We start from the raw sequence: 144179 nt of genomic DNA on the forward strand, positions 1-144179 counted from the left end.
TATGCTGCCTTTATTTACTTTTTGAAGCTTCAAAGTTTTCGTCACCGTTCACTTGCATTGTATGGTCCTACAGAGCCGATATATGTATTCTATAAAATCTTTGCGTTCAGCAGAAGAAGAAAGTCATTCACATCTGGGATGACATGAGGGTGAATAAATGATGAGAGATTTTATATATATATATAAGAGAGAGAACATGAGAGTTAAGAGGAGGGAGACTTACTAAAATTGTTACATGAACAGTATTCATTTTCACCGTGTTGTTAGCTGTTTTTTAAATGTGTTAAATTGACAAGACAACGTGACCACTTCCTGAGTTTACATTTTCAGAAGAGCCACCAGCCTGACACTGGAAAAAAAAAGACGAGTAAGATTTACTTAATTTTTACTCTGCAAGTTTTTACTTAATTCTGTGACATCATATTGAAGTGAGAGAGTAAATTGACCTAAACCATTCTAAATTGTACTTACAAATCTAATAATCATGGTATTTAAATATGCTTAGTAAACATTAAATGAACATTTTACTTGAACTTTCAACATTTTTAACTCATTATTAACATGTATAAGATATGAAAGCGTTCCTCAGGAATGCTCCATTCAAAAAGTTATGTAAAATGTACTTATTTTGTATACCAGTGAAATTTACTCAAATAAGGTTTTCTACTTTAGGACTTATACATAATGCCACTGTAACGATAACAAAAAAATAATTACCTTTAAGCAAGAGCATTCATTTGAATATGTTTAAACTGAGCACACATTTAAAGTTTACTTAATATTTTCAAGTTCACGCTTTAACTTATACAATGTAGAAAGTACTTAATCTTGTCTGCAGAACATGAGCAATAAATGGAATAAAGGAATTTTCTATCAATTTGGAACCAATCCCAATGAAACAAGTTTGTTTATGGAATCTCATTTGGTCAATAGAGGATTCTTTAAGGATTGTTGGTTGCTCCCATTCGGATTGGTTATGACTATGATGTAATTCCTTTAGAAAAAATTGTTTTCCCCCCAGCTGGGATAATGACTAGTCAAAAATGACTCTCTAGATACCTTTCATGCTAACTAGTACAAGTCAAAATTACATTCCAGATAACCTAAATGTGAGTTTTGACAAGTCAAAACTGTTTGAGCCCTGTAAAGCTTGGGGCATTAAAAGATACAGCTGCCTACAGCTTCAAACCAAGTTGTTGCCCCTGTTCGCACAACTGCGACGTTTTTAGTGGGCGTGGATCTGCACAAGTAACGGTGCAGGCCAAACATCAGGGGTTTCAGACAGAACAGAAGTACTGCCAGAAAGGAAAAAGAGCGTCATGCCAAAACAGTAAAAGCGTCGAGCTGGGCGATTTCCTTTCCAGTCTTTTCTTGCGCGTTGACTTATTGATCCGCAGTGATCAGGCACAGATCCGTGCACGCCAGTCCATGCGCGAATACATCGTGGACTGAGTTGTAACTTTGCATCTACTGTAGAGGTTTTTAGAGGTGTTGTCGCTGGTTAATCATATCCGATTTTTTTTATATCAGAAAATCAACGTGCAACAATGTCACACGTTGATACAGGGCCGACAGATGACTCGGACTCGGAAAAGAAGACTGAATCAGCCCAGGACAGTGCACCAGGGGACATGGAGGTCCCCCAAGCGAAATTATTTGATGCTAAGGCAATGTTGTGGACTTTTGGGAAATGTCTCACCGCCTTGCTACCCATCTACCTAGCTGGTTACTATCGCATGAGCACTAGTTTGGTGGTGTTCGGGATGATGGTTTACTCAGGATGGAAGCACACTCGTGAGGCGAAGGAAGCGAGACTCAGGTCTGCAATACTCAACCATGAACAAGAATGCGTATCCTCTAAATTATCTCGAAGTAGACGAGACCTGCCGTCTTGGGTAAGAAAGCAAAATGTGCATTTGGATATCTCAAAGATAATTACTTCATACTATTAACGCAGATGCATGCAAACATGAGCACTCATTTTCACGCTATGAGTGAAACGACTACTATTTTCTTTTAAAGCAACAGCTGAATCGCTGCGAATAACTAAAAAGATTAGGGATGTGCGAATGAATCGTTCTTTTGAATCGGTTCGTTTTAATGAATCATTCGAACCGACTCTCACAGTGCTTGGACATCACTGTGAGGGAGTAGCAAGGTGATGACATGTTGTAACTGTAAACAACACAGTAGACGCAGTCTAGTCGAAAACGAGTAATAAACATCAGGATTAAAACGCCGATAACTCGAAAGAATTAGAGAATCGGTTCGTTCTTGGAACTGTCCGAAAGAACCGACTCGCTTAAATGAATCGGACTCTGCGGATTTTGGAGAGAGTTTTTTTGGCCTGTTGGTGGCGCTGTGTCTGTGGCGTTCTCACAGCATAGGCCTATTAGTAACCGCATAGATGGAAAATCCCCAACGTCCAAATCTGCCTGTTTGCTTCGTCATCCCATTAAAAAGAGTTTATTCTATATATGGTCATGTCTCATGGCATTCATGAGGTGAAATAAGATAAGAGATTTTGCAGTTAACAACGAAACATAAAGCCACATACATTTTTTAATCAATTAATTGTATTCTATGTATTTAATTGGTTGGTTCCCCCATTTCTAAGCAGATATATTTATCCGTAGGGGTGTATCTCTATTCTTTAATTTACTGAGGTGGTTTGCATGAACTCTTTGTTTTTTATATTTAAAACCACATCCACTTCTGAAGATCTTTATGTATTTAAAAACCCCTTGTACAGAGAGAGACACACTTTAAAATGCTTATACTCTGTATAAGTCTGTTTTTACTCTTTCTATATTATTTCAGGTAAATTTTCCAGACGTGGAGAAGGTTGAATGGCTGAACAAGGTAAATCCATCAATGTACTGATTTATTGAGATGCTATATGTAAAATCAAACCTGTAATCCCATGTTTTGCCCATCCATGCCTTTCCATACTGCCCCGCCCTTCATAAAACCCCTCCCTTATGTCACAACAGCTGTTGGTGGCCTCCCACACGGAGAAGAAAAGCCTTGAGGGTTATTATTATGTTGGCTTAACAAAGCCAAAATACTGTTATTCTACAGACTTTGTAAACCAAGACAAAAATATAAATTGCAACTTCTGCCACTGCTTTCAAGCTACATCTACCAAACTTTGCAAAGACCTTCAGACTATTCTGATTGGCATCAGTGTATCTTTTCTAACTGATCGGAATTAACAGTTTTCACACAGCTATCGAAAATTCGAAAAACCCCATAGACTTACATTGATAGAATGTCCAAACGGTCCAATGGAATGTGCGTTAATTCAAAATCAAACTGTGAAAACAAAATGAAATATAAATAAACACACAAGGCCTGCCATATCATGGCTTTAGGTTACAATACAAAATCTATGGTGAAAATAAAGTATGTGAACCCCTTGGAATTAGCTGGTTTTCTGCATTAATTGCTCATAAAATGTGATCTCATCTTCATTAAAGTCACAAGTATAGATAAAGCACACTGTCTGTATGTCATTCTATTATTGTAGTAACACGATGCACGTAACAACAAAACGAACTGTGACTGGCCTTATACATGTCTCAGTCACTTCACATGCAAGATGGCGATTTTCGGCACCTTCAAGAAAATAAATCATCCAAACAGGAAAATGTATCGGTAAATGCCGCTAATGAAAAAAGTCAGATTATCAATGATTTTCCAGCCCTGGTGTTATATCGGTCAACCACTACTTAGTACTATGGCTACTCTCCCTAGAAGTGGCCATCCAGATAAGATGACTGAAAGGGCACACCACAGAATGCTCAATAAGGTTTTATCTATCTATCTATCTATCTATCTATCTATCTATCTATCTATCTATCTATCTATCTATCTATCTATCTATCTGTCTGTCTGTCTGTCTGTCTGTCGTTCTATCTGTCGTCTATCTATCTGTCTGTCTGTCATTCTATTTGTTGTCTATCTATCTATCTATCTATCTATCTATCTATCTATCTATCTATCTATCTGTATGTCATTCTATCTGTTGTCTATCTGTCTGTCTGTCTATCTATCTATCTATCTATCTATCTATCTATCTATCTATCTATCTATCTGTCGTCTATCTATCTATCTGTCTTCCTGTCTGTCTGTCATTCTATCTGTCGTCTATCTATCTATATGTCTGTCTGTCTGTCTGTCGTTCTATCTGTCTGTCTGTCATTTATCGTCTATCTATCGTCTCTTTTTATAACTTTCAGTCAAAGATTTTGTCAAGCCAATCTGTCTATCTGTCTGTCATTCTATCTGTCAATCTATCTATCTGTCAATCTATCTATCTATCTATCTATCTATCTATCTATCTATCTGTCTGTCTGTCTGTCTGTCTGTCCGTCCGTCCGTCCGTCTGTCGTTCTATCTATCTGTCTGTCTGTCTATCTATCTGTCTGTCTGTCTGTCTATCTATCGTCTCTTTTTATAACTTTCAGTCAAAGATTTAGTCAAGTCAATCTATCTATCTGTCTATCTGTCTGTCTGTCTGTCTGTCTATCTATCTATTTATCTATCTATCGTCTCTTTTTATAACTTTCAGTCAAAGGTTTTGTCAAGCCAACTTCAAAGTTACACATTGAAACTCAGACTCGTTCACAGTCTGTTTCCACTATTTTAATAAGCTCATAATTCATGCACATTAATCAATATCTATCAAAGTTCAAAAAGTTTTAAAGTTCAAAATTGTTAGCTTCTGTAACCTGGTAGTCTTCTGTTTGCTTTTTAGGAGAGTCTAGAAATGGTTCACTGCAAAGCACTCTGTAAACTGGTCTTTATTTACATGCACACTGGAGTGAATTACACAGAAGTCCGGTTCATGTTTCACCCTGGAAATTATTTGCAGTATCAAGATTTTTTTGTATTGTGACATTTTTGTCATTACAATAAAGCACATTTTACACCCTTCCCCCTAATTATTAATGCACAATTACTATATTATTTACATTATGAAGTATTTCTACATCGTGGTAGTAATTGTTATGGAATTCATGAACAGTTAGTGTTACAGTAATTTTAGCTTTACATACAATGTTGCAGCATTGTAATTTATTTAGAAAATTTTTGCTAATTACATTAATGAGCATTAGATTGGGAAGTGTGCAAAAAGTCTCAGTGGTCCGAAAATAGGCAAACAACTATTTAATACAAAATCTTTTTTTTTTTTACCTTTTGGGGGAATTATGACTTGAACATTACTTTGAGAGTATCACCCTTTTTATTTTGTTTTGTTTAGTTTTTTTGTTCAGAGAATGGTAGTACTATGACTGTAATAACAGTGTAACCCAACATTAGATGCCCATATATTCAGGCCTGAAGTTCTTTATCAGTGACTCACAAGGCAGACATTTCACGCTGGCAGTTATCCCAGCCAAGCCGAGAATGTAGAGACTGTACCTTTGTCTTACCCATCATCATGTGGTTTATGGTTGACTCAAAATGCTAGTTAAGAAATGCTTCTGTTATCGGCACTAAAGTGACGCAAAAAACAACAGCAGGTCTCTATAGTAACAAGGCAAACACAAATGGTACAGTGTAAACAGCTGCAGGGGGAGCAGAGAATGGGCATGTATGTTGAAAGTTAGGAACTAGGTCAGATCTGTGTTTATGTAGTCCCCCAAACATGACAGGACACATAAAAAATGCTTTTTATGTACTATATCTATATTTTACTTAGAGAAAATGACAAAAAAATACCATTATGTTACTATTATTCTGTTGTTAGTATTGTACTACACTTATCAATTTAACAGTTGAAACTCGCAATATGGCTGATACGATTTCAATAGAAGACTTGATTATTTTTAGATTATATTTTACTCACCTCAGTTGATAATACAAATGAGCCGTAATACTACAATAGTAAGTCTATATAATGCACATTGCACACAATAACACCATAAACTAAAAACATAAAAAGAGGATTTAATAATGATGGGGATAAATTATATTGTATTGAACATGAAAATAATATTCTTAAATATGCAATATATTTCCTACCTAGCACATAGAGACCAAACGAATGAAGGCGGAATCATCTTAACCCAAAGTAATGTTTTTGATTAATCACTGGAGCATAAGCTCATCTTCATAACAGCAACAGGACTCAATAATTCACTCCCTTCTAATTTTCAGGTTATCCAGCAGGCCTGGCCATTTATTGGTCAATATTTGGAGAAGTTGCTCACAGAAACCATTGCTCCATCCATCCGCGGCTCCAGCCCTCACCTACAGACACTCAGCTTCACGAAGATAGACTTTGGTGACAAGGTCATACAAGGACACTCACACACTTCTAGTGCACACACTGCTCAGGCTCATAACCTCAGACAAAAAAGCATTATTAAAGCACCAGCTGCAGCAGACTATCAGTGAATAATGACTTAACCCTTCCTTGGTCTTGGCAGTCAAGCAACACTGTTTCACTTAGCGGGTCAAATTGACCCGACACATTAAATCACAGTTAAACAGTCACAATTTGCACAAGTCACAAGTTTTATCATCAGTTTTTACATTTTACAGCTTTCTTTTAAGTTATTATATGAGCCGGGTCAAATTGACCCATGAGTACTACTTAGGTACTTTTTTATATTGTTGTTTGTAAGTGCATGAAATTTATAATTATAGCATTGTCAGATCCAAATCACCCTTTTCACACCCTTGTAGGACCAAAAGTTAAGTTGATGTGTATTTGTGTTAAAGGTTCAAACGGGTCAAATTGACCCATAAGTCCATTCAAGGGTCCAAGTTCAGTCTGTTCATATGGCTTCAGAAGACTGAATATAGTGCACAAGTTGTATCAACTACTTTTTCTGATGATTTTTGTCCTTTGGGTTTGGAACAATATGAGAGTGAGTAAATAAAAACCAAATTGTTAAGGTGAACTTTTCCTTTGAGGAAAGATCAAGGCAGGACTAGAAAAGCTGCATACAGTCTTGACAACTAAAAAAGATTCAGTTCATTGAACACACATTGACCTTTTGTGACAACCTACCCTCAAGTAAAAAAAAATACGATGATAGTGAAAACTTACTTTAGAAGTTTGTATTCACAAAATATATTCTAATTTAAGAGGGTTTTAAACTACGTGTTTGAAACCAACATACAAAATCTTTGTTAGAGAAAACCTATATTTGCACAATTGGACTTTTGACTCCAAATCTAATCGTTAAATAGATATAGATTGCCCTTGAGACCACTTCCCCTTGTGACAAATAGCCCCAGTCTCCCCTATATTACATTAACTTTTACCAGGGTTGGGGAGTAACTGAATACATATAATATAATATATTATTTATTTAAAAACTAAATATTAGTAACTGTATTCCACTACAGTTACAATTTATATAGTTAGTAATCAGTATACAGTTACATTCAAAAAGTATTTTAATTACTGAAGAGATGACTTTGCATTTTATTGTCATTTGTTTCATTTAATATTTAGTATATTCAGTTGGAAAACATTTATACATATAAATGATGCAATGTGTTACATTCATACAAGCAGACAGAAGTACGTTTGAAGTTTGAAGTTTGGAGCTTCGTTTGAAGTTTTAGCTTAGCTTTTAGCTAAGCTAAAAGGCTATTTCTAGCCATTTTACATGCACCTGTGACCAGGCACGAGCATATATTTTATAAAGAAAATCCACGTTAGTTCATATTGTTTTTCTCTTGTAATGTAACCCGCACACACACACACAAGATGAGACAGTCACAATGTCGGAGGAAACTGCTTTTATTTAATAGCAGTGCAGGCAAAAGTACAAACAGGGCAAATCCAGAGAAGAGTTGTCGAGGGAAGCGTAGGGTCAAAAGCCGGGGAAACAAAGTCGAGTAAAGGGGCAAATCCGGGAGAGAGTGGTCAACGAGAGTGGGGAGGTCGAAGCCGGGAAACAGGATCAGAGTAGACGGGACTAGTGGGAGCAAAAGACAGGGGAACAAGGGGAGCTGGCAAGCTAAGGGGTAACTAGAGGAGTACAAAACTAGACGAGACTAGCGGGGGGCAAAGACACGGGAAACTAAATACAATAACCAACGGGTGTGAAACGAATGTGCTGTGATATAAATAGGGGAACTAACGAGCGGTGCAGGTGTAACGAATAAAGGGGTGATAAGACGAGTACAGGTGAAACTAATGATCTAGTGATTGGGACGAGTGCGGGTGAAACTAATACTGGTGATAGGAGAGCGGGCATGCGAGCCCGAGGAGCAAAACGAGCGTACGAGCTCGAGGGAGCAAAAACGAGCGTGCGAGCTCGAGGGAGCAAAACGAGCGTGCGAGCTCGAGGGAGCAAAAACGAGCGTGCGAGCTCGAGGGAGCAAAACAAGCGTGCGAGCTCGAGGGGGCGGAACGAGCGTGGAAGCTCGAGGGGGCGGAGCGAGGGAGCAGGGTTCGTGACATGTAAGAACTTTAATATTATTCTTGATGAGAATTTTTGTTTTGCTTTTCTGTAATAATTTCAAAAAAATCCTTAAAACAAAATACATTTTATTGATCTTTTTTTAGAAACAACACTGCATAAGATATGTAGGATTTTTTTAGAGAATGTATTTTTGACGTGTTTTGTCTTACTGTTCTGGCAGATTTTTATTGTCAAATCAGGTGAAAAAAATCTACCAGTGCTTTAGAAGTAATCCAAAGTATTTAGATTATATTACAGGCCTGGAGTAATCTAATGGAATATGTAATAAATTACATTTTGCAGCATGTATTCTGTAATATGTAGTGGTATACACTAACCCCAACCCTGACTGTTACTATGATAACTACCTAATAAGGTCAAAAAAAAGCATTGACTGGTTTGCCAGATGCTAAGTTCTTACACATTTTTATGCTGGATGGAATCTCTTTGGTTACTACAACAGAACTTTTGTGTTTGTATTTCACAGGCTCTGAAGGTAGTAGGAGTGAAGTCTCATACAGAAAACCAAAAAGGTCAAATTCTGCTTGACGTTTACATCAGGTGACTTATAAATCTATTTACATTTTTACAAATGTATTTCATTTAAGATTCTCATAAATATATATATATTTTTTATCCCCTTTACTCCCCAATTTGGAATGCCCAATTCCCTCTACTTAGTAGGTCCTTGTGGTGGCGCAGTTACTCACCTCAATCCAGGTTGCTTAGGACAAGTCTCAGTTGCCTCCACTTCTGAGACAGTCAATCAGTGTACCGTATCACGTGGCTCGTTGTGCATGACACCGCAGAGACTCACAGCATGTGGAGGCTCATGCTACCCTCCGCGATCCACACACAACTTACCACGCACCCCATTGAGAGTGAGAACCAGTAATTGCAACCACAAGGAGGTTACCTCATGTGACTCTGCCCTCCCTAGCAACCTGGCCAATTTGGTTGCTTAGCAGACCTGGCTGGAGTCACTCAGCACACCCTGGATTCAAACTCGTGACTCCAGGGGTGGTAGTCAGCATTAATATACTTTGAGCTACCCAGGCCCCAATTTTTATCAATATTGACTTGAACAGCATGAGGGCCTATAATGAGTGATTGTCTATAGTGAACACTCTGTAGAGAAGGAATGCTATAAAAGCCCTCTGTTCTCAGTATTGTGTCTGTATTTCACAAGCCAACAAAACAAATCTAGACAGTTAATCTGAATATATATATATATATATATATATATATATATATATATATATATATATATATATATATATATATATATATATATATATATAATTGTTTTATTACCGTATAAAATCTAAGTTCTGTGGCATTTGGTCCATGTCTGTTATCTACGGTTGGCTACTGTTGACACTTCTGTTAGCTATGTCTGGTGTAGTGGTCTAAGGCACATAACTGGTAATCTGGTAATCAGAAGGTCACTGGTTCGAGCCCCACAGCCACCACCATTGTGTCCTTGAGCAAGGCACTTAACTCCAGGTTGCTCTGGGGGGGGATTGTCCCTGTAATAAGTGCACTGTACTGTAAGTCCCTTTGGATAAAAGCGTCTGCCAAATGCATAAATGTAAATGTAAAATGTACAGTCTTTCTCTTCTGAGAAAATGAACCAAAAATATAGATGACTCATCTTACAATTTTATCTCCAATAAAATGCTCTCCTTCTACACATTTGGGGTTTTGCTGCATGGGCTATAACATAAAATAAAGTATATTTGCCATTTAATAGAAAGGACAAGGCCTTCAATATGTCCCATGCCACCTTTCTGTTTCAATAGTAAATATGTCAACACAGTAAAGAAAATTACATTCGTCAACCCATTTTACAGAATTTTTAAACATGTGAGACAGTGACGTTAAGTGAATGAATTATATATATTATTGTTTTGGGACGAATTCAGCTGGATCATTGAAAGTCCTTAAGATATGTTGTTGAGATATTGAGATGACGTATGTTTCCTCTTTGTCTTTGCAGTTACGCGGGGAATGCTGAGATAAATGTGGAAGTGAAACGGTATTTTTGCAAAGCTGGTGTGAAGGGAATACAGGTGGGTTTAGGTGATAACATACAGTCAGCCGGCCATTATTGCAAAATAAACCTCAACATGGTGTAGGACCCCGACATGAAGATACAGGTCTTGTATTACCCTAAAGGGGTTTATTTTGTGACATTGACCGGCTGATTGTACATCATTGTGCTTATTACATGGCAATTCATTTGATTTAATTAATTATGTTATTACTTGAAAAGAAAGAGACAGCTTAGTCTCCAATAACAGCTGAATTCATCCTCTGGTTTGTGTCAAAGTTCTCTATGGTGTTTTTATTGGAAAAATTACCGCCTGACTGCTCATTATCCCACATATTACATGATGAGTTTCCTAATAAATAATTAAATGGACATCAAATAATGATTTGAGTTGAAATTACATTGTTATGTGAGAAGAAAGAGACTGTGTATTCTACAGAAACTGCTGAATTCAACCTCTGATTTGCACCGAAGATCTCTTGATATATTTATATTGCGAAAATGACCACCTGACTGCCCATTATCCCACTTATTATATGACGAGTTGCCAAATAAATAATTAAGTAGACATGAAATGCTTTGTGTTAAAATTGTTTTATCATGTGAGAAGAGGCAGCAGAGTCTTTAGAAATATATAAATGGATTTGAAATATTGATTTGAGTTCAAATTAGAGATTGCAGAGGGATACGAGTAACAGGATAGATGGCTCATAATACCTGGATGACCCATGAAATATCACTATATCCCAAGATGTACAGTTGTTATTTAGAAATGTTTGACTGCTGGATTGCGCAATTGACCAAGCAGAATAGAGTATTCCAAAGAGTCGTGAAAAATACAGTAGAAATGATGGACAGTCCAACTAAGAAATGAAATGAAAGGAATATTTTGATTTCTCAATCTCACAGCTCCATGGAATGATGCGTGTGATTTTGGAGCCTTTGATTGGAAATGTCCCGATCGTGGGCGCTGTGACCATGTTCTTTATTCAAAGGCCTGTAAGTATCTTAACCATATTCTACACTCATTAAAATAAAGGTTCTTAAGGTTCCGCACCTTACGTTCAGCAAAGAACAATCATTTTTTTTTAAAGGCACTTGATGAATTTGCTGAATAAAATAATGTTTAAAGAAAATTTGTGTCCTTAATGTTTTTTAATGTTTTTTTAATGGTTCACATCTGGTCCCTTATGAGGCTAATTAAGCATCCGAGAGGGAAAAAGGCCGATGGCAGACGGTGGTGTGACGAGAGAGAGATAGTTTACGGCCATGTCCGTCATGTGTGTGTTTGTCTTTTGGTTTAAGTGTTCATTAAAATATTATTTATATTGCCAAGCCGGTTCTCGCCTCCTCCTTCCCATTGAACTCCTTTACAATTGGTCTTAAAGACACACCCACCTGCTGGTGATGCCAATCGGAGGATCGAGACACTGCCCATATTTTTTGGTGGTGTGTTGAGATCCAAGAATTTTGGTTGAAGTTCCAGAGTTTTGTGTGTGATGTGTTGGGCACTTGGGTTTCGTTTTTCCCCAGACTCTGTGTTTTGGGCAATGGGGCGGTCATCGATATAGGAGATAAACACATAACAAATTGGGTCATAACTAGTGTTATGACAGGCAGACAGATTGTTTTAAAGGGATGAAAGTCAGCTGGAGCGCCCTCATTTTCAGAGTGGTGCGTGGAGATGGGGAGGGTGGCAGCTTTCAAGGAGGTGTTGTGTAGAAGGTTGGGGATTTGGGATTCATTTGATGGGAAATGGGGCAGTTATTTGATGTTTTTAGGGGACTCTTGGGGAGGGGCTGTGGAGAGAGAGGGGCATAGTTTTATATATATATATATATATATATATATATATATATATATATATATATATATATATATATATATTTATTGTGTGTGTGTGTGTGTGTGTACTTACGTGTGACCACAGCGATGTTCTTTGGGGGTTGGGGTGGGGTTGGTGATTGGGGAGGGGGAGGGGTAGTAGTGGGTGTTAAAAGTTGATTCATTGTAGATATGTTTTGTTTTTCTTTGTCATCTTTGTGAATCAATAAATAGGTTAATTTGAAAACCTCTTGTCCTTTCTCCATTCACTCTTTTCTTCCTTGTCCTCTTTAGACACTGAACATTAATTGGACGGGTTTGACCAACTTGCTGGACATTCCAGGACTCAAGTTAGTTACAGTCATTAGAGATACACAAAACTCTTTTATTCAGTTCATTAACACTCTGTCTCACTGTGATTCTCTGTTTTTATGTGTTAGTATGATGTCAGACACTAAGATCATGGATGCGATTGCCTCATTCCTGGTGTTGCCCAATCGGCTCACTGTTCCTCTAGTGCCAGACCTGCAAGTGGCACAACTGCGCTGCCCTATGCCCAGGGTAATACACACACACACACACACACACACAATTTTTCTATCATGAATGAAACTTTCAATAAGCTTACCCTACCCCTAAACCTAACACATTTCTTTCTTTCTTTCTTTCTTTCTTTCTTTCTTTCTTTCTTTCTTTCTTTCTTTCCTTCCTTCCTGTGAAATTCCACGTGTTAAGTTTGTTAGCTGTATTTCTGACAAACAGGAAGAGCTTGCACACAGTGACAAAAGGCTTTTTGATAATTTAGAAGCCATCAGGTAGTTGTTTGACACTGACTTGTAGTTGGAAGGATCATTGACAGATAAGGTTATCCAAGGTGATAAAAATGAGAAATCTTTTTTGAAAATGTTTTAAAACGCACATGTCAAGTTCATAGAAATTGTATATTTGTGTCTAATTTGGTTTCATACCTTTTTCATAAACATTTATAACTTTTAGTTGTCGTGTGGTGTAACCATAAAGAAAAAGGTATTGAAAAACTTTCCATGCACCATGAATATGCATAAATGACTTAATCCTGCATTGAAATATTAATCAAAGTTTTTAAACATATTTTACAACTATGAAATTTTGAGTCACAAATTTAAGGTTTTCGGAGAGTTTCTCCATATGATCTGAACAAAATGAGCCTTTTCATAAAAATGTCAAAACTTCACACACAATCAATAAGGGTTTGGGTGTGTGGGTGTGTGTGTGTGTGTGTGTGTGTGTGGGCAGGTTTATGTGGTTTACAAAGTCTTTGTTTTTAGGTTACAAACTGGTAAGTTCAAGGGTATTATGCTGTAAATGTGGTTTATGAGGTTATTTCTAGTGTCCCCATAATTTAAATTGCTTAAAAAACATATTAAACAATGTTTTATTGAAAATGTAAAAATGCAGAAAGTTTTGTGTGAGGGTTAGGTTTAGGGGTTGTGTTAGGTTTAGGGGATATAATCTATAGTTTGTACAGTATAAAAATCATTATGTCTGTGGAGATTCCTCATAATGATAGCTGCACCATGTGTGTGTATGTGTGTGTGTGTGTGTGTGGGCGGATTTAGGTGTGTGTGTGTGTGTGTGTGCGGATTTAGGTGTGTGTGTGTGTGTGTGTGTGTGTGTGTGTGTGGGCGGGCAGGCAGGTTTAAGTGGTTTACGAGGAAATAGTTTTTAAGGTTACAAACTGGTAATTACAATAGTATTATGCTGTATATGTGGTTTATGAGGACATTTCTAGTGTCCCCATAATTTAAATTGCTTAAAAAACATAGCAAAATTATTATTTGTTAAAATTTTGAAAGTTTTGTGTGAGGGTTAGGGGATAGAATATATAGTTCGTACAGAATAAAAATCATTATGTCTATGGAGAGTCCTCATAATGATAGCTGCACCAGTATGTGTGTGTGTGTGTGTGTGTGTGTGTGTGTGTGTGTGTGTGTGTGGGTGAGTTTTGTGTGTGTGTGTGTGTGAATGGCCGGTTTTGGTGTTTGTGTGTGTGTGTGGGCGAGTTTGGGTGTGTGTGTGTGGGTTTTGGTATGTGAGAGGGTGGGTTTTGGTGTGTGTGTGTGTGTGTGTGAGTGGGCGGGTTTTGGTGTGCATGTGTGTGTGGGCGGGTTTGGGTGTGTGTGTGTGTGTGTGTGTGAGTGGGCGGGTTTGGGTGTGTGTGTGGGTAGGTTAGGGTGTGTGTGTGTGTGTGGGCAGGATTAAGTGGTTTAAGAGGAAAAAATTTTAGGTTACAAACTGGTAATTACAAGGGTATTATGCTGTAAATGTGGTTTATGAGGACATTTGTAGTGTCCCCCATAATTCAAATTGCTTAAAAAACATACTAAACTATGTTTTTTTATTTATTTATTTTTATGTAAAAGGTTTTTTGTGAGGGTTAAGGTTAGGGGATAGAATCTATAGTTCGTACAGTAGTAAAATCATTATGTCTATGGAGAGTCCTGATAAGGATAGCTGCACCAGTGTGTGTGTGTGTAATTTTAACTTTGATTTGATTTGGTGGATAAAAGTTTTTGAAATATTCATTATATTTTAAAACAAAATTGTTTCACTGCTTTATTTTGCACTAATTGCAATACTTATTTTTTCAAGAATTTCAGCTTTACATGAGACTTTGTTTTTTGATGTATCTCCAGACAGTTACACCACATGACATTTTAACTTTAAGCCGCAGAAACAAAATATCAAAATGATTTTGAACTCAGAAATTGAAAACGTTTTTATCATAGAAGTGGTGTATACAAGTAATTGTTTTGTGTAAATTTATTTTTGAATAACTTAATGATTTTATTCTGCCTCACGCACCTTATGTTTGCCCTCTTTGATGGCCTGTAAATAACAAATGCAGGAGTGTGTGCCTTTTCATTCAGTTTGCGTGCACTTCTAATGTATCTTTCTTAATTTCTCTCTCATCCTCTATAAGGGAGTTGTTCGTATTCACCTGCTAGAGGCCGATGGTCTGGCTTCGAAAGATAACTATGTGAAGGGTGTGATAGTGGGTATGTCTGACCCATATGCTCTGCTCAGAGTGGGGCCACAGACCTTCAAATCATGCCATCAGGACAACACCCTCAATCCCAAATGGGGTGAAATGTATGAGGTGGGTGGAACACAAACACACCTGAACACATTTACACACTTGCACAATTACACACTCAACAAACACACACCTCCCTTCACCTCTGTCTTAAAGAAGCAGAGATAGATGATGTGGGATAGTATGGTGTAAAATTCCCCCACTTTAGCACTTCTTATGCTCATTTGCACATTATATTAATATATTAATCTAATTCAAAACCTTAGAAGACTGGTTGCTGAATTAAGGTTTAAAGGATTCAAGATTTAAAGGGACAGTTCACCCCAAAATGAAAAGTCTCTCATCATTTACTCACCCTCATTCCATACCAGATGTTTGACTTTCTTTCAGAACACAAATATTTTTTTTTTAGAAGAATATCTCAACTCTGTAAGTCAATACAATACAAGTGATTGAGTAGCAAAACATTGAAGCTCCAAAAAAGCAAATAAATGCAGCATAAAAGTAATCACCAGTGGTTTAATCCATGCCTTATGAAGTGATCCAATCGGTTTTGGGTGAGACCAGACCAAAATGTAACTCCTTTTTCACTATAAATCCTGACATCTGCTGTCTCTTGGCACAATCATGATTTCAAGCTCGATTACACTTCCTACTGCTTGACGCATGTGCAGAGTGCTAGATGATGCTATAGGAGGTGTAATCGAGCTTGAAATCATGGTCCCCAAGGAGACTGATGATGTCAAGATTTATAGTGAAAAAGGAGTTACATTTTGGTCAATTCTCACCCAAAATGTATTGGATTGCTTCAGAAGACATGGATTATACCACTGGGGCCTTATGGATTACTTTTGTTCTGCCTTTATATGCTTTTTGGAGTTTCAAAGTTTTGGTCACCATTCTCTTGTGTTGTATGGTAAATACAAATCCTTTTTTATTGTGAAAAATAAACTTGAACCGGGCCAAGTTTATGCAAATTGCTACTATGAATGTCATAAAATCATCTGTATGTATCCTTTTGTCTTTCCGTTTTATACAATTTATAACCATATTATGTCACATTTCGTCATTTATTACCCATGCTGTTAATATAGTGTGTGTGTTTGGTGTTACATGCATGCATGTGTGTGTGTGTCTGTCAGGTCATCGTTCATGAGGTGCCTGGTCAGGAGCTTGAGGTGGAAGTGTTAGACAAAGATCCAGATCAGGATGATTTACTGGGCAGGTAGTACCATATATGTCTCCATTCCATCTCTCATTCAGTCCCTTTAAGGGGTCATATCTTGCATTTTCCAGAAATCCCTTTTCTCCCCAGTTTGGAATGCCCAATTCCCAATGTGCTCTAATTCCTCATGGTGGCGTAGTGACTCGCCTCAATCGGGGTGACGGAGGATGAATCTCAGTTGCCTCTGTGTCTGAGACGGTCAATCTGCGCATCTTATCATGTGGCTTGTTGAGCACGTTACTGCTTACTTCACTCTATTTTCTGCGGCATCCTCGCACCACTCATCATGTGCCCCACCGAGAGCAAGAACCACATTTTAGCGACCACAAGGAGGTTCCCCCATGTGACTCTACCCCTCTACCCTCTCTAGCAACCGGGCCAATTTGGTTGCTTAGGAGCCGCAGTGTCTTGTATGTTTACTGTTACAATACCGAGGAGCCACAGTGTCTTGTATGTTTACTGTTACAATACCGAGGAGCCACAGTGTCTTGTATGTTTACTGTTACAATACCGAGGAGCCGCAGTGTCTTGTATGTTTACTGTTACAATACCGAGGAGCCGCGGTGTCTTGTATGATTACTGTTACAATACCGAGGAGCCGCGGTGTCTTGTATGTTTACTGTTACAATACCGAGGAGCCACGGTGTCTTGTATGTTTACTGTTACAATACCGAGGAGCCGCGGTGTCTTGTATGTTTACTGTTACAATACCGAGGAGCCGCGATTGTCTTGTATGTTTACTGTTACAATACCGAGGAGCCACGGTGTCTTGTATGTTTACTGTTACAATACCGAGGAGCCGCGGTGTCTTGTATGTTTACTGTTACAATACCGAGGAGCCACAGTGTCTTGTATGTTTACTGTTACAATACCGAGGAGCCGCGGTGTCTTGTATGTTTACTGTTACAATACCGAGGAGCCACAGTGTCTTGTATGTTTACTGTTACAATACCGAGGAGCCACGGTGTCTTGTATGTTTACTGTTACAATACCGAGGAGCCGCGGTGTCTTGTATGTTTACTGTTACAATACCGAGGAGCCACAGTGTCTTGTATGTTTACTGTTACAATACCGAGGAGCCACGGTGTCTTGTATGTTTACTGTTACAATACCGAGGAGCCACAGTGTCTTGTATGTTTACTGTTACAATACCGAGGAGCCACGGTGTCTTGTATGTTTACTGTTACAATACCGAGGAGCCACGGTGTCTTGTATGTTTACTGTTACAATACCGAGGAGCCACGGTGTCTTGTATGTTTACTGTTACAATACCGAGGAGCCGCGGTGTCTTGTATGTTTACTGTTACAATACAGAGGAGCCACAGTGTCTTGTATGTTTACTGTTACAATACCGAGGAGCCGCGGTGTCTTGTATGTTTACTGTTACAATACCGAGGAGCCACAGTGTCTTGTATGTTTACTGTTACAATACCGAGGAGCCACAGTGTCTTGTATGTTTACTGTTACAATACCGAGGAGCCACGGTGTCTTGTATGTTTACTGTTACAATACCGAGGAGCCACAGTGTCTTGTATGTTTACTGTTACAATACCGAGGAGCCACAGTGTCTTGTATGTTTACTGTTACAATACCGAGGAGCCACGGTGTCTTGTATGTTTACTGTTACAATACCGAGGAGCCACGGTGTCTTGTATGTTTACTGTTACAATACCGAGGAGCCGCTGATCTCACTCTTGATTTCATCTCTTCTGTATTTCTCTCTTTCTCTTGCATTCAGGACAAAGATAGACTTGGGAGTTGTGAAGAAATCTAAAATTGTCGATGAGGTGAGAGCCTTTGCTTGTTTTGCTTACTTATTTATTGAACATGTGTCTTTTAATCTTTATTTAATTACATCAATCTCTGTTGTAGCATTTATCATTGGTGATTGTTTCTTCTATGTGATTTAATCTCCCCTCTGTAGTGGTTCACTTTGAAGGACACACATACAGGACGTGTTCACCTCAGACTTGAGTGGCTGACACTAGAAGACAACACAGAGAGACTGGAAGAGGTCAGGCATTATACAAACATACTCACACAACATACAAGGATATAAGGTATTTTGATACAGAGTTCCCTTCTCCACTCGTGTAAACAGTTTGGCCGTCCACTCCACCCTTTTAACAAATCACGGATTAACTTCAAACATGGAGTTCTAGAGATAGCAAGCTTATTTTACACACTCAATACTGTCAAACAGAACAAATGCACACAAATGCTCCACCCTCAATCATCTCTCTCTCTCTCTCTCTCTCTCTCTCTCTCTCTCTCTCTCTCTCTCTCTCTCTCTCTCTCTCTCTCTCTCTCTCTCTCAGGTTTTGAGGAGAAATGAAAATGTGGTGAGTAAAACAAGCAAACCACCATCAGCAGCCATCTTGGCAGTGTATCTGGACAAGGCCGAGGCACTTCCTGTGAGTAATACTTTTGCTTCCTGTTTCTGCCGCACTCTTTTGTTCATTGTGTGTGTTGTAGTTTGGGGACAACATTCTCCCCAAAAGTGAGCTACATCTGACAAAACCTCACATTAGGGAAAAACAGTTTTTTATTATAAAAATGCTAAATATTATCTTTTAGGGTGAGGATTTGGGTTAAGGTTATTATGTATTATATGTAATATATATAATTAGTTTTTATGAAAATAGCAGCTTTTTTTTTTAGTATAACCCCCACTTTAAATGTAACCCTATAAAGCCGTGTGTATCAAGTATGATACACAATGTTTGACAGCTCCTGTTTCACTCTCTGTTCAAGCTGATGAGCCAATTTAAGTTTCACATGTTTTTGGCACCATCTAGTGGTTATTTGCGAGAGAAAAAGTTTTCCATTGTAAATGTTGATCTATTTAAAATGGAGGCAGACTTGCGTGAAAATTGACTCTTATGTTGGAATAAATTACAGCTTATTTTAATAAAGTAAAAGTGACAGAAATTATGATATTGTTACTTTTACTGATATTTTAAAATGATAATTTGCTAAATATAAGTAACTTGTGTTTGGTAAATATTTTGAATATAATTTGAGTGAAAACACTTCCATTCATTCCCACACAAAAATAAATAAATAAATCGCAAAGCTTTGAAAAAGCTGATATATACATTTATAATTTACATTTAAAGTGTGAACAAATTTTTCATTTTTTTTATATATGCGGCCTACTCTGTCATTATATAAATATTTTACATTACAAGCTATTATGTCATCGTACCATAAGTTCCTGAGACCCATAAAAAAAAAAAAATCCTTTTTTTAAATGTCAATATAGGGTTTGGTGCATAAAACACATATGATAAAAATTGTTTATTGAAAAAATAATATTTTATTAATATTGTATTTGATGTGCTGAATTGAACTGGCGACCTGTCCAGGGTGTCCCCCGCCTTTCGCCCAATGTTAGCTGGGATAGGCTCCAGCCCCCCACGACCCTGTACACAGGATAAGCGGTTGACGATGGATGGATGGATGGTGCTGAATTGAACTGTGATACATTTCAGTCCATATTTATGGACCAAGGAGAGGAAGTTGGTTCATAAATACAATAAATAATGTTCTTTGTTCATTCTAAAACTGGACAAAAATATTTTCGGGGTAGGCTTAGAGTGTGGGTTAGGGTTAGTTTGCAGTATTTATAATGAACTTTATATAACAATAATTGAAGTCAATGGTGTGCCATCATTTAGAAAGCTAAGGCCCATTTACACCTGGTATTAAAATGCATTTTGGGCAATCGGTTTGAAACATGACGATGCTTAAGACAGGTGTGAAAGGGGTTTAAGATTTGTCTACTTTAACCAAATTCTGAGATTCGGTCAATTGTTGTTGAAAACGCATGTGAACAGCTGCGAAGCATCGCCTACTCACTTTTTAATCAACCGCTGCACTAAAACAAGAGTTTTAAATTGTACCGGTTACATGCGGCTTTGAAAGGAAATGTCTCTGTGTGTCTGTGAGAGACAGAGAGAGAGGGAAAGAGTGCATCTGGTTTCCCTTAATCCCTTTAATGTTTGGCAGCAGACTGGCTGATGCCCATTTTGAAGCACAGTCAAAGGAGGACTAAGTCTTTACAATAAACAGTTAAATGTAACATTAGCTCTTCTCTCTCCACTTATTCAGCTCATAGTCAAATAGCACAGATAAGCCACTCGCACTATTTCCCGAATTTCCTTGCAATCTAGAATATATTACTGAAAGTGCAAGGTGCATAAGACTTCACCTAGAGACTCATCTTGACTCTTAAAACTCTCTGAACAAGCACACACTTGCATCAAGCGAACATGATCCCACAAGCAGTGCTCAGCTTCAGAACTGTGGTCTGAAGGATTTCAAGAAATATTCTGAGTTCAAGACAAGTTAGGTTTGACAGACTCTGTGACTATGTTGTTGATTGCCACAGGAAATCATTTCGAATCATTCCTCAGTTTGTAAAAACAAGCAAAAGTTGCGTATTAGGTAATGCACTTGCAGTGGAATGTCTATGGGACACAAATTGCATCAGAATAAATATTTAAATGGTATATTTTGGTATTAATACAATAAAGAATTTGAGATGTGCTGGAAATGACACAGTGATAGGAAATTGCCTGACTTTCAGAAAACTGACAAAAATCCTCCTGAGATGCACACACATTGTTATTAGACATATTTAAAAAACTAGTGAGAGTGTGAAAAATGTTTTAACAAGACTAAGTGCCCGACGTGAAAAAATGCCTGTCTGTGTTTATGTTTTTATGTGCATGTGTAAATATTCCTTATGTTTTCAGATGAAGAAAGGCAATAAGGAACCCAATCCGATCGCGCAACTCTCAGTACAAGACGTTACTCGTGAGAGCCGGGTAAAACACACATTTACCATCCATGCCAATAATGCCAGGGTCCACACATCAAACCTTTCCATGTGACCCATTCTACTCTCTCACTTCCTGCACTTTCTGCTGTTTTCTCTGTTACCTCCCTCTGTTCTCTCTCTCTCTCTCTCTCTCTCTCTTAGATTTGCTGGAATACGGTGAACCCTCAATGGGAAGACGCTTTCACTTTCTTCATCAGAGATCCAAACAAACAGGACATTAACATCCAGGTATGCTTGCATAATTTGCCCCAACCCACCTACTAAAGATGTATCTTTTATCAAAAAGAAAGAACTTGCTCCTCACTTTTGTTTTTCAATCCCTTGATCCACCCTTGATTCTGGTATCTAATGCCCAACTTTCACAATCCAATAAAATCTCAATGGATAAAATCGTCAATTTCTATTTTCAATTTTTGACAAATTTTGGAAGCAAAACATGACGATGTTTGATGTTATGACGAGTTTACACTACACGATTTTAAGCCCGTCGCCGACAGTTTTGTGGAGATTGCCGACAAAAGCCTCAAATCGTGGGCAAATCGGAGCTCGCTCCCGTGAACGACATATGCAATGTATGAACTATCAAAGACACGATTTGAGAGAAGCGCCGACGCATCGCCGATGTCAGCAAGATATCTCCAAATCGTGCAGTGTGAAATATGTTTTGACTGAATACAACTGCAGCGTTGACCTACAGCCAATGAGAGAGCAAGAAACAGGGCACGGGAAGTTTCTTCAGTGGGAGGAGTCCGGATGTACCTGCAACAGAACATCAACTAGCATGGCTGCAGTATCAATAAAGTCTCATTAGACTTGGAGGAAAAATTTGCCCAATTTGGTCCAATTCTTTTTGTGATCCACTTCTTAATGTAGTCAAGGATGCATGTGGCCACATCGGATTTATAGTGTAAACACAAATGGGCCTAATGCGACACGGGCAAAACCAAAGGACCGCCTACTAACCGGCATGGCTTTAAATGAAACAAATTTCTAATCGAATCATTTGGAAACGCTTTAGACTTTATGTAAAATGTTTGATATTAACATGCAGCGACACAGGTAATTGAAGCACATCAAAAGGTCCTTTAAAACAGGTGTTTAACTAAAATTACAATGAGCAATCCACTCAAAATATCACTTTGATGAAATTCAAAGTATACACTGGAAAAAATTTGGAGTGGCGTTTACGTTTAAAAAAACATAGGAAACAATTTCCATGCAGAAAATTGTAGTAAATGTAAAGGAATTTTCTGGGATACAATACAAGTTACTCAACCGAGGCATGAAGTTGATTACCACAAAAATGTGTTTCGACTCATCTGTCCTTTTCTTTAAAAAAAGCAAAAAATCGTGCTTACATTGAGGCACTTACCATGAAAGTAAATGATGCCAATTTTTAGAGGGTTTAAAGGCAGAAATGTGAAGCTTATAATTTTATAAAAGCACTTACATTAAATCTTCTGTTAAAACTTGTCTATTATTTGAGCTGTAAAGTTGTTTAAATCTTAATATTTGCAGTCATTTTAGTGTTTTAAGGTTTGTTGACATTACATCATTGTGAAGTTGTAAAATAACTTTTTATGTTAAAGGGTAACTAAACCCTAAACCAACTTTTTTTAGTTAATGATCTGTAAGAATGGGGCTTTATTAGTACTGGTCATTGATTCAAGTAATTTTTTTGACATTAGTGTATAAAGTGTTTTAATTCTACAATATATGGTGTAAAAACGTCTGAGTGCTGCCCTCTTCAGGTTGAACGGTGGCTACTGCAGTTGAATTTTCCTATTGGCTGTTGCGGTACTTCGTGACGTAAGCGGTGACAGCTGACGTAAGCAGGTTCCAGCTCACCACGCCAGATTCATGTACATGTCGTCTTGCGACCGTGTGAGGAATAATAATAACATAGAGTCTGACAGCAGCTGTCAATTAATCCGTCACTACGAGTCTCAGGTGCCCCCGCTCCGGCTCAGCCCCGACTCGGTTTGTTCCTCTATCCCGGGTCTGCCCACTTTTCCAGCATTTTCAAATATTTCTAGTGGGTGGAGTTAGACTCTGAGCAGGTGTTTAGTTACCCTTTAAATATAATTAGATGTAAATATGTCTTGTGGCAATACCTTTGGAACAGGGAGTGTTTTAACGTTTTCAGATTGGCCCCATTGACTTCCATTGTAAGTGCCTAAATGCAACCCAGATTTTTTCTTTTTTTTTTTTTTATAATCTAAAGATTTAAATGAATAGAATTAACAAATTCAAAGAACGAAAAAAGAAATAAAAATAATGTAGGCCTAAATGCTCAAGCGCACACATTTGTTCTGACTGTCTTCTCAGACTAACAGCCTCACCAGTTGTTCCTGTCAATCAGACGGTCCTCAATCAGTTCCTGTCAATTGGTCGCAGTGTCAACCAATGAACCAAAGATGCATGAGGAGGGCGGAGCCAACTTATTATGTTGTTCAGATTGTATTAGTTTTGAATGGTTATATTTATATGCACTTTGTTTATATACAATAAAAATGTATACAAAATCAACTATAAAAATGGCTTAAATCAACTCGCAAAGAGTGAAACCACACAAGCTCATTAATTATTCAGGCTCGGTGCATGCTGGGAACACTAGCTTCAAAAAGTTAAGTAAAATGTTCTTATTTTATTACCTGTGAAATTTACTCAAATTAGCAAATTAAAATGAATAGGTTTTCTACTTTAGGATTCATACATGATGAATTGTAAAGATAACAAACAATCATAAAAAATAGTGTACATTTTGACATGTTTGAATTGAATACAAAAGTAGAACTTAATATTTTCAAGTTCACTCTGAAACTAACATATTCATTGTAGAAGGTACTTAATCTTTTCTGCTATATTTACTTCACCACAAAATAATTTTTACAGTGTTTTTGAGAGCAACAGAGTGGCAAATTGTCTGTGCTTTATCAACATACAGTAAAGTGACAATGGATTTGCTAGTCCTTGGTTAGTTCATTATATGTAACGTACAGTATCTCACAAAAGTGAGTACACCCCTCACATTTTTGTAAATATTTGATTATATCTTTTCATGTGACAACACTGAAGAAATGACACTTTGCTGCAATGTTAAGTAGTGAGTGTACAGCTTGTATAACAGTGTAAATTTGCTGTCCCCTCAAAATAACTCAACACACAGCCATTAATGTCTAAACCGCTGGCAACAAAAGTGAGTACACCCCTAAGTGAAAATGTCCAAATTGGGCCCAAAGTGTCAATATTTTGTGTGGCCACCATTATTTTCCAGCACTGCTTTAACCCTCTTGGGCATGGAGTTCACCAGAGCTTCACAGGTTGCCACTGGAGTCCTCTTCCACTCCTCCATGACCACATCACAGAGCTGGTGGATGTTAGAGACCTTGTGCTCCTCCACCTTCTGTTTGAGGATGCCCCACAGATGCGCAATAGGGTTTAGGTCTGGAGACATGCTTGGCCAGTCCATCACCTTCACCCTCAGCTTCTTTAGCAAGGCAGTGGTCATCTTGGAGGTGTGTTTGGGGTCGTTATCATGCTCTAATACTGCCCTGCGGCCCAGTCTCCTAAGGGAGGGGATCATGCTCTGCCTCAGTATGTCACAGTACATGATGGCATTCATGGTTCCCTCAATGAACTGTAGCTCCCCAGTGCCGGCAGCACTCATGCAGCCCCAGACCATGACACTCCCACCACCATGCTTGACTGTAGGCAAGACACACTTGTCTTTGTACTCCTCACCTGGTTGCCAAAATGTGTTGTTACATGAAAAGATGTAATCAAATATTTACAAAATGTGAGGGGTGTACTCACTTTTGTGAGATACTGTATATACTTATGTTAACAAATAGAACCTTATTATAAAGTGTCCTGTATTATGTATTCAAAAACGTGATTTGAGTTGGCTTCATTTCGTTCTACTCAAGCTACGTATCCATTGACTTAATCTCTCTTTCTCTGTCTCGCAGGTGAAGGATAATGATCGTGTTCAGGTTTTGGGAAATCTGTCCATCCCTGTTTGTCGTCTTCTGTCTTGTCCTGACTTGACTCTAGATCAGTGCTTTAATCTGGACAACTCTGGCCCAGAGAGCCGCATCCACATCAACACAGTGCTCAGGGTAAATGAGTCAGTCACATGATGCTGTACACAATGCATTACAAATATTAGATTTCATACTCTTTATATTTGGATATAGACTCTCAGTTAGTCATTGTACATGTTCATTTAACCTCTTACAGGTGCTCTGTTTGGATGAAGACGCTGTTGCTTCCCATCTTCTTTCCAGTGACCCTCTTTCAAAAAGTTCTGCCTCACGCCCGCAGAAGACCTCGCCCCATTCCAGCTTTACCACTGAGGTATCCACATCAATGTCTATCTATACCATTAAAGGGATAGTTCACCCCACAAATTTAAATTCTGTCATAATTTACTCACCCTCATGTTGTTGCAAACCCGTGTGCCCCGTTTTTCCGGTAGGGGGTGCTGCGTGTCCACCTTGTGGAGGCTCAGGATCTGGTTGCTAAGGACAACCTGATGGGTGGAATGGTGAAGGGAAAGAGTGATCCCTATGTCAAGATCCAGATTGGGGGTGAAACCTTTAAGAGTAATGTGATCAAGGAAAATCTAAACCCCACCTGGAATGAAATGTATGAGGTAGGAATGATAGGAAATGTAGTTCTAAACCTGCAAGTTTCGAGATATTATATTATCATATTATATAAAATTAGTTATTTCCAATGTGATAATTGGACACCATTTACTGAGTTTAAATGCATTGTAATAAGGTCATGTGACAACAATGTAGCATACTACTGTTTGAAAACATTGAAATATGCATACTGCATATTTTATCACGTACTTAAAAAAGTGATTAAGAAGCAGTATGCTAGTATTTTATTCAAAACATTGTGTTAAAGCAGGCACAATTACCACTGAAATAGCGCTGCGTCTTAAGTAGTGATGGGATGATATATCAAATTTCGATATATATCGTGAAACAAAATAATTATGAACCACTTCGTGGCATAACTCGATATTTCAAAATTTGCAACTTTGTTTTCTGTCTTTGTGATCATGAATTAAATAAACTGTCAAACGTCATAATCTCTCTATTGATTGATTTTAACCTTACTGCACTTTTTTCTACACTGTTTGAGGGTTCACACAATGTCCTTGACGTGCTTGAATTTAGCCTGGAAAATCGCATTGTTTTGAAGAAAAGTGCTTGTGATTAAAGCGGATCGTTTCCTCCGTGTAATGTGTGTCCATCAAAGATGAGGCACACTCCACTTTAATTGAATAATCTGTTTTATTATCCTTTCTGTTCTTTACAGTCAGATAAAAAAGTACCAATACATATTAATTTTAATCTCACACAGCATGGATGCGCTAAAGAAACCGAGAGATGGCCGCAGATGTTTGCGGAACCAGAACATGCTTGTTCATCTCTTAAAGTGGCAGTACCATTTTAGTGTTTCATATAAAAATTTATTTAAACTCTGCACATTATATATACAATTTCATGATACAATATTAATTAATATAATATATCATTTTTGTATTTTTACGAAGTTAAATTTTGATTGTAATAAATGATGACAAACTAATTAATAAAATAATATTAAAAATATTTAATTAATAAATATACACTTTGTTATATTTTTTTGTTTGCAATATTTTCTTGCCGAGAAAGGTAAATGAGCAACTCTTATTATTTAAATTTTGAGCATTTATATTGTGTATTAAAGAACTTTATTTGGATGAGAAATTATAGTGTATTTTGCTCAAACATTGTTTCAGAAAATAAAAAATGTTCTGTAATATTTTGTCATTTAAGTGTTATTATAGAATTGAGATTATATCTAATCGTGAACATCATATCATATATCGAACCAAATTTTAAGAAAACCATATCATCCCATCCCTAGTCTTAACTATTAAATTAAATAAATATTGTGGGTTCGATACAAGTTAAGCTCAATCGACAGCATTTCAACTACTGCGAAAATAAATTTCGATTTCTTTAAAAAAAGCAAAAATCTGGATTCCATTGAGACACTTACAATGGAAGTGAATGGGGCCAATCCGTAAATGTTGAAATACTCACTGTTTCAAAAGTATAGCCTTAAGACGTAAACAGTTTGCATGTTAACATGATTTTAGTTTGATAAAATCACTTACTAACTGCATTTGTGTAAAGTTAAATCAAGTTTTACAACTTTGTTGCCATGACGATGTAATGCCATAAGCCCTAAAATCCTAAAACGACCACAAAAATCACGATATAAATGACTTTACAGCTCAAATAAGTTACAAGTTTTAAAAGAATAATTAATATAAGTACTTTTATAAATTATAAGCTTCATATTTCTGCCTTTAAACCCTCAAGAAATTGGCCCCATTCACTTCCATTGTAAGTGCCTCACTGAAACCTTGATTTTGCCTTTTTTTTTTTTTTTTAAGAAATTGAGAAGTGAGTCAATTTTGTCAATTTTGTGTAAAGTCCATTCAGCAAAGATTTTGGTGGCGTGTTTGTGCTGTTGCCTGATCTGAATAATTCCTTTAGTCAATCAGGTGGTAAATCGGCACAGACAACACATGGAATTAACTGGCTGTGATTAATTCTTAGTTAATCCCCCCTGTATATGCATGACATCACCACATTTTAATCTAAGCTGTGGGATTTTTATGTAACATGCTTTATTCCTGCTTATTTTTCAGGTGGTTTTGACATCGCTTCCTGGTCAGGAGTTGACCCTAGAGGTCTTTGATAACGACATGGACATGAAAGATGACTTTATGGGCAGGTATAATTGCTGAGGTCAATATGTCTCATAATAGCTTTTATCATTGTTTTTTTCATCTGCATTATTTAGGTGTTTTGTTTTTCTATTAGACTGAAGATCAATCTAAGTGACATAATCAGCTCTCAGTACATTAACAAGGTGAGTTTATGTTTTCTGATATTAATAAGTACAAACATATTCTGCATGAAATAAAAAAGGAAGCACTCCATAGGCAGATGGAAAGCAGATAGCATTTCCCTTCTAGATTCTAGAATAAGATTAATCTTAAAGTAAGCCAGTTGTAGGTTTTTCTCTGTGTCACCTCAAAAATTGCGCTGTACGTTTGAGCGGCACGACATGTCAACTTCCACAATGTGTTTAAATGAATTGTGTCATCTGATCATATATCCTCTTATGTCTGTGTTAGTGGTTTTCTCTGAATGATGTCAAACGTGGTCGTGTTCATTTGGTTCTGGAATGGCTGCCTACACTAACACAACCAGAAAAACTGCAGCAGGTGAACAAAACTGTCTCTCTCGATCATTCTCTGTCTGTGCTGAAACATGAATTGATGATGTGAACTGGTTGGTTTGTTTCACAGGTGTTGTTGTACCAGTCGAAGAGCTCTTTTCTGAATATGACTTTGCCAGCTGCCGCTCTGTTGTTTGTGTATGTTGAGCGTGCCCATGAACTCCCTGTGAGTACTACATTGGTATTACACAAATGCAATCTATGTAATATCTCAATTATTTCTACTAAACAGCAATGAGATTAAATTGAGAGAAAATAGAGAATACAGCAGGGCTGGTTTGCTGTCCTTTTCTGCATATCGCGGCGCCGTTTTGTGCTCCGTTCTGCATAATGCGGCGGCTCATTTTTGCTTATCGCGGCCCTTTCGGCACATTTCGTGGCCGACCCACCGGCCTGCTCGGTTCTCTCGCTGGCCAGTCCGCCCCTGATCAGTCCCAAATTGCATCAGCCCATCGGGAAAATTCCTGGTATGCCAGATTGCCAGTCCAGCCCTGGACTACAGTGCTTCTAATTGTTTTCAACAATGTCTCAAGCTAGCCTCAGAGTTCCCAAAATACCAAATCTACAACCAAAATTCAGAGATTTCAATATGAACATTTCTCACCAAATTTGATCAGAAGATCTGAGCTATTCTTTCCACAGTAATTGTATAGATACTCTTACTTTATGTCAACAATTGAGACAAAGTTGATTCACAAATCTCTCTGAAACAATTTATCAAATTCTCACATTTCTCAGATAAGGACATAATGAAATAAAACTCAAGTTGTTAACCAACCACATATAGATTGCCCACAGTGCTCTTTGAAATGTCAAGTAAACAATGAATTAACTGTATTTTCTCTGTTTATTTAGCTTAAGAAAAGTGGCAAGGAACCAAAAGTTGGAGCTGAGCTGATTTTAAGAGGAACATCTCACAGAACCACAGTGGGTAACTCTAAAATTGCTCTAAAATGCACTAAAAGGTTCATTATTGTTTGTTGCAACTGACATGATTTATTAAAGGGATAGTTCACCCAAAAATGAAAATGATCTCATTTACTCACCCTGATGCCATCCCAGTTGTGTTTGACCTTCTTTCTTCTGCTGAACACAAACAAATATTTTTAGAAGAATATTTCAGCTCTGTAGGTCCATACAATGCAAGTGAATGTTGACCAGACATAAAAGCTCCAAAAATCACATAAAGGCAGCATGCAGTTAATTCACAAGACTCCAGTGGTTTATTAAATGTCTTCTGAAGCTATGCAGTAACTATTTAATCTATTTACTATTTATAGTAAGAATTGATTTAAATATTGTTCTGTTTCTCACATTAGTCTAACCTTTGGCTTTTTAGAGCTGCAAGCACAGTAGCAACTTGCCGCATTAATATACACTGTAAAAATTGCCAGGATTTGATTAGATTTAACAGTAATTTCTTACAATTTTGTACTGTTTTCAATGTTTTACTGTAAAATCAATGCAGGCTAGGTCATGTTCTGTCACAACACAAATCACTGTGAAAAAAGACATCTGAACATCGCATTGCATTATGTGAAAATAATGTTTTTTTTGTTTTGTTTATGGTGTTTAGTGTCACGGTCCTGCCACATTGTCAGTTTGGGTTTTTGTCTTACGGGACTGTGACATCATCGCCCCGAGTTCTGCCTTGTGTTTCATGTCCTGCCTTTGTGTTGAGCGCACGGGTCCAGCTTGTTTGTTTCTGCCTATTTTAATCCCCCTGTGTGCCATGTTCTTTGCTGAATGTAGTTGAATATAGTCTGTAGTGATTGTCGTGTGTTACCATTATAGAAAGCTGTTTGGTCTTACCTCACTTTCTCTGCCTAATTGGTCCTGTCTTGTGTATCTGTTTGGTTGCCCGTCTCTGCCCACGTGTCGGGTGTGTGGTTCCCTTCCATTTCGCTGTGCGTGTGTTCTCTAAGCTCACAAATCTTCAATGGAGGATTCCTTTTCTCTGCCCATGTGTCGGGAGTGTGGTTGCCTTCCAGTTTGCTGCTTGTCAACTGCTTTTCAGCGGAGGTTTCCTCATGGCTCTTGATGCACCTTCCTTAAACAATGCTCCGTGTACTTCTTGTTGCAGCCCTCTGCTTTCCCGTCGGAGTCAATGAAGGTGGCATAAGTCATCATGCTCCTCACCGGAAGGGCTGATGTTTGGGGAACCAGCATGTTGGACAACGGACTTCACTGTTACACATCATTCCTAGCATTGGCCACAGAGTTCTGCTGAGTGTTCGATGTGGCCCTGCTGCAGAGTGGATCAGCCAGTCATGCTGTTTCCACATTAGGGGATTGCAGAGCCGAAGGGAACATTATGGATGTCGACGTGGTCTCCAATTGGCAAGGTCCGATTGTCCAGTTTGGCAAACCTGTCACTGCCTGGAGGGGGAGGAGCCGGGCACCTGCTCCTCAGTCGCTGCCAGCAACTATGGCTATGGAGGCTGTTCCCCTGTAGACTGACAAAGTCCACGGAGGCTGTTTGCCTGCCGCTGCTAGCGTCCACGGCCACGGAGGCTGTTCCCCTTTTGCTGCCAGCGTCCATGGCCACAGAGGCTGTTCTCCTGCTTTTGCCAGCGTCCACGGCCACGGAGGCTTTTCCCCTGCTGTTGCCAGCACCCACTGCTATGGAGGCCATTTCCCTGCTGCTGTCAGCATCCATGGCAATGGGGGCCGTTCCCTTGCCACTGCCAGTGTTCATGACCATGTAGGCCATTCCCCTGCCCTGTCTGTGTTCATGACCACGGAGGTCGTTTCCTTGTCACTACCAGTACCCACAACCACAGAGGTCGTTCCCTTGACACGGTCTGCACCCATGGGCACAGAGGCAGTTTCCACATCCCCTGTCTGTGCTCGGCCACGGAGGCCATTCTCCTGCCGCTGTGAGTGCTCACGGCATTGGAGGCCGTTTCCCCTTCCCTATCTGTGCTCACAATCACGGAGGTCATTTCCCTGTCACTGCCAGTGCCCACGACCACGGAGGTCGTTACCCTGTCACTGCCAGTGCCCACGACCATGTAGGTCATTCCCTTGACACTATCTATCCCCATGGCCACTGAAGCCATTCCCCTGCTGCCAGCGTCCACGGCTACGGAGACCATTCTCCTTCCGCTGTGAGCGCTCACGGCCATGGAGGCTGTTTCCCCTTCCCTGTCTGTCCTCGCGACCACAGAGGTTGTTTCCCCTTCCCTGCCTGTGTTCACGACCATGGAGGTCGTTTCCCTGTAAATGCCAGAGCCCTCGACCACAGAGGCTGTTGACCTGCCAGTGCCTATGATCAAGGAGGTCGTTCCCCGTTCACTGCCTGTGCTCACAGCCATGGAAGCTGTTCCCCAGTCCATGTCGGTCTTCACAGCCATGGAGGCTGTTCCCCAGTCACTGCCTGTGATCACAGTTAGTGAGGCATCTCCCCAGTTGCAGCTGCCAGTGCTCATGGCCACGGAGGCCGTTTCCCAGTCTCTGTTGGTGCCCAGTTTGTTTTCTTTTGAAGCTGCTCCCCATTTTCAGCTGTCTGTGTTCACGGCTACGGAGGCCGTTCCCCTGGCGCGACGAGCGCCCACACCTGAGCTTACCATTGCTCTGCCCACTGAGTCTTCCACGGTTCCGCCCCTGAGCCGCTCCTGCCTGACCCCTGTCCAGCGGCCTCCAGCCAGTACTCCCTGACAGTGCTCTGTCCCCTCTGCCCTGAGGCCGCCTCCCAGGCTTCCGGACCACGCCCCTTTCCTTAAACTCCCTCCCTGATTTCCCTCTGTTACTGTTGTGTTATCTGTCCTTTGTTAGGGCTTGTTATGTTTGCCTTGTTTTTGTTTGATGTTTTAGTTTGGGGAGGGGGGTAATTTCACAGTCCTGCCACTCTGTCAGGTTGGGGTTTTGTCTGACGGGACCATGACATCATCACCCCATGTCTTATGTTTCGTGTACATTCTTTGTGTGAGCACACGGGTCCAGTTGTGAGTTACCGTCGTGCACTCTTCGGTCAGTCTTGTTTGGATCCTGACTTCCTGTATGGTTTTGGTCGGGATCCGGACACTTATGCTCCATGTTCTGTTTGTTTTGGTCTTATTGTGTTGATGTTTTCTCCCTCATGTGTTTCAGGTGCCACTGGCACGTTGAATCAGCGTTTCCATTGGAACCCCGATTGTTTCAATGGGATCACTGATCATGGCAACTTTCAGCTGGCGAGTGGCACATGTCCCTTGTTTGTTCCTGCCTATTTTAATCTCCTCATGTGTCATGTGCTTTGCTGAATGAAGTTGAATGTAGTCTGTAGTGATTGCTGTGTGTTACCATTATAGAAACCTTTTTGGTGTGAAGTAACTTGCCTCACTTTTCTGTCTAGATGGTCCTGTCTCGTGTATCTTTTTGGTTGCCCGTCTCTGCCCGTGTGTCTCTTTGTCTCGCTCTCACTCTCCGACAGTTTAGTTTTTCCTTTGGATGGGACCTTATCTTATTTATTTATAATTACATTTTTCCCAGTTGGTGCGATTGTGTTTAAGAACACAATAAATGTTTTGTACTGTAATGAATTAAGAAAATAATCAATTTAGTGGTTGATTTCATGTTGGCCCATGATGTGTAAACTACACCATATAATGCATTTGAATGTAAATAAATAGTATCATTTTAAATGAAAAATGAGGAAGGTTTGCAAAGCTAGGCTATAAAATGGTTAGTTTTATCGCTCATTAATTTTTTTATCATGAGTTGTCAGTCAGGCATGCATAATATCAACAATCAGCATACAAATCTCAAGGATGGTGACAATTAACAGACAGTGTATATAAAAAAATAAACAGATGATCATTGTGATTCTACAACTCAGCATTGCTACATTACTGTACTTTATTGGTCCTGTTCACTGTGAAGTCACAGTATACAGTTGTCTTAAAGTTGTAATACATTTTAGAAATTCTACTGTGAAATATACTGTGAACTCACAATAAATTTACAGTGTAGTTGATGTGCGTATATCAGTTTTGAATGTGGCTCATATATTCAGAACTTTATCAATTTCATATTAACTTTGCCTGACACTTTATGTTGTATAGGTCTGTGATCGTACCAGCTCTCCTAAGTGGGACGAGGCATTTCATTTCCTGGTTCAAAACCCATTAAAGGAAGACCTCATTGTGAAGGTAAGAAATGGCAAACGTTTATGCATAAACTATGCAACAATAACATAGCATTTCTAATATATAACTTTTGCACTTTTTGTATTATAAATACTAAAACATGTACTTGCAATGGATTAGATCATAGTGCAATTTCCTAGATTTCTTTTCAATCAATGATTGCCGTTGTAATGGAATCGTCTGCTCTTCCCTCCATCTCAACTTTCTGTCTATATACAGTACACATCAATCTGTTTTATTTTACTGTCTGGCCTCACTACCTCACTCACTTCTCTCTAGTTGTCCCACTGTTGGGATTTCTCTCTAGGATCTGTGGTGATTCCGGTCAAAGAGCTGCTCTCTGAGCCAGATCTAATACTGGATCAGTGGCTCAATCTGGAAGGAGCTTCACCTCAGAGTCAAATTCTGCTCAGAGCTCAACTGAAGGTAAATATAGGCAAAAAAGGAGTTAGCTGGCAGAATGTGCAGGCTGCTCTTATTGCATACATTGAAATTGAATGGTAACTGTTGCTGCCAAGCATACAACTTGTGTGCTGTATTTCAATACTGTTTCCTAAATGACGCACTATGCACTTACAATATACACTATGCACTCATCAAAGTAGTGTATGGATTTTCAAAGTGTAGTATCATCCCAAATGAAACACAATGTGCACACAGCCAGATTACTCCCCCCTTCTGCTATGTACGGCAAGCCGCGAGCACTGAGTGCATAAAGTGTCAAACATTCCACACTCTGTGCATCATCCGGGTACTCACAGTTCACTTCTATTAGTTGCTGCGATATTTGAGAGCTAGATCAACGCAATATTTTCAATGAATAGAGACTTAAATTGTATTATTTTATTCACACAAAGCTATCATATGGCTTGGGCAACATTTTTGGTTTATTAGTGGTGCTTTTTCATTCTTTTTGGAACGTAACAGCCCTACAGCCCTTGGTCACCATCTACTTTCATTGTTTGAAAAAGAGCAGCTTGGACATTCTGCATAAGATCTCCTTTTGTGAAAAAATGGTTGATTGGTATAGTATAAGATTAGTTGAATTTTTATTTTTAAAGTATGGGGTAATCATTTAATGCAATGTTACTTTATTTTTTGCAGATTCTTTGCCCTAAAGTAACAGAGAGGTCTGTAGAGCAGTATGAACAATCTAAACATCCAGAATCATCCATCATCACAAGACAACAAGAGGTGGCGGAAGTGCAGAAGTGAGAGGAGATTATTTGAATTTCACATTTTACAAAGATCTTGCATATTCATCCAAACAAGTCGTATCAAAACCATAAACAATGTCTAAAAAACTGCATATTAAACTAATATTTAAAGGGATAGTTCACCCAAAAATAAAAATTCTCTCATCATTTACCCTCATGCCATCCCAGATGTGTGTCTTTCTTTCTTCTGCTGAACACAAAAGACACCCAAACCTATCATTTCACTTCTGAATACATGGATTTAAACACTGGAGTTGTATGGATTACTTTTATGCTGCATTTATATGGTTTTTGGATCTTCAAAGTTCTGGCTACCATTCACTTGTATTGTAAGGACCTACAGATCTAAGATATTCTTCTAACAATATTAGATTATGTTCAGCAGAAGAAATAAAGAGTTGACATGAGGGTGAGAAAATAATGAGAGAAATAAAGTTTTGGGTGAACTATCCCTTTAATATTAGTTTAATTGAACATGTATTTGGCTTAATATAATGTCTTATTATTTAATCCAACATTGCTAAAACACCAAATATTGAACTTCTAAAAATGTATTTAGTCTTTATCATTTTACATTTGTTATTGTCATAATATTGTTTGTTTGTGTGGGGTTTTCTAGGTCTAGTGCTGAGGTGATCCCAGAATCTCCTGTCACTGTTACCTCATCTGTCTCAGTAACAGAAGATGAGAGTCGTGGAAAAGTCCCACATGTCACAGAAGTATCCAGCTCAGATGATCTTCGACCCCTACGCACCATCCCTGACCCCAGCTTTGGTACTGAGGTGAGAAAAGATAGAAGTTTTTTTTATGAAAATGATTTTGATTGTTTTCACTACATCAGGGAGGTCATTAAGCCTTTATTTTTTTTAGGGAGTACTCCGTCTCCACCTGCTTGAGGCTCATAATTTGGTTGCCAAGGACAACATGATGGGTGGAATGGTGAAGGGAAAAAGTGACCCCTATGTTAACATCCAAATTGGAGACAAAACTTTTAAAAGCCATGTGATCAAGGAAAACCTCAACCCCACTTGGAACGAGATGTATGAGGTAGGTTAAGGCTCCCACAGTTCAGGTTTTTAGTTTTAGGCCTTGTTCACATTAATATGTTCTCCATTTCCTAAAGTATGCAGTACTAGAGAGCGTTTTCAAAAGTCTCCATTTTGGGTGGAGGAAAACCCTGTTCCATTGTGGATCAAAATCAGTGTGTTTTTAACTGAAAACATATTAGTGTGGGTGTCCCCTTAGTTGTCTACTCATGTTAAAGTGTTTTCAGAACAAATCATTTACCTGTTTCAATTGTAATGGCATGTGATCAATGCTTTTCACAGCTGGTTTTGGCCTCAAACTCGACCCCAGATGTTCTTGTGGAGGTCTTTGATAAAGACATGGACAAAGATGACTTTTTAGGAAGGTATGTGGACCAAAGTATCAGTTGCACTCATCCCTGATGCTAACTGCAGGACACCAGTGTGCATTTTTACTAGAGGTTGACCGATACATCGGTTTTACTGAATAATCGGTGCTGATAGTTACTTTTTGGAATTATGGGTTATCTGTAAAAATCTATGTCAATAGTTGCCTATAGTTTTTTTTGTATTTTTCTGTTCTTCTACAGTTTAACAGCATCCTCTAGAGGTGAAATGTAAAAAATCACGTGGGGATTTGCTAGATTTAAATCTTTCATAATTGACAGTATTTATCCTGATTTCAATACATATTTTGTAAATGCAATTGGAGTGGATCTAAATCACCGCCATTTCAAAATAAGAGTTTCTTATAATAAATTATTAATTATTTTGGGGGATTTTGGTTGAAGAATTAACTGCATCTGGGATTTTATGTCTTTTGGACTAGCAAGAAAAGACTAAGAAAAGTTTTAACATTCTATAAATTAATTTCGAAAACTATCGGCCGATTAATCGGTTTTCAGTATTTTCTAACACCTTAGTTATCGATAGCTGCAAAATCAACTATCGGTCGACCTCTAATTTTTACATTTAGTGATTTCATAGGATTATACTTGTGATAACTCAGTAAAATCTATGCTGGGTGTTTACATAGGATCAAGATCAGCTTACAGGAAATCATTCAATCTCAGTTTATGGACCAGGTGAGTTTATCAATATTGATTTCTTTCTTCTTTCAGTTTTAATGAGTGTTTTTTGAACCGTTTACACATGATGGTTGAAAATGTGAATTAACTGAGGATTGTCTTTTATGTACTAGTAAAGTGAAAATGATTTAGTGATATTGAACTGATTATTGATTTCTGAATATATAATTTTGTGTAATGTTCTGACTGTATTATTTGTTTAATTTGTTTTCTCTTCCTCTGTGTCAGTGGTTTTCTCTGAGTGATGTCAAACATGGTCGTCTTCATTTAGTTCTTGAGTGGCTTCCCACAGTAACACAACCTGACAAACTGCAAAAGGTTAACTTTATTAAATATGAAACATTTAACATGTATTTCTTTATGTTTGTTGTTTTTTATATTAGATAACAGTTATAGAATTATCAGGAAATCAAGGCAGAGATATCTTTGCCTGAAATGCTAAAACATTTATTTGTACAGTATAAATACTTACTAATAAATTTAATTAAATTAAATACAAGATTTATCCAGACTATGTGAATTAAATTAATCAAAATTTTAGATCTACCCAGACCTGGGTTTTCCAATGCTTTTTTGTTTGGTGAACCCTTATTAAACCACATTTATTAATTCAAAGTCACCCTGAGATTCCAAACAATATTATAAACTTTCAATAAAGTTATGAATATTAATTATCCATTTCAGTGCTAATTGTGTATGTAAGAGCACAGTTAAATTAGTTATAACTTAATTATATAAACTCAAATATTGTTTTTTACTTTACAATTGTATTTTTTACATTTAAAAAAAAATATTTATGATAATTTACATTTGTATTATTTTACTTTGTTTTAGATAATTTTTATTACTTTTAACTTGTCATTAGCATTTCTGTTACAATCTCCTGAATTCCCTGCATTTCCATTATGAACTTCTAGCGGCTAACAGTTCACAGTTGGGAAACCCTAGCATAGATAATCAGTTAGTTGACTCACTATTGAATAGATTGTGTTTATTTTTTGGATGAAATCATTCTGTGATTGTCCAGGCTCTGCAGTTACAGTCCATACACTCGTACCAGAACAAATCTGTGCCATCAGCAGCTGTACTCTACATCCTCATAGAGAGAGCACATGACCTGCCGGTACATCTGAAAAACACATACAGTACACATGCAGATGTCACACAAATACATTATATTAAATGGAACTGTCAAAATGATGTTCATATTTGTGTTTATGTGTGCAGCTTAAGAAGAGTGGAAAGGAGCCCAAAGCTGCTGCAGAGCTGGTTCTTGGTGACATTTCTCATAAAACCAAGGTGAGATTTGGTGCTTTTTACAAAACTCAATAGTTTGGAACCACTTCTGGCCTTTAAGAATGAGCAAAGCTCTTTTCTGGTCTCTTTAAAGGTGTGCGACTGTTCCACATCTCCTCAGTGGAGTGAAGATTTTCACTTCCTTGTTCATAACCCGAGAGAGGACATTCTTATTATCAAGGTAAAAACAGAGTCCGTTTACATCTCTACTGATACTGTATATGATAATTCTGAACATTGAAAATAGATAATGCCTGTTTAATGCTTTTCTTTCACCCTCATAGCTTTCCAGTGCATGGGAGCAGCCCTTGGGCTCTTTGAGTCTACCAATCAGAGAGCTGCTTTCAAAACCAGAGCTACTGATGGACCAATGGTTGTGTTTAGATGGAGCAGGTCCTGACAGTGAAATTCTGCTGAGGGCACAACTTAAGGTGAAGCATGCATGCGTGCACAAAGTAATCCCTTAAATCAATTAAGTACAGTAAAAGTAATCAAGAGTACAGTAACTTGTTACCCCAAGTTGGGATAGGAGTAAATATTTTAACATGAAAAGATCACACACACACAATACCTGAAATGTTCTTCTCAAATTGATCATATTTCAGATTTTGGACTCAAGGATAGATGCAAGTGTCTTTGAAAGTAAGAAGTCTGTTATAGATGAAGATCATTCTGTGGTAGGACACCATGAGGTGAAAAAGCCATCCGTTACTGAACATTCACAGGCTGCTGTCAGTAAAGAATCTGAAAAGAAAACCCTACCAACAAAAGGGTTAGTTTGTTGTGCTATGAATCTACTTATTTTATTGCAAAGCCATTTGTTTTAATGGAACTGAAGAAGATTGTGTGTGCTGGTAACCAACAGGGTGACTTTACCTGTCTCTGTATCACTGCCTGAAGAACATAACAAACAAACTGTCCCTCATGTCACTGATGATCATCATCTTACACCCTCCACACCTAAAACACAGCTTGAAACCAAGGTTAGTTATTGCATTTATCTACTGTATTAAAAGTCACATTTTTATTTTTTATTTTATTTAATTTTTGTTATTATTATTTTATATAATTCATGTTTTTTATTTATTGTAATATTTTGTTTAATGTTATTTCATTTACATTTTAAAACTGCTTGAACCAAAGTTCCCCTTCTGTTACTCACTCCATGTTGTGTCTATATAGTGACACTACGGGCCGCTCTAGGGAGCCCCAAACACCTCTGATCTTTGAGAAAAGGCCAATGAGAATTGGCGAGTGGAATTTGCATGCCACTCCCCCGGACATATGGGTTTAAAAGGAGCTGGCTCGCAACCACTCATTCAGATTTTTTCTTCGGAGCCAAGCGGTTGTGTGTCAGCGATCTGAAATCCACTGCCGATCCATTCACCTCTAAATAAGAAGTGTATGCTGTTGGATATATGGCGCATTCCAGTGGCTTTCTCTCCTTCTGCACAATTAGTGCAGAGTACGCCCCTGGCCGATTCGACAGCTTAAAAGTGTATATATTCCTGCAAAGAGTATATTTCCTCTAATAGAGCAAAACACATTGACTTGAATGTCTTTTTAAAGATGACTCTCCATCTTTATGTATTTCCTGGATGCGGTCGTTATCTCTCCGATGGCCACGGGCGCTGCCTCATGTGTCTGGGCAGCGATCACATTGAGGCAGTGTTCGTGGATGGTTCATGCTCTCATTGCAAGAACATGAACATGGCAACGTTGCGGTCGCGGCTTTCTTTCTTCCGTGTGAAAGCCGCAACACCCCCCACTACCTAGGGGTACTAGGCCGGCTCGGTTGATGCTGGAGGCTATTTTGGGAGTTCAATGGGAGTGGTCCCGCAGGTTGAATCCCTTGGATCTCCCATTTCTCAGCACGCTCGTTTGTCCCCATCATGTTCCGAGATGAGACCAGCTCGCCTCAGGGCCTGCTTAACATCTCTTTTGAAGCACTCAAGCAGGATGAGTTTTCGATCGCTGGATAGTAAAGCGCGTCTGATAATAGCTCACTCTCGAGACCTGTTGTGTGCGCACAGGGACCTGATGCTCAAGCACCTCATCCGTTTAGCAAGCTCTCCCCGGTTCAGAGCATCTCTTTTCTCGGGAAGGAGTTAGACTCAGTCTCCATGTTAGCACGCCTCACGAGTGAGTGCGCACAGTCGGTGCTGAACTGCCTTAAGTTATTCAGGCGGAGTGAGGCGGTCCCACTGAAACAGTTCAGAGACTCCTGGGGCATATGATGTCCTAAGCGACGGCCACAACGCTCGGGTTGATGCATTTGAGACCGCTCCAACATGGTGCCATGGCACACATCACGTGGCCATCACACCGATCTGTCTCCACTTCTTCAGCCCTTGGACAGACCTTGCATTTTTATGGGCAGAGATTCTCTTACAGCAAGCATCCGTGGTTATGACAGACTCCTCCAAGCTAGGCTGGGGCGCTGTATACAACAGGCATGCAGCCGCTGGCTCCTGGACAGGACCGCAACTGTGTTGGCATATCAACAGCCTCACGTTGGGCAAGTATGTGTTGGTCTGGCCAGACATCACGGTGACAGTGGTGTATGTAAAACTCCAAGGCGGCTTACGTCCAAGTCGCATGCCACAACTCGCCCACCGCCTCCTCCTCCAGAGTCAGTGGCGAATATGGTCGCTGTGGACCTCTCACATCCCAGTCAGCCCCAACCATACAGCGGACACGCTGTCGTGGCAGGTGACACTCAAGGAGTTGAGACCCCAGGTGGGCCAGCTGTTTTGGAATCGATTTGGTGAAGCACAGGTAGACCTGTTTGCTTCCCAGGAATCCTCCCATTATCCGCTCTGGTATTCTCAGACGGCTCCCCTCGGCACAGACACGCTGGCACACAGTTGTCCCCAGTGAGCCGGCTTGCACAGACTTTGTTCAAGGTGAGGGGGGACGAGGAAAAGGTCACCCTTGTGGCGCCGTAATGGCCCATTCAGACTTGGTTCTTGGATCTCACGCTCCTTGCGACAGCCCCTCTCTGGCAAGTTCCCAGGAGGCAGGGCCTCCTCTCTCAAGGACGAGGCACCATCTGGCACCCACGCCCAGATCTCTGAAGATCTAAGTGGCCTACCACTGGCAGTGGTAGACACGGTCACTCAGGCCAAGGCTCCCTCTACGAGGCAGCTATTTGCCTTGAAGTTGCGTTCGGAGAGCCCCGTTTGAGCCCCTAAATCAGTCGAGCTGAAAGCCCTCTATTTGATGATGGCCCTCCTGACTGTGTTCATTAAATCCATCAAGGTGGTTGGGGACTTGCAGGCATCCTCTGGCAGCGACACCTGCCTGGAGTTTGGTCTGAAGTGTTCTCACGTGGTCTTGAGACCTCGACCGGGCTATGTGCGCAAGGTTCCCACAACCCCTTTAGGGATCAGGTGGTGAGCCTGGAAGCAAAGCTGCCCCAAGTGGAGGCAGACCCAGCCTTGTCATTGCTGTGTCCGTTTGCTCATCTATTTGGATCGCACACAGAGAACTAGATGCTCTGAGCAGCTCTTGTCTGCTTTGGTGGACAGCGGAAAGGGAATGTTGTCACCAAACAGAGGCTTGCCCACTGGATCGTTTATACCGTCGCGTTGGCATACCAGACCCAGGGCAAAGTGCCCGCCCCTTTGGGATTAACACACTCTATTAACACACTCTATGGAGTGTGGCATCCTCTTGGGCACTTGCCAACTTACCTCTCTAGCAGACACGTAGGGCAGCGTTCTGTGCAACACCCAATACCTTCAAGACTTTATGGTCTCTGGGTTGAGCCAGTCTCGTTCCGTGCATTGTCAGGTACGGTAAGGGACAGCTGGCCGGGTATACTACTTGCGTACAGCGCCTTTCCCCTCCATGGACCCTGGATGTCCTTCCTCCCTAGCCCTGTGGCTGGCGAATTTGCGTAGGAATCCCTAGCCGGACCCAGTGTGTGTGCTAGCATGCCCTGTACTGGAGTTGGTGCTCCACAGGTGCCAGTTACCTCCAGTAGCCCCCTGTGATGTATTTGCCGCGGTACAGTATCCCTATCGGTAGACCCGTGTCTCCCTTGGGCAGAGACTTCTCTGCCCCCGGTCGCTGTGTTTGTAGAGCTCCACCCCTTCAGGCAGGACCTACCACTGTGCCTATTCCACGTGCAGCTGGTAAGCCCACATGACCTCTTTGCCACCTGTTAACCACGCCTTCGGACAGGAAGTGGTCTCCACGGTGTCTTTTCCCCCTGAAAGTATAGGAAATGAAAAGAACACCTTCCCCGGCTCGAATAATAGCGATAGATGGCCCCAGTCGAATCTAATACTCTGTGGAGAGAAAAAACATAGAGAGAAATGGCCACGGCTGACCCTTAGGGATGTGGGAACTACATGCCATCTTTTGGGGCATTGGGGGAGGCTACGTGCAGGCCTGTGCACCTGCTATTACGCATGAGGCAGCCTGCTTGCACCTGCATTGGCAGTCCTTATAACACGGTTCTGCTAGTTGTGGCATTTGGTATAAGGAACCCTAGTGTCACTGCATCGACACAACATCGAGTTACTGTCTCAGTTACTGTCGTAACCTCTGTTCCCTGATGGAGGGAACGAGATGTTGTGTCCTTCTTGCCACAATGCTGTACTACCCGCTGGAATGTCCGGGACCCTGTCTCGGCTCCTCAGCACAAAACCCGAATGACCGGTTGCAAGCCAGCTCCTTTTATACCCGTATGTCCGGGGAAGTGGCATTCAAATTTCACTTGCAAATTCTCATTGTCACTTAAAGAGATACCTATTTTTATTATTTATTTATTTGCTTGTTTAATTATGCTATTTAATGTACAGTATGTTTTTATTTTTATTTATTGTCATTTTTTATTTTATTTTATTATATTTATAAATTTTATTTTATTATATACAATTTAAACACTACTTGAAACCAAAGTTAATTTTGCATGTCACTTAAAGGCTAGCTTTTGTTTATTTTATTATTTTATTTAAATTATTAGTATTATTATTATTAGTTTTTGTATATTTTTATTTTATTATTATTTTAATCATTATTGTTATTATTATTATTTAATGTATGTTTTTGTTTTATTTTTTATTTATAGTATTTTTTACTTTATTTTTTATGTAAACACTTCTTGAAATAAAAGTTAGTTTTTGCATGTGACTATATTAAGTAACTTAAAGACATTTAGCTATTTTTTATTTTCATGTTTTCTTGTAATTTATTCATTGTTATTATTATTATTATTTAATTCATGATTTTATTAAATTTTTATTTTTTTGTAATATTTCACTTAAATATATGTGGTTTTGCTAAACATTTTTGTTGCATTTACAGGATGTCAGCAAAGTCCCTGATTCCACCTCCCCTGTAGTTGGATCTAGTCATGTAATGGCACCAAATAAAACATCTGAATCAAAGTCAACAGCTAATGAACAAGACATTGATAAACCAGTAGAACAGTGAGTTACAACATCATAAGGCTTGACATGCTTTTGATTATGAAAATGTAACTTCATTAATTGGAAAATCAGAGTAATCATGGGCCTTGACCATAAAAAGTTTGATTTATGTCTGTCTTTGTGTGTTTGTCATGTTTTACAGGTCTTCTAAAAAGACTTCTCTTAGTGTTTCTGTGGAGGAGTCAAAGGTCACTAGTTCTACAGACATTCGGCCTCAAAAGACTAGCCATGACCCCAGCTTTGGCACTAAGGTGAGACTATCATTACATTGCCTTTAAGTACCATATACGTTTGACCTTTCAGTGCCCTAGTTGTTATTCTTCACCATCTCTCCAATAGGGTGTGCTGCGTATCCTTCTTTTGGAGGCTCAGGATCTGGTTGCCAAGGACAACATGATGGGTGGAATGGTGAAGGGAAAAAGTGACCCCTATGTTAACATCCAAATTGGAGACAAAACTTTTAAAAGCCATGTGATCAAGGAAAACCTCAACCCCACCTGGAACGAGATGTATGAGGTAGGTTAAGGCTCCCACAGTTCAGGTTTTTAGTTTTAGGCCTTGTTCACATTAATATGTTCTCCATTTCCTAAAGTATGCAGTACTAGAGAGCGTTTTCAAAAGTCTCCATTTTGGGTGGAGGAAAACCCTGTTCCATTGTGGATCAAAATCAGTGTGTTTTTAACCGAAAACATATTAGTGTGGGTGTCCCCTTAGTTGTCTACTCATGTTAAAGTGTTTTCAGAACAATACATATACCTGTTTCAATTGTAATGGCATGTGATCAATGCTTTTCACAGCTGGTTTTGGCCTCAAACTCGACCCCAGATGTTCTTGTGGAGGTCTTTGATAAAGACATGGACAAAGATGACTTTTTAGGAAGGTATGTGGACCAAAGTATCAGTTGCACTCATCCCTGATGCTAACTGCAGGACACCAGTGTGCATTTTTACTAGAGGTTGACCGATACATCAGTTTTACTGAATAATCGGTGCTGATAGTTACTTTTTGGAATTATGGGTTATCTGTAAAAATCTATGTCAATAGTTGCCTATAGTTTTTTTTGTATTTTTCTGTTCTTCTACAGTTTAACAGCATCCTCTAGAGGTGAAATGTAAAAAATCACGTGGGGATTTGCTAGATTTAAATCTTTCATAATTGACAGTATTTATCCTGATTTCAATACATATTTTGTAAATGCAATTGGAGTGGATCTAAATCACCGCCATTTTAAAATAAGAGTTTCTTATAATACTGTAAGTTATACATTATTTGGGGGATTTTGGTTGAAGAATTAACTGCATCTGGGATTTTATGTCTTTTAGACTAGCAAGAAAAGACTAAGAAAAGTTTTAACATTCTATAAATGAATTTCGAAAACTATCGGCCGATTAATCGGTTTTCAGTATTTTCTAACACCTTAGTTATCGATAGCTGCAAAATCAACTATCGGTCGACCTCTAATTTTTACATTTAGTGATTTCATAGGATTATACTTGTGAAAACTCAGTAAAATCTATGCTGGGTGTTTACATAGGATCAAGATCAGCTTACAGGAAATCATTCAATCTCAGTTTATGGACCAGGTGAGTTTATCAATATTGATTTCTTTCTTCTTTCAGTTTTAATGAGTGTTTTTTGAACCGTTTACACATGATGGTTGAAAATGTGAATTTACTGAGGATTGTCTTTTATGTACTAGTAAAGTGAAAATGATTTAGTGATATTGAACTGATTATTGATTTCTGAATATATAATTTTGTGTAATGTTCTGACTGTATTATTTGTTTAATTTGTTTTCTCTTCCTCTGTGTCAGTGGTTTTCTCTGAGTGATGTCAAACATGGTCGTCTTCATTTAGTTCTTGAGTGGCTTCCCACAGTAACACAACCTGACAAACTGCAAAAGGTTAACTTTATTAAATATGAAACATTTAACATGTATTTCTTTATGTTTGTTGTTTTTTATATTAGATAACAGTTATAGAATTATCAGGAAATCAAGGCAGAGATATCTTTGCCTGAAATGCTAAAACATTTATTTGTACAGGAAAAATACTTACTAATAAATTTAATTAAATTAAATACAAGATTTATCCAGACTATGTGAATTAAATTAATCAAAATTTTAGATCTACCCAGACCTGGGTTTTCCAATGCTTTTTTGTTTGGTGAACCCTTATTAAACCACATTTATTAATTCAAAGTCACCCTGAGATTCCAAACAATATTATAAACTTTCAATAAAGTTATGAATATTAATTATCCATTTCAGTGCTAATTGTGTATGTAAGAGCACAGTTAAATTAGTTATAACTTAATTATATAAACTCATATATTGTTTTTTACTTTACAATTTTATTTTTTACATTTAAAAAAAAAAAATTTATGATAATTTACATTTGTATTATTTTACTTTTGTTTTAGATAATTTTTATTACTTTTAACTTGTCATTAGCATTTCTGTTACAATCTCCTGAATTCCCTGCATTTCCATTATGAACTTCTAGCGGCTAACAGTTCACAGTTGGGAAACCCTAGCATAGATAATCAGTTAGTTGACTCACTATTGAATAGATTGTGTTTATTTTTTGGATGAAATCATTCTGTGATTGTCCAGGCTCTGCAGTTACAGTCCATACACTCGTACCAGAACAAATCTGTGCCATCAGCAGCTGTACTCTACATCCTCATAGAGAGAGCACATGACCTGCCGGTACATCTGAAAAACACATACAGTACACATGCAAATGTCACACAAATACATTATATTAAATGGAATTGTCAAAATGATGTTCATATTTGTGTTTATGTGTGCAGCTTAAGAAGAGTGGAAAGGAGCCCAAAGCTGCTGCAGAGCTGGTTCTTGGTGACATTTCTCATAAAACCAAGGTGAGATTTGGTGCTTTTTACAAAACTCAATAGTTTGGAACCACTTCTGGCCTTTAAGAATGAGCAAAGCTCTTTTCTGGTCTCTTTAAAGGTGTGCGACTGTTCCACATCTCCTCAGTGGAGTGAAGATTTTCACTTCCTTGTTCATAACCCGAGAGAGGACATTCTTATTATCAAGGTAAAAACAGAGTCCGTTTACATCTCTACTGTATATGATAATTCTGAACATTGAAAATAGATAATGCCTGTTTAATGCTTTTCTTTCACCCTCATAGCTTTCCAGTGCATGGGAGCAGCCCTTGGGCTCTTTGATTCTACCAATCAGAGAGCTGCTTTCAAAACCAGAGCTGCTGATGGACCAATGGTTGTGTTTAGATGGAGCAGGTCCTGACAGTGAAATTCTGCTGAGGGCACAACTTAAGGTGAAACATGCATGGACAAATTAATCCCTTAAATTACTTAATTAACGTAAAAGTAATCAGAGTACAGTAACTTGTTACCCCAAGTTGGGATAGGAGTAAATATTTTAACATGAAAAGATCACACACAATACCTGAAATGTTCTTATCAAATTGATCATATTTCAGATTTTGGACTCAAGGATAGATGCAAGTGTCTTTGAAAGTAAGAAGTCTGTTATAGATGAAGATCATTCTGTGGTAGGACACCATGAGGTGAAAAAGCCATCCGTTACTGAACATTCACAGGCTGCTGTCAGTAAGGAATCTGAAAAGAAAACCCTACCAACAAAAGGGTTAGTTTGTTGTGCTATGAATCTACTTATTTTATTGCAAAGCCATTTGTTTTAATGGAACTGAAGAAGATTGTGTGTGCTGGTAACCAACAGGGTGACTTTACCTGTCTCTGTATCACTGCCTGAAGAACATAACAAACAAACTGTCCCTCATGTCACTGATGATCATCATCTTACACCCTCCACACCTAAAACACAGCTTGAAACCAAGGTTAGTTATTGCATTTATCTACTGTATTAAAAGTCACATTTTGCCATTTTTTATTTTATTTAATTCTTGTTATTATTATTTTATATAATTCATGTTTTTTATTTATTGTAATATTTTGTTTAATGTTATTTTATTTACATTTTAAAACTGCTTGAACCAAAGTTCCCCTTCTGTTACTCACTCCATGTTGTGTCTATGTAGTGACACTAGGGGCAGCTCTAGGAGCCCCAAACACCTCTGATCTTTGAGAAAAGGCCAATGAGAATTGGCGAGTGGAATTTGCATGCCACTCCCGGACATATGGGTTTAAAAGGAGCTGGCTCGCAACCACTCATTCAGATTTTTTCTTCGGAGCCAAGCGGTTGTGTGTCAGCGATCTGAATTCCACTGCCGATCCATTCACCTCTAAATAAGAAGTGTATGCTGTTGGATATATGGCGCATTCCAGTGGCTTTCTCTCCTTCTGCACAATTAGTGCAGAGTACGCCCCTGGCCGATTCGACAGCGCTAAAAGTGTATATATTCCTGCAAAAGAGTATATTTCCTCTAATAGAGCAAAACACATTGACTTGAATGTCTTTTTAAAGATGACTTTCCATCTTTATGTATTTCCTGGATGCGGTCGTTATCTCTCCGATGGCCACGGGCGCTGCCTCATGTGTCTGGGCAGCGATCACATTGAGGCAGTGTTCGTGGATGGTTCATGCTCTCATTGCAAGAACATGAACATGGCAACGTTGCGGTCGCGGCTTTCTTTCTTCCGTGTGAAAGCCGCGCCACCAACCCCCCCACTACCTACGGGTACGAGGCCGGCTCGGCTGATGCTGGAGGCTATTTTGGGACTTCAGTGGGAGTGGTCCCACCGGTTGAATCCCTTGGATCTCCCATTTCTCAGCACGCTCGTTTGTCCCCATCATGTTCTGAGATGAGACCAGCTCGCCTCAGGGCCTGCTTAACATCTCTTTTGAAGCACTCAAGCAGGATGAGTTTTCGATCGCTGGATAGTAAAGCGCGTCTGATAATAGCTCACTCTCGAGACCTGTTGTGTGCGCACAGGGACCTGATGCTCAGGCACCTCATCCGTTTAGCAAGCTCTCCCCGGTTCAGAGCATCTCTTTTCTAGGGAAGGAGTTAGACTCAGTCTCCATGTTAGCACGCCTCACGAGTGAGTGCGCACAGTCGGTGCTGAACTGCCTGAAGTTATTCAGGCGGAGTGAGGCGGTCCCACTGAAACAGTTCAGAGACTCCTGGGGCATATGATGTCCTAAGCGACGGCCACAACGCTCGGGTTGATGCATATGAGACCGCTCCAACATGGTGCCATGGCACACATCACGTGGCCATCACACCGATCTGTCTCCACTTCTTCAGCCCTTGGACAGACCTTGCATTTTTATGGGCAGAGATTCTCTTACAGCAAGCATCCGTGGTTACGACAGACTCCTCCAAGCTAGGCTGGGGCGCTGTATACAACAGGCATGCAGCCGCTGGCTCCTGGACAGGACCGCAACTGTGTTGGCATATCAACAGCCTCACGTTGGGCAAGTATGTGTTGGTCTGGCCGGACATCACGGCGACAGTGGTGTATGTAAAACTCCAAGGCGGCTTACGTCCAAGTCGCATGCCACAACTCGCCCACCGCCTCCTCCTCCAGAGTCAGTGGCGAATAAGGTCGCTGTGGACCTCTCACATCCCAGTCAGCCCCAACCATACAGCGGACACGCTGTCGTGGCAGGTGACACTCAAGGAGTTGAGACCCCAGGTGGGCCAGCTGTTTTGGAATCGATTTGGTGAAGCACAGGTAGACCTGTTTGCTTCCCAGGAATCCTCCCATTATCCGCTCTGGTATTCTCAGATGGCTCCCCTCGGCACAGACACGCTGGCACACAGTTGTCCCCAGTGAGCCGGCTTGCACAGACTTTGTTCAAGGTGAGGGGGGACGAGGAAAAGGTCACCCTTGTGGCGCCGTAATGGCCCATTCAGACTTGGTTCTTGGATCTCACGCTCCTTGCGACAGCCCCTGTCTGGCAAGTTCCCAGGAGGCAGGGCCTCCTCTCTCAAGGACGAGGCACCATCTGGCACCCACGCCCAGATCCACTGGCACTACCACTGGCAGCTGTAGACACGGTCACTCAGGCCAAGGCTCCTCTACGAGGCAGGTATTTCCCTTGAAGTTGCGCTCGGAGAGCCCTGTTTGAGCCCCTAAATCAGTCGAGCTGAAAGCCCTCTATTTGAAGATGGCCCTCCTGACTGTGTTCATTAAATCCATCAAGGTGGTTGGGGACTTGCAGGCATCCTCTGGCAGCCACACCTGCCTGGAGTTTGGTCTGAAGTGTTCTCACGTGGTCTTGAGACCTCGACCGGGCTATGTGCTAAGGTTCCCACAACCCCTTTAGGGATCAGGTGGTGAGCCTGCAAACAAAGCTGCCCCAAGAGGAGGCAGACCCAGCCTTGTCATTGCTGTGTCCGTTTGCTCATCTATTTGGATCGCACACAGAGAACTAGATGCTCTGAGCAGCTCTTGTCTGCTTTGGTAGACAGCGGAAAGGGAATGTTGTCACCAAACAGAGGCTTGCCCACTGGATCGTTTATACCGTTGCATCGGCATACCAGACCCAGGGCAAAGTGCCCGCCCCTTTGGGATTAAGGGCACACTCTATGGAGTGTGGCATCCTCTTGGGCACTTGCCAACTTACCTCTCTAGCAGACACGTAGGGCAGCGTTCTGGGCAACACCCAATACCTTCAAGACTTTATGGTCTCTGGGTTGAGCCGGTCTCGTTCCGTGCATTGTCAGGTACGGTAAGGGACAGCTGGCCGGGTATACTACTTGCGTACAGCGCCTTTCACCTCTATGGACCCTGGATGTCCTTCCTCCCTAGCCCTGTGGCTGGCGAATTTGCGTAGGAATCCCTAGCCGGACCCAGTATGTGTGCTAGCATGCCCTGTACTGGAGTAGGTGCTCAACAGGTGCCAGTTACCTCCAGTAGCCCCCTGTGATGTATTTGCCGCGGTACAGTATCCCTATCGGTAGACCCGTGTCTCCCTTGGGCAGAGATTTCTCTGCCCCCGGTCGCTGTGTTTGTAGAGCTCCACCCCTTCAGGCAGGACCTACCACTGTGCCTCTTCCATGTGCAGCTGGTAAGCCCACATGACCTCTTTGCCACCTGTTAACCACGCCTTCGGACAGGAAGTGGTCTCCACGGTGTCTTTTCCCCCTGAAAGTATAGGAAATGAAAAGAACACCTTCCCCGGCTCGAATAATAGCGATAGATGGCCCCAGTCGAATCTAATACTCTGTGGAGAGAAAAAACATAGAGAGAAATGGCCACGGCTGACCCTTAGGGATGTGGGAACTACATGCCATCTTTTGGGGCATTGGGGGAGGCTACGTGCAGGCCTGTGCACCTGCTATTAAGCATGAGGCAGCCTGCTTGCACCTGCATTGGCAGTCCTTATAACACGGTTCTGCTAGTTGTGGCATTTGGTATAAGGAACCCTAGTGTCACTGCATCGACACAACATCGAAGTTACTGTCTCAGTTACTGTCAGTAACCTCTGTTCCCTGATGGAGGGAACGAGATGTTGTGTCCTTCTTGCCACAATGCTGTACTACCCGCTGGAATGTCCGGGACCCTGTCTCGGCTCCTCAGCACAAAACCTGAATGAGTGGTTGCAAGCCAGCTCCTTTTATACCCGTATGTCCGGGAAGTGGCATTCAAATTTCACTTGCAAATTCTCATTGTCACTTAAAGAGATACCTATTTTTATTATTTATTTATTTGCTTGTTTAATTATGCTCTTTAATGTACAGTATGTTTTTATTTTTATTTATTGTCATTTTTTATTTTATTTTATTATATTTATAAATTTTATTTTATTATATACAATTTAAACACTACTTGAAACCAAAGTTAATTTTGCATGTCACTTAAAGGCTAGCTTTTGTTTATTTTATTATTTTATTTTAATTATTAGTATTATTATTATTAGTTTTTGTATATTTTTATTTTATTATTATTTTAATCATTATTATTATTATTTAATGTATGTTTTTGTTTTATTTTTTATTTATAGTATTTTTTACTTTATTTTTTATGTAAACACTTGAAATAAAAGTTAGTTTTTGCATGTGACTATATTAAGTAACTTAAAGACATTTAGCTATTTTTTATTTTCATGTTTTCTTGTAATTTATTCATTGTTATTATTATTTAATTCATGTTTTTATTAAATTTTTATTTTTTTGTAATATTTCACTTAAATATATGTGGTTTTGCTAAACATTTTTGTTGCATTTACAGGATGTCAGCAAAGTCCCTGATTCCACCTCCCCTGTAGTTGGATCTAGTCATGTAATGGCACCAAATAAAACATCTGAATCAAAGTCAACAGCTAATGAACAAGACATTGATAAACCAGTAGAACAGTGAGTTACAACATCATAAGGCTTGACATGCTTTTGATTATGAAAATGTAACTTCATTAATTGGAAAATCAGAGTAATCATGGGCCTTGACCATAAAAAGTTTGATTTATGTCTGTCTTTGTGTGTTTGTCATGTTTAACAGGTCTTCTAAAAAGGCTTCTCTTAGTGTTTCTGTGGAGGAGTCAAAGGTCACTAGTTCTACAGACATTCGGCCTCAAAAGACTAGCCATGACCCCAGCTTTGGCACTAAGGTGAGACTATCATTACATTGCCTTTAAGTACCATATACTTTTGACCTTTCAGTGCCCTAGTTGTTATTCTTCACCATCTCTCCAATAGGGTCTGCTGCGTATCCTTCTTTTGGAGGCTCAGGATCTGGTTGCCAAGGACAACATGATGGGTGGAATGGTGAAGGGAAAAAGTGACCCCTATGTTAACATCCAAATTGGAGACAAAACTTTTAAAAGCCATGTGATCAAGGAAAACCTCAACCCCACTTGGAACGAGATGTATGAGGTAGGTTAAGGCTCCCAAAGTTCAGGTTTTTAGTTTTAGGCCTTGTTCACATTAATATGTTCTCCATTTCCTAAAGTATGCAGTACTAGAGAGCGTTTTCAAAAGTCTCCATTTTGGGTGGAGGAAAACCCTGTTCCATTGTGGATCAAAATCAGTGTGTTTTTAACTGAAAACATATTTAGCGTTGGTGTCCCCTTAGTTGTCTACTCATGTTAAAGTGTTTCCAGAACAAATCATTTACCTGTTTCAATAGTAATGGCATGTGATCAATGCTTTTCACAGCTGGTTTTGGCCTCAAACTCGACCCCAGATGTTCTTGTGGAGGTCTTTGATAAAGACATGGACAAAGATGACTTTTTAGGAAGGTATGTGGACCAAAGTATCAGTTGCACTCATCCCTGATGCTAACTGCAGGACACCAGTGTGCATTTTTACTAGAGGTTGACCGATACATCGGTTTTACTGAATAATCGGTGCTGATAGTTACTTTTTGGAATTATGGGTTATCTGTAAAAATCTATGTCAATAGTTGCCTATAGTGTTTTTTTATTTCTCTGTTTTTCTACAGTTTAACAGCATCCTCTAGAGGTGAAATGTAAACAATCATGAGGGGATTTGCTAGATTTAAATCTTTCATAATTGACAGTATTTATCCTGATTTTATCCTGATTTCAATACATATTTTGTAAATGCAGTTGTAAAGGATCTAAGTCACCGTCATTTTAAAATAAGAGTTTCTTATAATACTGTAAGTTATACATTATTTGGGGGATTTTGGTTGAAGAATTAACTGCATCTGGGATTTTATGTCTTTTAGACTAGCAAGAAAAGACTAAGAAAAGTTTTAACATTCTATAAATGAATTTCGAAAACTATCGGCCGATTAATCGGTTTTCAGTATTTTCTAACACCTTAGTTATCGATAGCTGCAAAATCAACTATCGGTCGACCTCTAATTTTTACATTTAGTGATTTCATAGGATTATACTTGTGAAAACTCAGTAAAATCTATGCTGGGTGTTTACATAGGATCAAGATCAGCTTACAGGAAATCATTCAATCTCAGTTTATGGACCAGGTGAGTTTATCAATATTGATTTCTTTCTTCTTTCAGTTTTAATGAGTGTTTTTTGAACCGTTTACACATGATGGTTGAAAATGTGAATTTACTGAGGATTGTCTTTTATGTACTAGTAAAGTGAAAATGATTTAGTGATATTGAACTGATTATTGATTTCTGAATATATAATTTTGTGTAATGTTCTGACTGTATTATTTGTTTAATTTGTTTTCTCTTCCTCTGTGTCAGTGGTTTTCTCTGAGTGATGTCAAACATGGTCGTCTTCATTTAGTTCTTGAGTGGCTTCCCACAGTAACACAACCTGACAAACTGCAAAAGGTTAACTTTATTAAATATGAAACATTTAACATGTATTTCTTTATGTTTGTTGTTTTTTATATTAGATAACAGTTATAGAATTATCAGGAAATCAAGGCAGAGATATCTTTGCCTGAAATGCTAAAACATTTATTTGTACAGGAAAAATATTTACTCATAAGTTGAATTAAATTAAATATGAGATTTATCCAGACTATACGATTTAAATTAATCAAAATTTTAGATCTACCCAGACCTGGGTTTTCCAATGCTTTTTTTGTTTGGTGAACCCTTATTAAACCACATTTATTAATTCAAAGTCACCCTGAGATTCCAAACAATATTATAAACTTTCAATAAAGTTATGAATATTAATTATCCATTTTAGTGCTAATTGTGTATGTAAGAGCACAGTTAAATATTTATAACTTAATTATATAAACTCATATATTGTTTTTTACTTTACAATTTTCATTTCCATTATGAACTTCTAGCGGCTAACAGTTCACAGTTGGGAAACCCTAGCATAGATAATCAGTTAGTTGACTCACTATTGAATAGATTGTGTTTATTTTTTGGATGAAATCATTCTGTGATTGTCCAGGCTCTGCAGTTACAGTCCATACACTCGTACCAGAACAAATCTGTGCCATCAGCAGCTGTACTCTACATCCTCATAGAGAGAGCACATGACCTGCCGGTACATCTGAAAAACACATACAGTACACATGCAAATGTCACACAAATACATTATATTAAATGGAATTGTCAAAATGATGTTCATATTTGTGTTTATGTGTGCAGCTTAAGAAGAGTGGAAAGGAGCCCAAAGCTGCTGCAGAGCTGGTTCTTGGTGACATTTCTCATAAAACCAAGGTGAGATTTGGTGCTTTTTACAAAACTCAATAGTTTGGAACCACTTCTGGCCTTTAAGAATGAGCAAAGCTATTTTCTGGTCTCTTTAAAGGTGTGTGACTGTTCCACATCTCCTCAGTGGAGTGAAGATTTTCACTTCCTTGTTCATAACCCGAGAGAGGACATTCTTATTATCAAGGTAAAAACAGAGTCCGTTTACATCTCTACTGTATATGATAATTCTGAACATTGAAAATAGATAATGCCTGTTTAATGCTTTTCTTTCACCCTAATAGCTTTCCAGTGCATGGGAGCAGCCCTTGGGCTCTTTGATTCTACCAATCAGAGAGCTGCTTTCAAAACCAGAGCTGCTGATGGACCAATGGTTGTGTTTAGATGGAGCAGGTCCTGACAGTGAAATTCTGCTGAGGGCACAACTTAAGGTGAAACATGCATGGACAAATTAATCCCTTAAATTACTTAATTAACGTAAAAGTAATCAGAGTACAGTAACTTGTTACCCCAAGTTGGGATAGGAGTAAATATTTTAACATGAAAAGATCACACACAATACCTGAAATGTTCTTCTCAAATTGATCATATTTCAGATTTTGGACTCAAGGATAGATGCAAGTGTCTTTGAAAGTAAGAAGTCTGTTATAGATGAAGATCATTCTGTGGTAGGACACCATGAGGTGAAAAAGCCATCCGTTACTGAACATTCACAGGCTGCTGTCAGTAAGGAATCTGAAAAGAAAACCCTACCAACAAAAGGGTTAGTTTGTTGTGCTATGAATCTACTTATTTTATTGCAAAGCCATTTGTTTTAATGGAACTGAAGAAGATTGTGTGTGCTGGTAACCAACAGGGTGACTTTACCTGTCTCTGTATCACTGCCTGAAGAACATAACAAACAAACTGTCCCTCATGTCACTGATGATCATCATCTTACACCCTCCACACCTAAAACACAGCTTGAAACCAAGGTTAGTTATTGCATTTATCTACTGTATTAAAAGTCACATTTTGCCATTTTTTATTTTATTTAATTCTTGTTATTATTATTTTATATAATTCATGTTTTTTATTTATTGTAATATTTTGTTTAATGTTATTTTATTTACATTTTAAAACTGCTTGAACCAAAGTTCCCCTTCTGTTACTCACTCCATGTTGTGTCTATGTAGTGACACTAGGGGCCGCTCTAGGGAGCCCCAAACACCTCTGATCTTTGAGAAAAGGCCAATGAGAATTGGCGAGTGGAATTTGCATGCCACTCCCCCGGACATATGGGTTTAAAAGGAGCTGGCTCGCAACCACTCATTCAGATTTTTTCTTCGGAGCCAAGCGGTTGTGTGTCAGCGATCTGAATTCCACTGCCGATCCATTCACCTCTAAATAAGAAGTGTATGCTGTTGGATATATGGCGCATTCCAGTGGCTTTCTCTCCTTCTGCACAATTAGTGCAGAGTACGCCCCTGGCCGATTCGACAGCGCTAAAAGTGTATATATTCCTGCAAAAGAGTATATTTCCTCTAATAGAGCAAAACACATTGACTTGAATGTCTTTTTAAAGATGACTTTCCATCTTTATGTATTTCCTGGATGCGGTCGTTATCTCTCCGATGGCCACGGGCGCTGCCTCATGTGTCTGGGCAGCGATCACATTGAGGCAGTGTTACGTGGATGGTTCATGCTCTCATTGCAAGAACATGAACATGGCAGCGTTAGCGATCGCGGCTTTCTTTCTTCCGTGTGAAAGCCGCGCCACCAACCCCCCCACTACCTACGGGTACGAGGCCGGCTCGGCTGATGCTGGAGGCTATTTTGGGACTTCAGTGGGAGTGGTCCCACCGGTTGAATCCCTTGGATCTCCCATTTCTCAGCACGCTCGTTTGTCCCCATCATGTTCCGAGATGAGACCAGCTCGCCTCAGGGCCTGCTTAACATCTCTTTTGAAGCACTCAAGCAGGATGAGTTTTCGATCGCTGGATAGTAAAGCGCGTCTGATAATAGCTCACTCTCGAGACCTGTTGTGTGCGCACAGGGACCTGATGCTCAGGCACCTCATCCGTTTAGCAAGCTCTCCCCGGTTCAGAGCATCTCTTTTCTAGGGAAGGAGTTAGACTCAGTCTCCATGTTAGCACGCCTCACGAGTGAGTGCGCACAGTCGGTGCTGAACTGCCTGAAGTTATTCAGGCGGAGTGAGGCGGTCCCACTGAAACAGTTCAGAGACTCCTGGGGCATATGATGTCCTAAGCGATGGCCACAACGCTCGGGTTGATGCATATGAGACCGCTCCAACATGGTGCCATGGCACACATCACGTGGCCATCACACCGATCTGTCTCCACTTCTTCAGCCCTTGGACAGACCTTGCATTTTTATGGGCAGAGATTCTCTTACAGCAAGCATCCGTGGTTACGACAGACTCCTCCAAGCTAGGCTGGGCGCTGTATACAACAGGCATGCAGCCGCTGGCTCCTGGACAGGACCGCAACTGTGTTGGCATATCAACAGCCTCACGTTGGGCAAGTATGTGTTGGTCTGGCCGGACATCACGGCGACAGTGGTGTATGTAAAACTCCAAGGCGGCTTACGTCCAAGTCGCATGCCACAACTCGCCCACCGCCTCCTCCTCCAGAGTCAGTGGCTGAATATGGTCGCTGTGGACCTCTCACATCCCAGTCAGCCCCAACCATACAGCGGACACGCTGTCGTGGCAGGTGACACTCAAGGAGTTGAGACCCCAGGTGGGCCAGCTGTTTTGGAATCGATTTGGTGAAGCACAGGTAGACCTGTTTGCTTCCCAGGAATCCTCCCATTATCCGCTCTGGTATTCTCAGATGGCTCCCCTCGGCACAGACACGCTGGCACACAGTTGTCCCCAGTGAGCCGGCTTGCACAGACTTTGTTCAAGGTGAGGGGGGACGAGGAAAAGGTCACCCTTGTGGCGCCGTAATGGCCCATTCAGACTTGGTTCTTGGATCTCACGCTCCTTGCGACAGCCCCTGTCTGGCAAGTTCCCAGGAGGCAGGGCCTCCTCTCTCAAGGACGAGGCACCATCTGGCACCCACGCCCAGATCCACTGGCACTACCACTGGCAGCGGTAGACACGGTCACTCAGGCCAAGGCTCCCTCTACGAGGCAGGTATTTCCCTTGAAGTTGCGTTCGGAGAGCCCTGTTTGAGCCCCTAAATCAGTCGAGCTGAAAGCCCTCTATTTGAAGATGGCCCTCCTGACTGTGTTCATTAAATCCATCAAGGTGGTTGGGGACTTGCAGGCATCCTCTGGCAGCGACACCTGCCTGGAGTTTGGTCTGAAGTGTTCTCACGTGGTCTTGAGACCTCGACCGGGCTATGTGCGCAAGGTTCCCACAACCCCTTTAGGGATCAGGTGGTGAGCCTGCAAACAAAGCTGCCCCAAGAGGAGGCAGACCCAGCCTTGTCATTGCTGTGTCCGTTTGCTCATCTATTTGGATCGCACACAGAGAACTAGATGCTCTGAGCAGCTCTTGTCTGCTTTGGTAGACAGCGGAAAGGGAATGTTGTCACCAAACAGAGGCTTGCCCACTGGATCGTTTATACCGTTGCGTCGGCATACCAGACCCAGGGCAAAGTGCCCGCCCCTTTGGGATTAAGGGCACACTCTATGGAGTGTGGCATCCTCTTGGGCACTTGCCAACTTACCTCTCTAGCAGACACGTAGGGCAGCGTTCTGGGCAACACCCAATACCTTCAAGACTTTATGGTCTCTGGGTTGAGCCGGTCTCGTTCCGTGCATTGTCAGGTACGGTAAGGGACAGCTGGCCGGGTATACTACTTGCGTACAGCGCCTTTCACCTCCATGGACCCTGGATGTCCTTCCTCCCTAGCCCTGTGGCTGGCGAATTTGCGTAGGAATCCCTAGCCGGACCCAGTATGTGTGCTAGCATGCCCTGTACTGGAGTAGGTGCTCAACAGGTGCCAGTTACCTCCAGTAGCCCCCTGTGATGTATTTGCCGCGGTACAGTATCCCTATCGGTAGATCCGTGTCTCCCTTGGGCAGAGATTTCTCTGCCCCCGGTCGCTGTGTTTGTAGAGCTCCACCCCTTCAGGCAGGACCTACCACTGTGCCTCTTCCATGTGCAGCTGGTAAGCCCACATGACCTCTTTGCCACCTGTTAACCACGCCTTCGGACAGGAAGTGGTCTCCACGGTGTCTTTTCCCCTGAAAGTATAGGAAATGAAAAGAACACCTTCCCGGCTCGAATAATAGCGATAGATGGCCCCAGTCGAATCTAATACTCTGTGGAGAGAAAAACATAGAGAGAAATGGCCACGGCTGACCCTTAGGGATGTGGGAACTACATGCCATCTTTTGGGGCATTGGGGAGGCTACGTGCAGGCCTGTGCACCTGCTATTAAGCATGAGGCAGCCTGCTTGCACCTGCATTGGCAGTCCTTATAACACGGTTCTGCTAGTTGTGGCATTTGGTATAAGGAACCCTAGTGTCACTGCATCGACACAACATCGAAGTTACTGTCTCAGTTACTGTCAGTAACCTCTGTTCCCTGATGGAGGGAACGAGATGTTGTGTCCTTCTTGCCACAATGCTGTACTACCCGCTGGAATGTCCGGGACCCTGTCTCGGCTCCTCAGCACAAAACCTGAATGAGTGGTTGCAAGCCAGCTCCTTTTATACCCGTATGTCCGGGAAGTGGCATTCAAATTTCACTTGCAAATTCTCATTGTCACTTAAAGAGATACCTATTTTTATTATTTATTTATTTGCTTGTTTAATTATGCTCTTTAATGTACAGTATGTTTTTATTTTTATTTATTGTCATTTTTTATTTTATTTTATTATATTTATAAATTTTATTTTATTATATACAATTTAAACACTACTTGAAACCAAAGTTAATTTTGCATGTCACTTAAAGGCTAGCTTTTGTTTATTTTATTATTTTATTTTAATTATTAGTATTATTATTATTAGTTTTTGTATATTTTTATTTTATTATTATTTTAATCATTATTGTTATTATTATTATTTAATGTATGTTTTTGTTTTATTTTTTATTTATAGTATTTTTTACTTTATTTTTTATGTAAACACTTGAAATAAAAGTTAGTTTTTGCATGTGACTATATTAAGTAACTTAAAGACATTTAGCTATTTTTTATTTTCATGTTTTCTTGTAATTTATTCATTGTTATTATTATTTAATTCATGTTTTTATTAAATTTTTATTTTTTTGTAATATTTCACTTAAATATATGTGGTTTTGCTAAACATTTTTGTTGCATTTACAGGATGTCAGCAAAGTCCCTGATTCCACCTCCTCTGTAGTTGGATCTAGTCATGTAATGGCACCAAATAAAACATCTGAATCAAAGTCAACAGCTAATGAACAAGACACCTATAAACCAGTAGAACAGTGAGTTACAACATCATAAGGCTTGACATGCTTTTGATTATGAAAATGTAACTTCATTAATTGGAAAATCAGAGTAATCATGGGCCTTGACCATAAAAAGTTTGATTTATGTCTGTCTTTGTGTGTTTGTCATGTTTAACAGGTCTTCTAAAAAGGCTTCTCTTAGTGTTTCTGTGGAGGAGTCAAAGGTCACTAGTTCTACAGACATTCGGCCTCAAAAGACTAGCCATGACCCCAGCTTTGGCACTAAGGTGAGACTATCATTACATTGCCTTTAAGTACCATATTCTTTTGACCTTTCAGTGCCCTAGTTGTTATTCTTCACCATCTCTCCAATAGGGTCTGCTGCGTATCCTTCTTTTGGAGGCTCAGGATCTGGTTGCCAAGGACAACATGATGGGTGGAATGGTGAAGGGAAAAAGTGACCCCTATGTTAACATCCAAATTGGAGACAAAACTTTTAAAAGCCATGTGATCAAGGAAAACCTCAACCCCACTTGGAACGAGATGTATGAGGTAGGTTAAGGCTCCCAAAGTTCAGGTTTTTAGTTTTAGGCCTTGTTCACATTAATATGTTCTCCATTTCCTAAAGTATGCAGTACTAGAGAGCGTTTTCAAAAGTCTCCATTTTGGGTGGAGGAAAACCCTGTTCCATTGTGGATCAAAATCAGTGTGTTTTTAACTGAAAACATATTAGCGTTGGTGTCCCCTTAGTTGTCTACTCATGTTAAAGTGTTTCCAGAACAAATCATTTACCTGTTTCAATAGTAATGGCATGTGATCAATGCTTTTCACAGCTGGTTTTGGCCTCAAACTCGACCCCAGATGTTCTTGTGGAGGTCTTTGATAAAGACATGGACAAAGATGACTTTTTAGGAAGGTATGTGGACCAAAGTATCAGTTGCACTCATCCCTGATGCTAACTGCAGGACACCAGTGTGCATTTTTACTAGAGGTTGACCGATACATCGGTTTTACTGAATAATCGGTGCTGATAGTTACTTTTTGGAATTATGGGTTATCTGTAAAAATCTATGTCAATAGTTGCCTATAGTGTTTTTTTTATTTCTCTGTTTTTCTACAGTTTAACAGCATCCTCTAGAGGTGAAATGTAAACAATCATGAGGGGATTTGCTAGATTTAAATCTTTCATAATTGACAGTATTTATCCTGATTTTATCCTGATTTCAATACATATTTTGTAAATGCAGTTGTAATGGATCTAAGTCACCGTCATTTCAAAATAAGAGTTTCTTATAATACTGTAAGTTATACATTATTTGGGGGATTTTGGTTGAAGAATTAACTGCATCTGGGATTTTATGTCTTTTAGACTAGCAAGAAAAGACTAAGAAAAGTTTTAACATTCTATAAATGAATTTCGAAAACTATCGGCCGATTAATCGGTTTTCAGTATTTTCTAACACCTTAGTTATCGATAGCTGCAAAATCAACTATCGGTCGACCTCTAATTTTTACATTTAGTGATTTCATAGGATTATACTTGTGAAAACTCAGTAAAATCTATGCTGGGTGTTTACATAGGATCAAGATCAGCTTACAGGAAATCATTCAATCTCAGTTTATGGACCAGGTGAGTTTATCAATATTGATTTCTTTCTTCTTTCAGTTTTAATGAGTGTTTTTTGAACCGTTTACACATGATGGTTGAAAATGTGAATTTACTGAGGATTGTCTTTTATGTACTAGTAAAGTGAAAATGATTTAGTGATATTGAACTGATTATTGATTTCTGAATATATAATTTTGTGTAATGTTCTGACTGTATTATTTGTTTAATTTGTTTTCTCTTCCTCTGTGTCAGTGGTTTCTCTGAGTGATGTCAAACATGGTCGTCTTCATTTAGTTCTTGAGTGGCTTCCCACAGTAACACAACCTGACAAACTGCAAAAGGTTAACTTTATTAAATATGAAACATTTAACATGTATTTCTTTATGTTTGTTGTTTTTTATATTAGATAACAGTTATAGAATTATCAGGAAATCAAGGCAGAGATATCTTTGCCTGAAATGCTAAAACATTTATTTGTACAGTATAAATACTTACTAATACACTGAATTAAATTAAATACAAGATTTATCCAGACTATGCGAATTAAATTAATCAAAATTTTAGATCTACACAGACCTGGGTTTTCCAATGCTTTTTTTGTTTGGTGAACCCTTATTAAACCACATTTATTAATTCAAAGTCACCCTGAGATTCCAAACAATATTATAAACTTTCAATAAAGTTATGAATATTAATTATCCATTTCAGTGCTAATTGTGTATGTAAGAGCACAGTTAAATTAGTTATAACTTAATTATATAAACTCATATATTGTTTTTTACTTTACAATTTTATTTTTTACATTTAAAAAAAATATTTATGATAATTTACATTTGTATTATTTTACTTTTGTTTTAGATAATTTTTATTACTTTTAACTTGTCATTAGCATTTCTGTTACAATCTCCTGAATTCCCTGCATTTCCATTATGAACTTCTAGCTGCTAACAGTTCACAGTTGGGAAACCCTAGCATAGATAATCAGTTAGTTGACTCACTATTGAATAGATTGTGTTTATTTTTTGGATGAAATCATTCTGTGATTGTCCAGGCTCTGCAGTTACAGTCCATACACTCGTACCAGAACAAATCTGTGCCATCAGCAGCTGTACTCTACATCCTCATAGAGAGAGCACATGACCTGCCGGTACATCTGAAAAACACATACAGTACACATGCAAATGTCACACAAATACATTATATTAAATGGAATTGTCAAAATGATGTTCATATTTGTGTTTATGTGTGCAGCTTAAGAAGAGTGGAAAGGAGCCCAAAGCTGCTGCAGAGCTGGTTCTTGGTGACATTTCTCATAAAACCAAGGTGAGATTTGGTGCTTTTTACAAAACTCAATAGTTTGGAACCACTTCTGGCCTTTAAGAATGAGCAAAGCTATTTTCTGGTCTCTTTAAAGGTGTGTGACAGTTCCACATCTCCTCAGTGGAGTGAAGATTTTCACTTCCTTGTTCATAACCCGAGAGAGGACATTCTTATTATCAAGGTTAAAAACAGAGTCCGTTTACATCTCTACTGTATATGATAATTCTGAACATTGAAAATAGATAATGCCTGTTTAATGCTTTTCTTTCACCCTCATAGCTTTCCAGTGCATGGGAGCAGCCCTTGGGCTCTTTGATTCTACCAATCAGAGAGCTGCTTTCAAAACCAGAGCTGCTGATGGACCAATGGTTGTGTTTAGATGGAGCAGGTCCTGACAGTGAAATTCTGCTGAGGGCACAACTTAAGGTGAAACATGCATGGACAAATTAATCCCTTAAATTACTTAATTAACGTAAAAGTAATCAGAGTACAGTAACTTGTTACCCCAAGTTGGGATAGGAGTAAATATTTTAACATGAAAAGATCACACACACAATACCTGAAATGTTCTTATCAAATTGATCATATTTCAGATTTTGGACTCAAGGATAGATGCAAGTGTCTTTGAAAGTAAGAAGTCTGTTATAGATGAAGATCATTCTGTGGTAGGACACCATGAGGTGAAAAAGCCATCTGTTACTGAACATTCACAGGCTGCTGTCAGTAAAGAATCTGAAAAGAAAACCCTACCAACAAAAGGGTTAGTTTGTTGTGCTATGAATCTACTTATTTTATTGCAAAGCCATTTGTTTTAATGGAACTGAAGAAGATTGTGTGTGCTGGTAACCAACAGGGTGACTTTACCTGTCTCTGTATCACTGCCTGAAGAACATAACAAACAAACTGTCCCTCATGTCACTGATGATCATCATCTTACACCCTCCACACCTAAAACACAGCTTGAAACCAAGGTTAGTTATTGCATTTATCTACTGTATTAAAAGTCACAGAGACATTTTGACATCTTTTTATTATTATTATTATTATTGTATTTAATGCATGTTTTTATTTATTGTAATATTTTATTTAATGTTATTTTATTTCAATTTAAAAACTGCTTGAAACTAAAGTTAGTTTTTTCATGTGACCATATCAAGTCACTTAAAGACATTTATCTATTTTTTATTATTTATTTGTTTGTTTAATAATATTATTTAATGTTCATTTATTTTTATTTATTGTAATTTTGTATTTAATTTGAGTATATTTTTACATTTTCTGTTAATATATACAATTGAAACTACTTGAAACCAAAGTTAATTTAGTCACTTAAATGCTAGCTATTGTTTAATTTATTATTTTTATTTTCTTTTAATTATTAGTATTATTATTATTAATTAATGTATGTTTTTATTTTATTTTTATTTTATTATTTGAATTATTATTATTATGTAATGTTTGTTTTTATGTTCTTTATTATTATTGTTATTATTATTTAATATATGTTTTTATTTAAATTTTTTGTTTATAGTAATTTTTTACTTAATTTTTTATGTAAACACTTCTTGAAATAAAAGTTAGTTTTTGCATGTGACTATATTAAGTAACTTAAAGACATTTAGCTATTTTTATTTGAATCTTTTCTTGTAATTTATTCATTGTTATTATAATTTTTTAATGCATGTTTTTATTTAATTTTTATTTATTGTAATATTTCACTTAAATATATGTGGTTTTGCTAAACATGTTTGTTGCATTTACAGGATGTCAGCAAAGTCCCTGATTCCACCTCCCCTGTAGTTGGATCTAGTCATGTAATGGCACCAAATAAAACATCTGAATCAAAGTCAACAGCTAATGAACAAGACATTGATAAACCAGTAGAACAGTGAGTTACAACATCATAAGGCTTGACATGCTTTTGATTATGCAAATGTAAATTGATTAATTGGAAAATCAGAGTAATCATGGGCCTTGACCATAAAAAGTTTGATTTATGTCTTTGTGTGTTTGTCATGTTTAACAGGTCTTCTAAAAAGGCTTCTCTTAGTGTTTCTGTGGAGGAGTCAAAGGTCACTAGTTCTAAAGATGTTCGGCCTCAAAAGACTAGCCATGACCCCAGCTTTGGCACTAAGGTGAGACTATCATTACATTGCCTTTAAGTACCGTATTCTTTTGACCTTTCAGTGCCCTAGTTGTTACTCTTCACCATCTCTCCAATAGGGTGTGCTGCGTATCCTTCTTTTGGAGGCTCAGGATCTGGTTGCCAAGGACAACATGATGGGTGGAATGTTGAAGGGAAAAAGTGACCCCTATGTTAACATACAAATCGGTGACAAAACCTTTAAGAGTCATGTGATCAAAGAGAATCTCAACCCCACCTGGAATGAAATGTATGAGGTAGGCATTCTGGGAAGAATAGTTTAGTCTAAAGGGTTTAAATGTACGAGGTTATTACACACATAACTGCTTATTTAAAGGTGCACTAAGTAAATGGATATTTCATTCAAGCAATAAGGTACGAGAGGCTGTGCTATATTGTTAATGTAGTCACGGCTGAAGGGCCGAAGGATCTCATGGTTTAGAAACACTTTATCAGACAAAACATCCAATTAAAGCAGATAGAAACAATACAGTGTCATATAATAATACTTTCAAACTGTGCTTATTGGGTACATGTTTTTGTCTTTTATTAGATGATTCTGAGTCCTGACAACAATCTAGAGGTGAAGTTTGAGGTTTATGATAAAGATGTTGACTCTGATGATTTCCTTGGAAGGTTAGTACAACAGCAACAACAAAAGAAAATGAACAGGTTTAGCACCATAATATATATATATATATAGTTTTTGCATGTGACTCTGATTTTCCAATGAATCAAGTTACATTTCCAAAAGCACATTTTGCATGGAACGTCTTTCTTACGTGACGGATCAGAATCTGCCGTTGCTGGTTCAAAACAAATGATGCGTCCATTAGTAATTCAAAATGTCACTTCAGAAATAGTATCATGGTTTGTGCTGTTTCAAACAAGTTATTGGATAAACAAGGATGGATGTGTGTGTGTGTGTGTGTGTGTGTGTGTGTGTGTGTGTGTGTGTGTGTGTGTGTGTGAGCGTGTATTTATCACTTTGTGGGGACCAAATGTCCCCATAAGGATAGTAAAACCCAAAATTTTTGACCTTGTGGGGACATTTTGTCGGTCCCCATGAGGAAAACAGCTTATAAATCATACTAAATTATGTTTTTTGAAAATGTAAAAATGCAGAAAGTTTTCTGTGAGGGTTAGGTTTAGGGGTAGGGTTAGGTTTAGGGGATAGAATATAAAGTTTGTACAGTATAAAAACCATTAAGTCTATGGAAAGTCCCCATAAAACATGGAAACACAACTGTGTGTGTGTGTGTGTGTGTGTGTGTGTGTGTGTGTGTGTGTGTGTGTGTGTGTGTGTGTGTGTGTGTGTGTGTGAGAGAGAGAGAGAGAGAGAGACGGAGCGTGTGCGATCACCTGTTCCCAAGCAGAGATGCTGTCAGCTTTCTGAAGATCAGCTTTCTCAGTGGAAAAATAGCATGCAAGCAGGGGTATTTCTCCCTATTTCGCGGTAGCCGGTGCACAAGTGTTGATCACTATAGAAACCGCAATGTCCGCCGCCATTTTAAACAGCACCCATTGTGTAATTAATCAGTCTGTTGTGTCTCTCAGCTGTGATGAGCCATAATGCTGAAGTTGTTTGTTTAAAGCTATTTCCTAGTTTTAGTAGTAGTAATACGAGCAATCACGAAGAGCTGTTGTATGTAAACGACTGATGCGGATTCACTTCACGTCACCTAACTGGCTCATATTACACACAAAAATGAACTTTTGCCACCATCTGCTGGTGCCAAAAAAAAGGCATTTATAACATGGTAATAAATGATCTGTGGGGTATTTTTAGCTGAAACTTCACAGACACATTCTGGGGACATCTGAGACTTATATTACATCTTGTAAAAAGGGGCATAATAGGTCTCCTTTAATATGTTTTGAGGGGAAATGTGTTTAATTGACATGAAAATAACATCACAGTGCAAGGATGTTCCTAAAATAGGCTTAATTTTCTTTATGCTAAATGTATTTGTATTTTGTTTTCTTTTTTATTTGGGGTTAAGTATGTCCCAGAATTTTCATGAAACTCACCCTAACAGAAAACAATATAACATTTCTGTAATGTATTTCTATATAGACTGTAATATAGCATTATAGTCAACAGTAACATTCCTGTATGCATCCAGGTTCACCCTCAAACTTGGACATATTATCAGCTCCCAATACAATGATGAAGTGAGTACTACCCTAAAAACGACTTTATTTGTTTGTAGTGCATAGTACCATGCATGATAGTACAACACCAATAATATGAGCTGTTTCTCACTCTTGCAGTGGTTTACCTTGAATGATATTAAACATGGTCGAGTCCATTTGGTTCTGGAATGGCTGCCTGTCGTAACACAACGGGATAAATTGGAACAAGTCAGTTTTAAATCAGTATGCATGCCGCTGTTCTTTGTTTGGTTACTTAATAGACTTGTTACTAAAAGAGTGTTTTTTTCTATCAGGTACTGCAGATGCAAAGTGCTCAGTCTTACCAGAACAAGTCCATACCTTCAGCAGGGCTGTTGTTTCTTCTAATTGAAAGAGCACATGACCTGCCCGTGAGTTATACACACAAATAATTGAAGTAATTTGCATAAATACATTTATTTGATAAATTGTTCCTACAATCCTGGAAAACCTGGGGGCCTGGGTAGCTCAGAAAGTAAAAATGCTGACTACCACACCTGGAGTCACAAGTTCAAATCCAGGGCATGCTGAGTGACTCCAGCCAGGCTTCCTAAGCTACCAATTGGCCCGGTTGCTATGGTGGGTAGGGTCATGTTGGGTTAACCTGTTTGTGGTTGCTATTATGTGGTTTTTACTCTCCGTGGGGTGCGTTGTGAGTGGTTCATGGCCTCCAAACGTGCAAGGTCTCCGTGGTAACGCACTCAACAAGCCACGTGATAAAATACATGGATTGATGGTCTCACAATTGAGATTTGTCCTCCGCCACCACGAGGACTTGGAGTGCATTGGGAATTGGACATTCCAAATTAGGGAAAACCTGGCAATAGAAGAATATTTTAAACTGTGATGGAAAAGTCATGGAAAATAAAAAAATCTGTTATTTTAAATTATTAAATAAAAAAATGCCATGCAAATGTCTACAGTTATTGTAAATGCTTCTAGTTATTCACTGCTCTTAAATATTTAATTGGCTAAATAATTGCTGTTCATGAGCGCAGTCTCTATAAAAATTATTTTAAAAAATTTGGTAACGCTTTACAATAATATTATATTCGATAACATCCGTTTTTCACAATATTTAAAATAATCTAACAATGAAAAATATTTTTTCAGCATTTTTAAATCTTGGTTACTGTTCATTTCTATATATACTAATAATTAAAAAAGTATTTTGTAAACATTAACATCAGTTAACACAGTAGTTACATGAACTATCAATAAAAATCGTTTTTACAGCATTTATAAATCTTGATTTATGTTAATTTCCAAATATACTAATCATTTGTATATATTGCATTAATTGGCATCCGTTAACACAGTAGTTAACATTAACAAACAATGAAAAAAATTATAAATATTGCTAAATGTTCTTTTCTACATACACTAATCATTTTTATGTATTGTATTCATTAACATAAGTTAACGCGATGTTAACATGAACTAACAATGGAAAAAACTATTACAGCATTTATAAATCTTAGTTAATGTTAATTTGTACGTATACATACTAATACATTTATACACTTTTTTTACAAGGTGTATATGTGAACTTTAGTTAATGCATTATGAAATAACATGAACATGCAATGAGAAATATTGTCTTGATAAATTAACATACTAATTTCTGTTAACAAATACAACAGTAATATAAAGTGTTACTAAAGATTCTTATGAAGTAATTACAAACAACTGGAAAAGTTATGTTCATTCATTGGTCACTGTTGTTAACTCTGTGTGAGTTAATATTTGTTCTCTGTGTGTCTAGTTGAAGAAAAGTGGAAAGGAACCCAAAGCCGCAGCTGAAATTGTGCTGGGAGGCGTGTCTTATAAAACCAAGGCGAGAGACTCGTTTTACAACACAATAACAATACTGCAAATACTGCTAATAAGCTGTATGTTCAAAGAGTGATTCTTTCTCTCTTTAAAGGTATGTGATCGTTCAACATCTCCTCGGTGGAATGAAACATTTCAAATGCTGGTTCATGACCCTAAGAAGGAAATACTTGTCATTAAGGTAAGGAAAAAATATAACAAATACTGTTTTGCAACAAGTATTTGCAGGTAAATTGTCATTCAACAAGTTTAAAACTTAGTTTAGTGGTTTGTTAAAATCTCTAACCCCAAGTATGCGCAATAGTAATTAAAAAAACTACTAAATATGATGCAATGTATTATTGTACTCACAGTGCAGGTCCTGGTATGTGTGTGTATACATATATATATATATATATATATATATATATATATATATATATATATATATAATAACATATACTGTTATTTCCTCACCTTCATGTATTGCTCCTCCCAATAGCTCTCCAGTGCCTGGGACCAACCAATGGGCTCTTTGGTTCTACCAATCAGAGAGCTGCTTTCAAAATCAGAGCTGCTGATGGACCAATGGTTCAGTCTGGATGGAGCTCTACCACAGAGTCAGATTCTACTCAGGGCACAACTAAAGGTTCGAACTGAAGTTACTTTTTTTCCAGAACAAACTTGTACCAACAAATTCCTTTAAACAGTAAAGAAGTTTTAAGTATCTCAAAGGTGTTTGAGAAACAATAGTGTACTGTGAGAAAAGTTCAAATGCTTCATATTTTACCATTATGACCCACATTATATCTGTTTAATCCAGATTTTGGATTCCAAGATGGCAGCTTTAGTAGCCATGGGTTCAGGCCCAGTGTTGAGTAATAAACAGACAGCCACCACTGGACAAATCAAGATTTCCATCTCCTTCCAGAAAAAGCTCATTGTGGTCATTCATGCATGCAGGTCTGCTAACTCATTGTACTGTCCTGTGTATAGTCTTGTTATTATTTTAAAGGAATATTCTGGGTTTAATACAACATAAAGGATTGGTTCACCCAATATTAAAATTGATTTATTCACCCTGGAACACAAAAGCAGATGTTTTGAGGGATGTTCACTCTGTTTTTTTCCATACAGTGAAAGCATAGTTGGACATAGCAAAGATGCTCTAAACGTGATGAAAAAGCAACATAAATGTAGCAGAAAAGTTGTCAATATGGCTTGTGCTGTAGTACAAGTCTAACACTTAAACATTACAAGAGTTAGCATAAGAGTGTTGTAATAGTATCACTCACCAGCCTCTACGAAGTTTCATTTATATCCAATAAAATATATCTATACATCCACTAAATCCAAACTCTCTTGGGGACACAGAGGGGACGTGATGTAACTTTTGGTAAAAATGTAAGCACATTTTTAAATAAAAAAAAAAAAAATTATATATATATATATATAAAAAAAGTTATAACTTTTGATTGCTTTGTCGTATGAACACAATTTTTTTTCCTCAGATACAGGTGACATGATTGGGAACAAACACGTTTTTCGGACCCACCTTATTTACACCCAGAGATATATAATGTCAAAAAGGAAAAATTATTTAAAAAAAAAAAAGTAAATTCTTGGCTCAATTTCTTTTTTTTTTTTACAGCAGTTTCTGAGAGTCTCAGAATGTATCATAATCTATCATTAAAAAAATTGAAACGTTTTCTTTACAATAATATTAAATACTTTGTATAATAGACCCTCCTTGTTTTTTTTGTTTTTTTTAAAAGCCTTTAATTTTGGGTGTGCCATTGAAACAGGAAATATTTAAAAACACCTTCAGAGCTTAAATGGTTCATCAGAACAGAGGTAGACCGATATATCGGTTTTACTGATTAATCGGTGCCGATAGTTGCTTTTTAGAACTATTGGTTAACAATAAAATCTTTGCCAATAGTTGCCAATAGTTTTGTTTCTCCTCCAGAGGATTATACAGTATAACAGTACAGTATAAAAACAATCACTGACACCTTGAGGGGATTTGCTGTAACTAAATGTTTCATCATTGGCAATATTCATCCATATTTTTATCCCCAATTCAATGCATATTTTTGTTATTTTTTATTAAATAAATCAAGTGTTCTAAATTGAAACGATGGCATGCAAAGAAAAATGTGACAATATGGAAACATGCCCGGTCAGCACATTATGGCGGCAACATCATTAAAAGCCTATTCTGGTTATATATATATATATATATATATATATATATAAAACACATGTCAAGTTACATGTGAGTCTACACAATTTTATTGTATTTTTTTATAAATATCATGAATTTCTAAGTCAAGAATATCAATTCGTTTTCTCAGGGTTACACCAAATAAACTGAACCGAATGTGCCATTTCATAAAAATGTCAAACTATTGATATTTAATGATGTGAAAAAAGATTGATTTGTTTTTAAAACTTCACACTCAGTCTTGAGGGTCTAAAGAGGTCTTCTCTGTTTTATGATTTTTGTCACATGACAATAAAATTGCTCCCTACATGTTGGTTACACCACCTGACTTTGATTTGGTGGATGAAAATAAAATATTTTCACTGCTTCTTTTTTTAAGAAATAATAATAATAATAATAATAATAATAGATTATTCTGCAATACTCGTTTACTTTGAAATAATTTTTTGACTTTCTCTGTATGGCTACACCACATGACACTTCTAAGCCCCAGAAAAATATATAAAAATGACTTTGAACTCGGTTATTGAGAACATGCTCATCATAGGAGAGGTGTGTTCAATTAATTGTTTTGTGTGAATTGCGTTTATGTATTTTATTTTATTCCCTTTTCTCCCAATTTGGCATGCCCAATTCCCACTACTTAGTAGATCCTTGTGGTGGTGTGGTTACTCACCTCAATCCGAGTGGTGGAGGACAAGTCTCAGTTGCCTTCGCTTCTGAAACCGTCAATCCGTGCATCTTATCACGTGGCTCGCTGTGCATGACACCGCGGAGACTCACAGCATGTGGAGGTTCATGCTACTCTCCGCGATCCACGCACAACTTATCACATGCCCCAGTGAGAGCGAGAACCACTAATCGCGACCACAAGGAGGTTACCCTATGTGACTCTACCCTCCCTAGCAACCGTGCCAGTTTTGGTTGCTTGGGAGACCTGGCTGGAATCAGCACGCCCTGGATTTGAACTTGTGACTCCAATACTCGCTGAGCTACCCAGGCCCCGTGTTTATATATTTTTGAACAATATATTAGACATGGAGCTGGGATAGGCTCCAGCCCCCCGCGACCCTGTACACAGGATAAGCGGTTGACGATGGATGGATGGATGGATGGATATTAGACATGGACAAAATATATCTATTTATATATATTATAGATTCATATATCTATAGATTTGTTTCCCTTTAATGTTTTACAATCAACAGTATGCCACGGTTGAGTTAAAGTTGCATTGAACCTAGAATATTCCTTAAATGTCTGGATAAGTGATCATGTATTTTTTCCAGTATCTCCTGTTTGAGGTGAAGTGAGGACTCTGTTGAATGCTGTTTTTGTGTGTTTAGGCGTCTGGTTACATCATCTAAGGACGGCTTGGACACCTACATCTCACTTATTCTGCTGCCAGATAAAAGCAAGGTCACAAAACGAAAGACGAGTGTGAAGAAGAAAAACCTGAACCCAGAGTACAATGAAAGGTGTGAAGACGTGTGTTTAAAGTTAGAACGGGTTTAATACAATTGTAATCTGTACTGCACAAACAACAAAGGACAATCGTTGTACGATTATGTTTGTTCGGACACACAATGGTATTCTTTGGAGTATCATGTAAATAAAAACCTTTGTAAATGAATACAGTAATCATTCCGTAATCCGTAGTATATATCGCAGTTACCATCTGATACCATCAGTGTAACAGAGTAGTTCAGATATATTTTCTATAATTAAATGTCATATTTGTTTTGTGTTTTGATTGTATGTCGTCAGATTCATAGTTTTGTGCATATTCTATCTCAGGTGTGAAGTCTTTTTTTACAGCTCTTGGCTCAGTGCACGTGTCATACTGTAATGTTCTTGTGTAGGTTTGAGTTTGATATGAGTGTGGAGGCGGCGCAGAGACGAGAGCTCCGTGTGTGTGTGAAAAACGCATCGTCGTCCTTCATGCATCGAGACAAAGACGTGATTGGCCAGGTCAGTTCAGCTGTACTAAAATATCCTGTAACTCTATAGCACTAAACAAAATTCATATTATTGTTACATGTTAGAATGGGTGACCCTAGAAAGCTTTGTATTTGGTAGAAACCAGGTTATATTTCACCGAAAAATCAAAACAAAACCATTTTTGTTTTTAATAGAAATGTTATTTTACTTATACAAAAGCCAACTTGTAGGACCATTAGGATTTTCTGCATTTTTAGGTTTAATGACAGTTAATGCAAATAAATCACATTCTGATTGCTATAATGCAAAGAAATAACATGATATAATATTTTAATTGTCAAGTATAGATTATATTCATCATTCTGTGTTTAATGTAGAGTTAATGTTGGTTTATTTATGTATACTTGTAGGTGCAAATAGACCTCGGGCATGTCGACTTACTGTCTGGAGTCACAGAATGGTAAGATCTGTAATACAATATACAAACATACCAATATTTTCCGAAAGCAGCAATTTTACATAGAATAAATCATATATGTTGATGTTTGATTCATTCTGATATCTGGTTGTGCAAAATGATTAAAATGAGAAATCTTGTAAAAACAAATATGGTTAAAAAACATGTATCAAGTCTGAAATAATTTCATTTTTGTCTCCATGTTAGTTTTATATATTAAAAAAACAATCTATAATATATATATATATAAAAAAAAGATTTAATGTCAAGTTAAAGTATTAAAATACTTTCTTTGCATCTCACACGCGTTGATTTTGAATTTCAAAGAGGTTTTAAAACATGTTATTCAAGGTTATTCAAAAAGTATTTTATTTATTCAAATATCATGAATTTTAAGTCACAAATATCAAGAAGTTGTCTCAGGGTTACAAACATTTGACCTGAACAAAATTGAGCCTTTTCTAATAAAAATTTCCAAATATCTGATATTTGTAAATTTTATATATATATATATATATATATATATATATATATTTTTTTCTTCTTCTTTTTTTTTCATAAAAACAATGTCTACCTGCAAGTTGGTTACACGACATTAACATGTTCATCATAACAGAGGATAGGCCAAGTAATTGTATGCGGGAACTGCGATTGTCAATAACCCATTTGTATTCAACATCCTCTAATACTTATTTACTTTCTCTGTCAGGTTTGATCTTAAAGAAGAGTACAACTGAACACTTGGCATCCAATCCTAAACCTCTTCCTGAAGTTCAACAGGTCAACATCGCTGCCATGTATTGCTGCCAATGCTTTTTTCCTCAAATCATACAATCATATATGTCCTCACATACATCTTTAAGAACAGAGGGTTTTTGAATCATATTGTTGCGATAATGACATGTCAAGAGTATTTACATTGAACGGTATTATATCAAAATGTATATATATACTGAAGTGGTAATACCTGTATAGATCAGTATCAGAGCATCTGATGTATTTACAGAGAAAAAATATTATGCAGGTGTGTGGAAAGGTTTTCATCAATTTACAATTGTTTAATATGGAAAAGTATGTTTTAGAATGAGTTTCACGCATAAAAAGGAATGACTTTCTTTTTTTGTTTTGTTTAAACTGTGAGAGTGATAGGGATTCTCAATTGTCCAAATGCTACTGGATTTATGGATAAGTTAGTCAAATGTTGACAACATGGAAAAATGGACCACTCGTTTTTGCAAATAATTGTGCAAAGATGTTTTATTTAAACAATTGTATATGTTGTCCCCTTGCATGTCAAAACAGCTGCTGTCTACACACATATCAAACTTGTGTAGCTTCTGTAGTCCGATGTGACGCCGAACATATTCACCTTCTTTTGTTGTTGATCTGAAACTATGATATTGAAGCCAGCTGGCATGTTACATTTTAGGCCTTAAAATAGTAATACTGGGTAGAAACACTTTTTTTGTGTTGCCAAGAGTTGATCTGTATTACACAGATCTAGACCACACACAAAACGCCTTATCAGTGTTTTATTTTGTACTTTTTAAATTTAGTTTCTTCGAGTTCTAAGTGGAGACATTGTATTGTGCTGCATTCCTTTTGTAACATTTATTCATTTTGTTTTCATTTCACTTTGTGTGCATGTTACACTTTTGTTTTACATTACAACATGCTTTAAACAGGGTTCCCACAGTCATGGAAAACCTGGAAATATCAATTAATAAAATGTGTTTCCCAGGTCTGAAAGGGTCACTGGATTTAATTAAATAAAGTGAATAAAAACGTTCTATTTGAAAATACCTCAAATATTTAATCGGCTAGATATTACTCTTAAAACTAGCTAAACTTAATCTCAAGCCATACTGATTACTGCACAAATTGTTCTTTTTTTCAATGCATCGGCCAAACTGATTCATAACTTGGTCTGAATGATTCATTAACGATGACAGATTTTTTTCAAACTCATCACTGGAAAGATTATGGAAAACTCAAGGAAATTCCTCGGTCAAAAAAAGTGGAAACCCTGTTTAACTGGTGTGTTGAGATTTCTACACAATGTTTAACCACCATGTTCTAGAGCACTATGCAATATTCATAATGTCACATTTCTGAATGTACTGCCATATATTCACAGCGCTTCATAATTAAGGTTGTATAGCCAGTTACATACTACATAAATCAAGAATAAAAAGACCTTACTGCGGATGTTTAATGATCTGATTTTTTATTTATAAAAGCAATGTCAGTTACTCCATGCACAGCTTTATTGATGATACACGGCAACGCACAAGGAAAGAATACAAATAATGTACATTTCCATGTCTGTGAAGTAATTGATGATTTGGTTAAAATCGGGCATTATTTGACACACTGAAGTTTTCTTCTGAACAGTTTCACAAAAAGACAGTGTGCAAACCACTTCATACATGAATATTACAATGACAACGTTTCCTTCTGGTATGAAGTAGAGTGCATTTTCTCTTTAAAGAGACATAATTCAGGCTTCAAACCATTTTGACTTGAAGGTCCTCTGCAGGTCTTTCCCTGCAAATCTCCAAACCATTCAGAACCATTTGAGTTTTATGTGAGGCTGGAAAAGGGAGTACATAATGTTAATAACCTGCCTTGAACAAATGCTCAGCAGAAATGGCTTTAGTCTGAGATTAATTCATCCCTGTAAAAGTTATTATATCATATTTGGAAACACTGTGTTTACCTGTCAATGAGCGAATCTCTCATAGTAGTTGCTATGGCACTGGGCTGTGTCTCACTTAATCTGAAGACGCTCTCGATGACGGACAGTTCAGTGCTCGTGGTGTCCAGTCCACAGAACGCACACCAGTCATTCACCACCATTCCTGCAGCAATCACCTCACTACCACGATTCACAGTTCCAGCCTTGAGAGGGAACAACACAAATTATGACTGTTTCAATTCACAGCAGTACATTTTAATGGTGGCCGTCACATAAATTTAAAGTTATTCTAGAGTAAATCTTTGGTAATTTTGTATTAGCCACAACTGTCATAAAAGAAATATAAATGTGTTTTATGGACAGTAGTAACAACTGTATTTATGTGGTAAGCATTGGGTTTCGGAATGAATTTGACTTTTTTTTAGACATTTTGAGCCATTTTACGGAGCTCCTTAGAGAGGGAGTAAATTTAGTAACTGAAATACTTATATTATAGGTTTTGCAATTCATCCCATACAAAAAAATACAGTTTTACTGTAATACTACAGTTTCACTACAGTTTTTTTTGTGGTACAGAAAGTACAAAAATTTGTTCTTTTATCTAAAAGGTCATTGGCTCTTGAACATTGGGCACTCAGAGCTTCTTGACCCATCAAAGTTTTATTTATTTTATCCCCAATTTTGGAATGCCCAATTCCCACGACTCGCTAGGTCCTCGTTTTGGCGCAGTTACTCACCTCAATCCGGGTGGCGGAGGACAAGTCTCTGCTTCTGAGGTTCTCAATCCGCGCATCTTATCATGTGGCTTGCTGCGCATGACACTGCGGAGACTCCCAGGATGTGGAGGCTCATGCTACTCTACGCGATCCACACACAACTTACCACATGCCCCATTGAGAGCGAGAACCGCTTATTTGCAACCACGAAGAGGTTACCCTATGTGACTACCCTCCCTAGCAACCAGGCCAATTTGGTTGCTTAGGAGACCTGGCTGGTGTCACTCAGCACACCCTGAATTCGAACTTGCGACTCCAGGGGTGGTAGTAAGCGTCAATATTCGCCGAGATACCCAGGCCATCTTGCGTTCTAGAGTTGATTGACAGATGATGTCGCTTTCTAAAAGGTGATTGGCTATTTTAACTGTAAGGCGTGACTTATTTTCTACATCCGTTGAGCTCTTTAGTTGGGCTTTCCAATTTCTCCCATTCATTTTAATAGAAGTATCCCGTCTCTTCTAAATAATCTCTGGTGAACTTTTAGGAAAAATTCTTACTGCCACTGGTCCACGTCATCAGTACATTTGTACGATCGTTCGTTTAAAGACATTTTCTAAGAAAGTATGCAATTTTTTTGGGTTTAAATTAATAAGTCTACAAAAGGAATAAAATCTTCACAAATACTCTTAAGTGCCCATTCACTCAGTTTGATATGCGGTTTCACACGTGCTGTCTGCAGCAAAAGCAAAATTCCCTCCCGGTACTCTTATAATACTTATAAATTATAAATCTCTTATAAAATAAAAAATGACCATATTTCCTTAATGCATGTTCCCGGACATGTTGTAAAAGATTCATCAGTGCACATTATTCCAAATGAAAAAAATGTTGTCCATGTATCAAAATGTAAAAACACCCCTTCAACTACTTGACTCCATTCTGGTTTATAACATGCACATTTATTTTTATTTTTTAGCTCCAATCTTTTCTCAATGGAAAACTAATATTAGTTTCTCGCTAAATAGTCAGTTTCAGAAAAAATTTTTTTCATTTCTTAAAACTTCTTTAGAGAAGTATTTTTAAGTCACTTACCACTAAAGGTACTTGCAGGAGTGATGAAAGTTCATCCTGATCTTCTATAGATGTTTTGGGGTGAACAAGACCTCCCTGGTTACTGAAGGCACAGTAACTACCCACAAGCACCTGCTCTGCAATCGTCTGCCGGAACACTTCTACCTTTAAAGTGTCTGCTAACATTTCTTCAGTTTCCTGTATAACAATAATTCACTAAAATGAGAAAACACTGATTTGCAACATAAATCCAAACTTGAAATAGGCTAATGAAATGGCAAAGCCCACCAAATGAACTTTTTATGAAAGAGGAATACATTTAGAAGAGGTTAGATTTAACGTAGTATTCCATGAGGGGTCTTCTTACTCTGTCAAGATCAGGATGGACTAAAGCAACATAGTCATTACAAGCGATGACGTTTCCCAGTGCAGAAAGTCGCTCTTCAACCCTCTGAATGCGCACTGACTCTGGCAGGCAGTTCCTGATGTGCTGTAACTCTTGATCTGTTGTGTTATTGGGCACCATGAGACCATGACGATTTCCTGCGAAATGAAGACGTCATTAAGAGTGAGTGTCCCTAAACAGCCTTCATACATATGAAATATCTATTAAGCATTATGTATGAGAGCATATCACTAAATAAAGTACGAGACCTAATCTGAACCCGCAAGACATTAAAAATATATCTTTCAAAGGAAAGCGTTCTTGCAGTCAACAATAGTGTATCTCAAAATGAGTTAGATATTGTCGTACCCACACACATTCGGCCAATAATTCGACATCCTGCTATGGAGGCGTGAACAACCGGTACTGTTTCTGAAAGTTCACCTTCAAAGACACTGAAATATAAAAAGCACAGGTTATTTATTTTAGCTTAAATGCAAAATACTAAAATTAGGATTAGAATGTCTCAATCAGAGAAGTGATGAGTTTAAAGGGATAATTGACCCCAAATTAAAATCCTCTCTCACCCCCATACCATCCCAGAGGTGTGACTTACTTTCTTCTGATGAACACAAAATAATATTTTTAGATGAATATCTGAGCTCTGTAGGTCCATACAATGTAAATGAACGGTGACCAAAACTTTGAAGCTCTAAAAAGCAGCATGAAAATAACCCATACGACTCAAGTGTTTAAATCAATATCTTCAGGGGCGATATGATAATTGTAGGTGAGGAACAAGTATTTATTTTTACTAAAAACTCTCCTCACTTCCCAGTAGGTGGTGGAACGCATGAAGAATGCCAATCACCAAAAACAAAAAAAAAAAGAGTGGAGATTTATAGTAAAAAAGGATTTAAATATTGATCAGTTTCTCACCCACACCTATCATATCGCTTAAGAAGATATGGATTTAACCACTGGAGTTGTATTGATTAATTTTATGCTGCCTTTATGTGCTTTAAAGATCTTCAAAGTTTTGGTCACCATTCACTTGCATTGTAAGGACCTACAGAGCGGAGATATTCTTCTAAAAATCATTGTGTTCTGCAGAAGAAAGAAAGTTATACACATCTCGGATGGCAAGTGGGTGAGTAAATGATGAGAGATAATTTAAATTTTGATTGAACTATCCCTTCAAGAGATGACAATAATTCAGAAGTTATTTATGCGAGTATATGCTCATTTAATTTCAGACTTACCTGTAAAAGTTTTCTGACCCGCCAATTGCAACCAGGCAGTATGTGTTGGTGAGCTTGGCAAAGCAGCCAATTTCATTATTCTTTTCAAATGATGCACGGACTGCCATTTTTCTACTACTGAACGTTTGCAAAACTGTTGGGAAACAAAATTCATATTGAGATCCATAAAACTCTAAACTCCAAAAGTCTTATTATAAACAAAATGGCACCTAGATACCTTCTTCAAATGTCCTCCATAAAAAATATCAGGTCTACTTATGTTTGGGGGTTTCCAGATATAAAACATGAAATTCACGTATTGGTATATAACAGGATAGAATACTACACTCCTGCCAGCTGTTTATTTGTATACGTTTCATTGTATTTCTCTGCCATGTGTTTCTGTTACGAGCCAAATTGAGCCAAAACAGAAACATTACTACTGTGGATTATATATGATATATGTGGAAACATATCTGAACCGTACCTACTTTGTCATACAACAGGCGGGTTAAAGCTTCAATGAAATCTGCTGCTGGGTTTTGACAAGTTCGAAGGAACATTTAAAATTATTTTATAAAACATATAAACCAACATTATTGTTAAACGCGTTATAAATAACTTTCAATTAGCCGTGGCTGTCGTTAGCAGCCGGCTACACGAAGTTAACAAGTTCTCCGGGCAATATTTGCTAACAATTTTGTGGCTTAAAAAGGCAATTTACATAAAAAAATCATATTGAAGTCTAAATCTAACGGTTTTCTATACTGCTATTGTGATTAAATATAATATAATCTTATAATTACCGATTTGCACTCTCTTGCGTTGGTATCCGTGTCCCACGTGTTCACTTCACTTCCTATGCGTGCTGATGTCAATGCGTGCTACCACCAAACGTGCTACGTCACTCAATGCTGGTCACGTGTAACCTGCGTGAAACAATGCTGCGTTTTTGTTTTGATTCTCAGCTATTAAGTTCTCGGATCCTTATTTTTTGAAGAATGTATGATTTTTGATAAATGCCTATGATAAAGGCAGTGTTTTAATAAATAACATTACAGTTAGACAGACAGATAGATCGATAGACAGACAGACAGACAGACAGACAGACATATAGATAGATAGATAGATAGATAGATAGATAGATAGATAGATAGATAGATAGATAGATAGATAGAAAGACAGACCGATAGATCAACAGACAGACAAATAGACAGACAGATAGATAGTGAATCAATTTAATATTAAGTAAATAAACAACAACGAAAAAAGTTAGGTGAGAACACAAAGGAAATAAAAGTACAAATGAAGAATAAATAACATGAATATATTAAAAAAGATATTCAAATGTCTTTGGTAATAAATGTCTTTGTAAAATTCACAAATATAGTGTACTGGCTAATTCCACTTATTAGCATAAAATATATATTTTTATTTTTTTTAAATATGTTTTTAAATAATATATATATATATATTATTTAAAAACATATTTAGCTTAGAAAAGTTATTGTTGTTGTCCAAATTGCTTATATGACTGGAGTCTACTGTAAGCATGCTTTTCAACTGCAAACCTGCATAGCAACCGGACACACCTCTCCTGGCTCAGTGGATTTGTGAGCCAATCACGGTTTAGTTTTATCGTGACGTCGTGTTTGTGGACACTTCCATTAGCCGGTCATCTGCGACACGTCACTGCTGCAGCGCGCGCTCGTGACCCGCAGACGTCCACCCTGCGTTTTCTGCCTGGAAACATAATACGAGCTGATCGGAGCTGTGAAAACGCAAGACTCCGGGGTCTGGAGCTGTCGTTGGGTAAAGTCTTGCTGTGCCTCGGCTCGTTCACGCAATATTATTGATCTGTTTTTATCCCAGCCAAGGTGACAAATGCTCCATAAGCGCATGCTGTGTATGAAGGTCTAACAGTGGTCTCAACACATTACTGTCCTGCTAGTTTTAAGAAGGGCACTGTTGTAGTCAAGCCGAAACGCTCTGACAGACAGCTGCTGGATATTATCATTAACGTCTTACTGAACAATTAAGGACACTAAAATGTAAGTTCCAAAAAGTACCATAGTACTTCCATAGTTTTTGAACATGTACCATGGCAATACTACTGTGTTTTGGCCACAAACCATGGACATTATTTGGTCTTGAACCTTGTTTTTGGCCTCGAAAAATAGTAGTGCCATGTTTTTTTAGACTATGTACTATAGCAATACATTGGTATTTTGGCCACGTACCATGGTAATACCATGCATTTTATTAAACATTTTTTGGACATGTTTTGAACATGTACCATGGCGTTTTGGAAACATCACGTTTTTTAAAAATTAATCATTTTTATTTTTTATATATATGCCGTCTTGATAAGATGGTGTTTTAAATATTTACCATGGTAATATCATGGTGTTTTAGACATGTGCTATGGCAATACTATGAGCTTTTGGCCAATAAATATGTGTTTATTTAGATCTACCACGATAGTACCATATTAAATTCCAATGTACCTTGGATTGCCATGTAAAAACCATGGTACATTGATGTGGTATTCATTCAGGACCATCGTATATATCATAGTACCATGGTATTACCATGTGATACTGTTACTGTACTTTGTTTTGAAAGGGTTGATCCTGTATAAAACAATTAAACCCATGTTATTTAGACCACTTCTAATTCATTAACAAAATAAAAATCTTTTTGTAACTGAATGTTAAATGACTTAAACCGATTTTCCACAGTGGGAATACAACTCTAAACAAAGTCTATTGTACTTTATTAAAGAAATGGGTTTGGAGAACAGTACCAATTCAGCCGCTGACCAGCGACAGAGGAATCAAGACAATCTTCCATCCCAAGGTGAGGTATCTTCATCCAGTGTCAACAATGACACTGGTCCTGACCCTGGAGACCCTCTGCATTCAGAGACTGAACTGCCCCAATGCAGAATGGGCACCAGAAAAGTAGACGACATGAGTTTTATGATCTCATGCACAAACTGGTACTAGAGATCTGAGCTGATGCACCATGAAAGAACCTCGGTGCCTGGTGAATTTGTGCTATAATCAGCATGGGACAACATAAGACAAGATGTTGCTGGCTAAGATGTAATGTTGTTTAAATGAGTTTTGTGTAATTTATCAGTAATACATTGTTCAATGTGTTTTGCTTAGGTTTGCATTTCATGTAATGTAAAACATATGGTGACTCTAACACAATCGGTTCTACCCAACAGCTGTGCACTTATCTATTGACTGCATGATATCAGACACAAACATTGTTACATACTGTAGTTGATATTCACCTATACTATTTGCACAAGTGAAATATGTATGCACAAGTATTATGGACATAATCGTCATATTATATCGTAAACATCCATCCAGTAATTATTAGACACGTGATATTTCTGTAATTTTATTTTATTGACATTTCTTTAAACATGGCGATATTAGATTACACAGTGTAAAACTGTATGCTCAAAGCCAAAAATAAAATGACTAATTGTTTATAGAATTAAAAACAGAATTTAACATATAAAACTTAAATTATATCTAATATTCGTCAATTTAAAATCACTCTCATTCTTAAGAATGATAACATTATGCATGACAATGTGAAATCATAGGCTACTGTTAGAGTGAAAGAAAAATACAAAAGGTTGAACTTTAATACGTTTCTGAAGTAAATAAAGTCTGTATTTACATGGCCGTTAAAAGCTGGACAAAAGCTGAGCAGACAGCAACATTTGACCTGTAAATCATTAGAAAATATCAACATTTTACAGTCAGAATCAGAATTGGTTGGTTTAAATTCTGTCAAAGGGGAATAAAAACAATTATATACACCAATACAGTTTAAATTCCCCTGTGGTCAGTCAAGAAATATTACTCAACAAAAATGTTTAAAGCTATCTCGGATAAAATCTCCATTAAAATGAACCTTCTGTAATCAAAAGCATAAATACAGTGGGTTCCTTGACTACCTCTGATATGTTTGTCCTATTGTTAGTCTCATAAAAGTACCATTAAAAAACAAAAGGCAACAGCAGCTCAGGTTAAAAGTGACTGTTGTCCAAAGCCACAATCATACCCATTAAAAAAAGAGGCAAGTTACCAGAGAATTCCTATTTCTGTATCTCCCTGTACAGTTCTGTTAATAATTTTTTGTGCAACTAATGTGGTTATAGGCATGGCTTCACCTTAATTTCAAACTAAACTGTGTAGAATACCCTTATGTCCCCATTGATGATAAATAAATAGCTTTTCATATGATACGCCTCTATCGGTACAAAGCTTTCACATGAACCTATACGATAAACATTTCTAAAGATATCCACCTGTAATAAATACACTTTAGTTCTTTAAAAGTTTCACTTCTCACATTAGGTTTGTTGAATGTTAAATGTGTTAATATATACACATCATACTGGCTTGCTTAATGCTTTTCAGAATTCCATATGAAATTGGCATGGTCCATAACCTGAACATCCTGTTTCTACCAAAAATGTGTGAATAAAATAGTGCAGATTCAAACAAATAGAAACTATGTCTCTGGACTTCATTCTGAGAGTTGATTAATCATATATATTGCAATTTAAATAATCCAAATCTTAAAATAGCCTAGTTAGACTACTTAAACCAGCACTGCCATATGATTTTGCTTACATCACAAGACATCCTTATACTAAGGAATATACTTAAACACTAATAGGGATACACCACTATAGTGTATGTAGAGCCAAGCATTTAAACTGCTATACAAGTAGTCGCAGACAAGTATAATAAACACATAACGAATTTTAAGCATGGAACACACTCTTTTGTGCCACATTGTCCAAATCAGTCCACATCTTACAGTAAATCATCACGCGGTTCATCTCGTCCACTAACACCAGCTCATCGGACAGTTCAGATTTGAGGAAGACAATTGCTGAAGCACAGTGTTCCATTTAAAATACTCCCACCCAGAACTTCCTGTACCCGAGACATTAGAAGACTTGCCACATTGCTTGTTTGAACATGCAGGTGCTCTAGATTCAGAGTAGTTGACAAATAAAAATGCCTATTTGAAAGACAATAACATAGAGTCTTTCCCAAGTGGGCTCAAACATGTAAAATCTGCTCTAGTTTCATGCCATTTCTCTACCCACGACCAGTCTGCTTACACAACAGATCCAAAAACTGATATGAAAATTAGGGCAGCAAAAATAAATGGTAACGCAATGTTTTCACTTAGTTAAAGGCATTGATTTATGTCAAAGGATGCACAATTCATGAAACATCTCCGCATAGACGTGGAAAGAAATGTATATAAGCAGTGTTCTGTGTGCCATAGTGGACTTTTAGACAAGGCACGATGTCTTAAAGGGGTTCAGTCGCATAACCCCACTGCCAATATTCCAAAAAACATCATTACAGTTTAAAAAAAATGTCCACAATTTTATGAGTCAATGCAAAGCAACGACAAACACCAGCATCCTTACACCAAATTCTTAAGACCACACTAATGGAAAAAGTACTAAAAGTACCAAGGCATTACCTTAAGTACTTTGTTGCTCTTTGAAGAACTTTGGAGTACACGTAAATGTCATGGTATTTGGGTCAATGACTAATACGTTTATAAGAGGTGATAAAAATTAGACATCTTAAAAAAAACAAACATGCAAATTCATTGCAATTATTATGTCCATTTTGGATTAATACGTTTTTGAAAAATATGTATAGCATTTAATACAAAGAATGTACTTTATAAAATATACAAAAATGTCAAGTGGTGTAACATCAAGTAAAAGGTATTAACCTCATAAGACTCCATGTCAAATGTGTGAACATTATGTTTTGGCTTCACTATAGACTATGCATAATTTAATTTCATTTAAACTGGCTGTTCTCAGTTCAGGACACTCTTGGTTGACATGAAAGGTTTACATTTTCAACGCACAGTGTCATGTGACAAAACAACATGGGGCCGGTGTCAGCGGAGTTTGTCTTTGGGAGAAATGGCAACAAACCTACATCTGATGAAAAACATAATGAAACCTCATTATGTTTTTATATTAAAACCTGTTTGAGACAAATGAGTAGTCTCTAGTTTAATCAGATATTACTTTTTAAAAATGTCATCGGTTTATCGGGAAACAGCATGCTGTTAACCACAATGACCACATACTTGGACTATAAGCTCATTTATTTTTTAAATATCCAATATTCACTGTGCATTATCACATTAAGAATCAATGGTTGCATCCAAAAGCTGGACAAAAGATTTATATGGAGTTAGGATGAAAATGAGGTGCATTTTTAAACTGATCCGAGACCAGTGCAGACAGACAGCACACTGGAGGTTAAGTCATTCCCTAATTAGGGAGCAAGGGAGCATCCTATAGCTTTCCTATGCAGCCAAGTGCATTCACTCCTAACATCTGGTCAAAAGTTACATTTTTGGCTGCAGATGATGTTTGGACCATTCAATATGCTTCTCAATTTATCATGCACAATATGGTTGGCAGTCACGCTCTGGTCTCAGAAGTTTAAAATACTTTGCTTGCACCTCGCATATATGTTAGTGTAGATAACTTAATTTCAAGGTAAAAAGTAGATTTTATAATATAGGGTTTTATAATACCTTATTTGACATGAACAAAATGTTCTATAAAAAAACAAATCTAAATATCTGTATTCAAGTAATTGTCATGTGAATTTAATGTTTTATATATTTGTGAATAACTTGATAGATCCGGACAGAAAATTAGCATCACTTCATTGACCTAATTATCATAGTACAATGGTTTATCCATTGATACCATTACTGTACCATGGTAGCACCACATCACTTTTTTTTTGTGAGGGCAGTAGTTTCCATTAGTGTGTTGCCTTATGAATGACTGGCTGTAGATCGTAGATACAATTCTATTAATGACTATTCATTTCTCATAAATCGCCATCATGTTGCATTGCACAGACAGCTCTAGTTTGACTTTCAAATCAGTGGTTATGTGATGGTTCCCGTTTAAAGAAGGCCCAAAAGCTTTTAAAGACATTCACACAAACACAAGAAAGTGAAATGTCCCTTTGGAAGACAAGAGCTTAGAGAAAAACCTTTTTTTTCCTTATCCAACAAGTACCACAAAACTTCAGAGTACCAAAAAGTTCACTCAACAGACAACAAGACTATTCAGAAAACATTCATGTAGTTTTAAATGTATTAACAGAATTGGTTGATCTGTTGGGCCACTATAGTTTTCACGTCCTTACAGACATATATGGCTAACTACAGAAGTGACGTAGTGTCACAAATACCACGCCAATGAAGCCAGCTTAATTAAAAAATATGGTAAAGCTTGACCCTCTGGCGTTTTTTGGAGCATTCCCAGACACATTAGAAACTTTAGAGTGGATGCTAGGTAGTTTCTGTTGTAGATCCATGATCCACTGAACTGTGAATACAATATGTACACTATTCTATGTGGAATAAAGAAAATGTGGCTTTTTTGTAAGTAAAAGTGTATTCTTACATGCAACCTTAATGTGTTAAGGCAAAAATGTAAATGTAAGACAGCTCAAATTATAAATATTTTGGTAAGTGAAACCTTACACTTTCGCCAAATCTACCATCTTACTATGCTGAATAAGATGCTACAAACCTTTAAAAAACCTGATATGCCTGAAGCTTTCTCAAGTTAATCAGAAAAGTTCCTTTTAAAATTTCAAAAACATCAATTATATCTCAGCTCCATCCAATGTGCAATGTATAAGATCCATTCCCACAAGAGATGAATGCAAACAGATGTGTAAATATGGGATGGCCAGACACACTTCACTGTTAACTGTTCACTGTAATCACAGCTGAACCAATAAACGCATCCGACAGACATTATGAGCCAAGTTTTAGACAATCCACATCGAACACGTGAAGTCACTTTAATGTAAAATGTACAGCATATTATGTTCATTCAAAGAGGATGGATGAACCATTGATAGATCATCTCCTGTAGGCAATGGGAACATTGCTATTTCATATTAAGATGTGTTACATGTTTAATAACATGTTCCTGGCTGGCACCAGTGTTTAAAATATTACATTTAGTGATAAATTAAGGTTATAACAGTAAACTGTGAAATAAGCGAAATATTGTTGATAAAATGTAGAGATCGTAGAAAAAGTCGTAATCATTCGTAATCGTAGAGCACTTAAGACTTTGCAGAAAAGGCCCATTTCAAAGTCACCATGAAGTCAACATGAAAATGACTCTACTTACTTTCTGAATACACATTCTTGTCTTGCGAACGACTCATCGAAATGTAATAACTTGCACCGCCTCTGAACCAACTTTCCTTTTTAGTTGATGCCACCAAGCCCTCTTAATTTTCATCCAACTACACTTTTCACAATCCAATCAATTCCTGATAAAGTCAATTCCGACCCAACATATTTTTCTCATCGGATATCCTGAAATATGTAGCATCATGGAAGTAAAATGGTTTTCATGTTGACTGTAAAATTTGACCCAAACAACCGTCTATAAATTACTCATCTAGAAACACATAATGCAAACGAAGAGGATGCAAAAGGGAGATCCTCTTTGTTACGACTGATAAAAACAGCAAAAGAAGAAGAGAAATCGAAGCAGAGTATAGTAAAAAACAGTGGGAGTAGGTGTCAAGATTGCCCTAGTTATTATAAATCAAGTTATTCCTACTCTGGAAATGGGTAGGCAGGTGAGAAAAGAAAAAATATAACTTGCAAATAAACATTCAGATTGATGCTATGAAGAGCCAGAATAGTTTTTAAAAAAATCCCCCCCCCTTGTTGAAGTCAAGGAGTGCTAGTGGTGAGTCTTTCACCCTATAAATGAAAAAAAAATAACAACAACAACTGCATGATCTGCAGAATTCATTGATTTTCTTGTCTATGGCCTTTCTACCTACAATGTTTTTCAAGTCTTGAATAATTTATTTATTTATTTTTTGTCATTTTGCTCATTTTATTTCTTTGATAATACTTGAAATTCATTTACAAGTTCATGTTTAGAACAAAGAAAGGATTTGCTGACATCTTGCAAGCCCTCGAACTATCCTGGAGAAGAGAATGTGAAGCTGGCGTGTTGGTTCCTTAACCGTAAATTTACCTGGTAAGAATGTAGGGTTCTAGGGAGACCAACATTAGCATAAGGCCAGGGCAACTTCAACTTCAATCCTCTTTCCATCGCACTCCTCGACAACAATCCCAAAAGTTCGGACATTTCGGATCGTGCTAAAAAATTGCAATATTTGTTTCACCATTTGTCTCAAGTGGGAGGGAGTGGATACTCCCTTGCCACGTCTTTACCGGCGTACGGGGACAATATTTTCGAAAAACAGGCACTGGTCACATATGCTTCCAAACCTCAGCATAGTAGCCCTCATTGATGTTCTCAAGCGTTTGAGGTCCATAGCGCCCCCTAGTCTGTCATACCCATTCTTGCACTGGGTGTTTGTAGTAGGTCACATGCTGTTGAACGTTTTTGTTCTTGAACTGGAAGATGGTATATACGAGGACCAGAATGCACAGTGAGAGAATGCACGGGATGACCACAGCAATTGCATTGACAGTGGTGGGTACATCATTAATGGCCACCATGATATCGACGTCATCATGAGGGAGGTGTCGGTCCTTGTTTTTGTCCACTTCCGATTGGTCGCAGCCCATCCAGTCTTTGAGGACTGATTTGGGGTAGCCTGGCTCCACTGTTAACTTCTGGTTGTCGAACTTCCAGTAATCCTTTCCTTTGTAGAAGTAGGTATAAACTAGAGAAATTTACAGAGAAACAAAATATGGTATTAGCACATTACCCTAACTGGAATAGTTTTCATCATATTTTAATGGTGGTGTATTGTTTTTCTATGTTTACATTTGAGAAAACTATAAGCCATTCATAAGTTGAATGGTAAACACTTGTGACTCTTTCAAAATTTCTCTGTGTGTTTTAGCAGTCCAATACAATAATTTTGGCTCAACCAATGATTGGAATTTGGCAGGAGATTTCTTGTATATATACAGTATATAGGGTGAATGCCTAAGTTGTTAACATAAACAGATCACACTAAAGTGCCTATCAAAATAATTGTTTGCCTTTACATGCAGGCAGAAATGCATGACCTTTACAGAAAATTCACTTCATATTCATGATCACATAAATAGCTGTCCTTGCGAAGATTCAATGACACAGTATTTCGAAAAGTTCCAGTGTTACACAATCCCTCAGAGAGCTGCCAGTCTGATTGCCAATGCCAGATAAACAGATGCATCTGAGACACACAAACTGAACCCACATACAAGGACAGACCCAAACATGGATATGCACTAATATATATACACTGATCAGCCACAACATTAAAACCACCTGCCTAATATTGTGCAGGTCCCCCGTGTGCCGCCAAAACAGCGCCAACCAGCATCTCAGAATAGCATTCTGAGATTATATTCTTCTCACCACAATTGTACAGAGCTGTTCACTGATTTACCATAGACTTTGTCAGTTCGAACCAGTCTGGCCATTCTCTGTTGACCTTTTTGCACCATTCTGAGTAAATTCTATTGACTGTTGTGTGTGAAAATCCCAGGAGATCAGCAGTTACAGAAATACTCAAACCAGCCCATCTGGCACCAACAATCATGCCACGGTCCAGATCACTGAGAGCACATTTTCTCCCATTCTGATGGTTGATGTGAACATTACCTGAAGCTCCTGAACTGTATTTGCATGATTTTATGCACTGCACTGCTGCCACATGATTGGCTGATTAGATAAACGCATGGATGATTGTTGGTGCCAGACGGGCTGGTTTGAGTATTTCTGTAACTACTGATCTCCTGGGATTTTCACGCACAACAATCTCTATAATTTACTTCAGGAAATTGCTCCCAAGGATGAACCAGACTTGTGGAAGTCTACAGTTATTTTCTGAGGTCTTGGCTGATTTCTTTTGATTTTCCCATGATGTCAAGCAAAGAGTCACTGAGTTTGAAGGTAGGCCTTAAAATACATCCACAGGTACACCTCCTATCAGAAGCTAATTGGCTAATTATCAAAAGGCTTGACATCATTTTCTGGAATTTTCCAAGCTGCTTAAAGGCACAGTTAACTTAATGTATGTAAACTTCTGACCCAATGAAATTGTGATATAGTCAATTAAAGTCTGTAAACAATTGTTGGAAATATGACTTGTGTCATTCACAAAGCAGATGTCCTAAACGACTAGCCAAAACTATAGTTTGCTAATATGAAATCTGTGGAGAAGTTAAAAAAGGAGTTTTAATGACTTCAACCTAAGTGTATCTAAACTTCTGACTTCAACAGTATATATATATATATATATATATATATATATATATATATATATATATATATTCAGCTGTGGTGCTTTAATGAGTGTGCTGTGCTTTTGCCACTGGCTATTGAGCATCCCACAACGAGTGTTGCATTTTTAAGACACTGTGTGAAGTTCAAATTAGTCCACCTTTTAAAAACGTGTCTTGAAATTCCTGCAATATGTTTTTGAACACAAGAATGCGTCAAATGTAAATGCCTCCTTAAGAAAAATGTCTGATCAGGGTCAAGTTAACCTGAAATAAGCCTAATTATACAGGACTGATTAGTCTGCATTCATGCCACCTCCCTAGTTGATTTTGAAAATAAAGTATGTAGTTTTGCACATCCCGAATACGTGCACACATGTATACAATGAAAGGGTTTTCAATAGAAACCCCTGAGAGTGTAATTGATGAAGCATTCGTCCCTCCTTTTGCTCATTCTCTATTTTGCCTTGCAAGACCAGAAATCCCTCTTGAAAAATCTGAGTGACAGAAAAATCATGAGCAAAGTGCAAAACAGGCAGACCAAACAGTCAGAATAACCCTCTTGGTGTCTTTGTCTTGTGCCCTCGCCCATGTTGAGATGGAGGTTATGACATGGCTAGATGTAAAGATGATCATTCCTTCACTGCAGATACTCTAGAGAGTATCATATTTGAGCCTTGTAAGCTCACAATAGCTTGTGTATTGGGGTGGGCAGTGTGATGGTTTATACCATCTGACAGTAATATTAGGTTTTATAATATTAGTTTAACAGTTTTGAGTTTTGTTTTTAATAGGGCTGTAAATCCATAAAAAATGTAATCTAATTAATTACATTAATTGAATTAATTGCAATTAATCCCAATTAATTGCATATATAAATATTTGCTGAGAAAGCCCCTCAAATAACAATAATTAAATATATAAAGATTTAATAATTTTAAATAGTTTTATTTAAATAATTATAAATATAATCTATATTATAAAAATAATAATTCAGATGATTAAAATGCATTACATTATTGTGGCAGACTAGTAAAAAATGTATAAGACAATACAAAAACTGACTTTAGAAGGCAAAATATTGTTATTTCCATATTAATCCATATTAAGTCAGTCATTGGACAACAGATCACAGCGATCCATTTGCAATTGAATGTTTGAAATAGACTTGTTTTAAGGGCTTTTCTAAGGACGCATCAATGTACACCTGCGTCAGACGGACACTTTTAAGCATCTCACTTTGGCTACGTCACATCATAAACAGTGTTTTTAGGTTGCTGTGTCAAGTTAAACGTAGCTTGAAACATAGAAAAACACATCTCGAGATCCCTGCATTCGTAACTGGGCTCCATCCAGCGGTGTTTGAACGCAAGAACCCGTTCTCATCTGGTGCTGTCGCTAGTGCTAAGCAAGCATGAGTTTTTGTTCTCTGTACAGCTGCATGTTGCCTATACAGCTGGAGTTTCACTTACTTCCCCCTGCTGAAAAAAGGTGGTACTTCAAGCTTGATGATTGGAATATTCCATATTATGTTCCGGGGACATAATTAGATGCATTATGCATAACTATATCATGATATACATTACCATGAGATAAAATGACTCATGTAAGATTTTGGTCATACTGCCCACCCCACTCGTGTATTTACCAACGTACTAGACTACCACTGGCAACCAAATCAACCCAACAAAACAAAAGTGTTGGGAAATATTTTCAGGGCAAATGTTTCTCCCTGATCATACAATGTTAGTTGTCCATTTTTGTTTTATTGTGCTAAACTGTTTCAGTTTTATTCTTTAGTGCTACCTTTTAGAAGAGACTCCACAAGCCACTCAAAGTTTATTGTTTTGTTTTATCCCAGACAAAGTGATTTAGACATTATGAATTCTTATACATGGAAGATTGTTTTTTCAGTGTGCCAAACCAGACCTGCTATAAAATAGTCACAGAGAATAACTCTTTAGAATCCTCCACACAACAATATACTGTACATACAATCCATGCTGCACTAGCCTAGCACCGTGTCTACACTGCAAAAAACCCAAACAAAGCTAGATAGATAGCTCAAAATCTAGCTCCCTATATAATCAGCACAGCTGTCTACATTTCAAATGCACAGCGTTGCACAGCTAGCAGATTAGACTTAAGATATAGGTCGCAAGAGGCTGTGAGTAACAGTGATTTAATGAGGGGTGAGGGGCTATTCAGACAAAATGCGTTCTTGCGCTGAAGACAGCACAGTGAACAAAACAGAATGTAGGTGTCTCGAAACATGTTTTTAAAGTTATTTTAACTTGATGTGTGAGAAACACAGCGCTAATGTGCAAGACACGGTGCAATGGTCAAAGAAGGCCATCTTGCAAGTTTACATAGAAAAACTATAAATAAAAAAACATCGCAGGTGGATGCAAAAATGCCTTTGGTGTGAAAAGCCTCTAAGGAGTGTTCTCAGGTACGACAGCAACTTTCATAAAACGGTGGCAACAGCAATATAATCAAATATGCCAATGTGCGCATTTCCATGCACAATCTTTCACCAATTATGCTTAGAATCCGACAACGTGTGGTCATGTAAACGTTTTGAACCTTTTGTTATCGGGGGTAACAGTTTAAGCAAAAGCTAATCGACACATTTACATTTTTGCCCATGATCCTGATTTCGTATTGCATGTAAACACCTTTACTGCTGTTTTTTCCGCTTATCCAATGTGCATGCCTGAATTACACTTTGACGTCAAAAGCAGAGAATAATGTAGAGATAAACCGAAAAACGTTTTGACCGATATTTTTAACTAATATTTACACTTTTCCACTTAATCGGTTATCGGTTCTGTAATATTAGGTATACCGATAAACTTGGACACAAAAGTTATGACAGTGATAACTATCCATTTTATAAAGCTTTACTGTTTGTTTTTTCAATCTAGTTTCGTTGCATTGTGCAGCTCACTTGTATTGTACACTGGGTGAAAGCGATTCAATCGGTATTACATAGTAATAAATTCACCGACTTCAACTTCTCAAGCGGTTTTCAAACTAACTTTAAGCCTGTCAGAAGAAATGCCTACCGACCTCATGGCTGATTGTGCATTAAAAATTTATTGATTATTGGAATCTCAATAACTCACATCCTTCTCGGCTAACGAATGCTCCTTGTGGTGCATCAGGAATGCCCTTCCATACGCTGATGGGTTTGGGGTAGCCTGGGTCAACGGTGCGCTTCTCCTCATTGTAACGCCAGTACTGGTCGCCCTTGAAGAAGTAGGTCTTGCCCACGGGTTCCCAGCGTAAGGCTGTGTCAATGCCATCGCGGGGCAGACAGTTGCCCAACTCTACCAGACTGTGGGGGTACCCTGGCTCTGCTGTAACCTCCTTGAAGACCCAATATTTGTCCCCTACAAGACAGAGAAAGTGAAAAATGAGGCAGAGAAAGTGAGAAGGGCAGATGAAGACAAAATTGAAAGGGACTTTTTAAAAAATGAACACAAAACAATTCCTCCAGGATTTTCAACCACTCTCCACATTATTTGCATTAGCTTGCACTTAACATAATTGCGCTATTCAGGAGCTGCTCCACATGGTCTGGTTTGGTGATGGTCTCAGTTAATTTTGAGTGCTCCAATAATGCAAAAATTCACAAATTCCCTTATACTGATACAGTGTGCCATGGTTATCTCAAATAATCACGGTTAAGTCAAATAAATGTAATGTAATAATTGTGGCAGGCCTATTAATTGAATCCTCATTAGTGTTTTTAATTCACAGTTTTATCGTAGGTCTACAATTTTAACATTTCCAAACTTACTAGCATTGTCCGAGGCAGTATATTTTAATATCAAAACAACCAAGGGTCTTTCATTGAACTTGCATTAGCCATATCACGGGTTTCACCTTTTAAATGTATGGTATTTATGTGTATTTCTTATTTTTTGATTGCTAGCTGAATGTTCAGTCGTTATGCAACGACTGAAGTGGTGGTGGCGTAGTGGCTAAAGCACAGGGCTGTTAATCAGAAGGTCGCAGGTTCTAACCCCACAGCCAACACCATTGTGTCCTTGAGCAAGACACTTCACTCCAGGTTGCTCCGGGGGGATTGTCCCTGTAATAAGTGCACTGTAAGTCGCTTTGGATAAAAGCGTCTGCCAAATGCATAAATGTAAATGCAATAAAACGATTACAGGAAATCACACTTATACCATCCGTGACACACTTTACACAAGTATACTATGATTATTTGTGGGATTTCACTGCAAAACAATACAAAAATGGCTTTGCACTTTTTGAGGAAATCTGCTGCAAATTCAGTCATTTTAGGACACAATAATCAGGAAAAACTGCCGCAAAATCCTGGTGGGATCGGACACAAAGGAGATACAGGTAATTGGATTTAAATAAGCAGATATTTAAGAGCCTATGATTGGATCATTATTGCAGTGATTTAATGTTTCAGCTGGCAACAATACTTTTAACCTTAACTGATGTAGTGTGTAGCTTCTCATTTCTTAAACAACCATGTCAGAAGACGTATCCTGTTGTTGTGGAAAAGTTGTTACTGTGTTTCAGAAGGGGCAAATTATCGGCCTGCAACAAGCAAAGAAAACATCTAAGGAGATTGCTGAAATCACTGGAATTGAGTTAAGAAATGTCCAATGCATTATTAAAACCTGAAGGATAGTGGTGAACCGACAGCTTCGCGGAAGAATTTTGGTTAGAAAAAATTTACAACTAAAAATCGATAGTCTATGTTTAATAGTGAAAGTAAGAGCATTTCCACACACACAGGGCAAGAACAGGGTTCAGTGAGGCTAATCTAAAAAACAACTTCAATTACCTAGGGAGCATAAAGATTGGACTGTGGATCAATGGAAATAGGTCATGTGGTCTGATGAGTCCAGATTTACCCTATTCTAAAGCGATGGGCGCATCAAGGTAATGAAGCGATGCACCTGTCATGCATAGTGCCCACTGAACAAGCCTCTGGAGGCAGTGTTATGATCTGGGGTTGCTTCAGTTGGTCAGGTCTAGTGATCAGCAACATTATGCGGCAATAAAATGAAGTCAGCTGACTACCTGACTGTACTGAATGACCAGGTTATCCCATCAATGGATTTTTTTAACGGCACGGGCATATTCCAGGATGACAATGCCAAGATTCATCAGGCTCAAATTGTGAAAGAGTGGTTCAGACAGCATGAGGAATCATAATCACACATGAATTGGCCACCACAGAGTCCTGACCATAACCCCATTGAAAGTCTTTGGGATGTGCAGGAGAAGACTTCAAGGGTGTGGTTCGACACTTCTGTCATCAATACAAGATCTCAGGCCAAAAATTAATCCAAGTCTGGGCGGGAATAAATGTTGTGATGTTGCATAAGGTTGTCGAAACAATGCCATGACAAATGCGCACCTAAATCAAAGCTAAAGGCGGTCCAACTAAATAATAGAGTATGCAATACTGTTTTGGCAAGGCATTGTTTTAAGCAGAATGTCCAGGCAGCTGTGCCCCTGGTCACCATGCACTTTAATGGAATGGAGAAGAATGACAATAAAATTAAATGTTGACTAAAGCTAGCTTAGGTACAGTCTTGCATCTAAACATCTTTAAAACTAGATAAATGTACTTGAGAAGCTAAATGTCTTAAGTCTAGTTTTCAAATAAATCAATCAAACAAAACTTAGCATGGTTTATGATTAAAACAAGAACAAAAATCTATTTGCCAATGAGGTAAGAACAATATACTTGTTTTCCATTTTTATCAAGTTTTTTCTTTCCCCATAGTCAGATTTAAACATAAACCTAGCAACATAATTTGTATTTCTCTGAAAAATTGACTTATATCTTATGTCATTTTGCGTCTCAATTAAAGTAATCTAGTTGTAAGGATGTTTAGAAAATTTTACTGGAAAACAAAACAAAACAAAAATAATTATTTTTGCAGTGGAGATATCTCCCTTTGTGTTCCATTACTGTTCAGAATGAATCATTTTTGCAGCTTAGTTTCAATAATGCTGCATTTGAACTGGGGACAAAGAATGTTTACAAAGTACACTGAGCTCTTTTATCTCAAAAGATCAAGGGAAATTTGATTCCTCGTGATATAACCTCATTAAGTGATATGGAGTTATTGCATTATCTATAAATACTAATGCGTATTTTCTGAGATAACCATGGGGCATCCTGCAAGCTTGTTTCTCAAGAAACATCACAGAGCAGGAGACTCGGGCTATAAATATCTCACCCAGCCTCTCCGGGCTAATTTAATGAGTGAGAGAGAAAGAGAAAGAGAGGGCATTTAAGAGCAAGAGAGGAACAGATAGAATAATAAAGTATTGAATGGATTCAGTAAGCACGGAGGATAAATGGAGGATAAACATTAAGGATAAATGCAGACCTATCCTGAGGTTAACCCACAGTCATGCATTATTGTCTCACTGGACCTATGATTGTATCAAAAAGGGTCTCTAAATGTAAGATAATGATCTACAATTAGTCTGCTCTAGAATTACTCACCCTCATATCATTCCAAACTAATATTCTGCTGTTATTTGTTTCCACGGCATGCAGTAGGAGAAATTTTGAAAAATGTTGTTCAACTCCAAAAAGTTGTCTGTATGACTTATGCAATCTTCCAAGTTTTCTGAAACCATCCAATAGCTTTAATGAGGAACAGACCAAAATGTAACCCGTTATTCACTGAAAATCTTCTCCTCTGCTGCAGCTCTAACAAGTTTTCCAGAAGGGCACATGTTGTCTAATATAGTGCATAAATCATATGGACTAATTTTATGGTGTTTGTTGGAGTTTGACAACACCTGGTCACAAAGTACTGATGGAAAAGTGGAGTGTGTGCTTAAAATTCTTTTCTTTTGGTGTTGCACAGAAAAACTAATTGCATACAGGTTTGGAATCACAGGAGTAAATAATGATAGAATAAAATTTTTTTGGTGAACTATCCCCATTAGTTAAAACTAAACAATAGATGTTTAATTGATATCATTTCATATATCAATTAAAACAGCTCAAAATTACCATACAGGTGTTTAAATGTAGGGTCTTTTTCACAATCCATTCTGTATCACTACACTAAAGACTCAAGGCATTAAACAATCAGACCTTTAACATTAAAAACATTTGCCTACAGCTGTACTTTTTATATCAAGCATTAATGTAGTTTTCGTTCCCTCGCAATAAGTTTTGCGTGCCCTTGCAATAGTTTTCATTACCTCGCAATAAGTTTTGCGTTCCTTCACAACACTTTTGGTTCCCTCGCAATAAGTTTTGCATACCCTTGCAATAGTTTGCGTTCCCTCGTAATAAGTTTTACGTGCCCTTGCAATAGTTTGCGTTCCCTCGCAATAAGTTTTACATGCCCTTGCAATAGTTTGCGTTCCCTCGCAATAAGTTTTGCGTACCCTTGCAATAGTTTGCGTTCCCTCGCAATAAGTTTTACATGCCCTTGCAATAGTTTGCGTTCCCTCGCAATAAGTTTTGCGTACCCTTGCAATAGTTTGCGTTCCATCGCAATAAGTTTTACATGCCCTTGCAATAGTTTGCGTTCCCTCGCAATAAGTTTTGCGTACCCTTGCAATAGTTTGCGTTCCCTCGTAATAAGTTTTACGTGCCCTTGCAATAGTTTGCGTTCCCTCGCAATAAGTTTTACATGCCCTTGCAATAGTTTGTGTTCCCTCGCAATAAGTTTTGCTTGCCCTCGCAATAACTTTTGCATTCCCTCTCAATAAGTTTTGCGTGCCGTCACATTATGATTTGTGTACCCTCACAATTGTTTGTGCTCCCTTGCAATAGTTTTGCATTCCCTCGCAATAAGTTTTGCGTGCCGTCACATTATGGTTTGTGTACCCTCACAACTGTTTGTGTTCCCTCGCAATAAGTTTTGCAGTCGGAGTGGTGGTGGCGTAGTGGACTAAAGCACTGAACTTGTAAGCAGAAGGTTGCTGTTTCGATTCCCACAGCCACCACCATTGTGTCCTTGAGCAAGGCACTTAACTCCAGGTTGCTCCGGGGGGGATTGTCCCTGTAATAAGTCACTGTAAGTCGCTTTGGATAAAAGCGTCTGCCAAATGCATAAATGTAAATGTAAATGCAATCTCTCGCAATAAATTTTGCATGCCCTTGCAATAATTTCTTCGTGCCCTCGCAATTACATTTGTGTTCCCTAGCAATAATTTTACATTCCCTCGCAATAAGTTATGCGTGCCCTGCAATAAGCTTTGCGTTCCCTCGCAACAGTTTGCATTCCCTCACAATAAGTTATGCGTGCCCTGCAATAAGTTTTGCGTAACCTTGCAATAGTTTGCATTTCCCCACATTAAGTTTTACGTGCCCTTGCAATAGTTTGTGTTCCCTCTCAATAAGTTTTGCGTGCCGTCACATTATGATTTTTGTACCCTCACAATTGTTTGCGTTCCCTTGCAATGTTTTGCAATCCCTCGCAATAAATTTTGCATGCCCTTGCACTAATATTTTCGTGCCCTCGCAATTACATTTGTGTTCCCTAGCAATAATGTTACGTTCCCTCGCAATAAGTTATGCGTGCCCTGCAATAAGCTTTGCGTTCCCTCGCAATAGTTTTACATTCCCTCGCAATAGTTTTACGTTCCCTCACAATAAGTTTTGCGTGCCCTCGCAATACATTTATTAATATAAAAAAATATATAAAAAACATAGTAACATTGATAGTCATAATAAAACCATATCAAAAATGAAAACAATGGAAATAAAAATCCCTGTCTTCTAAGGGGCTCCTTACATTTATAATCAATTTTATTTAATACTGTATCTATTGCACAGATAAAAAAAAAACAAAAAAACATGCACACATACCCTTGAAGAACACAAATTTGCCATCCGATCTCTCATAAGCAGCGTCGATGCGAGGAGGTAGACCTTTCCAGAACTGTTCTATCAGCATGGGATAGCCTTCCTGAACTTTGTTGTTACGCAAACGCCAGAACCAGCGATCCTATTATTAGAAAAAGTGGTAATATAAATAAATTCTATACATTTTTTATAATATATATTTTTAATTTTGTAATTATTAAATGTACATTTTTTACATTATTCTTTGTGTTATATTACCATGGCATTAATATTTGTTTTTATTTAAATTGTGATGGGGTTTCAAATATAGCAGCTGTAAGAGTTTGGCATCTTGGCTGGAAAATTTGGTCCATTTAACTTTTTAATCACATATACACACAGTATAGCATATTTAAAAGCATTAATGGAAAATGTGTTCAACATTAGACATACTCTTGAGTAATTACTTTAAAATATAAATTTTATTTTAACATTTAACATAACAAACGCCTATATATGACAATCTTCAACAGTTCCAGATGTACTTTACCATCACACTTTGTATATTGAAGCAAAACTATTGTCAATACCATTTATCAAGTGTAAACTTAATACATATTTGCAAAAATGCAGCCACTCACCTTGAAAACAAACATCTCCCGTCGAAAGAAGGCCACGGTGTTGAAGTTGCCATCACAGATGTGAGGTTTTCCATTACCAGGAGAGGACGGACGGTCTCCAGAGGGTGGGCGAGCGGGACGGGACTGACGATCATGCTTTCTCTCTGAGGTGGAGTGTGTTCGTCGTGCAGGTAGAGTAGGAAGAGGTCGTGTAGGCTCCAGCATGGCTGTAGGTATACCTGTAGGAGGGATTGTATTGAACGTTACAGTAAACCAGAATATTCTTAATCCATGAAAGAAAGAAATGTCCTGGTCCGTTTTAACTCCATAATAAAAATAAGAAAATATATTTTGCATTTAGAAAATGAAGCATACAGTATTTTTAGGGTTATACAAATTTTTACATTGTGACATTATTTTCATAACAATTATGCACATTTTACCCCCAAATCTCATTACCACAATGTGAATAAAACTGATAAATTACTTCAATTCTAAAGTATTCATACATCATAGTAGTCCTCCCTTGGTACTGCCTTTCATTTTTTCAAAATCTTAATGGTCCTAAATTGAAAATGTATTGTATTTATGAAAAAACATTTGTACTGAAATTGAATTAAATATGACAGGGACATTTTCTTTACAGGTAGTGTTGGGTACAATTTTATTAAAAAGTAATGAATTACTGTAATTTAATTACTTTTTTTAAGTAAAAAAAAAAGTAGTGTAGTGCACTACATTTCAAATTCTTGTAATCAGATTTCAGTTACTGACTTTAAATTGAATTTATTTGGGTTGCACACATTTGTAAAATAATATATGCTGTATGTAGAATACATTTAAATAACTAATTATGTTGAAATGTACATCAGTTTGCATTTTGTGACAGCTGAAATGGGTGTGTGCTCCCTAACAAGTCAATGAATAAGGAGGAAATACAAACATTGTTTTGAATTTATTTAGCAGAAAAACAAAAGCTTTCCTGTGAAGTGTTTTAGAAAGTAGCTTAAAAGTCATTATTAATGTGATTACTTTCACAGTGAAGTAATCAGTAAAGTCAGAAATCTGATTGCAATACAAGAGTAGTAATTAATCATTTGTAATGAGTTACTTTTTTTGAGTAACTTAAAGGTTACGTGAGAATCACCCATTTACAGTTGTATCCATCCCTTCAAAACCAGGATTTTACACCTGGTTGTTAAGCAAATAAATAAGGAAATTGTACCATAGATTTTCTGTATCCCTTGAAGATCATCTAGAGGCAGTTTGAAGTTGTGCGTCTCCATGTACTGGTAGAAAGGGGCCATAATTGCACTGGGATCATTGGAGTGTTCCAGCCCCAAGGCATGTCCAAGCTCATGTATGGCCACCAAGAAAAGATCATTGCCTGAAATGTGAAGGTAAAGGATCAAAAATCTTAAAAAAGTCATTTAAAAAGTGGTGGGTCGAAACCCAAAAAAGGGGTTGCAGGTTTGTCCTGATTGGGGACAGCAAGGAAAAACAATGTTTAAAACAAATAAAATGCAACTAACCATATCATTGTTTAATTTTGTGTTTATGTAACGCCAATGAAAAATATAACAGTCTGGCATGTTTGAACAGGACTATGAAAGGACTATGTCCAATGCAAAGTCCAAGATTCTGAGGATTTGATGTACGGATTAAAGTGCATTTTGACAACGACTCCCATTTAAGTTCAAACGCTGAATCAGTGGAGAATAAATGGATTTATACTACTGTATCATTAAAGGAATAGTTAACCCAAAAAGCCATTGTCTGGCTTGGGAAGACATTTAATATAGCGCATGAGTTGTATGGACTTCTTTTAAGATATTGTATGGTGCTTTTTTGTTGTTTTTGGAACTTGACAGCATCTGTCCAGGGTATAGGTACAGGCATTGCTCCAAAGAGGGGCGTGAACTCCAAATCGACCATAGAAGATATAGGGAGCCCCTTACATTTTTTTAATTTGTGTCCCCTTTTCTCCCAATTTGGAATGCCCAATTTCCACAACTTAGTAAGTCCTCCTGCTGGCGCGGTAACTCACCTCAATCCGGGTGGTGGAAGACAAGTCTCAGTTGCCTCCACTTCTGAGAACGTTAATCCACACGTGGCCCATTGTGCATGACACAGCGGAGACTTCGCACGTGGAGGCTCATGCTACTCTCCGTGATCCATGCACAACTTACCACGCACCCCAATGAGAGCGAGAACCACTAATCATGACCATTAGGAGGTTACCCCATGTGACTACCCTCCCTAGCAACTGGGCCAATTCGGTTACTTAGGAAACCTGGCTGAAGTTGCTCAGCACACCCTGGATTCCAACTCCCGACTCCATGGGTGGTACGTAAGTGGAAGTGACCCCCCTTTTGGAGTTGGCACAACCCCCTTTTGGAGTAACCACAACCCCTTTTGGAATAACCCCACCCTCTTTTGTAGATTCCACCCCCATTTGGAGTTCTCTGGGCTGCAGCGATACCTACATGATTTTCATTGTACATGTTTGGTGTAGAGCACCTTGGATATTCTGCTAAATATCTCTTGTTGTGTTTCACGTACGAAAGAAATTATATAGGTTTGGAACAACATGAGTGTGAGTAAATGATGGCAGTTTTTTCCCAGGTGAACTGTTCCTTTAATGCCAGTTGTTATCCTCATTTGCATATGTAAATAAGTCTATAATCACTGTTTCTGTAAAAGGTATGAAAACCAAACTACCAAAACAGGAGCAACCTGAAGCAGATCCAACAATTACAGATAAATCCAGTTGGCAATCTTGTTTAGAAAGGGGGTGTGATGGGGGTATGCTTGCCAAGTGACAGAAAATTTGCATCAATTTACTCTATTTTTCCTCTCTTACACTCAAGGGCAATTGCAGCCATGTGAAAAGTTCTGTTCCAGAATCATGAGTACAAAAAGAAAAGGAACAGCTTGTGCATGAGATTCACGTCTACGCTATTACCAGAACATGACTCAAGTCAAGACTGACATGTTCAAATCATGATGAACAGAAGGGAAATGACAGCATAGCGTTCAAAACATAAAAATGGCCTTTTGTTGTTGTTGTTGTTGTTGTTGTTTTTGTTGGCTCAGTGTCCTGTACATTTTATCACATCATTTTCACGTCATATACGTCATACTTGAACTGCTGACATTGCAGTACCCAGTTAAAGATAACACTGAAAATATGCAACATTCCTGCAGGGTCAATATTATTGAGGAATCATCTGACATTCTCTTGAGGCACGCCTCAAGTTTCTATCATTCCTTCCTTCCTTCCATCATTTTCTTCCATCATCCTTCCATCCATCCATCAGCATCATGTACATTTCTGATTTTGTCCACACCTCAAACAAACAACAAATATAAGGGGAATAAAGACTACAAACCTAATCTCCAGACCAACTTATTTATTTACCAAAATGGCTTGAGCATTATCTCATTAATATTCATGAGCTTTCTTCACCATTTCATTACGTCAAAAACAGTACATCTCTGGAAAGTCAATTAAAAAAAATCTTTCTATTTATAGCTGCTCTAATCTAACATTCATAACAAATGAATTATTAAAGATGCAGAAATTTCTAGAACCATTATCTCATTTAACATGTTCGGTTACTCAGGCTATACTAACCAGTCATGTATGAATAGACCAAAATACATTGTCATTTATCAGTTTCCTGAGTTACTAATGCTAATAGCTATGATCATATAGAATTAAAGAAAGAATCAATAGTCATTATAAAGCTACACTTACCATCGTGATTGGCATTTCCTAACGTCCAGGGTTCATCAGAGTCAAAGTGTGTGTCTCCACCAATTCCGGGACCAGGGAAATATGCATGGGCTAAAAAACCTCCCTCTCCATCGAAGGGAGAACTGTCACCATGGAAACCTGAGGCGAAGAAGATCATGATGTCCGCCTCTTTACCCTCATTCTTGATCTCAGAGTAGGCCACTTCCTGAAAGGTCAGCGGGGTCACCGTCTGCCAGACATCGAAGGCCTGACGGATTGCCCTCTGAGTATCTTTCTCACCCACCTTGGGTGTGAAATTATGTATGCTGAAAACAAGAAGAGAATGACAAATATGAATCAATGAAGGATGAAATGTGCAATATTTCTGATGAATCATCATGTAAAACAGAGTTTTCTGCTCCGCTTGAGTTTTCAGGGCCACAGCAAAAATATATATGTGACAAGGTTCTTGGTTGTGTGGGAAGGAGGAATCGAGAGCCGGGTAAACAATCCACAATGTAAGACTTTTAAAAACACTTTTCAGTGTGACACAAAATAAAATTGCTTTTCAGCACACAATCCTCAACCCACACACACACAGCTCCATGTGTCTCTCACTGTTTTTCAGCCCAATGTGGCATGCACACGTCAACTTGGCTGCATGCATTGCACTCTCTCTCTCTATGTGTTTCTCCCTCACTTCGGCTCTGACTGCAGCTTTATCTCTCACCCGCTAACACCGTAATTGCCAACAGCTGGGAGAGATAATTTTCCCCAGGTGTCCATCCTGACCTCGCCCCGCACTGTCTTTGCTCGGCCACACCCTGCTCGAAACTATATACAGTGGGGTCCAAAAGTATAAATATAGTGAACAAATTAGTCTTAGGAGCTGGTTCTTGAGCTGGTCAGAAAGACTTACGAATCAGTCTTAAACTCACAAGTTATCAGTTTCAATATCCCTGCTGTTTGCATGCAACAATAAACATACAGCATTACCAGTGTAGTCTGAGTCGTTAATTTATGGTTGCAAAGACTTCCGAATCAATTTAAGACTCACAAGTTGTACATTTTTTTAATGAAGTTTGAATTATATGAAGTCATTTGAATGTGAACTGGTCTAACAAATTGAACCAAGTATTGTTATTGTGATTTGTGAGAAATCATTCTAATTGCTGACTGGTTGTTCATATGCAGTTTGAATGCGGCGCAAATGCCGTTAAAGAACAGAGCGCTGGGCAGTTACATAAGAATTAATGTGCATAAATAATTTTCTTGAATATAGGGCAAAAGTTAAACCAGGTCAAACACCTCAGGCACAGGCAGATGGCTGCTTCTGACACCCAACTGTAGGCAAACACAAGTAAGAAAATCACATTTTATTTAACTAATGACTAATTGAATAGGGCATAATACATGCTTACATATCATCTAAATAATTGAATGTTCAAGCCAACAGGAATGCATTACAAGTACAAAATGGGCAAGAATCCTTTTTTTTAAGGACATATAGGCCGAAACCTAAAAAAATGCTGCCTTTGCAGGCAGTATATGGAGATGTACACCAACACATGAAAAAAGCATTGTAGTCAATTAATTGTTGCTTGGTTATTGCTAAAGTTGACTTGAATTTTTTTTGCACATTAGATGGTATAGTGCTTTCTTTGGATGTGCCTTTATATTAACATGCTGTCTCTTAAACCATTGACTAACTAAGCAGGCAGCTGCCTTAATATGAGAAAGATCCATAGACTTGAAAATTGGTGGGCGGTATGACCAAAATCTTATATCATGGTATGAGTCATTTTATATACATGGTCACTATAATAGGTCAATCGAAAGTGGACATTGCCGATATCGATAACTAAGGTAGTGGAAAAAGCAGAAAACCGATTTTAAAATGTATTTTTTAGAATATGTTGAATTCCTTATAATGACAGGCACAGACATTGAGGCTACAAAAGTTCAAAATGAATCAAATCCCAAATGCATTTTATTGTTCAACCAAAATCCCAATAGTAATTAAAAGTGCACTCGGTAACTTTTGTCTTTGTGTCGCCTTGGACTAACAGTGACACCTAGCGGCTTGGATGCAGCATCATTTAAAGTCAATATTTTTCAGTTTCAGATGCCATTATAGAAATGTATTATTCACAGTCAGCCATGATTACTTTGATCAATGAGTGTCAAGAAACAGGACGGTTACTGAGATTAAGTGAGTAGTATTCGGCTGGTCATGTGATTTTAAAATGGCAGCCCCCATGTGCTCTATGTAAAATAAAACAGCTTTTATACAGTTACTGGTATGACTGGAGTCTTCATTTTATTGTGAGTGGTCATAATTTCCTGCACATATTGCAAAATTACAGTTCATGTCTTTAAGAGTTAAACTTTTTATGAGGAAAAATGCTAAAAACTAGTAAGATTTGGTGCATAATGGGGGACCTTTTAACTACAAACTATCATTCATTCTCTTAAAACTCTCATCCTCCACAATATTAATCTGCCAATAGACTGTGACGATCCGCTTTGTTACAGCAATCATGAAGCTGCATTCTTGATTCGCGTCAGAACATCAACGCCAGTGTCCAGCACCGTTTTGCAGTCCACGGGAAATGCGGAGTGATACCGAAGACTTGGCGTTGTTCAGTGGTAATACAAATGAGCTGAAAATACTTGATTTTTATCACAAGTCCCATATGGGCTTGTTTTGTACATCAAATAATAGTGCTAAGGGGCCCTTTCTCCATCATTTCTCCATCATTCTCTTTCTCCATCATTCTTCCCAGCTCCATCAGAGCTGTTGTGGTGTGTGCATCAGTATAATGACTCCGGGTGGACACATGGACACAATACAAAGGTTCTGCCCTCCCAACAAGAATTTATGCTGGTTCATGCTGTATTAATAGTATATGTGTTTATCGCGATTAAGAAAAATAAACGTGTTATAATTTTTTACTTAATTGCACACGATTAAAGCGTTAATTCCAACAGCTCTAATATAAACTAACAGGTTTTATTCCTTCATTAATAAAAAAATATTATTTAACATGACCTAATCAACCTGACTACATTAGCTTACATCAACAAAAGTCATTTTTAAGGTGTAGATCAAATAGAAAGGTATTCACTGTGTGAATTCTTGACTCTCTACCAAGATCTGTGCATAAAATTGCACATTACTTGTGCTTCGGTACTGCTCTTCTGCACGGATAAATCTGATGATCTGAGGTATACACATCATGGTTGCCTGTGATTACTATATTTACATTTACATTTATGCATTTGGCAGATGCTTTTAGACAAAGCGACTTACAGTGCACTTATTACAGGGACAACCCCCCAGAGCAACCTGGAGTTAAGTGCCTTGCTCAAGGACACAATGGTGGTGGCTGTGGGGATCGAACCAGTGACCTTCTGATTAACAGTTATGTACTTTAGCCCACTATGCCACCATCACTCATATAAGAGCAGATCTGACTAGCTACATGAAGATTTACTAACAGTAAGTAGAAAGTCCAAAAAGACATATCTGAAAAAAAAAAAAAAATGTTGTCTAGCATGTCAGTAGCATAATTGCTGCCAGATCTTTTCACTATTTATGGACATGATGTAAACATGTAAAAACGAATGACGGAAGTCTGACAGCTCTGAATGTATATCATTATTGTAGGTTTACCCTAGCGATGTTTTCTAACAAAAATGAAACGAGAAATCTACTAAATGTCCCTTTAAGGTGACAAACGCAGTTTACAAGTTCATTACATGTTGGCCAGCCCTAGACTGGAACTGGAGAAAAAAAAATGTAAAAGACAGGTTGAGTTGACTGGGGGAAACAACAGCACAGCAAACCACTCAAAATAACAGCCTTTAATCAACCATTCCTACTCGCTTCTGACCTGCTACATCCCTTGCTTTCTTTGTTTCTCTCTCGCCCATCAACCAAAAACAAAAGCATCTTTTAGCTGTTTTATGGTTGGAGGGAATCATATCAACAACATCCATCTGGAACATTGCGTAAGAGACATGTGCTCCAAAACAGACTCATAAGTGTTAATGTAATATCCAACAAAATAATGAATGTATAAGGGGCCTAATGGGCCCACCATTATAGGTTATCAGATCTTGTTAGTTCAGAATCAGAATCAGAATCAGCTTTATTGCCAAGTATGCTTACACATACAAGGAATTTGTCTAGGTGACAGGAGCTTCCTGTCTAAAACAATACAAACAATACCAAAAACAGCAGCAAGACATAGGTAATTAAAAACAGAAAAGAACACAAAATAAATAATTATACATATACGTACATACACTCACCTTCATACATACCCACATACACACACGTAGTGCAAATCTAGTTACAGCTATATGGAGTTTTTGGAATGCTTCGCTGTGATAGCGTACAATGACCACTGATGAATAAACTTTGTGTTTGTAAGTTCCTTCCAACACATCCATTCATCTATTCTGTAAGCCCTGTTTTGAGACAGTATATTGTATGATTAAAAGTCAACATCAAACAGCATTTGGAACACACTTTAATAGATTTTATCCACCAGGAATTGACTGGATCATGAAAAGTGGTCTCTATATAACAGGTGGTTCAAGGGGAGGGGTTGGAAAATAACTTGGTGACATCAGCTGAAAAGGAATGTTATTAAGGTATTTTCATGAATATCACTTTTCACTGTCACTTTTTTCACTCATCGACTTATTCACAGCGACTTATAGACCAAAGAGACTTATTATGTCATTTATGTCAGTCTATTCCTTTGTCAACATCTATCAGTGCGACTTTCACACTTTTTCTCTAAATAGTGTGATTTTCACTAGGTGCAACTTACTGTGTATTTATGTGCATTTTCTTTCTGTAAAATATGGTATATTTTGATGAGAGTGTGTATTAAACAGGGTCAATTTAGACTTCATTTGCACTTTAAGACTCTTAATATTCAATTTACCTGTATGTGATCTTTTTGTCCCTCCATTTCTGACCAGTAAGGGCATAACGTTTATTTCTCCTTCGTCGGCTGATGTGAGGATGATCTGGAACTCCACACCGAGGTTTTCTCATCCACCTTAAAACACAAAAATAATGATCATTGGTATTAGCATACTGAAACAGTAGGTTTACATTTTTAAGGAACATACAGTATTAATTGCAAAAAGATTATTTCATTATATTATTACAGATGTTTTACCAGTGGCCAATTTTCAGACTTAACAGTAGGTTGAAAGTTTTGCCTACCAAAATTTTAACTACTGCCCCCAGTGGCCAAAGCTGGAAGTGTTATTGAACATTTGTATTGGTGAAATATCCACTAAGTGGAGCCAAAAGCGAGTTGTATTTTTCGTTGTAAGTGATGTAATATTACGGAGCCCTTTAAATTTGTTTAAAATGTACCTTGCATAATGTTGCGTTCCCTTGCAATAGTTTAGTTTTGCGTTCCCTCGCAGTTTGCATTCCCTCACAATACATTTGGCATTCCCTTGCAATAGTTTTGCATTTACATCGCAATAGTTTGCATTGCGTTGCAGTAAGTTTTTCGTACCCTCACAATAGTTTGCGTTCCCTCCCTCGCAATACGTTTTGCTTTCCATCGCAATAGTTTTGCATTACCTCACAATAGTTTTGTGTGCCCTTGCAATAGATTTGCATTCCCATTGCAAAAGTTTGCATTCCCTTGCATTAAGTTTTGCATGCCCTTGCAATATTTTTGGATTCCATTGCAATAGTTTGCATTCCCAAGCAATAGTTTGTGTTCCCTCACAATAAATATACCATGGTTTATTCCAGGTATAATCAGTAATAATTATACAGGAAAATGAAAACTATGGTAATAATAAAATTATAATGTTGTGGTTATTATTGTTGTACTAAAAATACCATGATAAAACCATAGTAACCAAAAAATCATGGTTATTAAAATATTACTATAGTAATACCATGGATTCTGCCAAAAAACATGGTTACTTTTCATAATAAAAACAAACAAAACATGGTTAGCCTACATAGTCATAGTCATTAAAACCATGTTTCCGCCAAAAGAAAAAAAAAGCATGGAACTGTCATGGTTACATATAGTAAAGCCATAGTTTTACTACAGTAACCATAATTAAACTATGTTATTTGTAGTAAAACCATAATAACCACAAAATAGGATTTTTATTTCCATAGTTTTCATTTTCCTGTATTATCACTACGGTTTCACTGCAAATGTAATGGTTAAGACATGGTTACTGTAGTAAAACCATGGTGAATTTATTGCTAGGGCATGCAAAACTTATTGCGAGGGAATGCACACTATTGCAGGGGAAAGCAAAACAGGGAATGCAAACTATTTCAGAAAACAAATTCCCACCCTGTCCTCTAAGGGGCTCTGTATTATATAGTCAACAGGAATGCATATTTTATTACCTCTTCCCTCTCACCCAAACCCAAACCCTAAACCTAACCATCAGTAGAGTATAAATTAAATACAGCCTCCGATTGACGCTCACCATTGTTTATGTGATTACTTCTGGGTTCCCACTGGTCTAGAACCTGTGTCTTGGAGGTTGCTTGTGCAAAACTAGATCAGTTAAGATCGCTAAATTGGCTAAATTTTGTTGATTTCAGGGAACATGTCCTTTTGGAAGCAACAAGTTCATTTCCCCTTTGATGATGATGCAATTTATGAAGGCTCTTAAAAGCATGAAATAGATTAGTTGCTAGAAGGGCTGCACCTCTGCCTGGAGAAAGTTTAACCTTAAACACCTTTAACAGCTAAGCCTATAATCTGCTCAAAAACACAATATCAATGTCCCATATTTAATCTCAAGTTATGTTCATGAAATGTGAAGTAGAGAAGGTGACACTAACTCGATTGTGGTTTGGTCGAGCACTCCTGTCACTGGAATGCCGTAAAACCGCTGCATGGCAGCGACCGCTGACTGCATGGCTTTTTCTGATCGCAGGTCTGATGTGCGGATGTCATGAGGGAGAAGGTAGCCATAGTTCTTCAGCCATGTCTGAGGAAAGGAACAAAGAGTAAACAGGTTAAGGGATAAATCACTGTAAGTGATTTAGTCATGGAGAGGTATGCAAACATTTTCCAACTCCCTGAAAGATATTAATGAAGTGTCCTGAGATATCTCATTGGTCTCTTTGACAACTCTAGACTCTGAAAACTGCGAACAAAAATGTGTCTGCGGTCCATCAATAATTTAGCTTATTCTCATAGTATTGTAGTTGCAGCGAATTATTGAGGCATAATGCCTTTTTATGCCATGTTGTTTATAAGAGTTGTCAGTTGAGGGCGCTATTTAGCTGCTGCTGTTTTAAACAACCATTTCTGCATGATGTCTCAATAAAGCTAATTTTAGTATATTTGGGGTTTGAGGTTTTGGAATGAGGGGGCGTGACTAATCCAACGGCTCATTGTCATGGAAGTAGAATGGCTGAAATAGCTTACAGCACCTTTAATGTGATATTTGGACTTTCAAAGTTCTGCCCACCATTCGCTTGCTTTGAAAGGACCTACAAAGCTGACATAATCTTCTAAAAATCTTTGTTTGTGTTCAGCAGAAGAAAGTCATACACATCTGGGATGAGTTTTAATTTTTAGGTGAACTATCCCTTTAACTAGAGAACGGGAATGCATATTAGCTGGACCAGCCAAAAAAAAAAGTTTTTTAGAGTGATCTGAGCTTATTTCATTTACGATTGTTGTCAGATTTGACTGTTGATTTAAAATATGTTATTTGATCGTAATCTTACCCAACCATTTTACAGATTTCGTCTTTCCTCATTCAATTAGATAGGAGCTGTATTTTTTTTTTTTGCCGTTATCTACTTGAAAGAAGAAAGACTGAAATCTCAAAGACAAGGTTACATTCCAAGAACATATTTCAAATAAGCAATAATATCTGACAACAATTATATCACAACATTTTGCTTATTTAGCTTTAATTATACTCAAAAAAGCAGTTTTTAGACTGGTTCAGTTAAAAAACTTTGATTGGCTCTTTATGTTGTTGGGCAGGACTTTCATTCCTACAGCCAACAGAAGATTGGCTGCTTGAACTCTATGGTGGAACTTCCACGCCTAGAGCCACCATATTGAGCACTGCTCTTTATTCCATTCATTACTCACCTTAAATATTAAGAGTGGTAATCTCATCACATGCATACCTATAAACTGTATATATATATATATATATATATACATACATATTGAATTTGTTCTCTGCTAAACTGCTGCAGTTGCTTTGACTTGCCCATTGATTTCTACTCATTTAACTGCATAAAAATAAAGCTTAACTTATATAGAACATCCCTATCCTCATTCTACCATCTCAGCCTCCTCTCAAGGCTTTCATCTCTCCCCACGGATGGGCTGAGTGGAGAACTGGTAAGCAAAGCTTTCATTTGAAAGCCGTGCACACATGGAAAAGGCTCTTTGACTGAGCTCATGGCTTTGGGTCCATTTTCAACATGAATATTTTAATGGCGGAGTTTCTGGCCCTCTCCACCTCAGCATGGAGCAGGATCCTTCACAAACACTAAAGTCTCTGCATAAAATCTATCAAACTCTATCAATCCTTGTGCCAGTACACACACGACAGTGTTTCTATATACAAGTGGGTGCCAAGTAAAGTTAGTTGAGATTAAAAATGGCACTCTGTTGATGCTACCAACGTTATTGCAATGTTATTTTTTGTGGGTTTGCAAACAGAGTGGAGCACATCTATTGCCTTGGGTTTTTTATTCATTATTATTACTGTTTTTAAACAATCGGCCAACGATAACTGCTATTATCTGCAGATAATATTTAACAGATACATCATTGCATCTCTACTTATTGTACTTTTTATTGCTTGATTACAATATTGTAAATAATCTCTAAATATCCATGTGCAGCAAGTATTAATATGATGCACAAACTAATTATCACATCATTTTTGCATATTCATTTAAAAATGCTGTAAAGCAAACTTCATACTCTACCAGAGAGTAACCTCTTCTTTGAAATAGCTGGCTCAGCCTCCATGGTAACACAGGCTGAGCACAGCCCCCTGGGAAATCGTACCCATTAAATAATTCACCAATGCTGTTACTGGTGCCATCATTATAGCATACAGTGATGTCTGAAACTAATGCTAGACCGAACAATACATGTCTCATCCAATCAGCCAATCAGACAGAGAGGACAGGGGTGAAGAGATTGATAAATCAATGAAGGCTGTGACAATTGAAGAGTACAAAAGAATGTGACAGTTCTGTTCCTAGAATAACAAGCATTATTTAAGCTTCAGGTCTATTTTTGTTCAGTCACTTCAGTGGAATCCAGTTTCAAAGTCTGAACTCCACATGTCTCTGCAGATAAATTGTCATTATGAAGTGGTTTGTAATCAACCCTGCATATTTAGTAGCTAATATGTATTTGCGTGTACTCTTTTTTTACAATGAACAGATTTACTCCATAGTAACAACTCACAGCTACATGATAATTATTGTCTCGACCAGAGAATAGCATAATACTATATTCGTAATATTTCTGTACTATATATTATGTAAAGTATACTGTGCACAGTAGGGCTGGGCAATTTTATTTTTCATATAGTTTGATATTGATATTTATCATGATATACTGTACATTTCATACAATTAATGGGGAAGGAAATGCATTCCACAAGTTTTTAAACCTCAAGAATGAATGTAAACGTAACTTATTAGTTTACAAGTAAACTCCAAAGTGTAAGCTACATTTTACTATGAAGTTCAAGAAGTATATCCAGTTATCCTACATATGGTTTGTGACCTCTTTTTGCCAAAAACACATCGTCTTCAGTGGACATTAGTGTTGTCACGGTTCCAAAATGTCAGTAGTCGGTACCGATACCAGTGAAATTTCACAGTTCTCAATCCCAATTTTGGTACCACGGCATAAATATGGTAATATGACAATGTGCTTTTGCACACACCCATTTAACCTATTTAAAAAGTTACATTTCAATGTAAATAATACATTAAAAGAAATGTTTGTTTCCTACTCCATAACAGATAGGCCTATTGTTTTCCTTTCATAAGGCTCATAAGAATTTAAGTAATCTTTAGGAATGGCTAAAGGAAAACAAGGCCATTTTATTACCTCTACCAAACTTCATTCGAACAGAACATACAATAGACAGGAGGTCCTTTTATGTACTTGACCTTATATTTACAGTCCAATGCCATATAAGCACAAGTAAGACCATGGATGGCTCCTCATTTCTGTGGTTAGGTCAATGGAGCTAGTCATTCTAAAAAAATTAATTATAAATATAAGGTGTTAATTAAATAACAGTAAGTTTAGTTTGATTTCACATATCACCTTAAAGTAATAAATTCTGCGTTATATTAAAATGTTCCATATACTTAGATGGTGAATATCCATTGTAAACATCAAATGCTTAGTTATTATGTTATATAGTAATTAAATCATTATGTAATAAGCCGACTTCGAGCATGTGGATGACCGCATATGTCAGTCACCACCAACACCCAAGTACCGGTCACATTTACTTTTGAAGTGGGCAGATGTTGAGCGGATGTGAAACCAGAAAGAAACTAATTGCACAGCAGTCTCTTTATAATGCTGCACTTTATACTAAAGTATAAAACAAATCCCCTCTAAAATGATATTCAGGTCCATTGTGAATATTCAGTGTAGCTGTGTACGAAGCACCACCCACAGAGGTAACTGCAAACCAAGCAACTTCCTTTTGGTCAACACGGCAAATTCACCTGTCAAAGTTCACTAAACTTGAACTCCACGCAAGGGGAAATTCTTCGCCACCAGAAGTCCATCGCACGATATTTACAAACGCGCAGATTCCCATTGAGTTTACTGTATTTCGGCAGCGCAATCTCCCCGTTTGAAGGTAAATGTTACCACGCCTTAAGCATTTACACCAAATGTTTTCCCTTGTAAAATATGTTCTTCCCAGGCAAACTGAAAGGGCTTCTGTAACCAGTCCTGGTCGCCCGACTTCAAACGGCATTTCCAGCGTGGGAGGCGGGTGCGCTAACAAGGAGGCTAAAGGCTACAGCCTCTAGCGTCAGTCGCTAGTTCAACACTTGAGGTCAGGAGAGTGAGGTTTACACACTGCACCACTATCTACCAGCTGGCTCCCGTTACACTCACCCCCCTAAACCTCACTCCCATCCGGGTCACGGCACCATTGTGACCAGCCCTGGTCGCCCTGCTCCGAACAGGACTCAAACCGGGGTCTCTGGTGTGGGAGGCAGGTGTGCTAACAAGGAGGCTAAAGCCTCTAGCATAAGTCACTAGCGCACCTCTTGAGGTCACGATCACGCCATCGCACGAAATTCACAAACGTGAGGATTCCCATTGAGTTAACTGTTTTTCGTTAGCGCAATCGCGCCGTATGATGGTAAATGTGACCGCGCCTTAAGCAATTCGACAACATATTTGCACTAATTTGTAAATAGCACTAATTTGTAAATAGCTTAGTATTTGAGTGTAAATATCAACAAAACACATCTTCTTTGCACAAAGTGTAAATAGTGTTAGATGCTATTTGCACCCCAAATTAACTACAAACATACAGTATAGGGGCATCAATGCAGCATGTTAAATGTGTTCATTTAGAGTCCATCAGACACCCTAACCCATACCCCTAAACCTAACCCTAACCTTACCTTGCAAATATTAACCATGGTTTTACTACAGTAACATTTGTAGTGCCATGGTATTTTGTAGAAAAATAAAAGTAACCAAAAAATTAAACATAACTACTACATTAACACCATATTATTATAGTAATGGTGAATTACATTTAAACTATGGCTTCTGCAAAAAAAACATATTTCTATTGTACTATAGTAAAACCATGGTCAATTTCACTCAGATCAAACCTTTCCCAACGAACTTCACCGTGATCAAATCACTGTGAGGAAATCAACCTTTATATTAATATTTATTCATTATTATATGTAGTATTAAAGGAAATTGAGAGTGGTGACAGGAAACAGGAAAAAGTGGGTCAACAGGCAGATTAGAACTCGGGTCGTCTGCACGTAAAAAGCACATCTACACTGATGTTACACCTTACACCACTGCAGCGACACTATTGGGTGCAGTCTGTCTAAATAAAATAAAAATAGTGACAGTGTGAAAAATGTTTTAATAAGACTTTACTTTCTAGAAATCCACAGTGCTAGAGTAAAACACCCAGATATGGAAAAGTAATAGCATACAGTACCTCTCCTCAACAAGCTGCATGACTTGAAGTATCATTCATGTCCGTTGCACCGTGTGGAACAAGTTATGTGCCAAAGTTTATTACTTAGGGTTAGAGGTTTTTTGAAATCTCTGACCCTTAGTATGAGCATTAATAAAAGTCATACTTGGTGTTTATGCTTGCCTATAATTTAAGAAGGAAAATGCTTTTATGAGATGAAAGAGAGCTCCTTTTAGCACATAGGATGTGTGCTGTTTGATTTTGGTGCAATGCTTATGGCACACTTACACAGTGACATTGTATTTAAAACGTATAAACAGTAAAAGGATAAAAGCTTGAGTCAAATGACACTGGATTGTTCTGCTGAAACTGCTAAATTTTGGTCCAGATCTCAAATAGTGTTTGATTACCTCATCGTAATGTGCAACATTTCATGTGTCAAATAAACAACTTGATTCTCTGCTGTGTGCCGACAGATAGAATCGACCATCAATCTTAAAGGCATAGTTCATCAAAAAATGAAAATTCAAAAATTTGCTTCATTCACTTTTTTTCTGAACATTCTGCCTAACATCTCCTTTTGTGTTTGATGAAAGAAAGAAACTCATTAAAGTTTGGAACAACATGAAGATGATGCGTAAATGATGACAGAATGTTTATATTAGCATGAACTATCCCTTTAAAATCTGAACAAAAATGATAGCAGATACAGCTTATTTTATGTTTCACAGCGAAGACAGTATTGAAAGGAATTCTGAAGTCTGCGCAGCCCTCAAATATTTCCCCCAAGCCATTATCGAGCATGCACTTACTGCAATGTTACTATAACATTATTACTGGCTATAAAAATGTGATCACAGCCCATGTAATTGGCCCTAACACAAGATGCTTAGGTCATTTGGACTCCCCTTTTTCACAAATGTCTGATTATTAGTATAGTGTTATGGCCTCTGTATATGCTTGATTCAGAAGGGCAGTTGTGGGCATTGATCAGGTGGTTTTGCTCGCATCTTGTGTTTCAGAGAGAAATCATGTTGTCTCATCATCAGTGAAATCAATAAATGCCAGGATACGGATCATAAGAGCAAGGCTATCTCTCTTCTTTGCCTCGCAGTGGCACAAAGAAGAAGAGCCAAAGAGAGGGTGGGCAATTTCGACTTGTCCCTCCTTTTCTTTAAAAAAACCCCAAAGATTTGGTTTACAGTCAGGTACTTAAAATGAGAGTGAATAGAGCCAAATTAAAAAAGTCACTGTCATTAAAAAAAACTAAAAGTCATTAAAAAAACAATAAGCATATTAACATGCTTTTAGTTTGATAAAATTGCTAACTAACCTTTTATGTGTAAAGTTATATCCAATTTTACAACTTCGTCGCCATGACGATATTACGCTGTAAAACCTAAAGCGATGATTTAAACAAATTTACAGCTCAAATAATACACAAGTTTAAACAGAAGAATTAAAGTGGACCTATTATGCAAAATTCACTTTTACATGATGTTTGTACATAAATGTGAGTCGGCAGTGTGTGTACACAACCACCATACAATGTTAAAAGTCCACCCACTCCTCTTTCTTATATTTCTATTAATCAAAAACAGTGTGTCAAAATGAATGGTTTTCGTTTCTGCTCTAACGTGACATCAGTTTGTCTCATTTGGAAGGCTGAATGCATGGTAGGGACGCATCCTTTGAAGGCTGCAGTATACCGAGAGTCCTCCTTTAAACAATTCTCATTTAAACAAGACGGCCTTCGTCTGACAAACGTAACGTAACATGGTTGCTATGACAGCACGCCACTCTTTAACAAGTGTGAGTGCTTTGAGTGAGAAGGGAACAAAGTCCCTTTAGAAGGGAATGTATGAGGTACATTTTAGGAAAGTTATAATGATGTAAAGAGAAAAGAAAATATATTTTACAGGTGTAATTTTAGTCTAATACTTTATTTTAATTATATATTAATATAATTATACATATTATATACTCTGCACCCCTCTACTGAGGTACTTCAACTTGGGAATTAACATTACTTGCGTTTGAACTTCACATTTTCGGGCAAATTGGCATTATTATTTTAGACATTTCCGTTGAAGCAAAGAATTGTGGGTTGTGAGTGGCCACGAAGGATACACCTCATGCATCCTTCGAATTCCCGTGAAAGAAGGTTGCATTCAAATGCTGCGTTTGAAGTGTCCTACTCGCTTTTCTGAAACGAGACAGCCTCGATGATGTATGCGGCCAACAGGAGGACGCATCCTTCCGAACGAAACTCAGCCAATTGTGATGTTTCGTGCTGCAGTCACCGATTTTTTAATGTCATCGCTTTGTGTTGCATTAAGAGCGATGCAAAAGACCATTTGAAATCTGAATTGAGCTGCCAGATCGTCCAGACTGAGACACATCTGGAAAAGTCTGATCCGCATTTGAAACCCCCTACCAATGTGGTTTGAATCAGATTTGGAAAAATCATCAGATTTGATGTGTTTTTTTGCCATCCAGACTATCAAAAACTCATCTGGATACAATCTGGATATGCCAAAAAATCTGATATTTAGTGGCAGTCTGAACAAGGCCTAATTGAACGGTTGCTAATTGCTGCTATTTATCACTGTAATTCAACTTATAAAGTTATATAAAATAGGGTGTTCTCTAGATTTACTAGTTTATCTTAAGTAGTTATAGTTAAGTAGTTATATAGTTATAGTTAAGTGATTGGAGTGGTGGTGGTGTAGTGGTCTAAAGCACATAACTGGTAATCTGGTAATCAGAAGGTTGCTGGTTTGATCCCCACAGCCACCACCATTGTGTCCTTGAGCAAGGCACTTAACTCCAGGTTGCTCCGGGGGGATTGTCCCTGTAATAAGTGCACTGTAAATCACTTTGGATAAAAGTGTCTGCCAAATGCATAAATGTAAATGTAAGTATAAATTTATATGTAACATTTTTAAATGTCCCCCTAATTAAATGTATAACTCTCTGGTGATGTAATTTAACTTGTAAATTAACTAGTTGTAATAAACTATTAATTTACTGCATATTCAGAATTAGGAACAATTATTTTTAGTGAATCGGTTCATTCAGACAGTTATAGTAAATTAACAATTTCATATATAATGTAGCTTTATTGTAGTTTAACCCTCCTGTTATATTCGGGTCATTTTTGACCCATTTAAGAGTTTAAAACAGTGTAAATCTAGACTTAATCTTGGTCAAAATGCTTTTGGATTATCATCAACATTGACAAAACATGACATAAAAACGTTTTAGGTTTTTATAATACTTGTTTATACAGATATGGAATGTAAAAGTTTTTGCCTACACCTATTATGTTCAGATCAAATCTGACTCATGGTAAATACTGCTGGTTTTCAATACAGCTGTGAAGCTTCTCTTGAGTCAAGAGTGTCACAAGATGCCACCTCATCATGATGGAGCAGCTGAATAACCTCTCCCTTCTTTGGGGATAGTTTTATTTGCAAGATTGGAGCAAATATCTAATTTTATTAAATGCATCCACGAGACCCAGCTGAATAAGTGTAATAATAATAATAATAATAATTTATAAATCCTTCATCTATACAGCGCTTTTCTAGGCACTCAAAGCACTTTACATAGTATAGGTTGAATCTCCTCAACCACCTCCAGTGTGCAGCATCCACCTGGATGATGAGACGGCAGCCACAGTCCACCAGAACACCCACCATACACTAGCATAATATCTGATATAATGTGGGCTAAAATATTCAAGAAAGTTTTTAGTCTCTCTTTCCCTATCAGTTTCACCAGGGATGAACTGCTGAATATTCGGCAGAGCATACCTGATTTTGCCAGTGCTTGATTATTGAGACTTTTTATTAGACATCTTAGTTGGAGGTGGACTGGTGCTCTACAAGCGATCCAAAAGATGCATGCAAGGGAAATGAGCCAGCGCGCTTGCGAAGCTTCGTCAACACTGATTTAGGACTCTGCTGTCAAGCATTCATCAGGCGAATGTCCGCTCCCTCGCCAACAAAATGGACGAACTGCTCACTCAAACAAAAAAGGACTTTTCTAACTCCGCTGCTCTGTGTTTCACGGAAACCTGGGTGAGTGAAGCCATCCCGGACAGTGGTGTTAACTAGTGGCTGACTAAATGTGTTTTACTGCAGGTCTCACAGCCGGCGCTACAGAGCACTGAGCGCTGGGACATTCCGGCACAAGAACAGTTTTGACCCTCAGGCCATTTTCCTCATGAACAATTAAATTGCCTCAGGACTCCCACATAGTGCAATAATGTAAATACATATCTCATGTACATATGTAAATCACATATTTAATTCAATAACTTTACAAACCCCAACATTGCACATACATTACCACTTGCACATGTACATACGCCATTCTGTTATATGCCCGTCTATTTATACACTTACCTTGTTTTATATTCTGTGTCTCACTGTAATGTTCTCTGAGCCCTTGTTTCTCCTATAACCAAAAAGATTCCTTGTGTACGTGAGAACACTTGGCAATAAAGCTCATTCTGATTCTGAAATAGCTGCGATGCACACACGGCAGTCTCTACACACTTGGGAGCACCCGCTCTCAAAACTGTTCCTGGGGCGGCTGTGGCTCAGCTGGTAGAGTGGATTGGCCACTAATCGCAGGGTTGGTGGTTCAAATCCCAGCCCACATGTCTCCACATGCCAAAGTGTCCTAAGTTGTCCTAAGTTGCTCCCAATGGCAGGCTAGCACCTTACATAGCAGCTCTGCTGCCATTGGTGTGTGAATGGGTGAATGAGAGACCTTTTCCTGTGGATTGTGAGGACCCACTTTATTGACCAGCTGTGGGTTAAAAACTTCCGAATGACAAGCCCCATGTTCAAAGAATTGTGTGCCAAGGTCGGACCTTTCGTTGGGCTAGTCACATCAAGCTATCGCACGCTCAACGCATGCACGAATGGTCAAAACACAGCATTGTTTTGCGAATAAACCAGTTCCATCACCTTAATGCACATTTTAACTAATGCAAAACTCTAGAAAATCCACCTCCTCCTAGCTCATTACATGAATTTAAAATGTTTATTTGCATATCAAGCTTTTCCATTCAGGATTTCTTATTCGTAATTTCAAAATGCCCTTAAAAATAGTTGGATGGAAACCCACCTATAGAAGCCTTTATTCAGTGTGAAAACATAGAGGTAAGCCTTTTCCAGTTCATTATTTATAGATAAGTGTGCTGTAAATTTACTGAAAATCTATTGAACACAATACGGGTCATTTTTGACCCGAACATCACAGGTGTCGTTTTTTTAAACATAGCTTAAGGTTAACTAAGTTATGAGTAGCTGTGCACATGCTTTTAGGAATTGAGCCATGGTGCTCATGAGGGTAATGCAGTTTCAAATCTGGCTTTCAACTTATCTCAATTTCATTTCCCCTCCTTTTTCCATTATTTCCTGTTCTGCTTCCATTGTTCTAGCAATAGCAGCAGACAAAATGGCAAATAAAAGATAGCACTAAGGAGGGAAATGGACAGGGACGGAGACAAGGAAGAACACAAAGGTAAAGACAGTCACAGTGAGACAAACAGAGCAAGATGAGAGTTGGAGAGAGATGAAGGATGTAGACATGGAGTGGGAGCAGTCGAGTGATGGAGAATGGAAGTAGATGAGAGAATACAGTAGATGGAATGGGGGAAGGGAAGAAAACACGGCTCCCAGAATGAAGGAGAGCAGCTCAGACAAAGACAGAGAAGAGAGCTGGAGCTCATGTCTGTATCAAGAACACTTTTACATTTAAGAAAATGCTTTAAATCCACATCAATTAGTACAGGAACATAATAATTATTGTCTAAAATTCTTAATTAGCTTTGTGGCAAATGTGAGCAACCTGTACAGTATTTCACAGTGTAAAAACAGATAAACAAAATGACAAGTCAACATACAACACAGCTAGTGCCAATGGCAATATCTACAAGGTTGGTCGATATAATGGCGAGATATATATATATATATATACGATGCAATTTAAAAGCAATTGAGAAGTACCCAAAATTGCTGAAATCAAACAAACACTTAGCCTGTTTTACACAATATTTACTCAGATTTCATTAAAAACATTGAAAACAGAAAATGTTATTATGCGTTGACAAGGGTGTCAATAGATTTGTAATTGATAGGGCAGAACGAACACTTATTTTACACAGCTGACAACATGATTACATGTGAAATCAACATTTTGCTTCCGAAAGTCCATGTACCCTGAAATAAACCCCATTCAGTCAAATTACTGACAAGCACCATCCTCCATCAGACAGTTTTGCATCAATTCAGGCATGAATATATTTCTTTCTAGAACTACTGAGTAACATCTGAGACATGGGTTCTAATCCTGTGAGAACCAGGAAATAATCGCATTCAAATAAACAATGGTGAGCGCCATTCAGAGGTTGCATTTTCGCTCTAAAATAAAACATTTACTCCACTGATGGTTAGGTTTAGGGTTTGGGTGTAGGGTTAATAAAAAGCATTCCTATTGACTCTATTACATATTTTATGATTAGAAAATACAACTCGTTTTTTGGCACCACTCTATGGACATTTCAACCGGAAACTGGAGGTCATACATGCCCATACATTCAACGACAGTTCTAGCTTCGGGCAGTAATTAAAATTTCGGAAAGCATAGACCGATTTCAGCACAGCCTTCAACCTACTGAATGCCAATTATTTCAAATTGGCCAAAAACTGATTAATTGGCCTGGCTGATATATCTGTCTATTAGTCGACATTACTGATGGTGATATTAACATGGGCATCATCCCCATGCCAAAGAAGTCTTCAGTGTCCTGCCTCAACGACTACCGTCCCGTCGCACTTACACCCATCATCATGAAGTGCTTCGAAAGGCTCGTCATGAGGCAGATTAAGACCCAGCTGCCCCCCTCACTAGACCCACTGCAGTTTGCGTATCGTTCAAACCGTTCAACGGATGATGCCATCACCACAACCCTCCATCTGGCCCTCACCCACCTAGACAATAAGGACTCATACGTTCGAATGCTGTTCATAGATTTCAACTCAGCATTCAACACAATCATTCCCCAGCACCTGATTGGAAAGCTGAACCTGCTGGGCCTGGACACCTCCCTCTGCAACTGGATCCTGGACTTCCTGACTGGGAGACCTCAGTCAGTCCGGATCGGGAACAGCATCTCCACCACCACCACACTGAGCACTGGGGCCCCCAGGGCTGTGTGCTCAGTCCACTGCTGTTCACTCTGCTGACTCACGACTGTGCAGCAATGCACAGCTCGAATCACATCATCAAGTTCGCCGATGACACGACCGTGGTGGGTCTCATCAGCAAGAACGACGAGTCAGCATACAGAGAGGAGGTGCAGCGGCTGACAAACTGGTGTAGAGCCAACAACCTGTCCCTGAATGTCGACAAAACAAAAGAGATGGTTGTTGACTTTAGGAGAGCACAAGGTGAACACACTCCGCTGAACATCGACGGCTCCTCTGTGGAGATCGTCAAAAGCACCAAATTCCTTGGTGTTCACTTGGCGGAGAACCTCACCTGGTCCCTCAACACCAGCTCTATCACCAAGAAAGCCCAGCAGCGTCTCTACTTTCTTCGAAGGCTGAGGAAAGCACATCTCCCAACCCCCATCCTCACTACATTCTATAGAGGGACTATTGAGAGCATCCTGAGCAGCTGCATCACTGCCTGGTTTGGGACTTGCACCGTTTCGGACCGCAAAGCCCTGCAGAGGATAGTGAGGACAGCTGAGAAGATCATTGGGGTCTCTCTTCCCTCCATCAAAGACATTTACAAAAACACTGTATCCGCAAAGCAACCAGCATTGTGGACGACCCCACACACCCCTCACACAAACTCTTTACCCTCATCCCGTCTGGCAAGAGGTACCGAAGCATTCGGGCCCTCACGGCCAGACTGTGTAACAGCTTCTTCCCCAAGCCATCAGACTCCTCAATACTCAGAGACTGGTTTGACACACACGTGTCCTGAGTTGCACTTTAATTACTGTCACTTTATAACTGTCTGCTACCTCAATAACTGCTATGTGCATAGAACACTATCTCATAGTATGTTATGTTTACATTTTTAGAAACTGTCATCTTTTTGCACTACTGAGTACTGGTCGGCGCTGCACCGTCTATTGTCCTGTTCATTGTCAGAAATTTGTTGTACTGTCCCGTACTTTTTGCACATGTTTGCACGTGCACTTTATATAGGTTTTTTATATAGGTATTTTATTTCGTTGTGTTGTCTCATGTGGTCCTGTGTTGGTCCTTTGTTGTTTTTATGTAGCACCATGGTCCTGGAGGAATGTTGTCTCGTTTTGCTGTGTACTGTACTAACTGTATATGGTTGAAACGACAATAAAAACCACTTGACTTGACTTGACTTGAAGAGAGCAAGGTGGCCGATGGCCAATATATCGACCGATATTTATATATAACTTTATATAGGCCTATATAAAATACAGTTTAATGATCATGCATGAGATACATACATGAAATGTATTAAATTAAACAAGTTTGTGCTAATCATTCTCTACTCAAAATTCACTCAACCCAGTTTCAAAACAGAACATGTGCACTCTGAAGTCAAGACATCTGTTATGTTTTTTCCTCGTACTTTTAATTTCTCCCTCTGCATGTGGTATCTTGAAGAGACATATTGAGGAGGAATTAGACTTTTATATGAGTAAATTGTGTCAGCCATCCTTAATTAGTTCTCAGCTTTTATTCCACGCAGTCACAGAGAGGACTGCTTTCATCTTACCACACACTTTCCCACTGCAGGAACTGAAGCCTGTTATAGGTAATTTTACTGGGAACTACTACTTTGTGTCGTTTTCGCACATGAGGAACTGTAGTACCTCTAAGTCATTTAGAGAGACTTTTTTAGCTCTTAATCAGGGGTAGGTACTTTTTAGGAGAAGAGAGACTGTAGGAGGTGCTGCAGCCTGTGATTGGTCAAACAAGTATGATGCACAAAGCAAAGAGAAACGCTAGGAGTCGGCGGTCCAATTAGTAAACAAACTTGATCTGCTAGCCTGCTACTCAGATGACTGCACTAAATTTCCAATTCTGTTAACATAAATAACATAAAACCAACAAAGTATCCAAAGAGTATCACCTGTTTTACATATTCTGTGTGTGCGAGGGGTGAGCAGCTGCTGTGTGACTTCAACAGGAGAAGAGGTTTGAGTATAACAGAGCACTCATTAACCTTGAAGTGTACATCACATGCAGACTATATATTTATATAATTAAAATGCACAATTTCATGGTTTAATAAGCACATTAAACCATATAGCAAACTTCTTTCAGAAGTGAAACAGAAACTGAAACGGCTCCAAAGGTTTCCACCAAAATAAAAGCTCAATTTAACTAGATGTGAAATTGAAGAAATTGCGGCACTAGTAATTGCATCACTACTATATAGTAATATGTAATATTCAATAGTAGTAGTAATAATTAATAATAATAACAATTAAAATATATCAATTTTAATTACATTATATTTGAGCAATAACTCACAAGCAAGAGCACTTTTGTTCTGAATAAAAGCTTTTATCAACTATTTCATTACAGTAATACTGTGATGCTCTGCTGTGCAGCATTTGACGTCTGTATTTGACAAAGAATAACTCCAGTGTTGGATTGTGCTGTGAGGAACTGTATAAAAGCACTTAATATGATAAAAATAATGCAATGGTTTGTTGAAAATTCGTTGTTCTGTTTTTTTATTTGATTAAAGTTCTACAAATTAATTTTATAAGAAAGCTCTTAGATAATAAAATAAAATTACACTTTAAAACATGGAATTCAGAAATAATAAAATGGAAAACATGGAATTTGGGGAAAAATATAACAGAATTTGGAAAACAATTAAATGGATTTCAAATGACCCTCTGTAATTTTCATTAGATCAGGCTACCCATCATACTCTACAATATGGTTAAACCAGTGCTTCACTAAAACATGATCAAATTTTCATACAAACAATTAAGCTGGTATAAAACTGAATGAATTTCCTCACAATGCTCCCCGAGTACTCACTGTACAGTTGAATGAGTGCAGCACCTTTGCAGGAAGCAACTGCTGGGCATTTATATTAAAATCCAACAAACTGGTGGGGCTTAACTGCTCCTGTGGCTAAAATGAAACATTTTGAAAACCTGGCATTGAATTAAAGCTAATGATTACAGTAGAAATGGAAAATGGGTGAGTCCTTAGGCTTATAAGCACCTCAAAAATGCTTAGGTTTTGGTTTTGTGCCTTCATGATTGGATTAGGCTCTGGGATTCTACTAATGTGTCGACAAAGTGGATCGATATCAGAGGTCCTTAGAATACATCAGAGTACCATCTACAGCGCCCTCATAGCTCTCCCCTCACAGGTGCGCTGCACTCTTCTGACACCCTTCCATCCATAACTCTTATTGAAACTTTTTCTGAGCAGCTTTCGAGCACCTCGTGTCTGATCTCTCTTCAGGATGGCTACTGAGAATCACACGAGAAATTGATAGCCCACACTCTTGTCTCGAGTGAAAGGCGCGCAAAGCATTGTATTGGCTCAATGGCAACTCATTGGCTGAGTCCGAAAATGCTGCCTATGGAGGCTGTATACGGATTTAGGATGAAAATAAGGTGCTTTTAAAACTGTACTGAGACCAGTTTCTTTAGGAGTTCCATTCACCCAAAAACGATGTTGGTTAAGCCATTAACTGATAAGTGCAGCCTTTAGTTTGGCCATTACTGAAATAAAATGCTGCCACTGCGGTGAAAGCATGGAATTTTTATAGTAAAATATGGAATAAATTCAATCCAAAGATTCACACCCCTAGTCAACAGGAATGCATATTTTATTAACTCTACCTCCTAGCCCAAACCCATCCCTAAACCTATCCGTCAGTGAAGTAAATTTTTTAATTTAGAGCGAAAATGCAACCTCTGAATGGTTGCTCAGGTTACTTATCATTAGCGCTAGAGGGAAATGTGTTCACACTTGATGCAAAAATGTCAGTAATTGGGCTGAATGTGGTTGATTTCAGAGTACCCAAACTTTCAGAAGCAGCATGTCAATTTCCTGTGTGATCATGTTGATGGTAGGGTGTTGTGGGTGATTGCTAGGTGGTTTCTTACTTTCCTTAAGTCAAAATAAAACACTCAGTCTCTATGATATTCTGGTCCCTCCTTTAAAGTATATGGTATTTGGGATGAGCATTGGTTTTAGTGATGCTTGCCTTTGCAAAAATCACTAATACATGTGTTTCAGAATATTCCAGTGAAGACTTAAAAGCAAGACCACATTCTCTTTGCCCTATAAACTCTGCCCTATGAAGACGACCACCAACAGCTGTCACCCATTAAAACAGGTGTGACATGGAGACGTCCCACTAAGAAAATCACTGTCATCCCAATCCATTCACAGCTTGTCAAATGACACATCATGCCAGCTTTCTTGTATACTACAGCTGTTTCCAAATAACCAACCTGGTCATAGAGAATTATGTTACTATACCAACATTTTTGCTCAATTATATTTATTTGGCTCGTAAAGATCGTAAGTATCGAAGTACTTTCCTGTAATGAACACTAGAGCCACTACAACAACAATTACTTTTATTCACTTTTACAGAAATTACAACTAAACGGCAGATTAACAGGTCAAAAACATTTACCTTTTGCCCTGTTCCTCACACATCTTACCACTTTTACTATAGCGCATTACTAGGTGATGCACTTTAACGTTTGCATTACATAACCAACAACATCTACAAGTTTGTTCAAGTGCAATCAACTTTTTCAGCTGTATGGGTTCCTGAAGTATATTTCCGATTAATTTCTTCAATAGACTTTTTATAAAAGAGTTGTAAGTCATGAACTAAACCAATCAGCCCTGAATGAGTCACAACGTCACAACATTTGTTTTGAGGCAAAAAAGTATTTGAAAATCAGACATAAAGACACATCTTTCATGAGTGCACAAACCACAATCCCATGAAGCATTGTGAATGATGTCATTGAATAAAAAACAATGGGAATATATTAAACTATTGGTTTTAGTTTGTTGATTATAAGTAAAGTAACAAGTCAAATTACGTTTCCATCCATCCATCCATCGTCAACCGCTTATCCTGTGTACAGGGTCGCGGGGGGCTGGAGCCTATCCCAGCTAACATTGGGTGAAAGGCGGGGGACACCCTGGACAGGTCGCCAGTCCATCGCAGAATTACGTTTATTTTAGTCCATCGCAGAATTTACGTACAAAATCAAATTACGTTTATTGCAAAATAATTCGATATGTACAAATATATAAGTAGTTTAATGGTGAAGGGATGCCGAATCGATTATGTCATTCACAGTGTGTCGTTGGATTTGGCGATCACTCTGAGGCACGTTTCGCGGGATTTTGTTGGCCACGGTTCTCTGATTGGTGGATCTTTCTCTGCTGTGCCATGGGTAATGTAGTAATTTACCATGAATTCCACTATCACACACAATTTTTAAACAACGAAGTTGAAATAACGCAGACAGATGTCTTCAACGGAAGCATTTAACATCGATAAACAACCTCGTATCTCGCGGTAGTTCTGTCTTTTAAGGTTTATGCTACTGTTGAAAATGTATTTGTCTATGGCAGGGCTAGTCAACTGGTGGCCTGCTGGCCAAATCCGGCCCGCCAATCATCTTTGTCTGGCCCTTTGACAGATTTTTTATCAAATTGTCTCGTCATCTGAAATACCAGAGCACTTTGTGTGCAAAACTCAGCGTTCATAGGCGTGAGCCTCAGCATCAGCGGTGAGTTTAACAACCCTCATTGAGACGTGCAACAGCATCCAGCCGTCATCAACTGTGCAAACCGGAGCGCACGTTTAAGCTTTTCTGGCGATAGTATAGTTACACTGCTTTGCTAAACATGAATCATACCATTTAGCTGAGCATTTTATAGTCTCTTTTTCAACCAAAGCTATTTATATAAAATTGCTTGGTTGTGTGGAGTGTGGTCAAATCTACAGATGTAAAAATGATCGCCTCAGTTGTGACAGAAATGTGACAACATGTGACACAAAAGCAATCGATTATAAAAACTGAACGCTCAAAGAAAACAGGATGAAAACGTTGCTTTTATTCACTATTCTTGAAGTGTCAATCGATCGGGTCTCATCTGTTCAGGGTCTATAGGGCTTGGAAAAAAATGATAACCTAAAACTGAACCTGCAAATATCCAGATTATATTTGGTTCTATACAGCTGTGAGTCAGTCCTCTCAATCACGAACAGCATCAACTCAAATTCACAATATTTGCAGGACAATTTTTTTCCTCACTGAATAGGATGATACTTTAAAGAGAAAATGGAAGCATAGACATTTTATCTCTTTTTTTATCCAAAAAGAAAATTTAATTTAAATGCATTCTTAAGTAAATATGACATTTTATATGACCTTTGTTTTCATATGTGGGTTGATATTGTGAGAGGGCTTTAGCAAGCCCTCTCAGCAATCTGAGACATGTTTGTTCTTCAGCCAGATCTTATGAAAGAATTTATGGTCATTATGACCTTAAACAATTATAATTAAATATGCAGTATACCCTGTGACTATTTAAATATGAATAAATGCACAGTATTAAAGGTGGTGTGTAATTTCTGCGCAACTAGTGGCACCAAACGGAATTACAAAAATAAAGTATGTTTTAAAACAACCTTTGCCAGCACCCCTCAGACTCATCATGCCCTTTCGCGTAAGCAATTTCTGAGAAAGACTGTTGATATTTGAACACAACAGTCAAACAAACACAACCCTCTCTTCAGTGCTCCTTCAGAAGCTCTGTCCCCCAAATTCATGCACACCCATTGCCAGTGCTGTGTGATTGCAACAGTATTGTGTGGATCAGTCTGATCCACTTTGTTTATTTTCCCATTTACAGAGCCAGGGCTGTACACAAACATCAGATTTTTTTTCAGTGCACACACAGACCGGACAGCTAGCGGATTGTGAAGAGATATTCGTGGAATTTGACAAAAAGTGTATTGGATTCAAATTACACAATTTTTAAGGAGGTTTTTCTTGCACTGAAAGTGTTAGCTAAGATAAATACTGGAAAGTAGTTGATGAGCCCTGGTCTATGGGTTAAATTAATGGGATTTTTACTTCCGGAACCATACTGTTGCACTCTATGGAGCCAGGTTGGGGGGGAGGGGCTAAAAAAATAACAGGGCTTGGTGATGTCAGCCAAAACGGAAAGTAGTTTCAGAGGCGGAGCAATATATTTACTTGATAAAAGATTACTATTTTTGTATTTTATTTAGAATAACATGCACCAATCAAACATATGTAATAAGATCAGGAACGTGTATTAAGGAATATTCTGGGTTCAATACAACTTAAGATCAATCGACAGCATTTGTGGCATAATATTGATTAACACAAAAATTAATTTTATAAAAAGAACTTTTCTAAAAAAAAATAAAAAAAAGCATAAATCTGGGTTCCAGTGAGGCATTTACAATGGAAGTGAGTGGGGCCAATCCATAAACGTTAAAATATTGTTTCAAAGCTATAGCAACAAGATGTAAACAATATGGGAGTTAACATGATTAGTGTGATAAAATCACTTACCAAATTTCAGGGCTGTTTAGAGGCATAGGCGAACTAGGCAGTTGCCTAGGGCACCACCTGCTGGAAGGGTGACAAAGAGGAGGCCTCTGCCATACAACTTTAAAGCCAAATAATACACAAGTTTTATCAGAAGAATTAATGTTGGTGCTTTTAAAAATATATAAGCTTCACATTTCTGCCTTTAACTCTTTCCCCGCCAAACACAGAATTTTCCGTGTTTTATGAAAAAACGCTTCCCCGCCAAACACGGAATTTTCCGGGTTTCCGTGTTTTAGGTGTTATACGGTAAGGAAGACCCCTGCGCAAAGAAACAGACTGCGATCGTCTCAAACATGAAGAAGTGGAGTATGAGAAGCTCAAAATATCAGACATAAACATGCCTTTTTCTCAGCTTTTTGTCTGAAATGTTGTTTTTTGACAAAACCTACCTCTGTTCAAGTCGCAATAAAAAAAGAACAAATGAAGATAAAATAAAATCGTTTTTTTTTGCCTAAAAGCAGAGGCTCTTTATTGTGATATATAGCATCTTCATATATTCATGGAAGAAAATATTCTGCGGGCCATTAAATTTTAGCGAAAATCGTCAAAAACCCTGGCGGTGGCTGGCAACTTTTTTTTTAAAACGCTGGCGGGGAAAGGGTTAAACCCTCTAAAAATGGACCCAATTCACTTCTATTCTAAGTGCCCCACTGTAACATAAATTTTTGCTTTTTTTTAAAGAAAAGGACTGACAAGTCAAAAAAAAATGTTTTTTGTGGTAATCAACATTATGCAACAAATGCTGTCAATTGAGCTTAACTTGTATTGAACCCGGAATATTCCTTTAAGTAAATGGGGTCAATTTTGATTTAGTGTTGACTTTAAAGACTAGACCTACTTTTATGAGACATATCATAGACTGTTTCACTCTCAAGCAAAAGTGCAAGAATTAAATTTAGACAAATGTATTCTTTTTTTTTTTCCTTTGCCAAGGGCACTACAGTAAGCATATCTCCAAATCAGGTCTAAGGCAACAATCCAAAGCTAGTATCAACGAGAGACTACTCACTGCATGACTCATGAGGTATAATGCTATGGTAGCGAGTCGAAAGAAGACATGACTGATATAAGAGTGCGAGACTATGAAGTGAGACGAACAAAATACCCGAGTTGGAAGAGACATATTCATCTTCAACTGTTAGCCGCACTACCCCACTATTCGATATTATCCTGCTTGAGCATAAAAACAGACACTTCTTTACGGTTGGCCAGACATAGTGACACAACTAACACATTCGACTAGTACTCCAAAGACGTCTGCTGTTAATTTTACCACACCTCAACCAAACCAAACTACAATATATTCAAATCCCCATGAAAACAGTCACTGCTTTTGAGTGATGATGATTGAAGCTTTTATATTAATCAGAGGAAGCAGAAAGCAGCCAGAGATGGGATGATACAATCTATATAATATAGAATAATCTGATAGATTCATATCTGAGAACAGAATGTGCATAGTTAACTGGATTATCGCGGTCTTTGAGACTATTTAGATTTTTAGATATTGACATGGAAATCTGTTTTTCCACCATTTTCAACAAAAAACAAGAACCTTTATTTTTCCCAAGCATAACGAGTAAATGGCATGTATAGATATCAGTTTATTTGCATAGGAAAATTCATCAAATAGACAAAACCACAAATCTTTTCAATTGGAATTTTAAAATTAGGTTGTTAAATGGTAATGTAAGAGCTGACTATTGAGTAAATTCCCAAATTTAGATAACAGAGAGGTGTTTTTGTTTACCAGGGGTGGCTTATGTTGTACTGCATTGATTGGAACAACCAAAGCCAATAAGAGACATTAAAATAAAGACGTCATAATTTCAATATGCCACTTCTTGTTATTATTCTTTTACGTCTACGCTTCAAAATTTTAATATTATGTACAAATGTCATATTTGCACTGGAATGCAACTAATGGTATTGATATGTAATCCTATTGTGTAATATATCAGTAAAAATCCATATACATTGATTTCCTGGTGCTATTATGTTAAAGCATACAAAGCCTTTTGCTATAAGTCACTCTTATGAATGAAACAAAGAAATGGAGGGGTGAAATGCTTCTGGCATGAGATGGGCAATATCAGCTTAAAGACCCAAGTCTGCGTATTCTTCACTTTTTAGGTCATCATTATTCTTTCACAACATAAATTTACAGGAGGTCACCAAGTGGTGCATATCGGTTGCCACAAAGAGCTTCGATTTTACACTCAGTTATGCAATAACATCAATGTTTTTATATTAAAATGATGTCAATTTCATTTATAGGTTGTGTTCTTCATGTAGTGCACCCCTAATAACCTACTTATCTAATTATCCATTTATTTACATAATAGATTTTTGTACTTCCAACCAAATTCTACCAGTTAGATTTATCAATAAAAATGGTAAAACAACAAAATAAATGGAAGGATCTCTAATCAGCATTGCCCATTGCTGACAACAAAGCTGAATCTAGCAGAACTGTTTTTACGAGCACTGGCTCACTACTCAAAAGCCTCCTTGCCTTTCCCATCAATTATGGAGGAACCTATATTTGGAACACACAAAAACAGCAGTTTGTTCTCTTCACATCTAACCAACGTGGTTGTAAATGCAACCCCTAAAAGAATAATATCGTTCACAATTTTTGGGTCTGTAAAGAAATACATTTTGGTAGCTAATGAACATATAAACTGAAGGTCTTTGTCCTATTTGTGCTTGAACAGCATCATATGTATCATTGCCCATCTTACAATCCCATTGCATTGAGCACGAAGGCTGAACATGATGCCTTCAGAGACATATATATATATATATATATATATAGTGGGATTATATGAGAATGCATGAGGAGTGAGTGGCGCAATGAAATTATCCCATTACTGGCAACCTGATAATGGCATATGTGTGCTGTATTTCCAGGAAGAGCTAACATCAAACACTTAATGCCTGCCTGGGACCAAATATAATGCGAGATGGGGCAGAGAAATAATAAGCATATATTCACATGTGGATGGTTGCATTGTTATTGTTGGAGTTGTGCACTGCCTGCAATGTCACAAATAATTATACAATAAATAAAGTGCCACTATTTTTGGATGTGAAACATTTTGTTCAGATGTGAATGGTTAGGGTGCATTGTTTTGGTTGCAGTTGTGCTCTACCTGTATTATCATGCTTCTTTAGCCTACTGTTTTCATATACGGTATTATTTTCAAAATAACAAATACAGTGAAAACTGGCTAAAGTTCAAAACGATTAGAACGTTTAATTACAGTATATAATAGGGATGTGCATTTGGACGTCTCTATAATTTATTTATCAGTAAATCATAATTTATTCATTATTTTAAACCCACCTCATCTTATTTGAGTATATTATAATTGGTATTTGCAACCCAAAACCTGTGCGTTAAAGATCAACCTGGGCTAATGTATCAATATGCTCAATTCTTGAACAGTTCCCTTATGCGCGCAGCCAGCGGAGGTGAGGATGGTGGACATAAACACGAACGTACCTCAACGATGAAGGTCCTCTCTTCTCCACAAACAGACACGACCAAGAAAAGAATATGGAAATAACATGTTTTCCAACAGAACCCCGGGTGTCCCGTCTTTCTCCCCCTGGCTCCCACCCCCGCCATGACTTTCCCCAAATTCCCCCCACTGTCCACCGTTGATTTCCAGGCTTGTGTCCAATGGTGTGGTCTTTATTCTTTCAAAAAAGAAAGAGGGTCATTTATTCCTGTAAATGCTTCTTTCCAAACTAGCGTTAAATTGGCGATGCCATTATGATTCTGCGTTGCGTCTTCTGAAGGTGGTGCGTTAAAATGATGCTGCGCTGTTGATGCGCTCCAGCGAATGCAGCTCCACGCGGTCACAATCTAGCGAGCGTTGGGAAGTCCGAGTCATTTAGAGAATCGGTTCTTTTGAACTGTTCATTCGAAGGTAAGTGGTTAAGGTTAATAACGTGTTTACCGCCTGGTCGTGTTTTGGTGTTCGTGTCACGTTTGTAACGCAGTTTCAAAACGCTCCTTTCTGAAATATTCGACGAATAAGACGCTTTGTTTGGGCTTCTCATGTCACACACGTTACAGTATTGCACCTGAAGTTTCCCATAGAGAAATGAGGAAACTACAACGTTGAGCCTTTCCAACTACAACAACCAAATAACCTGTGTTTTAACAACATATCCAGTTTTATTTAGAATTTTTGACTTACAGTAGGCCTACAGTTCAAGAACAACGCACACCAAATGAGAGCTCAATTCAGAACAGAACAATTCCTCGATTCGTTCCGATGGATTCATTCAAATGAAACGATTCAAATAATTCATTTGCGTATCGGACAACACACTCCAGCAGCGCTGAGCTTCCCTCCATACCCAGAGACAAAACCTGGTTGGACCACTGTAATGGTGGTCTGATATACAATACTGTATATTCTCAAATAGTGACCTTTAAACGTACTATAGTGTAGCCAACAAGACAAAGGGCAACTAATAGGCCTATGCCTAATAAAGTAAATATGGCCGCTTTTAAACTCAACACCAAAAACACTAATACAAAAGTACCATAGTACAACCATGTGTTTTTGGACCTGTCCCATGGTAATACCATGGTATTTTTGAGGTACCTTGATAGAAATGCAGGCCTTTATGAACACTGTAATAATTTAGAATCATGGTATATATAAAATGACTATGGTATTAGCATCTAATACCATTATTGTACCATAGAATATGAAGGTAAAATAGTGCCTAAATGATTTGCATGTGCAGAGTTAGATTTGTGTAAGCGGAAGTCAAATTGCAAGCGTCAAAATATATTGCATGCGCACAGAACATTTTGTAAAGGTGTAAATCAAGTTGCAAGCGTAAGAAACAAATATTAGCGATACTTTAATGCTTTGCAAATGTGTAATTCATGTGTTTTGAATCTGTAATTACGGATTAACATAAAGTAAAATTGGTCTGCATTCTTCTGACTACACTTTTGTTACTGTTTTTGCAATGCTAAAACATTGCATATCTGCAATCAGCAATATGCAAGCAAGGGTGTCATGAACAGCTAAATTGATTTTCCTCGTAGAATCAGTCTGTATGTGAAAATAAACTACTGCAAATGTGTAAATGACTTGTGTTTGTGGCATAAATATTTTCCAGAAATAATCCGATATACACGGCTCTGTCTTCCCTTTTGTTGTGCTCACACTTTTTGCACAAATTTCTCACTGAAAAGAGTTATGCAAGCACAAAGGGAGGGTGGGTCTATCTGCTTCTAGTAACCAATCAAATTAGGTTTTCCTTGACCAGTCTACTCTGACCTGATTGGATTAATAACGCGACAGACCGCTTGTTATTCATATGGCTAAGCCTCATTCCTCTGGGTATCTCTCCTGTCTTAAATATTAATACATACACGTTATTTTATTGTGTAAAGTTGAGCATACATCGTTTATTGATATAAAAATGATTCTCAATCTGGTGTTTGCCCCAAAATAGAGAGTACAGTACAAAATATTTTATCAATCCTCATATTTTGATTCATTAAGTTTTCTTTAAGTATCATTATGTAAAAATAGTATAGATTATCTTAATTAAATGCATATAACATCAAATAAACAAGAGTTAGGTCAGAGGTAATGGGAAAATGCGAACATAATCAGATTAAATGGCCTAAAAAAATATATAATACATGATTGCAGTCATGTAATTTGTAATCAGTACCTGATTGCAATTCCGAAGTAATCTACCCAGCACTGATTAAAAATAGCTATGCGGCATAAGATGCAAATTAGATAACATGATTTATGTATATTAGGCTTACTAATCTCACTCTCATCATGGCCATTTTTATGCACACTTCATCTGCAAAACTTGAGATAAAAATGACTGTTATTCGTAATTTGATTGTTGTCAATTGTAGTGGACTTGATTTCCATATTGTTAGAGTGTTATTCAGGGTATTCAACATGAAAGGTGATGTGGAAATGCAAATTACACGATGAATCATGTTTGATTACCTTTGAAACAGTGCTGCTGTAAATTACGTCCCTCTAAGCAATAAAGTGAAATGCAGTGGCGGCAATCTTGGAGGCCAATGGGTGATCAGGGATCACAGCACGTTTTGTGACCAAGAGAAGGGTCTTGGCAGTGAAGAATCGGAAGTCATAGAGACAGGCGGTGTGGCTGGATGCACTACGAGGCATCATATCTGGGTCACAGTGTGCAGATCCTATGCCAGGCTTGGAGATGCTCGAATCTGCACAGACTACGATGGGATGGAGGCCAGGGCTTCCAAGATGAGCAGCAGGGGAGGACTGATTTCTAACAGTCTCTCCATCTGGAGCTGTGTTGAAGCCTGTCAGACACACACACACTTTAAAGACAAGACCAAAAAAATTTAACATACCTCATATACACAGTAAAACATCACAAATCACACACAGTCCACTCATTTAGACTCACTAGAGACACTAAAATAGAGTATACACACTTTGGCTCTGTAGTGCTTTTTTTAATTGTTCTGTTTAAGCGTACATCTAAGACAAACAATGGATGACAGGGCGGAAAGGGGTGGTAGGAAAGCATGTTTGACCTTCCCCAAAGTTGCTGTAGAACCTTAGATCTTTATCTACTTCTCCCAGTGCAAATGCACACAAATAGACACACGGTATGTTTCACCAGATATCAACATGTGGGGTGAGAAACATTTGAATTTGATGCTAGTTGCAATAATCATGGTCAAACAAGACAGGAAATCACACACTCTTTCAGCTACAAAACTAGAAGCATAATGCATGTGTGTGTTTGTACGAGATAGTAGAATAGATGAGAACTAGAGAACTAAAGTGGTTAAACATTATACATGCATAAGACCTTTGTATGATAATTCTAGTCAAGCTCATAAGGCCATAGAGTTTATATGAATAGTTTTAAGGCTTTAAGTACATTTTTGTATATTTTCAGATTACCGGCATCAGTTGTTAACCGTGTCCGCTTGGCCGATTTGTATTAAATATTGTGTAAAATTTGTGTCCAGAAATTTCCTGTACATCTCACTTGTACATGTACAGTACATGAAATTAAATAGTATGCATTGATCATTGAAAAATACATATCGTTCTACCACTAAATAATATAATATAAATATTCACATAATTCCAGAAAACATATATCCATAATATTTTATATCTGTGCTATTAGTCATAGAAATAGCGTGTTTACTTGTGAAAACACAAAGTCTTTATGGAGTGCCCATAAAACACTGTGCCACCTTGGCAATGGACAGCAAGTCTCAGACAAGTCGACCAACACATTTCACCCACTCACCATCCAATGGTTGGCATTTGTAAACAGCATCAGCAGAGAGAGACCTCTTCAACCATCTGTCTCTCACTCCCACGTCTCACCTTTTTACTTATGTAGATCCAACAATTAGCGCTTCATTGCAGGTCATGTCCAACACGTCTATTCTGATTTGTGGAAAATGTAAACATTTCTTTGTAGAACTCTAAAAAGCTGATTTGCTGTAAGCAAGTGAGCACTGAATATTTTAAAACCTCTTCAACTCTCCGGACCCACAGGCGGGTCCAAAAGGGGGCGCTATGATGCAAAACAAATTACGCTTAAAATGTTCAAGTCTCCAAATACAGGTGAAACTCGAAAAATTAGAATATCGTGCAAAAGTTCATTAATTTCAGTAATTCAACTTAAAAGGTGAAACTAATATATTATATAGACTCATTACAAGCAAAGTAAGATATTTCAAGCCTTTATTTGATATAATTTTGATGATTATGGCTTACAGCTTATGAAAACCCCAAATTCAGAATCTCAGAAAATTAGAATATTGTGAAAAGGTTCAGTATTGTAGGCTCAAAGTGTCACACTCTAATCAGCTAAACACCTGCAAAGGGTTCCTGAGCCTTTAAATGGTCTCTCAGTCTGGTTCAGTTGAATTCACAATCATGGGGTCATTCACTGCTGACCTGACAGTTGTGCAGAAAACCATCATTGACACCCTCCACAAGGAGGGAAAGCCTCAAAAGGTAATTGCAAAAGAAGTTGGATGTTCTCAAAGTGCTGTATCAAAGCACATTAATAGAAAGTTAAGTGGAAGGGAAAAGTGTGGAAGAAAAAGGTGCACAAGCAGCAGGGATGACCGTGAGCCTGGAGAGGATTGTCAGGAAAAGGCAATTCAAATGTGTGGGGAGCTTCACAAGGAGTGGACTGAGGCTGGAGTTACTGCATCAAGAGCCACCACACACAGACGGGTCCTGGACATGGGCTTCAAATGTCAAACGTCTTACCTAGGCTAAAGAAAAAAGAACTGGTCTGTTGCTCAGTGGTCCAAAGTCCTCTTTTCTGATGAGAGCAAATTTTGCATCTCATTTGGAAACCAAGGTCCCAGAGTCTGGAGGAAGAATGGAGAGGCACACAATCCAAGATGCTTGAAGTCCAGTGTGAAGTTTCCACAGTCTGTGTTGGTTTGGGGAGCCATGTCATCGGCTGGTGTTGGTCCACTGTGCTTTATTAAGTCCAGAGTCAACGCAGCCGTCTACCTGCGTTGACTTCATTTTCCAGCAGGACTTGGCACCTGCCCACACTGCCAAATGTACCAAAACCTAGTTCAATGACCATGGTATTACTGTGCTTGATTGGCCAGCAAACTCGCCTGACCTGAACCCCATAGAGAATCTATGGGGCATTGCCAAGAGAAAGATGAGAGACATGAGACCAAACAATGCAGAAGAGCTGAAGGCCGCTATTGAAGCATCTTGGTCTTCCATAACACCTCAGCAGTGCCACAGGCTGATAGCATCCATGCCACGCCGCATTGAGGCAGTAATTAATGCAAAAGGGGCCCAAACCAAGTACTGAGTACATATGCATGATTATACTTTTCAGAGGGCCGACATGTCTGTATTTAAAATCCTTTTTTTAATTGATTTCATGTAATATTCTAATTTTCTGAGATTCTGAATTTGGGGTTTTCATAAGCTGTAAGCCATAATCATCAAAATTATATCAAATAAAGGCTTGAAATATCTTACTTTGCTTGTAATGAGTCTATATAATATATTAGTTTCACCTTTTAAGTTGAATTACTGAAATTAATGAACTTTTGCATGATATTCTAATTTTTCGAGTTTCACCTGTACATACGTTAGGCATATGAGGTATCGTTTTAAAACTTAAAAAGCTTTTCACACCATCACTTCTGCATTTTTGTTACATAAAATAACAACATAAGGTCTGTAAACATTTACTTTGCAAATCAGCGCCACCTAGAGGTCATTGGTAGAAATATGAATATGTATATAAGTCTTTCAAATAGCACTTAAATAGACAAATCATATATCAAATGAAAGCTCTCATTCTCAGGAATGCATCTGTACAATCGGATTATTGCTGCCCTAATACTACAGTTTGAAAGATTTTCAAAAGCATCACAAATGGAAATATGATTTCTTTAAGATATCAAATACAAACATCTCATTTATGCACTGATCACTGCTGCTGTAAGCTCCAAACATAAAAAAAACGTTATATCTGCTCTTACCTTAGGCAAATTTTCTAAAATATTTGACATTTTTAGTGGTCTGGGGCATGCTTGTGTGAACAATCCAATGTTATATCTTACATGTCCAGAACAAAATATTCGGTCCAGCAGGAAAAGCATGCTAAACAAATCATCAGAAATAGATGTTATTGACTATTGATGCTCAAATCATCAGGGGATGATCTAAGTTTTGTAATGACACCTACATTGAGCTTCTAGTCCACTCAGAGGCCGAGATATTCATTGAAACAATGGGGGTGGTGCATGAACTGAAAATTAGACTAAATATCTATGGACGAGTACATCTGTGAGGGCTAAAATGCGTTAGAGCGCCACCTACATTTCAGATCGGCATTTTGTGATGGAATGTGATATAGGAAAAAAAAAATTCTAGTACTTTCTGCCATCTAGTGAAATAAATTTTTGGAGGGAGAACCAGAATAGCATTCTTACAATTTTATGACAAAAATAAAAAAAAATAAAATTATATTTTCCTCATAAGATTGTAAACATATACAATATAATTTATGAATAATTGGAGTCTTTTTTTATAATTGTAGGGGGACCAGAAATGAATGTGAGCCACAAACTTTGTCCTCCAATTTAGAGGCTGTCCATCTGCACATTGGAACATATGCTACAACACTTTTGAAATGGTTTGTTAATGAGCATGCAGCACGTGGAACCGTATTATATTTACTGTTCCTCATACAGCCAATCATTGTCCAATCTTTTTCGCCTCATTCGTGAATGAATCAGCATTTCTGAACAAATCGTTTAAGTGAACGAATCGTTCTCGATCACTTCCATTGCTTCAGTTCTGAACTACTTTTCGTCCATACTATGCAAGTCAATGGGGTCCAAACTTTCAAGCAACAAAAAGGACATAAAAGCAGCATGAAGGTAATCCATATGACTCGAAACAGACCAAAATGTACCAAATTTTTTACATGTACAGCGTGCGCACACTGTGCATTCATCAAGCATGAGGAAGTGTAATCAAGCTTCAAATCACGATCACACACAAGAGACTGCAGATGTCAAGATGTATAGTGAAAAGTTACATTTTCTCAAATCCGATTGGATTGCTTGAGAAATCATGGATAAAACTCCTCGAGATGTATGAATGACCTTTATGTGCTTTTTGGAGCTTGTAAGTATTGGTCCCCATTGACTTGCATTGTATGAATCAGATCTCCATCAAAATGTCTTTGTTTGTGTTCCGCAAAAAAATAAGCAGTTTATACAGGTTTTAGAAAATGATGACAGAATTATTGGTGAACTGTTCCTTTAACAAATCAGTAGAACTTACACATAAAGATGCATATTTATCGGCACCTACAGCTGTAATCTGCAGAAATGCTAAATGAACAAATCAGTGCATGAATCTTTTTCAGAGACAAAAGACTCAAGTCACTGGGATGACACACAATCCCCTCCATTGTAAAACACAGTAATCTCACACCCCCCTTGAAAACCACTGTAATGTATTATATTACATTATATTATATTATACAAGACACAACAGAGGTTTTTGTAATAGTGTATTCGTCCAGGATGTATCATCATTATTTATCGTGGATATAAGAAGGCCTTTTCAAACAGCAAAACTCTAAATAACAAAGGTGTTGTTTGTGTCCTCATTAGCATGATTTTCTTGTAATACTGTACCATTTAGAAGAAAAAAAAGGTTACCACTGGTATCACTGCTGACATTTAAGAAAGACCATAATTATCCTGAAAGGGCAGTAAAACATATAATGCAGTTTCAGAACCAGTCATGATAGAATAAAACAGAAAGGGTCCACTAAAGGCAGCACTTGCATTCCTCTTCCAAAGACGGTTGGTATGAACAACATTATCCTCTTTTGATGTGAGTGTTCAACATTAGTCAACAAATCAAAGATATGATTATATATAATCCTTAGGATGCACAAAATGATCACTGTTTATGCTATTGCCAATTTCTTTAAGAACTTTTCATCCATGAAGGGTCTCTAATCAAGTGCTAATCTTCATTTTGTTAAGATCATAAAGGTTTCTTATTGAGACAAATTAGTCTTTTAGATCCAAAATCTTCCAAGATCTTCAATTCAAGAACCACATAATGTTTCTATGCAAAATGAACAACATGCATTAAAAACCTGTTTAAAAGATTTTGAACTTTTTAATGTCACATAAATTAAGTTAGACTTAAAAAATAATCATTTTAAGATATACACATTTCTATCGGGAAGACATGCAGGCTTCAGTGAGGTTTAAGATGCCATTTATTTGATGAATGTAAAACAGAAACGTAATGTCTCTCTTTGGCGTCCGATGTAGTTGTACTTGGAACCATCATATCCTGCCGGAGAGGGACACCATATCCTGCGAGGAGCCTACCCCCATGCGGGACGGGGCTCAACTGGTGGTGGTGGGGTGGTGGAGGTTGCCGTGTTAGCACACTGAAACAGCAATGTGATAAATTGTGAGTAGACTTATAAAGCAATGGCTTACATGCGATTGACTAGGAGTTGCCCAACTAATGATGTGATGTACAGCTGCTAGTCTTCCCGCTAGAACTACGCTGTGCTTCCATATCTATTTCATAAGAAAATTCCATCAAATTGAGCTGAGCACTCTTTAATAAAAAACTAAATATTTTAAGTTTTATTAACTTAATTTAGTTAAACATTAAACAATTCAGTTTAAGTGAATTTAGTTATGAAATTTAAATGCGTAAATCTTAAAATTATTTTTCTTAGAAGTATAGAATACAGTAGATAAAAACAAAACAGCTTCTTGTTGTAAATAAAGTTGAACTTTGCTTGAACTTTTATTTTGTGGTCAGTTTTCAATGCTTCCTCATAATGAAAAATGTACAGTGGAGGAATCTGATTAGTCTAAATAACAGCTAAATAATCTTTCCCCAAAGGCATGTATAGGTAATGAGAGACATGACTCAACAAGTCAAATGGCATCAGTCAACTAAATCAGGACCCTTGCTTCTTGATGCACTTCAAAAACTTA

General features: G+C 38.0%; 3 protein-coding genes and 1 long non-coding RNA gene across 4 annotated transcripts; 2 read left to right on the plus strand and 2 right to left on the minus strand.

The window, feature by feature from the left end:
* Positions 1–1400: 1400 nt before the first annotated feature.
* On the plus strand, positions 1401–76282 carry LOC127646536 (uncharacterized). Its single transcript, XM_052130289.1, has 76 exons — positions 1401–1895; positions 2821–2862; positions 6166–6300; positions 8920–8993; positions 10432–10504; positions 11395–11484; positions 12604–12659; positions 12750–12870; positions 15272–15448; positions 16528–16610; positions 18349–18397; positions 18535–18624; positions 18929–19024; positions 21371–21442; positions 21598–21684; positions 25428–25577; positions 25699–25815; positions 25937–26113; positions 28181–28266; positions 28356–28404; positions 28673–28762; positions 28847–28942; positions 29632–29703; positions 33822–33908; positions 34185–34331; positions 35010–35116; positions 35742–35904; positions 35993–36169; positions 36451–36533; positions 37184–37232; positions 37464–37553; positions 38263–38358; positions 38463–38534; positions 38626–38712; positions 38816–38962; positions 39137–39303; positions 39397–39514; positions 43848–43972; positions 44115–44223; positions 44312–44488; positions 44770–44852; positions 45507–45555; positions 45787–45876; positions 46588–46683; positions 46788–46859; positions 46951–47037; positions 47135–47281; positions 47447–47613; positions 47707–47824; positions 52128–52252; positions 52395–52503; positions 52592–52768; positions 53051–53133; positions 53798–53846; positions 54078–54167; positions 63049–63144; positions 63249–63320; positions 63412–63498; positions 63597–63743; positions 63911–64077; positions 64171–64288; positions 65081–65205; positions 65344–65452; positions 65541–65717; positions 66014–66096; positions 67587–67635; positions 67735–67824; positions 67911–68006; positions 69401–69472; positions 69563–69649; positions 69950–70096; positions 70271–70410; positions 73021–73152; positions 73537–73645; positions 74026–74075; positions 74782–76282. The coding sequence occupies exons 1-76, from the start codon at positions 1548–1550 to the stop codon at positions 74807–74809; spliced, it is 8154 nt and encodes a 2717-aa protein (XP_051986249.1). The 5' UTR covers positions 1401–1547; the 3' UTR covers positions 74810–76282.
* LOC127646545 (eukaryotic translation initiation factor 6-like) lies at positions 76281–81062 on the minus strand. Its single transcript, XM_052130299.1, has 7 exons — positions 80990–81062; positions 80205–80337; positions 79312–79397; positions 78925–79100; positions 78579–78755; positions 76792–76973; positions 76281–76665 (listed from the first exon to the last, which is right to left on the minus strand). The coding sequence occupies exons 2-7, from the start codon at positions 80309–80311 to the stop codon at positions 76656–76658; spliced, it is 738 nt and encodes a 245-aa protein (XP_051986259.1). The 5' UTR covers positions 80312–80337; positions 80990–81062; the 3' UTR covers positions 76281–76655.
* An 828-nt stretch (positions 81063–81890) lies between these two features.
* Positions 81891–84298, plus strand: LOC127646152 (uncharacterized). Its single transcript, XR_007970893.1, has 2 exons — positions 81891–82234; positions 82968–84298. It is a non-coding gene; the product is annotated as an uncharacterized LOC127646152 (long non-coding RNA).
* A 5335-nt stretch (positions 84299–89633) lies between these two features.
* LOC127646842 (matrix metalloproteinase-24-like) lies at positions 89634–135245 on the minus strand. The gene is made up of 9 exons (XM_052130750.1): positions 135120–135245; positions 111566–111714; positions 109665–109781; positions 104725–105029; positions 102190–102351; positions 100986–101203; positions 100369–100507; positions 94652–94918; positions 89634–89971 (listed from the first exon to the last, which is right to left on the minus strand). The coding sequence occupies exons 1-9, from the start codon at positions 135243–135245 to the stop codon at positions 89634–89636; spliced, it is 1821 nt and encodes a 606-aa protein (XP_051986710.1).
* Between the last annotated feature and the right edge of the window lie 8934 nt (positions 135246–144179).

The sequence above is a fragment of the Xyrauchen texanus genome, chromosome 7 (assembly GCF_025860055.1).
Source record: "Xyrauchen texanus isolate HMW12.3.18 chromosome 7, RBS_HiC_50CHRs, whole genome shotgun sequence".
NCBI lineage: Eukaryota > Metazoa > Chordata > Actinopteri > Cypriniformes > Catostomidae > Xyrauchen > Xyrauchen texanus.

Coding starts and splice junctions, on each gene's coding strand:
- LOC127646536 (XM_052130289.1), top strand. CDS start 1,548: ATGTCACACGTTGATACAGGGCCGACAGATGACTCGGACTCGGAAAAG. Junction 52,769..53,050: donor CTTGGAACGAGATGTATGAG/GTAGGTTAAGGC, acceptor TGCTTTTCACAG/CTGGTTTTGGCCTCAAACTC. Junction 53,847..54,077: donor AATCTCAGTTTATGGACCAG/GTGAGTTTATCA, acceptor CCTCTGTGTCAG/TGGTTTTCTCTGAGTGATGT.
- LOC127646545 (XM_052130299.1), bottom strand. CDS start 80,311: ATGGCAGTCCGTGCATCATTTGAAAAGAATAATGAAATTGGCTGCTTT. Junction 79,398..80,204: donor GGGTCAGAAAACTTTTACAG/GTAAGTCTGAAA, acceptor TTTATATTTCAG/TGTCTTTGAAGGTGAACTTT. Junction 78,756..78,924: donor TCCATCCTGATCTTGACAGA/GTAAGAAGACCC, acceptor ATTGTTATACAG/GAAACTGAAGAAATGTTAGC.
- LOC127646842 (XM_052130750.1), bottom strand. CDS start 135,245: ATGGCGGGGGTGGGAGCCAGGGGGAGAAAGACGGGACACCCGGGGTTC. Junction 105,030..109,664: donor GACAAAAAGATCACATACAG/GTAAATTGAATA, acceptor TCTTGTTTTCAG/CATACATAATTTCACACCCA. Junction 101,204..102,189: donor AGGGATACAGAAAATCTATG/GTACAATTTCCT, acceptor TCCCTCCTACAG/GTATACCTACAGCCATGCTG.